The 144179-nt window shown below is 39.2% G+C and overlaps 1 protein-coding gene and 2 long non-coding RNA genes across 3 annotated transcripts; 2 read left to right on the top strand and 1 right to left on the bottom strand.

The window, feature by feature from the left end:
• Nucleotides 1-46912: 46912 nt before the first annotated feature.
• Nucleotides 46913-60830, bottom strand: LOC115895153. The gene is made up of 3 exons (XR_004055307.1): nt 60704-60830; nt 50902-51013; nt 46913-47684 (listed from the first exon to the last, which is right to left on the bottom strand). It is a non-coding gene; the product is annotated as an uncharacterized LOC115895153 (long non-coding RNA).
• Nucleotides 60831-61338: 508 nt separating this feature from the next.
• On the top strand, nt 61339-63366 carry LOC104655356. The gene is made up of 2 exons (XR_746966.2): nt 61339-61380; nt 61878-63366. It is a non-coding gene; the product is annotated as an uncharacterized LOC104655356 (long non-coding RNA).
• A 9184-nt stretch (nt 63367-72550) lies between these two features.
• C20H16orf97 (chromosome 20 C16orf97 homolog) lies at nt 72551-129597 on the top strand. Its single transcript, XM_010354769.2, is given in 8 exon segments — nt 72551-72647; nt 87389-87449; nt 120646-120669; nt 120671-120688; nt 128557-128598; nt 128905-128933; nt 128936-128959; nt 129521-129597. Coding segments are annotated over 8 exon segments (372 nt in total).
• Nucleotides 129598-144179: the final 14582 nt, after the last annotated feature.

The raw sequence follows: 144179 nt of genomic DNA, 5'->3' as shown, positions 1-144179 counted from the left end.
AGGCCTTTCTGTAGTTGATCCTCAGAACCCATTGTCAGGGTCAGGCCCAGGTAGCTGTCTCATGCACTCCTTTTCTCCTAGACTGTTGGTCCCAAGGCTGGAAGAAGTCACCTGCCTTCTTGTATAGAAAATTATCCCTACTCACTCTTTCTTTCATGGGTGCCTCTATCCAACTAACTGCAGAGTGGACTCCAGTCTCCCAGCTTCTACTTTTTTTCTTTATCATTTTGAGTGTTTCCTACCAGGATACCAATGGAAAATCAAGATGATGTAAAAATATCTCTAAAATAGTAGCTTCTGGCTCTGGTCAGTCTTTCTTGACTTTCATCTGGGAGTATGGTGACCAATTCATCCAGTTTGCCTGGGACTTTTCCTGTTTTAGCAGTGAAAATGCCTGTGTCCTGGAGTCTCCTCACAATTGGGCAACCAGGACAGTTGGTCACCTGAACTGGGAAGGTAAATGGACAAATTTTAGATAGGCTTGGGGAATGAGGAGATTATAAATTAGCCTCCTAAAATTGAACACAAACTGTATGTTGACTAGAGAGAGGTAGCAGTCAGGCTGCTAGTAAATGGCAGAACCAGGTTTCAAACACATGTCAGGCTAAGTCCAAGCTAGACATGCCGTGTCCTTTCCATGATGGCTCTGGAAAAATCTCTCCTAGGGCAAGGCAACAACAGATTACCAATAGGGCAAGGCAACAACAGATTACCAAAAGAGAAAAAAAAAATGTCCTGGAAAGGGCAAGTATCATGGACCTAAATACCGTGGAGTTAGTAAAATTTCCTTGTGAAAAGAGATTCTCAGAATGTAGCATTTCGGGCATAGTTAGACCAGTATAAACTAAGACTTCTAAATCTGTTCTTCCATATATTATATCTTTATCTATATAGCTTTAAGACATAATCACAGCTTTTGGGGGGTCTGCCACATTATTTTTGATTCTAGGATCTGAGATCAGTTAGTGCTCTTTTTTCTTTCATTTGAACTGACATTAATCTGGGTATCTGCCATTTGTATTTTTCCAACCCTCTATTATTTCTGGATGTCTGAAAAAACTTTAATAATTATTTCAATTTTCAGAGTGGTTGTATTCTAGATTGTCTTGTGGTTATCATTGTATCTATACATGTAGGCCATATCTAATAAATAAAGTGACACCTCAAAATGATAGTATTATGAGTAGTTGCATGTTCACTGAAATTACAGATAATTAACGTGGTTTGCAAGCTTCTTGTTTAATGGAATATGACAAGTGCAAAAAAAATTAATATGAATTCCTTAGAAGTTCTGTTTTGCTATCAAAAACCACTGACTTCCTTCTTGGTACAATAATAGCAGTTAAAACGTCCAGAAATACAACTATTTTAACTGGGAAAAGAATAACGAGACAATATGAGCTTGGGTATGTGATGAGGCAGTCTCACGTGTGAGTGTTATTGAAAAAGGTTTTTCACTGGCAGTTTTTGATGCAAATAAGAACAAACTAATCACTTTACATGCATTATCTCATTTGGTCTTCACAACAAACCTGTAATAATCATTAACATTTATTATGTGTTTGCCATAAGTCAGGCACTATTTTAAGTACCTTATCTGTATTATCTCATTGCATTATCACTATATCTTAAGTACCTTATCTGTGTTATCTCATTGAATTATCACTATATCTCTAAGAGGAGTATTAGGAATACTTTCTAAACCTGGCTAAGGTGGCTTAAACTGGCAAAAGTACTTACTGATTTATAGGAAATCCTGAGGCAGATTGTATTAGTCCATTGCTATGACGAAATACTCAAGACTGGGTAATTTATAAAGGAAAGAGGTTAATTGACTCACAGTTCCGCATGGCTGAGGAGGCCTCAGGAAACTTACAATTATGGTGGAAGGTGAAAGAGAAGGAAGTACCTTCTTCACAAGGTGGCAGGAAAGAGAGAGAGCACAGGGGAAACTGCCACTTATAAAACCATCAGATCTCATGAGAATTCACTCACTGTCATGAGAACAGCATGGGGGAGAACACCTCATGATCTAATCACCTCCTACCAGGTCCCTCCCTTGACACATGAGGATTACAGGTGGAGATGACATTTGGGTGGGGACATAGAGTCAAACCATGTCACAGGTTTTACTGGAGCTCAATGATATCCTGAAGAATTCAGCCTCCTTTGATGGTTTCTTTCTGCCACCTTCAGGGGGTCATTGATGCATTAAAGGATGGCTTCGACAGGCTCCCCCCAGCATCATGCTTTCATACAATAGCATCCAAGCAAGAAACAAAAGGAGATGTAGCAAAGGGCCTTTTTTGTATATTCTTCTCTCATTTTCAGGAAGGAAAATCCTTTTTACACTTGATCTCAGCCAAAAGGACTAGAAGCAGTAGGTAGGAAAACCCTTTCTAGACATTTCCAGCAAACTTCCTTTCTCAACTAGTAAGTTAGAACTAGGTCATACCATCGTCCTTACCTTTCAGAGAAGTTAGGAAGCTGAATAACTGAAAGAGGAAAGTTGGGTTGCCTTGATTGGCTTAACAGAGTAGTTCTTAGACTATTTTGTCTAAGGAGCCGTTTTCACCCCTAAAAATTATTGAGGACGCCAGAGAGCTTTTTTTATTTGTGATCTCTATTGATATTGAAATTAAAACATAAATTTTTAAACATTCATTAATTTATTAAAATAGCACAAGTGCCTATTAGCATTAAAATATTTTTGCTGAAAAATAACTGTTTTTCAAAACAAAAAATTAGCAAAAAGAGTGGTATTGCTTTATGTTTTGTACGTCTCTATTAATGTCTGGATTAATAGAAGACACCCGGATTCTCATATCTGCTTCTGTATTTAATTTGTTGTGATATTTTGATTTGGTTGAAGTATATAAAGAAAATTCAGCCTCAGGATATCTTAATAGCTTTTTCAGGTGATTGTAGATATTCTTCTTTGATACTATACCCAAACTCACCAAGTGGTAGTTTGTTAAAGGTTAACTGCAATGTGGAATTTGAAACCATAGCTATAAATGTTTTAGTACTTTGTTTCATTAGATTCCATTGGTCTCTTTTCCATTTGCAGGGGTCTTTTATCCACATATGATTTTGTAACATCATGCGTTGGTAATTTGGAAGCTATTGGTTTTTCGAGTTATGCATATCTTCTAAATGCTTTTATATTTTATTATGTGATACAAAAATCACGTTCATCGATATCCCCACAGATGTTATCACAAAAGTCTTCACATGTCTAGAAGTTGTTAAGCTGTCAATGATGGATACAAATTCTCTAAAATTCTAATTTTCATTTGAAAGCCTATATCTTATTGTTGACAACAAATACTATCAGTTGTTTTCCTTGAAGTGTGAGGTTCATACTGTCTGTCAAATACCTAAGTCTGAATTACCATGATTTGTCAGTTGCTCTTTTAAGTAAAAATAATGTTCCATGATAAAAGTGACTAGTTCAGCTCATAATTCAAACAATTGCACAAGTTGTATTTTCTTAAAATAACCATAGATTTTTTCATGCCTAGAAGTGCTTCATGTGTACTTCTCATTTCACCACACATAAAACATTTAAAAGATGTGTGTTTAAGGGTCCAGATTTAATAGAAATAATTTATTAATACTTTTTCTTGCTTTTCACCAATGCCTTTTTTTTTTCCTTTTTTTGCGATGACGATGAAGATCACACATGGCTCTTGAGGTAGTTTGGTGGCTCTGCCTTGATTTATTCTTAAGACCCAAGCAATTTTGCCCATCGTTGCTTTGGCATCACAGTGAAAAGAGTAAATAATGCACTAGCATTCTTTTTTTTTTTTTTTTTTTTAGTATACTTTAAGTTCTAGGGTACATGTGCATAACGTGCAGGTTTGTTACATATGTATACTTATGCCATGTTGGTGTGCTGCACCCATCAACTCGTCAGCACCCATCAATTCATCATTTATATCATGTATAACTCCCCAGTGCAATCCCTCCCTCCTCCCCCCTCCCCATGATAGGCCCCAGTGTGTGATGTTCCCCTTCCCGAGTCCAAGTGATCTCATTGTTCAGTTCCCACCTATGAGTGAGAACATGCGGTGTTTGGTTTTCTCTTCTTGTGATAGTTTGCTAAGAATGATGGTTTCCAGCTGCATCCATATCCCTACAAAGGACGCAAACTCATCCTTTTTTATGGCTGCATAGTATTCCATGGTGTATATGTGCCACATTTTCTTAATCCAGTCTGTCACAGATGGACATTTGGGTTGATTCCAAGTCTTTGCTATTGTGAATAGTGCCGCAATAAACATACGTGTGCATGTGTCTTTGTAGTAGACTAATTTATAATCCTTCGGGTATATACCCAGTAGTGGGATGGCTGGGTCATATGGTACATCTAGTTCTAGATCCTTGAGGAATTGCCATACTGTTTTCCATAATGGTTGAACCAGTTTACAATCCCACCAACAGTGTAAAAGTGTTCCTATTTCTCCACATCCTCTCCAACAACTGTTGTTTCCTGACTTCTTAATGATTGCCATTCTAACTGGTGTGAGATGGTATCTCATTGTGGTTTTGATTTGCATTTCTCTGATGGCGAGTGATGATGAGCATTTTTTCATGTGTCTGTTGGCTGTATGAATGTCTTCTTTTGAGAAATGTCTGTTCATATGCTTTGCCCACTTTTTGATGGGTTTGTTTGTTTTTTTCTTGTATATTTGTTTGAGTTCTTTGTAGATTCTGGATATTAGCCCTTTGTCAGATGAGTAGGTTGCAAAAATTTTCTCCCATTCTGTAGGTTGCCTGTTCACTCTGATGGTAGTTTCTTTTGCTGTGCAAAAGCTCTTTAGTTTAATTAGATCCCATTTGTCAATTTTGGCTTTTGCTGCCGTTGCTTTTGGTGTTTTAGACATGAAGTCCTTGCCCATGCCTATGTCCTGAATGGTACCACCTAGATTTTCTTCTAGGGTTTTTATGGTATTAGGTCTAACATTTAAGTCTCTAATTCATCTTGAATTAATCTTCGTATAAGGGGTAAGGAAAGGATCCAGTTTCAGCTTTCTACTTATGGCTAGCCAATTTTCCCAGCACCATTTATTAAATAGGGAATCCTTTCCCCATTTCTTGTTTCTCTCAGGTTTGTCAAAGATCAGATGGCTGTAGATGTGTGGTATTATTTCTGAGGACTCTGTTCTGTTCCATTGGTCTATATCTCTGTTTTGGTACCAGTACCATGCTGTTTTGGTTACTGTAGCCTTGTAGTATAGTTTGAAGTCAGGGAGCGTGATGCCTCCAGCTTTGTCCCTTTGACTTAGGATTGTCTTGGCAATGCGGGCTCTTTTTTGGTTCCATATGAACTTTAAAGTAGTTTTTTCCAATTCTGTGAAGAAACTCATTGGTAGCTTGATGGGGATGGCATTGAATCTATAAATAACCTTGGGCAGTATGGCCATTTTCACGATATTGATTCTTCCTATCCATGAGCATGGTATGTTCTTCCATTTGTTTGTGTCCTCTTTTATTTCACTGAGCAGTTGTTTGTAGTTCTCCTTGAAGAGGTCCTTGACATCCCTTGTAAGCTGGATTCCTAGGTATTTTATTCTCTTTGAAGCAATTGTGAATGGAAGTTCATTCCTGATTTGGCTCTCTGTTTGTCTGTTACTGGTGTATAAGAATGCTTGTGATTTTTGCACATTAATTTTGTATCCTGAGACTTTGCTGAAGTTGCTCATCAGCTTAAGGAGATTTTGGGCTGAGACAATGGGGTTTTCTAAATATACAATCATGTCATCTGCAAACAGGGACAATTTGACTTCTTTTCCTAACTGGACACCCTTTATTTCTTTCTCTTGCCTGATTGCCCTAGCCAGAACTTCCAAGACTATGTTGAATAGGGGTGGTGAGAGAGGGCATCCCTGTCTTGTGCCAGTTTTCAAAGGGAATTTTTCCACTTTTTGCCCATTCAGAATGATATTAGCTGTGGGTTTGTCATAAATAGCTCTTATTATTTTGAGGTACGTTCCATCAATACCGAATTTATTGAGCGTTTTTAGCATGAAGGGCTGTTGAATTTTGTCAAAAGCCTTTTCTGCATCTATTGAGATAATCATGTGGTTCTTGTCTTTGGTTCTGTTTATATGCCGGATTACGTTTATTGATTTGCGAATGTTGAACCAGCCTTGCATCCCAGGGATGAAGCCCACTTGATCATGGTGGATAAGCTTTTTGATGTGCTGCTGAATCCGGTTTGCCAGTATTTTATTGAGAATTTTTGCATCGATGTTCATCAGGGATATTGGTCTAAAATTCTCTTTTTCTGTTGTGTCTCTGCCAGGCTTTGGTATCAGGATGATGTTGGCCTCATAAAATGAGTTAGGGAGGATTCCCTCTTTTTCTATTGATTGGAATAGTTTCAGAAGGAATGGTACCAGCTCCTCCTTGTACCTCTGGTAGAATTCAGCTGTGAATCCATCTGGTCCTGGACTTTTTTTGGTGGGTAGGCTATTGATTGTTGCCTCAATTTCAGAGCCTGCTATTGGTCTATTCAGGGATTCAACTTCTTCCTGGTTTAGTCTTGGGAGAGTGTAAGTGTCCAGGAAATTATCCATTTCTTCTAGATTTTCTAGTTGATTTGCGTAAAGGCGTTTGTAGTATTCTCTGATGGTTGTTTGTATTTCTGTGGGGTCGGTGGTGATACACCCTTTATCATTTTTTATTGCATCTATTTGATTCCTCTCTCTTTTCTTCTTTATTAGTCTTGCTAGCGGTCTGTCAATTTTGTTGATCTTTTCAAGAAACCAACTCCTGGATTCATTGATTTTTTGGAGGGTTTTTTGTGTCTCTATCTCCTTCAGTTCTGCTCTGATCTTAGTTATTTCTTGCCTTCTGCTAGCTTTTGAATGTGTTTGCTCTTGCCTCTCTAGTTCTTTTAATTGTGATGTTAGAGTGTCAATTTTAGATCTTTCCTGCTTTCTCTTGTGGGCATTTAGTGCTATAAATTTCCCTCTACACACTGCTTTAAATGTGTCCCAGAGATTCTGGTATGTTGTATCTTTGTTCTCATTGGTTTCAAAGAACATCTTTATTTCTGCTTTCATTTCGTTATGTACCCAGTAGTCATTCAGGAGCAGGTTGTTCAGTTTCCATGTAGTTGAGCGATTTTGATTGAGTTTCTTAGTCCTGAGTTCTAGTTTGATTGCACTATGGTCTGAGAGACAGTTTGTTATAATTTCTGTTCTTTTACATTTGCTGAGGAGTGCTTTACTTCCAATTATATGGTCAATTTTGGAATAAGTGCGATGTGGTGCTGAGAAGAATGTATATTCTGTTGATTTGGGGTGGAGAGTTCTATAGATGTCTATTAGGTCCGCTTGGTGCAGAGATGAGTTCAATTCCTGGATATCCTTGTTAACTTTCTGTCTCGTTGATCTGTCTAATGTTGACAGTGGAGTGTTGAAGTCTCCCATTATTATTGTATGGGAGTCTAAGTCTCTTTGTAAGTCTCTAAGGACTTGCTTTATGATCTGGGTGCTCCTGTATTGGGTGCATATATATTTAGGAGGGTTGGCTCTTCCTGTTGAATTGATCCCTTTACCATTATGTAATGGCCTTCTTTGTCTCTTTTGATCTTTGATGGTTTAAAGTCTGTTTTATCAGAGACTAGGATTGCAACCCCTGCTTTTTTTTGTTCTCCATTTGCTTGTTAGATCTTCCTCCGTCCCTTTATTTTGAGCCTATGTATGTCTCTGCATGTGAGATGGGTCTCCTGAATACAGCAGACTGATGGGTCTTGATTCTTTATCCAGTTTGCCAGTCTGTGTCTTTTCATTGGAGCATTTAGTCCATTAACATTTAAGGTTAATATTGTTATGTGTGAACTTGATCCTGTCATTATGATATTAACTGGTTATTTTGCTCGTTAGTTGATGCAGTTTCTTCCTAGCCTCGATGGTCTTTACATTTTGGCATGTTTTTGCAATGGCTGGTACCGGTTGTTCCTTTCCATGTTTAGGGCTTCCTTCAGGGTCTCTTGTAAGGCAGGCCTGGTGGTGACAAAATCTCTAAGCATTTGCTTATCTGTAAAGGATTTTATTTCTCCTTCACTGATGAAACTTAGTTTGGCTGGATATGAAATTCTGGGTTTAAAATTCTTTTCTTTAAGAACGTTGAATATTGGCCCCCACTCTCTTCTGGCTTGTAGAGTTTCTGCCGAGAGATCTGCTGTTAGTCTGATGGGCTTCCCTTTGTGGGTAACCCGACCTTTCTCTCTGGCTGCCCTTAAGATTTTTTCCTTCATTTCAACTTTGGTGAATCTGGCAATTATGTGTCTTGGAGTTGCTCTTCTGGAGGAGTATCTTTGTGGCGTTCTCTGTATTTCCTGAATTTGAATGTTGGCCTGCCCTACTAGGTTGGGGAAATTCTCCTGGATGATATCCTGAAGAGTGTTTTCCAACTTGGTTCCATTTTCCCCCTCACTTTCAGGCACCCCAATCAGATGTAGATTTGGTCTTTTTACATAATCCCATACTTCTTGCAGGCTTTGTTCATTTCTTTTTCTTCTTTTTTCTTTTGGTTTCTCTTCTCGCTTCATTTCATTCATTTGATCCTCAATTGCTGATACTCTTTCTTCCAGTTGATCGAGTCGGTTACTGAAGCTTGTGCATTTGTCACGTATTTCTCGTGTCATGGTTTTCATCTCTGTCATTTTGTTTATGACCTTCTCTGCATTAATTAGTCTAGCTGTCAATTCTTCCACTCTTTTTTCAAGATTTTTAGTTTCTTTGCGCTGGGTACGTAATTCCTCCTTTAGCTCTGAGAAGTTTGATGGACTGAAGCCTTCTTCTCTCATCTCGTCAAAGTCATTCTCTGACCAGCTTTGATCCATTGCTGGCGATGGGCTGCGCTCCTTTGCAGGGGGAGATGCGCTCTTATTTTTTGAATTTCCAGCTTTTCTGCCCTGCTTCTTCCCCATCTTTGTGGTTTTATCTGTCTCTGGTCTTTGATGATGGTGACGTACTGATGGGGTTTTGGTATAGGTGTCCTTCCTGTTTGATAGTTTTCCTTCTGACAGTCAGAAGGACTGTCTGTTGGTCTGTTGGAGATTGCTTGAGGTCCACTCCAGACCCTGTTTGCCTGGGTATCAGCAGCAGAGGTTGCCGAAGATAGAATATTGCTGAACAGCGAGTGTACCTGTCTGATTCTTCCTTTGGAAGTTTCCTCTTAAGGGTGTCCTCCACCCTGTGAGGTGTGGGGTGTCAGACTGCCCCTAGTGGGGGATGTCTCCCAGCTAGGCTACTCAGGGGTCAGGGACCCACCTGAGCAGGCAGTCTGTCCGTTCTCAGATCTCAATCTCCGCGTTGGGAGATCCACGGCTCTCCCCAAAGCTGTCAGACAGAGTTGTTCGTGTCTGCACCGGCCCCCGCTGCTTCCCCTGTTGGTCTTCAGCTGTGCGCTGTCCCCAGAGGTGGAGACTACAGAGACAGGCAGGCTTCCTTGAGCTGCTGTGAGCTCCACCCAGTTCGAGCTTCCCAGCAGCTTTGTTTACCTACTTAAGCCTCAGCAATGGCGGGCGCCCCTCCCCCAGCCTCCCTGCTGCCTTGCGGATAGATCGCCGCAGACTGCTGTGTTAGCAGTGAGGGAGGTTCCGTGGGCGTGGGACCCTCCCGGCCAGGTGTGGGATATATTCTCCTGGTGTGCCTGTCTGCTTAAAGCGCAGTATTGGGGTGGGAGTTACCCGATTTTCCAGGTGTTGTGTGTCTCAGTTCCCCTGGCTAGGAAAACGGATTCCCTTCCCCCTTGGCTTCCAGGTGAGGCGATGCCTCGCCCTCCTTCAGCTCTCGCTGGTCAGGCTGCAGCAGCTGACCAGCACCGATTGTGCGGCACTCCCTAGTGAGATGACCCCAGTACCTCAGTTGAAAATGCAGAAATCACTGGTCTTCTGTGTCGCTCGCGCTGGGAGTTGGAGACTGGAGCTGTTCCTATTCGGCCATCTTGCTCCGCCTGCACTAGCATTCTTATGAAAATAGTTTATTTCTTGCAGACTTCCCGAAAGGATCTCAGGGACCCCCAATGATCCATGGATCACACTTCGAAAACTGTTGTCTTAGACCATCAATAATTCATCTTCTAAAGTTGGACAAGCAGCTGCCCAAACAAAATTAAGTTCTATTAGCAAGGACAGGAGAAGAATATATGTTTTATAGAGACCTGTTGCACGCAAGACAAGTCTGAGTTCTGAGACAGCAGACGTGGGACTCAGCTCAAGGATTGCCTGTCTCTTTAGCAGTGACTTTTAATTACTCCCTGGTTTTGCCTCCAAAAATGATTGCTGCTTCTTAATTCATAAATCTAGCTTCTGATCCTTCACTCCACACCCTTGTTCTGGAATTCATGTCTTCCACAATCTTTACAGGATACTGTTGCACCTTCTATCCATCCACTCAACTCATTCATTCTCCAGTTATTTGCCACCCCTTGCTGTTCAGTGTTTCCCACTCACAGAGGAAGACTGCTTCTCCATCCTTGTTTGTTGAAACCCTACCCAAATCAAATGTCACCACCTTCATGATGCTTTCCCAGTTCCTCTGTTAGTCTATCCATCCTTCGTGATCTCATATTATTAGAACATCCATTGAATCTTGCTTGTGTTACATATAGTTGTGCCCAGACCTGTTTTTCCTGCCAAATTTCAACTTCATTCAGGGTACAGCCCACAGCTTTCTTCACCTTTATGTGTTGTGCTGTTCCTAGCACAGGTCCTGGCCCCTCCTAGATGCTCACGACTGTTTGTTGGGTGAAGTTTCACCTACAAAATTCTGATATGCAGAAGATGGAAGACACAGCTGAATGCCTGAAATGGCCTATCATTTCATTGGTTAGACAAAAGAGAGGAAAATTAGGATTGGTTTTGATACATATTCATCACTAATTTGACATATGTTTGTCTTCTGGGAGTAGCTGTATAATCAAATGTAAACAGAGAACCATAAATGCAGTCTTTTTGATTTTATTTTTATTTTTATTTTTTGTTTTCTTTAGTGTGGTATGTTTCCTTTGTACCAATGTGCATGATGAAACAAGAGATCATTTTTGGTTGTAATTCTTGCCTGACTCAGTCTTTGAGGTGGTTGACATGAAAATTTTGCACAGGTGTGCAATTATTCTGCTAATTAAGGTACTTTATCAAACTCAATGCCTGGTGCAAATGAAAAACCCTGAATTTAATTTTTTTCAAGTTACTAAAATGAAAGTGCATTGAAAATGAAGCTCTGTCTAGATTATTTCTGCTAAAGTCTTGATGATGAACTTTTGCAAGTAACCTGAAAACCTCTAGTGACATAACTGCAAATTGGAGGTGGCAGAGTTTGCACCATCATGGCTCTAAAGAGCATTTATCAATACAACTGCAAGGAGGGCTCCTTGCTCTGGGCTGTTATACAGGGGCTCTGTGGAAGGAAGGAACAACTGAGATCTAGGGAGTGGTAAACTTGTTTTTAGTTGAGTTTACTGAGGTATAATTTACATATGGTAGAAGCCATCCTTTTCTTTCTTTCTTTCTTTCTTTTTTTTTTTTTTTTTTTTTTTGAAACGGAGTCTCGCTCTGTTGCCCAGGCTGGCGTGCAATGGCGCGATCTCTGCTCACTGCAAGCTCCACCTCCTGGGTCCACGCCATTCTCCTGCCTCAGCCTCCCGAGTAGCCAGGACTAGAGGCACCTGCCACTACGCCCGGCTAATTTTTTTGTATTTTTGGTAGAGACGAGGTTTCACTGTGTTAGCCAGGATGGTCTCGATCTCCTGAGCTCGTGATCCACCCGCCTCGGCCTCCCAAAGTGCTGGGATTACAGGCATACGCCACTGTGCCCGGCTGTAAGAAGCCATCCCTTTCAAGGTCCACTTCTATTAGCTTTGAAAAACACTTACAGCATCATACCACCAAAATTAAGAAATAGAATGGTCTCATCACCCCCAAATGCCTCCTCTTGTTTCTTTATAATTAACCCCTCTCCAAACCCCAGCCCTGGGTACCCATTGATACGTTTTCTGTCCCTGTAATTTTGCCTTTTCCTGAGTGTCATACAGATGAGAATATAAAGTGTATAGCTTTGTGGGTCTGGCTTCTTTCACTTGGTATAGTGCATTTGAATTTTATCTACGTTGAAACAGGAATCGTGAGTTTATTCCTTTTTATTGCTGCGTGGCAATTCCATTGTAGGGATATACCACAGCTTGTTTCCATTTATTAGTTGAAGGACATTTATTTTCAGTTTGGGGTTATTGTGAATAATGCCACTATAAACATTTGTGTACAGGTCTTTGTGTGAATGTTGAGTTTTCATTTCACTTAGGTGAACACCCAGGAATGAGATTGTTAGGTCACATGGTGGTATGGTTTGGCTGTGTCCCCACCCAAATCTCATCTTGAATTGTAGCTCCCAGAATTCCCACATGTTGTGGGAGAAAACCTGTGGGCGACAATTGCATCATGGGGACGATTTCCCCATACTGTTCTTGTGGTAGTGAATAAGTTTCGTGAGATCTGATGATTTTTTAAGAGGAAACTCCTTTTGTTTGGCTCTCATTCTCTCTTGACTGCTGTGATGTAAGATGTGCCTTTCACCTTCCACCATGATTGTGAGACCTCCTCAGCCATGTGAAACTGTGAGTCCATTAATCCTCTTTCTCTTTATACATTACCCAGTCTTGGGTATGTCTTTATTAGCAGTGTGAAAATGAACTAATACATATGGTATGTTTAGGTTATGGTATTTTAAAATATATATGGAAAATTACTTATTCTTATAAAAGTGTTATTTCTTACAAAAAATTATGTCTCTATGGTTTTTGAGGTGAACAGAATCATGGATGACCTAAAACAATAGGTGATAGTGTTATTGTTATTTGATTTGTGTAGATTTTATGTGGTAGTTTTGTAACAGACCAACAGACCTATCTTCCTGATTATATTTTGCTCCAAGTGGATATTTAAATTAGTTGGCATTCTCTGGACACCACCCATGTAGCAGCCAAGCAGAAAGCCACAGGCCAGGGAGAGGGCAACTAACTGAGGATATCAGTGTGGCTACAATTTGCAAAGTGGTCAGCAAACAGGCAGAAAGCCCATTGATGCCTACTGTGTTCTTATAGCTAGAATGGCAATTGCCCTATTTTACTTGCACAAAACATTGATTTTTTTTTCTCGGAGAGCAATATGAGTCAGAGCTGTCCCCATTCCTTAAAGTGAAAATGTGAAATTCAATGATTTCCAAAATTCCTATTCAAACTTCTACCTCATCCTTCTCTATACTTTGCTGGTTGCTAGGGGAGAGTTAGGCATCTGAAAAATGATATTTGTCCAGAGACTAACATCAGATATTCTGTCATTGTAAGCTAAAGGCAGTGGGCAACAGCATGATTGTTTTAGGAACATGAGAAGGAAAAGCTCATATAGGATAGGACAGTCAGGAAAAGTGCTATAGAAAGGATGGGAAATTGAAAGTGAGTGACATCACAGTGGTCCCTACCAGTGTTGAGACCTCCTTGCCTCTGTTGTGTTCCACAGCACCTAACATGACCCCTGATCTCAACAGATGTTTACCAAAACATATGAACCAGAAGGGTCAATGCTGTAATTTTCAGTCCAAAAGCTGGTAGTCTTGAGACAGAAGAGCTGATGTTTCAGTCCGGGTCAAGTTGACACGTAAACTTAATCATCACATCAGCCATTTATATTCTCCTAAGTATGACTCCTGGAAAAACTTTTGCACATGTGCACATGTGCAAGAATGGTCAGAGCAGTATAATCCATAGTACTAAAAATCCAGAAATGAAACATATGCTCATCACCGGTAGAAAGGATGAATAAATTGTGGTGCAGTTGTTCAATGAAAATGAAATTAAGTAAACCGTATACATACATTTCAGCCTGGCGAATATCTAAAATATCATGTTTGGTGTAAAGAAAAAGCAAGACAGAAGAATACATGCTACTTTTATAAAGTTCATTTATAGGAGGTTGAAAGTGAGACACAATTAAACTATATATTTTTAGAATGAAAAACATATATGGAAAAACTTTAAGAAGAGCAATGGATAAATCCAAAATTCAGGATATCAGTTGCCTTTGGGAGAGAGAAAGGAGATATGATTAAAAGGAGCATATAAGAAGCCTCTAAGGCACTGGCAACATTTTATTTCTTCAGCAGGGTAGTTGGTACATGATGGTTCTTTTATTATCTTTCTTTAAACCATACATATATACACTCACATTTTATAATAAAAATTTAACAATTTTCTGAAATAGGTAATAAAACTTTTGAATTGCCTATGGCCTTATTGTCTAACATACTGAGCCAGAGTCTCTTATTTCCCAGTCCTTCCAAGTCTTGGCTGGAAACTTCTAGCAATAGGAATGGTATCTAGCACCAGCTTCATGGAGCCAGTGGCATTTGTTATAAGCCCGCCCTTTCTCGAGTCCTTTATATGTTGAATTGAAAACTGTCTCTTGGCGACTTTGCCCACTGGTGGTAGTGCTACCCAATAGGTCATGTGTCATTTCTAACTTCTCTTGCAGTTGAACCTATCCTTCAGTGTTTGAAAATATCTATGTGTGTCTTTACCTTGCACTCAAGCATTCCTTACCAAGTCTCCTTGTTAGGCATCCCCAGTTCCTCGACCTCGAGACCACATAAGAAATGGATCATGTCTTCTTTACCCTGGTCCTCTCTTCCAAAGCCTCTAGTTATTTTTCCAAAAGTTTATAGTCAAGCTGGGGGAAGTGATCTGAAGACAAGAAACAAATTTAAGTGCCAAAGTCTGACATGAACAAGACATGCTGGAGGGATCTGGAAGGAGATGAGTAAGTTTTGCTTAGAAGAGTGAATACGTATTCTATTATTTGGTTATTTGTGTCACCACAAATAAGTTTAAAATTTTAATTTGGGTTTTTATCTGCTGAGTAATAAGGCTGCAAACCAAAGAGGGGTAAATGTTTATAATAAAATATATCTTTGATATTACAAAATAAGGCCTGTTCCTAAGAATTCATGAAAATGGTTAACATTATCTAAACATTAATATTAGTAACACGATAGGCAAGAGATGGCTTATGCAAATTTTAAAGATAGTGGGTCTCTCTCTTTCTCCCTTCCTTCCTTTCTCTCCTTCCCTTCCTGAAGTACTGGTATCTGCTCAGTATTCACTGTTTATGAAATGACATTTTTGGAACTCTGATATGTTTCAATTAGACCCCATTGGAAGGGATGCCCAGGCCCTTTCCTCATCACTTACTAGCTATCATTCTGCTCCTCGGTTTCCTCATCTGTAACACTGTAATGATTCTGTACCTACTCCATAGGGTGGTAGTTAGGATGTGATATAATGATGATTTTCAAGCACTTAGACCTGAGCCTGGAACAAGGTAAACTCTCTATGACTGCAAATGAGCTTTGCTATTATCTCCCTCCTATCCTCAAGGGTTTCACAGCCCAGGATTCCACAATGCTAAAGTTCCAGGTATCTTCTTGTTCATTCTTTGGGGTTTTCTGCTTTTTTTCTAGTACTTCCTTCTTTGTAAACCAAGCTCAGATGCTTAAGGGGGTTACAGTCTTTTTCCAACCTGAAAGTTGAAATGGATAGCTCGGGAACCTCATTTAGATTGGCTGGCAAAGAAATAATCATAACTATTTTGAAAGTTGGGATTTCATGTAAAATTCAGAATTCTAGTATCTCTTTAGAAACTGCAGTTTCTACCAGTACTGAGACTGCATTTCCTTAGGGCGCCAGTTGGCTGGAGCTGAGCAATGGCTGCCCATTTTCCCTGGGGTGTGCAGTCTTCCCTTCTCCACCATCTTCAGGCTAAGCATTTCACTGACATCTGCACACTCGGCCCACTCGGCCCAGGTGTCAAATGAATCTGAAATCCTTCCCATTCCTAATTGAAAAGAGCTTTATTGAAAACATGAGCTTGGGTTTTGCTATCACAGATTTTCACTTTGGATTTTTGCAGAAGCTTTTGAATCTCTTCTCACTTGTTAGAGAAACTTTTATTTTTTTCCTGCAGCAGGTTTCTCTTTGTACTCTCCAAGAACAGCTTGCTGGCTTGCAAAAAAGAAGAAGCTGATATCTTTGGGGAGCCGTCAGAAAGAGCAGATGCAGCCCCAGCATGGTGCTCCTGTTCCCTGCAAGTGGCACCGTAACACTTTATTTGTGAAGAGGAGGACAGAGAACATCTCTTCTCCCCACATCTCTATTTGCATTTTATTAGGCACCCAGTAGGATGGTTTGTAAATCGCCATCTTCACTCACAGATCTCTCTATAAGCCTCCAACTTACCAGAGGGCAAAATACAAGAATGCTAAAAACACGATGGTGTTAAAAGGAATCAGAAAATGAGGCTCACAGCTGTGACTTTTTCTTCTGCTTCAAAAAGTGCCTTTTGTTTATAAGACTTCTGGGGGAAATAAATGGTTTCTGTCGAGATACATGGAGGTAGTACAAGGCTCAGTTGAGGAAGGCTGTTTCAGGGGAGTGAGGCGGAGAGATTAGGGTTCTCCATTTACCACCTCCATTTTCTGGCCACTTGTTCTGGCATGACTTCATGCTTAACCTCAGTTTCCTTATATCCTGTTTCATAGAGTTGGCTTGGATGCAGTAGAGCAAAGCATGGAACTTCCCTGGCCATCTCCATATCGCCATCCCCTCTCCTTCATCTTTGCAACTTCCCTTGTCCAGGATTCCTATGTTTAATTTTGACTCAGTGAGCTGTGGGAAGACTGTACCTTCCGAAGAGCTTTGACTTACTTGTTAAGCTCAGTTGATACTATTATTTTAATCATTCTAGAGGAAACTTGCTCTTGAAATAAGGAAAAGAGAAACCTAATTTTCCCCCAGAATTTTATTAACTGAAAGAGAGGAAACTAATGTATGGAATCATGATTATCTTCAATCTGGGATACGTCCAGGGGAATCTTTGGAAACATGAAAGAAAAAACAAGTTGTGCTTGGTTGAGTTTGTCTTAAATGTAAAGTGGGTGTGCTATGTATGGTATATGTGATACCTCGCTTGGTGTCAAAACAGTCCGGTACCTGGCCTTTCTGCAGTTAGTTCAGGCTGCCTTCAATACAATTTGGATTTCAAAAGGGAAGCTGTCAGCTCAGCACTAAGGAGACAGAGAGGTAGAATTGAAGTTTGAAGTCAAAGTTAAATAATTTATTGTCTTTTTCTTAAATATAAAACTTCATTACAAAGGCAAACCATCTTTGTCTTATTTTCCCAGGTACACTGGGGCTAAATTTGCTCTAGCTCTTTCTCTTTCTTTTCTGGATATTGAGAAGAGATTGGAATGGTGAATTTCTCATCCTATCTCCCATGCTGGGTGCTGAAATTAGATCTTCCAGATCCCTGGAAGGTTGAACTCAGTGATCTCTGAGAGTCTCTGCTAGGCCTATGGCTCAGTGAAGCTCCGCAGGCTTCACTATGTGGCTGGTGAGCTTCGTATCTCTTGTCTCTGTGGGTTTCTTATGATGCCTGTTACCATGGATAAAGACCACCTCCCCTGCAGTTACTTACTTCCTCTATTGGAATTCCTTAACACCAAATAAAGAGCTTCATTTCAGCACTTAATACATTTCAGTGTAATTACTTATACATCTGTTGATGTATCTCTTGCCTATGACTTTCCTGAAGAGAAAGATCAGGTCTCACCCGTCTTTTTATTCCTGATACTTAGCATAATGGCAAGTACCTATTAGGGGGCAAGTCCAATACAGTGTTAAATGGAAGAGAATGAATAAATGTGGTGCCCAATGCAGGCAAAGGTATGGAATAGGGTGAGGTGTGGTGACTCACGCCTGTAATTCCAGCACTTCAGGAGAGTGAGGCAGGCAGATTGCATGAGCTCAGGAGTTCAAGACAGGCCTGGAGAACTTGGCGAAACCCTGTCTTTACAAAAAAAAAAAAAAAAAAAAAAAAAAAAAAAAAAATTAGCCAGGTGTGGTGGTGCACACCTGTAGTGCTAGATACTTGGGAGCCTGAGGTGGGAGGAGGATTTGAGCTCCGGAGGTCAAGGCTGCAGTGAGCCATGATCATGCCACTGCACTTCAGCTCGGGGGACAGAGGAGGACCCTGTCTCCAAAAAGGAAAAAAAAAAAGAAGGTATGGAATATCTTCTTATTCACACTTTCATATCTCCAACGTAGGAAAAAAATGGGCTAAATAGAGAAAGGCTATTGGGAGGAAAAATACCCAGTCTTATATCAACTGTTTGGCTCAGTTTTGCCACTCGGAAGGGGATAGTGGGAAAGGAAGGTTAATGAAACAGACAGAGTCCAATGCATAAGGGAACTTGCAAACAACAGCAACAAGTTTGATGACAGCACATTGGATTTTGTTGGTTTGTTTCGGTTGAACCATGGTCCTGGGAAAAACTGCCATCTTCCCTCATTTACCCCATTCTTTTCCAAAGGAAAAATTACAGGGCCAGGGGGCTTTACCTTTGCCATCAATATCACCCCTCAGATGCCCAGATTTCACCCTGTTTACCTTTGACACTACAAGGAGGGCTGCCCACATGGAGTTGTGTACATAGGGAAAGAGACTTAACAAAATCTCAGATCTGGGAAGTCCCTCAGGCAGAAACAACTGGCTAGTGGCAAGGGCAAGTCCTCCCCAGAAGCTGGGGTAAGCAAAACGGAGAGCTTCAGAGGCAGAAGTTCCGGACTGAGCAGCGATCACTGGACTGACACTAGGGATCTTCTGAGCTACACACTTAGCTCTCACAGTGAATGTTCCTGGCAGGGTCCGCTGCTGAAATGATCCAAGTTTCTATGGCCCTGTATGTTGACCTTCTTACTCTAGACCTCACTGATTTCTCTTCTCTTATCTTTTCCCTTTCTGTCTAAGCTGTGTCTTTCACCCAGGGAAATGTTTGGCTATCGAAGGTGGGGAAAAAATCCTTGCTATCCTTCATAATGTTTCTTCCAAATATTTTTAAATGCCTTTTAGTACATTCTAAAACTTTCTAAGGATTATGCCTTTGGAATAAAAAAACAAGGAATACTGCCTTTCTTGCCTCTTTTTTCTTCCTAGTGTCACTTCCCTTTCCTAGCACAATGTATGGAAATGTCTTAGCTGCCTTAATGAGAGTGGGGATAGATGATGGGGAGGGGAATATGAAAAACCAGCGAAACAAATAGAGTTACACTTTCAAAACTACTGTCTTGCCAAATGTCCCATGCTGTGGATCATAGAGTTTATCCTATAGACAATGAGAAGCTATAGAATTTTGAGCAATGTGGCAACATGATCAAAGTTGACCCTGAAGACTGATATGTCTGTTTGGAAGGCTTTGTTTGTCGACTCATATTTTTTTGTGAGTATACTTGTTCTCAATATTTTACTAGGATTTATGGTGGTTACATAAAGTAAAAGATAAGACCTATGTCTTCAAAGTGCCTCAAAAACTTAGGGGAATAAAATATTGTATCCATAAATAACAGAAATTCAGTTAAGTATGTGTATAAACTAGTCCTCTGGATGGTACAGGATGGACCATAAGTATGATAGGGGTGTATGGAGGAAAAGAGCCAGAGGCATGGGAAAAGGCTTTGTGAAGAGGTGGTATATGAACTGAACCTCAAAGGATGGATGAGTAGAAATTGACTGTCAAGAGGAGTGGCGGGGAAGTGCAAAGTGGAGGAGAATGCTGTTATGACAGGCTTATGCTATTTTCCCCCCACAACATTTCCCCTTATGCCTTCCCAACAGACCCCAGCATTTGTTTGGGGACCCACATGGCTCTGGGAAACCTGATTTCACCCGTAGTTCTGGAAGTGGATCTTTTGGTCTAGGCTAAGTCATTCCATCTCCCAGGTCATGGTGATTAATTTGGGCTAGGGCTTTTGCTTAAATGGTAGGATAAAAGTCTTTCTCTGATCAGTTTCATGTGCAGATGTGGGGCCGATAAACTGCTGCATGAGAGAAGCCATCTATATAATGGTGCCAATGCGGAGCAGGATATAGTCAAGAGATTCAGAGAAAATAGTTTCAGAGATTGCTGGATCAAGCCATATTTGAAGTTGTCACTTATATGATACAACTAAGGCCTTTCTGAGTTGGGTTTTCTGTTCCCAGCATTAAAACATATTAACAAAGAGAGCTGTTCAAAGTATGCTGGCCTGTGATTGGAGGTAATGAGTAGATTCTTTGGAAGGGAGGTTTGAAATTGTGGAAAGAAGGAATGATAAGAAGCTGAGATTGCTTATTCAGGGTGAGACCAAATTCTGAAGGGTTTTGAATACTAGACTGATGCAGGTATATGTGGATAGGCATTGATGCCATTGCTTGATGATAGGAAAAAGTTTCTAAACCTTTTATAAAGATGTAAGAATGAGACTGGCCACTAATACTCAGAATCAGAAACCATGTAATGAGCCTGGGGAAGACTCTTGTCTTAGTTCCCAGTTTCTCTTTTCCCCAGAAGAAGGACCCATAGGAGCCAATTAATACCTCCCCAAGCTTTTACTTTGCCAGATATCATCTTTACACCAGGCTTCTGGAACTGCTACCATAAAGTTTAAAAGTTAGTGTGTATAAGTTTATGTGTTTCCTTGTAAAATGCATTTGTTATATTGCTTCTGCTTGAAATAAAATGTGTTTCCCAAGTTATAAATATGAAGTTTAGAAAGGAGCATATTTCTTGGTAGGAATGTTTTCCTTGTGACACATTTTGAAGTTTGTTTTCCATTTTTCTTTATCTCTGTTCCTTCAGAACGGTTTTGTTTTTGCCATTATGCAAGATTTGCAGCCAAACACTCTATCATGTTTGTATATTCTCCCTTAATCAGATAAGAAAATCACTTTAAGCTTTATCTAGAAATTTCCATAGTAAAAATAGTTTTAAATAAATCCAAATAACACTACAAAGGTGACTAAACCTCAATAGGTATGAACACAATTGTACATAGAAAACACACACTACAAGCAGGTAATGGATGGCACAATTTCACATGAAATTCCAAGCTCAAAGGTGATGTAAGGTTTACATTTTTTCAGGCTACATTACTTAATAAGAAAGATTATCTTGCACTTTGTGATTTATTTCACAACAGTCATTTTTTTTTTCTGCCTCATTTTGCTGATGTTTATGGGGAACTGTGTGGTTTCCAAGCACCTGCCACCACAGACTGCATAATACTACACCTCCATTGGGCAGCACTTTAGAGCATTTTGGCTCTGGGTGCCACATAAAGGTGCTGGTGATCTCTGGGGAATTTGGACTGACGATCTGAGCATTCAGTTCAGCTGGCCAGTTGCAGTTTAGTTTCCAGGGGCAAAGCCAAGGATCAAAGTTGAGTTTTCTGATTCTTTTTGCTTTCTTCTCAATACAATTCCTTAATGCACTATTTGTGTAAGAAAACACCAGTGATTTTTCTTTTAAAAATGGGGAAGAGTGGGGGACTAGTTAAACCCAATAAACAGGATCATCACCTAAAAAGTCTGATCAAGATATGCATGTGGAAAGCTATTGCACAATCCACCAATCATTTAGTCACTGATAATAACACATATTGAGGGCCTAGTTTGTTCCAGGAACTGAGCCGTCAGTGCTGTTTCTAGCAGAGCCTGAGAATCCTAAATTGGCTAGCAATCAAATTCTCAATTAGACCAGAGTATGTGGATCCTCTCAAAGGGAGAAACACTGGAGCAGAAATCAACAGAGATGTTATCAGATAAAATGATTCCATGGGGGATAGCTGTGGTCTACTGTAGTATTTTCCAGCTGGTATATCGTGCCATACAATTGTGATAAAAAAAAAAAAAACCTTAATGGTAGATGAGGGCCTCTTTCCTGTCCTTCCATATTCTGTTAACTTAATCTGATAAGCTTGTTTTAAATTAGTAGGTTTTTATTTAACTAATAGAGCATTCTTCAAAGTGTGTGTCATAGAACGCTACTCCTACAAGATAGCCCAATTAAAATATTGTTATAGGATCAGTTAATTGTGGGACACCCTACAAATTGTATGTCCTTCTTGGAGTCGTTATTTTCATACTAAAGACTCTGAGAGGTCCTGCAATACAGAAATTTTATAGTCCCGAATTCTTTTTAACTTGATCATAGAATAATTTTATGTCATCTGTGGCTATGTCTTTTCCCTTCTCCCTATCTAGAAAAGTCAACACTACTGAGCCCTGAAAAAGACAGGCAGCTAGCAACCTCAGTGGCCCTGATGTAAAGGCAGTTTACACAGGGCACCAGGAGAGCTAGAGTCTATTTTTTTTGCCCAGCCCGTGTCTTCTGTTCAGCATGGATACCAGTCAAAGAATCAAGGCAACGAGGACATAAAGCTACATGATTTATGATCAACAATGACCCAAACAGAGATGACAGGAAAGACAATGGGTACAAGAGAAGGTCTCTACCATATGAGATTTACAAATTCATAAAACACAAGACAACATTTCTGGCTTTGTTCCATTCCTCTATTCTACCAACCTTCTTGATCAATATCTCCTTGGGGCCCATTGTAGATACAATGCTAGCTAGCCTGGTGCCACATTAGATTTCTAGCAGGGAGTCACCTTTCATTGATTACACATATGTCCATGCACACACACACACAAACACACAACATACGCACACAAACTTTTGATTCCTTATCATCTTTTAACCTGTTACTAACAGTAGCAGTCTTGCTATGAAATGTTTTAGTAACAGGATTATCATCTACAAGCATTTATCACATACTTTTGTATAAAAGGCTTGAAAGGCACAGGTAAGGGCAAATGTAGTTCCTGCCCTCATAGAATTAGTTAGGAAGAATTTTCTCCTCTTCAGTTTTTAGAAATAGTTGAGAAGAATTGATAAATTCTATGCAGCACATTGAATATATCATCCCATTTTGCAGTGAAGCTATCCAGTTCTGGTTTTTTCTTTGTCGGGAGACTTTTTGTTACTAATTCAGTCTGGTTGTTCATTATTGGTATGTTAAGGTTTTCTATTTCTTTCTAGCTCAGTCTTGCTAGGTTGTATGTGTCAAGAAAATTATCAATTTCCTTTAGGTTTTCTAATCCATTTGTGTATAATTGTTCATAACAATATCTAATGATCCTTTGTGGTTCTGTGGTATCAGTCTCAATGTACCCTTTTTTGTTTTTGATTTTATTTGAGTCATCTTTTTATTTTCTTAGTCCAGCTAATGATTTGTCAATTATGTTTATCTTTTCAAAAAAACAATTTTTTGTTTTCTTGCTCTTTTATATTTTTGCCCCTGATTTGTTTAGTTCTGCTCTTATCTGTATTATTTATTGTCTTCTGCTAATTTGGGATTTGGTTTGCTCTGGATTTTCTAGTGTCTCAAGGTACATTGTTAGGTTTTTTTATTTGAAATCTTACTACTTTTCTGACATAGACATTTATTGCTATTAACTTCCCTTTTATTACTGCTTTTTTGTATACCATGTGTTTTGGCACATTGTGTTTCCATTTTCATTTATTTCAAGTAATTTTTTAAACTTTGCCTTAATTTCCTCATTGACCCAGTTGGTCAGAATTATGCTATTTTATTTATGTATAGTTGTACAGCTTCCAGAGTTTCTCTCATTATTGATTTCTATTTTTTTTCTATAGTGGTCTGAGAAGATACTTGATATAATTTTAATTTTTAGATATTTTTTGAAGTTTCTTTTTTGGCTTAACATATGGTCTACCCTGGAGAATATTGTCTATTGTTGAGGGGAATAATATGTATTCTATAACTTTGGATGAAATGTTCTATAAACGTTAGGTTCATTTGGTCTATAGTGCAGTATAAATCTGATATCTCTTTGTTGATTTCTGTTTGGATGATCTTTCCAGTGCTGAAAGTGATATGTTAAAGTCCCCAACTATTATTGTCTTGGAATTAATTTTTCTCTTTAGCTCTAATAATATTTATTTTATTTTATTTTATTTTATTTATTTTATTTTATTTGCAATGGAGTCTCACTCGGTCGCCCAGGATGGAGTGCAGTGGTGCGATCTTGGCTCACTGCAACCTCCACCCCTCCAGGTTTAAGCAATTCTCTGCCTCAGCCTCTGGAGTAGCTGCCCAGCTAATTTTTTGTGTTTTTAGTAGAGACGGGCTTTCACCATCTTGGCCAGGCTGGTCTTGAACTCCTGATATTGTGATCCACCCATCTCGGCCTCCCAAAGTGCTGGGATTACAGGCGTGAGCCACCACACCCAGCCACATGTTTTATATATCTAGGTGATCCAGTGTTGAATGCACATATATGTATAATTGTTATGTTCTCTTGCTGAATTGAACTCTTTATCATTATATAAGGGTCTTCTTGGTTTCTTTTTACATTTTTGTCTTAAAGTCTATTTTGTTGGATAAAAGTATAACTATTCCTAAACACTTTTTATTTTCCTTTGCATGAAATACCTTTTTCTATCTCTTCACTTTTCAGTCTATAAATGTCTTTACAGGTGAAGTGAGTTTTCTAGGCAGCATATATTTGGGTATTTTATTTAAAATTGACTAAAGCAATCTGTATTTTTTAATTGGAGAATTTAAACTGTTTACATTCAGAGTTGTTTTTGATATTTTTGATAGGTGAAGATGTACTCCTATCATCTTGTTGATATCTGATTGTTACATATGTCCTTTGTTCTTGTCTTCCTCTCTTACTGTTTATCTTTGTGATCTGGATTTCTGTAGTGATAACATTTCATTCCTCTCTCTTTGTTATTTGTGTTTCTGCTCTGCCAGTGAGGTTTACACGTTCATGTGTTTTTATGATGTTAGATATTATCTTTTTACTTCCAGATCTAGGACTCTGTTAAGCAGTTCTTGTAGGACTGGTCTAGTGGTGACAAATCCTTCAGTTTTTGCTTGTCTGGAAAATATTTTCTTTCTCTTTCACTTTTGTAGGATAGTTTTGCTAGGTATAGTACTCTTGGCTGATCTTTTTTTTTTTTTTTTTTTCTTCAGCACTTTGAATATATCATTTCATTCTCTCCTGGCCTCTAAAGTTTCTGCTGAGAAATCTGCTATTAGTCTGATGGGAATTTTCTTGTATAAGACTTGATGCTTTTCTCTTGCTGTTTTTAGAATTCTTTTTTTTTTTTTTTTTTTTTTTGACTTTTGACAGTTTGACTACTATGTGCCTCAGAGAGGACATTTTGAGTGTAATGTACTTGGAATAGTTGAGCTTCCTGTATCTAAATGTCTATTTCTCTTCCAAGACATGAAAAGTTTTCAGCTATCATTTTATTAAATAATTTTTCTAGGCCTTTTCCAATATTTTCTCTTTCTAAAATTCTTAACATTTCAACATATGATTTCTTGATGATAGCCCATATGTTATGCAGGATTTCTTCATTCTTTTTCATTCTTTCTTTTTATTTCCTCTTTTTTGTCTGACTAGGTTATTTCAAAAGATCATCTTTAAGTTTAGAAATTCTTTCTTCTGCTTGATCTAGTCTATTGTATAAGCTCTTGATTTTATTATTTATTTTATTAACTGAATTCTTTATTGTCAGTATTTCTGTTTGATTCTTTTTTATATCTATCTCTTTGTTGAATTTCTCATTCAGATTATGAATTGTTTTCTTATTTCTTTGTATTGTCTATTGTGTTCTCTTGTATCTCACTGAGTTTCTTTAAAATCATCATTTTGAATTTCTTTTCAGGCATTTAATAGATTTTTCTCTTCTTCAAAGTCTTTTACTGCAGAGTTATTGTGTTTCATTGCTGTTTCATATTTCTTTTGATCTTGGTCTTGCATTGATATCTACATCTTTGGTATAAAGGTTATTTCTTCCAATTTTATGGAGTAGCTTTTGTTGGGAAAGACATTTTACTATAGATATATCATAGCATCTGTTGGACAGGGTACTTTGGCTTTGGTTCTGGGTGAGCATTGTACTGTAGTCTCCATATAATTTCTTTGGCTGTAATCAGTATTGGCGATGTCTATGAGTTCCTCAGTAGCTTAGGCTGTGGTGATTTGTGGAGGCTGTGGTGAGGCTCTGCTGGGGATTGGGGCCCCAGGTGGGCTGGTCCTCTAACCTCTAGGTGGTACAAGAGGACACCAGCGGTGGTGGTAGTCTGCCCTGGAAGCAGCCAAGGGCTGCTTCCCAGGCCCTTGGGTGGCATGCACAGGACTCAGTGGTGGTGGCAGCAACCCTTCAAGAGTCAGTTCTCAGGCCTCCAGAAGGCACACTCAGACTGTGGTAGCCATAGTGGCTGAAACAAGCTAGGTTTTGGGTCTTGGGCAGAACAACTGGGTGCATGGTGGCCCCACCATTGGAGAGGAGAGGTTCACTGTCAGTGGCAACAGCCCTGGCAGACTTCTTTCAGGCTTCAGGGAGCACCGACTTTGGCTGCATTTATCCTGGGAGCAGCCCCTTTAATGTGCAGAACTGCCTGTTCCCCGGGTGGAGGGTACTGTGTGGGCTCAAGGGTCAAGGATGTAGCTGCTTCACTGGATTCAGCTGGTGTCACCTGGTGAGATGTTGATGAGGCCCCAGAGATTTGATGATACAGGGATTATTGGGCCCCAGGGCAGGATGAAGTCTGGTGTTGGCTCTTCTCTCAAAATGATGTCATGCTGCAGCAGCCTCTGCCCCAGGGAGTGAGTGGAACTCAGTGCGAACTTCCTCTAAGGGACAAAGTAGTTGTGTGGACACCAGGCAGCTTCCTGTACTAGGGGCCTCAGAGTCTCAGGGCCTTTGGAGGTTGAAGGGCTCTCCTGTAGCTAGGAATGCAGGTGTCCATAGTAGGAATATGAACTTTTAGGGATATCTCACCTTTTGTTTGCAATAGGGAGTCCTTCCTGCCTCTGAGCCAAAGTGGCTTGCTTCTTCACTTCTCTTTCTATGCTGTTATTTTAAGTTTCTGTACATCTAGGGTCTCAGTCACTTCTCTGCTGAAATTCAGTCTTCTCAAGGATGGGATTAATAATGACATAATGTCAAAGCTGAGAAGTTCTGGGGAATCATTTCCTTGAATATGCCTTTTCTCCTCTTACCTCTCTAGGAGGACCTGAGAGGGTACCTAGACCCACAATGCAAAGTACTTTGGCAACAAATCTCTTAATTTAACAGATGTACAAAAATGTATTCCCTCTTCTCTAGGTGGTCACAGTCTGGTGGGAGAGAAGACAAAGCAAATGATAAAGGCTATGACAAAGGGAGGTACTGGTTATTATGAGAACACAAAGGAGGGTATTCAGCTTGGGCTGGAAGTTGGGAAGATCAAAGGAATGGGTCAGACTTGAATGATAAAAAGAGCTCTATTGACCTTCTTTACAAAGCACTGGGAAATTCTGTGCAAAGGTATAGAGGAAGGAGAGTTGCTGCAGTACCAGACGACCCAAACTTGAGCATGGGATACATTGTGGGAGGTTAGCACTGGAAGGCAGGCAGGAACTGGATGCCAAAGCCCTTTGCATGACATGTTAAGGGGATGGATATTCATTTGTCAGGGGATCAGAAGATCTGGGTTCCACTTTTAGGCTGCCAGGCACTGGTTATGTAATTCTTGTCACCACTTTCTTTGGGCCGTAGTTTTCTCATTTCTAACCAGAGAGGATTAACCCCTTTGAGATGTCATCAAATTTTAAGCTGTCTATGATCTTTGTGTAAGAATTTTTAATGAATTGTGATTCTTTTTTGTCTTGTTCCTGCTCCTGGTCTGCTTTTGTCAGAGACTGACCAGGTCAGTTCTCACTGTATTCACAAACAGGAGTTTTTTTACCTCAACATGTTAGGAAAAGTCTACTTCTCTTTTAAGCCCTTGGCCTTTGTCTTAGAGTGAAACAAAGAGCTGTTGCAAAGTCAGACTGGAATAATTATTATTCAGACCTTTTCCCTCTTCCATGCTGTGTGGTCTTTTTCATATTCATATGACTTTTCTGTTTTCATTGGACCAAATACAATGAATTTAATGAACTTTTTATTAAATTCTGTTTCTTACAACTAGAAAGACTTTTTCCTTCTCTCCATGTTGTGAGTTTGTACGTGTTACTAAATATTCAAGCTTTTAAAATACATTAGTGGCCTTTTTTCTATTTTGTTATGCCTTAATATGGTATAAATATTTTCAAGACATCAAAAGATTAATAAACTAGAAAAATATAATATTACCGGTGCTTTCACCATCCAGAATGAGATGCCATTTTTATTTTAAATTTGCTTCTGATTGAATTTAAACATTTTAATAAAATCATTTCAGATGAATGTAGAATTTTATTTGATTATTATCAATATCAAAAGCTTGTTCTCCAAACCCCCTACCATGTGCTTTATCTTCAAATGTGAAATGCATCCATTTAAGAAATCTAACAAAATTACAGACATCCAATATACATGTACAATAAATAGACCCACAAATCAGATTCCTTTTTTTATGTTTTAAACTTTTTATGATGCTTACCAATAAATACAATTGAAAATTAAACTTCTCTGGGAAAAATTAGATAAATGAGGATTAAGGAAATGAACAAAGGCCAATGAAGGAAAGGGAAACACTGGGCAAATAGTCAAGTGGCCACTGTATTGTTCTGTTGGATGTGGTTCCTGGCCGTGGATTACTTTAATTGACTTCTCCTATTCTAAAGTCAATTTTGCCTTGTACCTGTCAACATGGGCTATAGAGACATTTGTCTTTTCTTTATCTTCAATTCGATGCCCAAATAGTCTTCCTATTAGAGGGCTGCTCAATGGGTGAGATACAGCTTTGCTTTCCCTATGAAAACAAAGATAAAAGAGTTTCCTTGTTTCCACCCTCTGAGAACTAGGGAAGGATGGATTCAAATGACCTTGTTCATAGTTTGAATCTTGAGACAGCAAGGCAGACTCAGGGACAGTTGATAAATCATTCATGAGTTGGTTTGCAAGAATAATAAAGGTTCCTGATTTCTCCAATTTGTTTTCAACACTGTGTGTTTGTTGTTAAGTACTTTTGTAAATATTACCTCTCTTAATCCTCATAACTTTATGCATTGAGTACTCTTATGGTATCCACTTTACATATGAGGAAACTGGTGAGATTTTAAGCAATTTGTTCAAATTTATTAGTAAAACTTGTTCCTTGATGAAACCCCTGGCATCTTGGCTTTATTACCATGCTGTGCACCTTGGGCTTCCCCATCAAAAGTCCAGAACCAAACTGTTCCTATTGTGTAAACTAAGTCATGCCTCCTTATGGTCAGCCTTTCTTGGTTGCTGCCCAAAGTTATAGCTGAATTCTCTAGCCTCCCATTGATTAATTAAATTGATTAACTAATTAAAAAGAAATTAACAAATTTCTTGTTTTTCTTAAATTAGCTCAAGCTTGATTCTATTACTTGCAATAAAAAACCCTGATTGGTACATAGCCTCTGCTTCCAGTTTCTTATGATACGATATTAATCCTTATTCATTTCCAATAAACTGCTTAAAATATAATATTAAGTACTAAACTTGATATTACAGGTTAGATTTTTATTCTTTTTTTTCAAGTTATGACTTCTAGATATCCTCTTTCTGAATTAAGGCTTAATTTTAAAAAGGAAGTCAATCTTATTTCCCTCTTATTTTGACAAACAACTTAATTAGTTGATGTGGATGGGCAAATAATGGTCTGTTAAGTTATTTAGTACCTAATATCTGGAACCCATGAAAGTTAATTAATATGGCAAAAGGGACTTCACAAGCATGATTAAGTTATGGATATTGAGGTGGGGATATCTATTCTGGATTACTTAGGTGGGGCCTAAATGTAACTAAACAATCTATATAAAAAAGAGGCAGAGGGAGATTTGACTTCAGAAGAAAAGCGAGCAATGTGATGAGAGAAATAGGGATTAGAATGGTATGCTGTGAAAACAGAGGAAAGAACCACAGACTAAGGAATATAGGAGGTCACTAGAAGCTGAAAAAGGCAAGGACTTGGATTATGCTCTCAGAACCTCCAGGAGGAACCAGCCCTGTTAATAATTTGGTTTTATTCCTGTCAGACACATGATCTCCAGAACTATAAGAGAATAAATTTGTGTTTTTTAAAGCCACTACGCTTGTAGTAATTTCTTACAGTGGCAACAGAAAGCTACTTGTTGATGGAACGAGATCATCATTTTGTAGACTTATGCCTGGTATAGAAAACTGAGCATATTTTGACTCTATTATGATTTTAGCCTAGAAAGGATTGATGACAACTCACACACATGCTTTGTAAGATGTTCAGACAGTTACTGGGAAATTGTGTCATGATTTCTGTTGTAAAGAAGGCAGAGCACTTTTATTTTATGGTCAATGGATTTTTTTTTTTAAGGTGAATGATAGGAAAGCATCAATTGGCATAAGCTTGATTAATTGTCAAAATTCACACTTCAAATTGTCTTATGGGTTTTTCTTCATGAAGTGTCATTAACAACGTTCCTGCCACCAGTTTTTCTAGTGTTGAGAGTAATTCAATATTGATGGGAGCAGCAGCAGGAAATAAGTTTGGCTGGAGTGCCAATGTAATGTGACCTACATCTAAAAAAAAAATCCCAAGGAAACTGTCTGCCCAAAATAAAGCTCCGTTTTTATTCTAAGTGCTATTTGTCCTTTAGAGAAGGGAAGAGTCAATTAATCACTGAGGCCAAGTCCTTTGAAAGATTACAAGGCTTGTAGGGTATGTTGCTGTGAAAGTGATGCCCCTTGAAGATACTACACACTAGATAAGGTTTTATAAATTTAATTTTTAAAGTTATACATATTTTAAATGACATGGGGCTTTTTGCTGGTAGGGAAAAATAATGAGCCCTGTGATTCTTGTCATAAGTGTGTGTGCCTGTGTGCACGTGCACATGTGTTGGGGATGGGGGGAGTGGGTAGAGTGAATGAATACCTGTTAGAATTCTTTTGAATTATGTCTCAATATATTGCTATTGTTAATAAAATTATGGTTGGTGTACCAAGCAGAATACATTTGAAATAAATAGCTTCTAAACTGATATCACAGAGATTTCCAATATCAACTTGTTACTATTTCACCGTGTGTAGATAATAGGAGGGAGACATGTCTAAAGGTCATTGCTTATGCTGTAGTTATATGTCTTACAATGCCTGACTGATGTTTTTAAAAGAGTAGCTGAATACTTACACCATCCAGGATGGATATTCTCTCAGATGCTGACAAACACACATCTATCTAGATAATGAAACTGATTCTTTCTTTTTTTATGTGTGTTTGTTCACATAAATACAACACATAGAGCATTCAGCTGTGACTCATGAATAAATCTTGAAGATGCATGAGAAGACACAGCATTCAAATTTGATTTTCGATTAAGGGCAGAAAGAGAGAGAGAGAAACAGAGAGAGAGATAATATCATCTATGGGGAAGAATGCTATTTCATTAAATTCCTTTGGTGTTACTGGGGAGGTAAGGTTATACATCATGATAGAGAATTGACATGTCTTAGATTCAACCATTGTTGATAGATGCCAACCATATTGTGTTTTTTGTTGTTATGGCTTCTGTTGTTACCATTACAGCATTATGATCTCTGCCAATTAGCTAAAGGAAAGGCCATTTTGCTAGGTCAATTTTATGAATGACCTACCATCGAGCACCTAAGGTGTGCTTAAGTTTGGCTCTGGTGGATTACATAAAAATGTCAGTTTCTTTCCACAAGTTACTGGGGAGTTAGAAGAATAGAGTGAAAAAGGTATAATTCTCAATGTCAGCAAAGTGTGGCACACCTACTTGCCACTTCCTTGTTTAGTGTTCATGGTAGACATTGCTAATTGCTCAGGCCTGTCCTTTCCTCTGACCTTGGATGTGACTTCTATTCTCAGCATCAGACGCTACGAAAACACTAGCAGTGAATTGAAGATGGCATTCTCAGTAAAGCTTTCATGCTGTCTTGTCCTCAGGTAAACAGATAACTCAACCTTACTAGGTGAGTGTATTTATTTACTTGCAAAATACCTGCCCTCAAAGGAGTTAGTGAAATAATGCGGATGAAAGTCCTGTGGTGCTGATGGGGCCAGACAACAGTTGCGAGTGTTCCTCTCCAGGTGGCTGGATGAGACTTGTACATGTGAGATAACTTGTAAAGAATATTGTGATCAGTAACAGCTTCTCATAGCTCAGAAGCTAGCTTTAAAACCAAAATCCCACCAAAAATGTGCAATATCCTCTTTAGTTCTTAATTTACCCATGAATTAATTCGTTAATCTGATAATTCAACAAAGAACACACCTACTATAGATCAATGTCTGTGCTTCTGGAGGAAGATTCAAGCCAGTAGGAGGAGAAATGCTCATGATACATGCGATTTTATATCTTGGAATTGTTTGCATCTTTGGATAAATTAGCATTTAATTTCAATAAATAAAGAAAAAACTTTCCCTGCCGAGCCAGTTTGTTACAGTCCTAAACTCAACTGCCTCACAGATCTTCCTAGAAAAAAAAAAAGGCAGGAAACACCATCATGCACCCTTTTGGTGCTCAGATGAGGTATATGTGACTTTCGGCACAGAAAAATCAATAGCTTTTCGTTAAGCCATTGTAGCCTTCCTGGGGACAAGAAATGTCACTGAAATATCTCTGTAGCATCCCCTTGGCACCTGGTAATTAGGCAGGTCTCCTGATAAATGAACATTTGGGAAATGACACATGCAGAACAATAGTGTATACGGAGCATCATAAATACTTTCTGGTTTAGATGCTAAGTGCTTATACAATCTTGACTACAGACTCAAAATGGCATTGGAACTTTTTCTGCAAAGGTAAGTATGCTCTTGAGTTAGCCCTCATGACATAAGCATGGCAGTCACATTTAAAATGATCCTGTGAAGCTAGACACAGTAGTGCATGCTTGTAGCCCCAGGTACTTGGGAGAATGAGGCAGGAGGATTGCTGGAGCCCAGGAGTTACAAGCTGTAGTGAGCTATAATCATGCCTAGGAATAATCACTGTATGCAATCCTGGGCAACATAGTGAGGCTCCATTTCTTCAAAAAAATAAAAAGAATTCTGTGAAATAAAAATTTAATGTGAATTTTTTTCTGGTGGAGTTGGAGATAAGGAACGGGAGATTAAGAAAGGGAGAGAGAAGAAAAGTACATTCATTTAAAATGACAAAAACTAATATTTTTCAAATAGAGATAATAAGACCAGGTAAAGATTGGGGAAGAGATTTAAAGTTCATTGAAGAGTAAGAAGTAATGTTTTTGGTTTATTGTTTTGTTTTGTTGTTGTTGTTTGTTTATTTTTGTTGTTTTTTGTTTTGTTTTGGTTTGTTTAGATGGAGTCTTATTGCCCATGCTGAAGGCTGGAGTGCAGTGGAACAATTATAGCTCACTTGCATCCTCAATCTTCCTGCCTCAGCCCCACAAGTAGCTGGGACTACAGGTGCATGCCACCATGTCCAGGTAATTTATTTAATGTTTTGTAGAGACAGGGTCTCCCTTTGCTGCCCAGGCTGGTCTCAAACTCCTGGCTTCAAGTGATACTCCCATCTTGGCCTCCCAAATGGTTGGGATTACAGGCAGGAGCCACTATGCCCAGCCAGAAGTAGGTTCTGATATTCTCTTCAGTTCTAACTTAAAATAACATAGGTAATGTGTTTCTAGTAACAGAAAGTGGAATGGACTTCAAGTTAATAGGAACAATGTTTCTCAAACTTTTTCTCTGTATTCCACTCAACAAAAGTACCACATGGAGCTAAATGGTGTAAATAGATCCACAAATGTATGAAGCAACAAGTCCAAGGGCTCTGCTCACCTCAAGTCAGCCAGGTCTCCTTGAGGGATGAGCTTCTTGGTACGTCTGTCACCCAGAGGTGGTTTGACTGAGGTGCTGATGAAGTTCATACTGCAGGAGGACTTACTCTCATGGGTTCTCTTTATGATCCTACATTTAATTTTGCATCTATAGTTTTTTATTCATTTTCTTTTAAAAAAAAATTCCCCAGGCCAGGCATGGTGACTCACACCTGTAATCCCAGCACTTTGGGAGGCCAAGGCAGGCAGATCACGAGGTCAGGAGTTTGAGACCAGCCTGACCAACGTGGTGAAACGCCGTCTCTACTAAAAATACAAAAATTAGTCAGGCGTGGTGGTGTGCACCTGTAATCCCAGCTACTCAGGAGGCTGAGGCAGGAGAATTGCTTGAACCCGGGAGGTGGAGGTTGCAGTGAGCCAAGGTCATGCCACTGCACTCCAGCCTGGGCGACAGAGTGAGACTCCATCTCAAAAAAAAAAAAAAAAAAAAAAAAGATTCCTCAAATTGCGTACACTTCCAATGCCACATTACTGATTTCCAGCTCTGCTTCTCTGCTTACAACTCATGTATGGTATACTTGCTGGGAAGTTCTCACGTGTGATGTGTTCATGCTGGGCCCTATACTAGCAACTCCTTCAACAGCCATGAGGGGCATCTAGAATATAAGGTGGGTGAGCTTCTCTACATATGAAAGTTTAATCCTTGGCTGTTTAAAATAAACAAATAAATACCTTAATTCATTAATATGTGTGTCCTGCACTGAGCACTAACAGTATCTGCAGCCTTGTAAAACACCAAAGTCATACACTTTGGAGCAAGGGTTTGAGAAATAGCATAATTAGTCATTAGTTTTCAATGTCTTCTTACTACATTCTACCAATAATTCATGCAATAATCCCTGTATTTTAACTCCTCCTTACAGAGATGATGGCAATTGTATACAGGCTCCCAATCCATGATGCCTCTGTTAGATCTTCCAAGCCTAGAAGTGTCTTTGATATCATAGGAATCTGGACCTATCACAGGCTTCATTTCCAGATGCCACTTGATATGACATGATAAAGGACCCAGTTCTCCTCTCTTTCTATTCAGTTATTCCAAAAGCAATTTTACTTCACATAAAAAATACAAAGTAGGTAGAATTTGTCTTTAGGGTGTTCTGCTTTTCTTCTCAGCACCCCCTTACCTCTCTAACATCTACTTTGTCCAATTTGCTTTCAATGAGTCATGGAATCTCAGAGTTAGAGGGAAACTTAGAATTCTTAGAGTTCAACACTTAGCTGATTCTTCAATGATATATATAGCATCCTCAACAAGTGAGAGCCATTAGCTACCTAAATAGACCCAGGGATGGAGAGTCCGCTGCCTCCATCCATTTGACTTTGCTCTAATTGGAGAACTGTTCTTCCTTATGTTTGACTGAAACCATTTTCCTTCCCCATGGGTTTAAACATCCTACTTCTCTGTTCACTGGTTTCATGATTATTCTCTTCGTACTTTGGCAGGATTTCTACCAAGATGCCAACTGATGATTTAAGCTCTTATTTCTACAAGGCCTATTCTCCATGAACAGGAAACTTTAGAAAAAAAATATAAAAATATAAATCCGTATAAGAATCCCAAAGAATAATTAATACCAATGAAGTTCCAAGCACAAGCTAGAAAGAGCAGTCTGTTATTTGCCTATTAATTGCTACCCCATGCTTTTCTGGTGTCACATTATCACTGTAGACAGCCTCAGATGGACAGCCTCAGCATCAATTCAGGATCAATTCCTGAACTAGAATTGACAAACTTTACTATGAATGGGACCTGAACAAACACAACTTCTCTGGAAGTCTCCTATTTTCTCATCTTCAAAATGAAGAGGTTCATCTCAGTTTCAAAATGTTCTCCAGTAGCCAAGTACCATAGTTTGGAGTGCCTCAATTATTACCTGACAGAGCACTTACTGAGATTTCCAGGTTCCAGAATTCAAGCCATCACCAATTCAATACATGCAGAACACTGATTTTGTATACTTGAGTAAATTTAACCTCAAAAAACCATTAGGTAGAATACAGAAAGTTGGAAAGTTGTGTTTCTTTAAAATGACATCACTGGGTAGATAGTAATTTTTATTTCTGGAAAGTACTTATTAAGTCATTTCAGTCTCTGTTGATATTGGATTATTACATATCATAAGAGAGCTCTCAGAGAGTTATGTGTGAACAAAATCATATGAATTACAATAGTTTACCTCTAAACAGTCTATTAATATATTCATATAGCACTTAGAGATCTTTCTTTGTGCCTCAACTGTGTTAATGCAGTAAAGATTAAAAACTATGCACATGTGGTCAGCACTAATATTTGTAATTAATTTTGACTTACAGTACACTAAATTATAAATCAGGTTAAAACTGTAGCAGTTTAAGTGAATAGTCATTAATGTGTTCCTTTTCTGTTGCCTTATTCAGTTTTAGAAGTATATTAAAAGAGTTTTGATATTCTAAAAAGCAGATTAAAGGCATGTGGAGCCCAGATAAAGCCTAGTGAATGTGATTATTTAGCAGCAATGCAAATTGTTCTTATAGCCGTCTCCCTTGGTCCATTGTGATACTCTCTATTTCAAGAGATGAAAAGAACTCTGGAAACAATTAATTTCTGTGAATGGAATTCATCCATTAGGACAGAGACAGACCTTGGGAACCATGAATGATGGAGGAAAGGGTGATTGGTGAAGGTACATCTTGGGTCACATTCCTTCCAAAGTGATAGAAAGCAAGGATGATTGTGTAACTTCATATGTGAGTGGACAGAGCTGAATATGAGATGATATTTTCAATGATATATCAATATGTACTACTAGTGACACTATGTGACATTATAGAGATTTTACTCCATTTCTAGAATGTAAACATTCTCCCTATCACCAATAACTGATCATGGCACATCCATAATTAGTGATTTGTTATTTGATGTATGGAAAGGTGCAGGTTGTATATACATCACGATGGTTAGCCAGGTGCTGGATACATTTTAGGTGCAATTAATTGTTGTATGAATTGGGTAAATAAGCATTAAGTAATTATGTGGTGCTCTGAATCTGATATTTTAGATCAAACCAGAATCACAGGTCTTCACTCTATTGCCCTGTTTTCCATTACTCTGTCTTAATTCATGCTTGTTTTTTTACAAACATATTTTCTTTCTGCTTAACCAAGACATAGCCATTCATTGTAGGTTTTTCATTCATTTTGGTTCATTTCAGAGGCTTCCTTCCATTCTAGGTGTTTTGGTTGGTTCAGGGGTAATACCTCTCTTTTTCCTCAACTCTCTTGAAGCCCTTTGCAGCAATTTGGCATGTGGCACATAGCTGACCATAATCAGTATTTTCAGTACTGAATTTAGCAATCTGAACCAAAACTGGCTTGTTAAGGATAGCGAACAGGATATAATGGAAATGAAATTTCTGGTTCTTGCAAAGATTCTATGACAAAAATACAATACAACTAGCATAAATTTTGAAGAAAATCAGTTGGTATAGGACTATCACCAAGGAAGGCTGCTCAAATGCCAAACCAGATTGTCCAAGAGGCCAAAACATGTTCCATAATATGAGAACATGACTCCATGCTGCCACGTTTTCACTCCAGCAGACTGGGCTCACTGGGTTTCACTGTGGAACCCATAGGAATAGTATGGTGAAATATCACCCTATAGGACCTACAAATAGGCCAAGGAAAATCTAGGTAGAATTTAAAAATGGAAAACAGAAGGGAGAGAGTTTGGTTTCATAAGTACTATGAAAGTTTCAGTGAGTGTATGAAAATGTCTTGGATACCATCTTCTTCATGAGTCCATGAGTTGCTTCCTGTTGCTTGGCCCTCTCCCTCTCTCCCCCTCTGCATCTCTGTGAGAGATACTTCTGAGAATGCAAAATGGGAGTGCTTATGAGCTGAACAGAGATTGTAGACAGAGACAAACTGCTCTCCTGTTCCTTGGAGTCACCAATAAGAAGGCAGACCCAGGGAGGGGGGAATAGGGAGGATGTTGTCAATACTCTCTTATGTGATTGATTAAGTGTGTGCGTATGATGAAAACAAGTGTTATAATAACTGATCCTTGTTGCATGTTTACTGTGTTGCAGAGAGACTTCCAGAAGGTAAAATCTTACAAACCTTACTTGAAGAAAAATCTTTATTTTAGGCATGAGGAGACTGAGGTTCTCATAGTTAATGCATGGCAGAATCAGGATCTATCCTTAGATCAGTACTGGATTTGTCTTACATCTGTTTTTAAATCTGCCTTAAATCTGTCCTTAGATTTGTCCCACTCCAAGGCCTCTTTGCCTCCATCCTACGTTGCCTTACCAAACATGGAGTTCTTGGGGACAAGGGCCTATTTTGCATCTTGATGTCTGAACACCAAGACATTCTACAGTTGATTAAAACAGTAGTGGAAGGAATGTTCTTCTCTTCAACCCTCTGCCCTTGTATTATAAAGTATTTCAAAAAGAAGACAAGTATATGGAAAAAAAACATGGGAAATGCCAATCTGCAAAATCAGTGGTTCTTACCCAAGGTGATTCTGTCCACCTCCGCCTCCAGAGGACATTTTGCAATGTCTAGAGATAGTTTCAGTGGTCATGACATGGGGAGGTTCTGCTTGGCATCCAGTAGGTAGAGGCCGGATGTTGCTAAGTATCCTGCCATGCACAGGGCTTTCCTCCATGATAAAAACTATTTGGTCCAAAATGTCAATGGTGCAAAGGTTGAGAAGCTAAATAAAGAGTTTAGCAAACCAGTCATTTTTAAAGCCTTTTTCTATTTATCCTTGATTTTTCTCTTCTCCCTAAAGCAGGCAACCTTGGGCATGCTTTATGTATATACTACGAATGTATTTACTATTGATATAAATATCTATCAATAATACAATGGATCATTTTAATATCATCTGTACATATCATTCCCTGACTCATTTTTTAATTAAAATTAGGTTTTTAAGAGTTATGTTTTAAAAATGTAAATGTTTTTTATAAACATCTTAAAAAATTATCCATTTTTATAAATTTAAGCCTAGTTTACTCATTTAAATATCAGGAGAATATTTATTACATGAACACACCACAATTTATTTACTCACTCATTTTTTGATAGACATTTAAATTATATCTGATTTTTTCTTTAGTGTAGTGATTCAGTAAACATTCTTGTACATGTGTGTATAGAATGGACTTTCTCTAGGGCTTACAGAGAAAAGTCAAATCTCTGGGTTATACCAATGTACATTACCAAGAGTGAATATTAGTTTTCATAACCTTACATCTTCTCCAGGGCATGATATTGTCTAATGTAATTTTTGTGAGAAATTCTTTCTTTTACATTGCAGAGTCTTCTGGGAGTCCTTAACACTTAATCTTAAAGAATTATCAGATTCCTTTAAAATGTTATGTGGATAGTCATTAATATGTCTCGTTTCTATTGCCTTCTATTCATGCTTAGAAGCAAATTAAATGAATTAAAGTCAGTGCCCTTTTCAACAAACTGTATTGCCTCTTAATCCAATTGCCATCTAAGTGTTCATTCCTAAGGTTGAACTTTCAAGCTCATGTCAAAAATTCAGAGGTCACTGTAACTCTTCTTCTGCCTTTGGCCACACTTAGACACCACAGCATTAACCTTTTGGTTCCGTCCAGTTCTTTTTACCCCCACTGCTAAACCCTTGGTTTAAGTTCATAATTTCTCATGGAATTTCAGCAACAACATGCTAACTGATTTTCTTGTCCTCAGTACTACTTGTCTCCCATCTGTTTTCCACCCATAGTCAAGATAAGTCTTTCTAAAAATAAAAAAGGGCCAGGTGTGGTGGCTCATGCCTGTATTCCCAGCACTTTGAGAGGCTGAGAGAGGTGAATTATTTGAGGTCAGGAGTTTGAGACCAGCCTGGCCAACATGGTGAAACCTGGACTCTACTAAAAAATACAAAAATTAGCTGGGTGTGATGAGATACCATCTCACACCAGTTAGAATGGCAATCATTAAAAAGTCAGGAAAAGGCCGGGCGTGGTACAGAAAAAAGTCAACCCTGTAATCCCAGCACTTTGGGAGGCCGAGACGGGCGGATCGCGAGGTCAGGAGATCGAGACCATCCTGGCTAACATGGTGAAACCCCGTCTCTACTAAAAAATACAAAAAACTAGCCGGGCGAGGTGGCGGGCGCCTGTAGTCCCAGCTACTCGGGAGGCTGAGGCAGGAGAATGGTGTAAACCCGGGAGGCGGAGCTTGCAGTGAGCTGAGATCTGGCCACTGCACTCCAGCCTAGGCGACAGAGTGAGACTCCGTCTCAAAAAAAAAAAAAAGTCAGGAAAAAACAGGTGCTGGAGAGGATGTGGAGAAATAGGAACACTTTTACACTGTTGATGGGACTGTAAACTAGTTCAACCATTGTGGAAGACAGTGTGGTGATTCCTCAAAGATCTAGAACTAGAAATACCATTCGACCCAGCCATCCCGTTACTGGATAGATACCCAAAGGATTATAAATTATGCTGCTATAAAGACACATGCACATGTATGTTTATTGCAGCAGTATTCACAATAATAAAGAACTTGGAACCAACCCAAATGTCCATCAATGACAGACTGGATTAATAAAATGTGGCACATATACACCATGGAATACTATGCAGTCATAAACAAAGATGAATTCATGTCCTTTGTAGGGACATGGATGCAGCTGGAAACTATCATTCTCAGCAAACTATCACAAGAGCAGAAAACCAAACACCGCATGTTCTCACTCATGGGTGAGAATTGAACAATGAGATCACTTGCACACAGGAAGGGGAACATCACACACCGGGGCCTGTTGTGGGGTTGAGGGAGAGGGGAGGGATAGCATTAGGAGATATGACTAATATAAATGACGAGTTAATGGGTGCAGCACACCAACACACCACATGTATACACATGTAACAAACCTGAATGTTGTGCACATGTACCCTAGAAAATAAAGTATAATAAAAAAAAATTAACTGGGTGTGGTGACGTGTGCCTGTAATCCCAGTTACTGGGGAGACTGAGGCACAAGAATCACTTGAACCCGGGAGGTGGAGGTTGCAGTGAGCCAAGATAACACTATTGCATTCCAGCCTGGGCAACAGAGCAAGACTCCGTCTCAAAAATAATAATAAATAAATAAATAAATAAATAAATAAATAAATAAATAAATAAATAAAATTTTAAAACCATTTGCTGGCTCTTCCCAATGGAGTTCAAACACTTCAACCTGACCTAGCTTGCCTCTTTAGCCTTCTTGCTGACTATTCTTCCCTCCACAGTCCATCTTCCATCGTAATCAAATGGAACTACATTAGTTCCCCCTTACCCGGAGAGGATATGTTTCAAGACCCCCAGTGGATGCCTGAAACCACCAATAGTCCAGAATCCTATCTAGAGCACTACATTTTCCCCTATCCAATAACGGGCAGTTAGAGTATATAAAGTGGATACACCGAACAAAGGAATGATTCATTTAAGTTTTTAATTTTCATGTTCTGAATGGGAACAAAATGGGATGGTGTGAGATTTCATCATGCTACCCAGAATGGTGCACAATTTAAAATTTATGAATTGCTTATTTCTGGGTTATTCTATTTAGCATTTTTGGACCACAGTTGACCCCCGATAACTGAGATCACTGAGGGCAAACTCATTGGTGAGGAGGTCGGCTGTACCAGCATTCCCTGCAGCGCCAAGCTTCCCATGCCTCTGCTCTGTGCATGCTAGTCTCCATGCTGCAATGTCCTTGACAAACTCTGCTCATCTACTCCTACTCATCCTCCAGGTCTCCTTGAGGACATCTTCCCTCATGACTCCCGCAAATGTGAATTGCCCCTCTTTGTACTGCCCTGACACTATGTCATACGTCACTAATCACATTTCATTGTTGTTTGTCTCTTTCCACATCTGGTTTCCTTACTAGGAATTCAAAGTCTTGAAAACAAGGTTTGTCTTTCATTTGTCTTCACATCTCTGATTTTCAGCATAGAATAAGTGTTCATTAAATCGGTAAGGAATAATTGTAAAAGCTTCCTTAACTGTGGAATGTCTCTCAGCCCCTCAAATCATAGGCCTACACTGGGGTGAAACCTGGGTCCAGAGACCTGATGCCCCCCTCTTTGAAATCTCATGTGAGAGGACCAAAGACCTCCTCTGTTTGATCTGCAGGAATTATGCAAGACCCAACCTGCGTGTTGACCTGCTCCAAATATCCTACATATCTTACACTTAACCATGTTGTGGAATGTGTTCTTTCTAAAGCATTTTCATTAGGTTTTAAAGCCCACATGCATCCTAAAGAAAATGTAAACCACATGTTTGATATTCATTTACACTTAACTGCTTTTTTCCTATAAAACAGAAAAATGTAAATTGATGTTCAAATGCCTTTGGGCTTTTTAATAAATGCAGCTTTCAAGTCGTTTTTCTTTCCATGGAATTATTACAAAGGAAAATGCCTTTGAACAATAGAAGGTCATGGATCTATCCCAAATTCTAAGTAAGTGGTATTTTAGTAGGTTTTAAATTTGGTTAAAGTTCTTACCCCAGAGCTCTAAACCACAAAGCCCAGTTTTATTTGTTCTCTTCATCTGTCAGAGATAAAAACAAAGGGTATTGACATTTTATTTATCTTTGAAGCTTTGAAGTATAATTTGTTCAAAGAAAAGGTTCTGTACTTAGAACATCTGGGTTCTAGCTTTGACTCATTCTAGAAACAAGGATTATGTCTGTATTAGTCTGTTCATACACTGTTATAAAGAACTACTTGAGACTGGATCATTTATAAAGAAAAGAGGTTTAACTGGCTTATGGTTCCACATGCTGTACAGGAAGCATTCCTGGGGAGGCCTTAGGAAAATTACAATCATAGCAGAATGTGAAGAGGAAGGAAGCATGTTTTCTCATGGCCAGAGCAAGAGGAAGAGAGAGAAGGGGGAGGTGCTATTCACTTTTAAACAACCAGATCTCACGAGAACTCACTCACTGTCACAAAAATTGCAAGGGGGAAATCCACCCTCGTGATCCAATCATCTCCCACCAGGCCCCGCCTCCAATATTGGGTATTACAATTTGGCATGAGATTTGGGCAAGGACACAAATCCAAACCCTATCAACATCCCTACTCTACTTTATAAACTTGGTGGGAGAATCAAGTGGCATGGGGATGAAAGTAAATGGACTTTCATTTACTTTAGTAAAGAAGACTATTCATGGTCTGAAAGTGGGAGAGTGAATTAACACGATGCCTTTAGAGGGAATATCTACAGAAGTTTTAAAATAATGTATGTTCCTTCACCAAACTATAAATATAAGAGTGTTTATTGTACTCGAGATTTTAAATGCCAAAAAGATGTAATTTAAATGAACATGTGTGACAACTAGTTAAATAAATTAATGAAATATTAAATGATTGTTAAAAATCATATATATAGATTATATATATGAAACAGAATACTTTTTCTTAGTAGGATATATAAGAAATATACAAGTGGTTACCTCTGGGGACAGAGCTTGGGGAAAGTTTTTAATTTTCATGTTATACTAATCCACTCTTGGATTTTCATGCCATGTACATGGATTGGTCTATGGGCTTATGGGACATTTTTCTTTTTTCTTTATATTCTTCTCTACACACACATTCAACACACACAAATATTTAAATAATGTTTAAAGAAAGACAGAAGTATATGGTCCAATAGAAGATACTGGAGGAGCTTGTGCCCTTAGCCTAGAAATAAAGGGTTCGAGCTTCAGATCAGACAAATCTGGGTTTGCATCCTGGCCAAGCCACCATTCTAGTTCTATCACCTGGGGAAAATTACTTGAATTCTCCGAACTTCAGGTTCCCTATATAAAATTGAGGGCAATAACCTACCTTTTAAGCCTATTATGAGAGATGAATTATGTAATAAATAATGAATAACAATAATGCGTAATAAATAATGCATAAAGCTGCATACAGCTTGCAAAATGGCAAACCCTCATTAAGTTATGTTTATAGTTATTGTTTTTATTATGATCATCATTATTATTACAATAAGATAGCTAACACCTTTAAAGCTCTTTCTTCATTAAGAAGACTATTTCAAGGGGATTGAGTCCCTCAGCCTTGTTCATGGCTAGGTTTAGGGGAAAAAAATGTGAGAGTATGCTCCAAGTATGGCTTAGCTGTTAGAGCCAAAAGACTCAGGCAGTGGAGGAGTAACAAAGTACATATACTGAAGCAGCAGATTTCATGTGAAACATTCCCCATCGACCTTCTGTGGCAGCCCGTGTTGCGTGGAACTCTCAGCGGAGACAGGGCTTAAGTAGCTTACAGCATTTAGCTTTTCAAAATTTCTTTTTTTTTTTTTTTTTTTTTAAGGCAGAGTCTCATTCTGTCACCCAGGCTTGAGTGCAATGGTGCTATCTCCGCTCACTGCAAGCTCTGCCTCCCTGGTTCACGCCATTCTCCTGCCTCAGCCTCCCGAGTAGCTGGGACTGCAGGCGCCCGCCACCACGCCCAGCTAATTTTTTGTATTTTTAGTAGAGATGGGGTTTCACCGTGTTAACCAGGATGGTCTCGATCTCCTGACCCCGTGATCCACCTGTCTCGGCCTACCAAAGTGCTAGATTACAGGCGTGAGCCACCGCGTCCAGCCCAGCTTTTCCGTTTTTATAATAAGCTCCAGTGCCAGGTTCGGACTCCAGAATTCCTAGTCTCCAGATGAAAATCCTTCAGTGGACCCATGGTTTAATGTATCCCCGGAACAGAGTTTTCTAGAGTTTGAAAAAGTTAAAGTGCACTCCTGACCCAAAACCATTTCTTGACTCTGAAAAGAAATTGTTCCTGGAAGTGCTTCAGGGGAAAGCTTTGGAGGAGCAGCTTTCCATTTTGCCTTGAATTGCAAACTGACATTAAAAAACATTAAGGATAATAAACTGGAAATTCAATTACCAGGCTTGAAGCCAGAACACCGCACACTTGATTTGGATTTGCATCTTAACTTATAGCTTGTTCTTGCCAATATTACTTACCATTCAGACCTTTGCTCATGGTATAAAAAGCACTTAGTGCACAGATGATTTCTCCCCAAGTGCTTTTTGATGGACCTGCCCAAATGTCGATTTGGGTATGAGTTTAAATTAGGAAGAAATTTAAAATATTTCTTCCTTTTATTTATATGTTTTTATTTTTTGCACTTTGGGAATCCAGAGAACTACATGACAAGAGTTTCAAATTTCTAACAGTGTTGAATGTCTCCTCTTGGATACCAATGAGGGTTTCTATTGGACCTACATCCTAATTAATTTACAAACTCTCATGTGGAGATGTTAGCCACCTCCCCTAATGAAGATGATGCCTAATATGATGGTTTGATAAAGAATAAGTGGATGCGTGGTAACCCTGCCAAAGAAATCAACTTTGAGTATAAATTTTTGTTAAAACAAATGTTAATTGAACCCATGGAGATAGAGGGTAGAATGATGGTTACCAGAGGCTGGGAAGGGGAGCAGGGAGAGGAGGAAAAAGTAGGAATGGCTAATGGGTACAGAAACATAGACAGAATCAATAAGACCTAGTCTTTGATAGCATAACAGGGTGACTACAGTCAACAGTAATTTATTGTATATTTTAACATAACAGAAAGATTATAACTTGAAAATTTTTAACCCAAACAAATGATAAATGGTTGAGGTGATGGATATCCCATTTACCCTGATATGATCATTACATATTGTATGCCTGTAACAAAATATGTCATGTAGTCCATAAATATATACATCTACTATGTATCCATAAAAAGGAAAAATTTAAAAATCTAAGTAAAAAAAAGACAAGAAAAGAGTATGCATTTTTGGCTGGCAGGCAGTACTTACTAGGTGTGAACTCAAGCTCTGTCACTTAGCAACAGTGTCAATACAGACAAGTTGCTTAAACTTTTGTGACTCAGTTCTTTCATCTATGAAATTGGTATGCAGATGAGAGAACCTCTCTTACAGGGTTGTGTAATGATTAAAGGACTTAATCATGGGTGTAAAGCTCTTAGAATAGTGCTTGGCACTAGTAAGCACTCAGTAAATATTAATTTTTATTGTTATCAGGTGGGACTCATAAAAGTTTTCAAGAATAATTATATGATTCTGCTTGGGATAGAGAAAACAGTGGTTTCTCTTTGGATGCCTTCCAGGATTTTGGCTTCTCTCTAGAGCAGTGAATCTCAATCTTGGATGCACATTGGTATCACCTGGTGTCAAAGTACAGTTTTTCAAAAGTTGAAAGCTCGAATCTCATACAAATATTCAATGAGTACTTGCCAAAAAGCTGTTTAATTCATTTAAGGAGGGAGCCAGCAGGATAAGTTTCAACTGGTTCAAAGAGAACTTGAAAGACCAAGTAGACATAGGTCCTGAAAGAATGCTGAAATAAGGTTGCTAGATGAGATACAAAACTGGTTAATGTTATATAGGGCAAAAACCCTGTAATCTTGGAATTAGACAGAAATTATTTGCAGCTCTACTAGTGAAAAAAAGTATTTGCATTTTTATTGTACCTAAATCTGTTGCATTGCTATCAGACTTTTCCAATAGTTGTCAAACTTCAGCACGTGTCAGAATCACCCGAGAACTTGTTAGAATTACAGAAACACAAGCTCTATTCTATTTGAATAAGCTTAGGCCTCTGTTTTTTCTGCAAGGCAACATCTGCTTTTACAGAGTTGTATAATATCCTAAGTAAATATCCTAGTAAATAGTAAAATAAATGAAGGTACAGTCCCCTAAAGAATTAGATAGTCTTTGATAGGCTTGTTAGACAATCTTCCATCATGACAGTGAATGACTATGTAGTCATCTCTTAACTTATCTCCATGTTTTTTTTTCCCTCAATACTGAGTGACAATTAAAAAAAGAAAACTACTTGTGAATAGGTACCACCCCTACCTTCTGACTAATTGACCTTAAGTGTGATTTAGGAATCAAGGTCATAAAATTTCCCCAGGTGATTCTAATATGCTGTCAAGGTTGACAGCCTCTGGCCTTTAAGGTTGCCTCATTTCCTGACTGCATTCTCTATTATACTGAGTGTCAATAACATAAAATGTGCTCAATATTATGTATTAAAGATTTAATAAATTAAATGAGGACAGACAATTTGGAATGGCTTGAGTAGCAGTAGGCACAGATTTATTTAACTAATCTTCAATAAAAGTGGACACTTCCACAAGGATGGTTACGCCCTCCTCAGTTTTGGGAAGACAGCAGAGACTTCTCCAGTTAACATTCTTTTATGAGTGGTACACCATTCACATCACTGTACCAATTTACAGGTCTCTTGGATGTGACTAAACTATCTCTTCCTTCCCACCTGTTCTAGACATTTTTTTTTTTTTTTTTTTTGTGAAACACAAATCTTATGTTTTTTCCTGGAACATAATTGAAATCTTAATCATTTGCAAAAGTCTTAAGAGGGAACAGTCTTCACAAGATAAAAATAATCCTTTTTTTGCTTCTGTTTTACTCTAAAGACCTCAAAGACTGTCATCATCACCCAATTTTTTTCCACTCCAGGATTCTCGTGTCTTCCCCTCAAGGTGCAGCTTTCTGTATGGTGTTGGTGTAGAAAGTCAGTAAGGTGGGTGATTTAGGAGATGGACTCCTCAGCCATCATTCCCTTATTAAGATCCATTCTTAAGGAGCTATCAGTCTTTTCTTTTGGTTGTCTTTACTTCATTCTTCTTCTCCTCTTTGCTTTTGTTTGGTCATTCTGTAAGCAGGAGTGAAAATTATCTTCACTACTGTCACCAGAATTCTTTTGCCATGAGGAAGCTGCTTGATGTGGAAAAATAGCATCCCTAAGTGTTTGGATTAAAAATGAGCCTCTGAGGGCATGAGAGTGCCTGGGACAAAGTCAAGATAATGGCTGAACTCCTCCACCTGCAACAAAGAAAGGAATTTATTTCTCTTCCTGAGAGAAAGGAGAAAAGACAAGGAGAAGCAGAGAAGAGACACGGTGATGGTGGAAATCTGGTTGCAGCACGAGGCTGAAGAGCTGGATAAAGCCTCTGGTGGCAGAGAGGTTGGGAGATGTATGAGAACAGACTGGCTTTGCTCACAGCTCTTGGCACTGCTCTGGCATGAGTCCCACCTCTTTGCAACCCTGTGCCCCATCCTTTCAGTAGTTTATTTTGCACATACGTGTCTAAGGTGAATATGTGTGCCTGTGTAAATTATAAAAAGTAGCATAGAATTTTATGACTGGATGAAGGTAACAGAGTCAACATACATGGAAATTATAGCCAAAGCCAGGGGGAAACTGTGCTTATGGAAACTCTGGAGAGGACTTTGTATGTATTGAGGTACTAGAATGGAGCTCAAGACAGTTCTATGTAGGGTTACACTGAATTCACCCTTTCCACAATGATTTAATTGGAGGATAAAGAGTAAATAGATCTCACCTAGATACTGTGCAGGATTCCAAGACCACCCAGAGATACCTCATGAAGGACTGGCAAGCTAGTGGAGGTAAGAGACACATACAAAGAGCTAAATCTTAACACCAGGAAGACTGTATCTTAGACATGCAAAGAATAAGTTCAAAGTAAAAGAGATCTCTTCCAATTACGGAGACTGTGAAAGCTACATGAAAAAAATAATGGTTCCTGAGCTAAACTTTGAAAAATAAATAGCATTTAGATATGGAGATGGGAGAATAATAATAATAATCACCACCATCATCATCATCGCACCTATATATTAGATGGGAAAAATACACCTATGTAATCATCACCCCATTAAGATATACAAGATATTTATTGCTTTAATTTCCTTATGTCCCTATCCAGGTGAAACCCCATGACCCTTCACTCCAGAAAAAAACACTGATTTCTGTCACCATGAATCAGAATTGTACATTGTGCTGAGTGTTTACTTGCATTATCTCATTTGATCCTCATAAAAGCCCTTCGATGTAAGTAAAATGAATGACTCCATTGTACAGATGAGAGGCCAGGCTTGGTTTAATAAGTAATTCGCTCCAAATCGCATAGCTAGAATTTGGCAAAGCTGGAACTTGAACCCAAAGCTAATTTTAAAGCCCAAACTCTTATCTAATTCACAGAGAAAATAACATAAGCAAGATGAAGAAAACTATATAATATATAAGGACAATAGTAAGTAATTTGGTTGCAGTGTAATGCATATGAGGAAAGTAAAGTTTAGCTAAAATGTTCTGGTCTTCTATGGGTCTCTCTTCCATCCAGAAGAAGTACTGTGTGTATCTGTAATCCTCCCGCTTGTAATAACTCTGACCCTTAAACCTGCAGGCTTCAATCACCTTGTAGAAGATTTTTACATGTCAAAGAGTGTTCTATTTATGAGGCACAGGATAACTCCCAGGTGGCCCTGTTAAATAATAAGTGTTGACTTCATAGTATTTGCTGTTATTTATACATATGCATGTACACATTTGTACAGAAATAAATACACATTGCGCACATGGGCATCTGTGCTGAAGTATGCAGCCAAGTGTCAGCACATTATCAGATTTAAATTAGTTGCCTGACTCTATTAATAGCCCTGGTTTTCCAGTTTTTGAAATAAAAGATCCCAGAACAGCTGGGCTGAAATCTGAAACAGAATGGAAGAATACAACCCTGTAAGCAGTAGTAGTCTGTCGATAACTGCTAAATAAAGTTTGTTGCTTCATAGGTTTGTGCAGATGCCCATAAAACAACCCTTGAAATGCTAAGTGCTTTTTAAAAACAGCATAATCTTCAACCAGTGAAAGGGGTTGATAATGCCTTATCAATCATTTTGAAAACCTCACTGACATCCCATTAAAATTTGAAAGCAGGGCTAAATCCAGGAGCAGAGAGTGTCCATGCAGGCCACATGGCTTCATGAAAGGGCAGCAAGATTTCTGCCCTTTTATCAAAGTTGCTTTCCTGCCAGTTTATTGTTTCTGGAATTCCACCATTAAACATTTGGACTTTTTAAAATTCAATGCTGTCTTAGTTCATTTTGTGTTGCTATCAAGGAATGCCTGAGGCTGGGTAATTTATAAAGAAAAATGGTTCTGCATGGCTGTATTAGAAGCAAGGCACCAGCATCTGCTTCTGGTGAGGACCTTGGGAAGCTTCCAATCATAGTAGAGGAGGAAGAGGAGCCGGCATGTAGCATGGTGAGAGAAGGAGCAAGAGGGAGAGGAAAGGGATGCTCTACGCCTATAAACACTCAGCTCTCTCATGAACTAAGGAAGTAAGGATTCCCTCATTACCACAGGAACCACACCAAGTCATTTATGAGGGATCCACCCCCATGACCCAAACACCTCCCATTAGGTCACATCTCTAACACTGGGGATCAAATTTCAATGTGATATTTAGAGGGGACAAATATCCAAACCATAACACAATTCAGCTCAATGTCCCTACTACAATTGATCCCTTGACTCCCTAAGTACTACGTGCTCCTACCTCATTTCTCCCTGAATATGTAGTACACAGTGCTTTGCTCTGCCGCTTAGTTCATGCTGTTGACTAAATTGTATATCCTTACTTCCTCTGCCTGGCAAAATGCCAGTCACTCTTTAAAGCTCATCTCAAAGCACCCCTCCCATGACATTTACAAGATACTCCTCCACTGTCTCCCTACCTGCTCGGAGAGAATAAATCATGTCTGCCCTGGTCTTCCCATAGAACTATATTATTATTACTACTATTATTATTATTTTGAGATGGAATCTCACTCTGTCACCAGGCTGGAGTGTAATGACGCTATCTTGGCTCACTGCAACCTCTGCCTCCTGGGTTCAAGTGATTCCCCTGCCTAAGCCTCCTGAATATCTGGGACTACAGGCACGTGCCACCATGCCTGGCTATTTTTTATTTTTATTTTTTGTATTTTAGTAGAGATGGGATTTCACCATGATGGCCAGGATGGTCTCAATCTCCTGACCTCATGATTCACCCATCTCGGTCTCCCAAAGTGCTGGGATTGCAGGCGTGAGCCACCGTGTCTGGCCAGAATTGTGTTCTTGAACTATGGTGACAAGTGTCACATCTTCTCATGGCATACGTCTTTTGTTAGAGTGAGAGCACGTATCTACTGTGGCCTTAAAGTGTGACCCCGGGGCTGGGAATATTGGTTTTACCTGGAAGACAGAATATCAGAATTTCAGGCGCTTTCTCAGATCTTCTGCATCAGAAACTCATTTTACTAATATCCCAAGGTGGATTCATATAGACACTAACATTTGAGAGAGCCTCTCTAGAGGATAGAGAACATGAGTTAGTGATCCTGTTCTCCACCATAGTACCAAGCAGGCTATGTATTCATTTAACAAATGGATGCAAGGGACCACAGGCCAGACACTGTATTAAGAGTCAATGATTAAAAGATGACCAGGACATGAAGCATGTAAAATTGGAGTAGTTACACGTGCAGTTAGAGGTTAGAATACCATAGATGAAGTAGGAAAAGGCCAAGTCAGTTGAAAGCCTTGAAAAGGTTTTATGAGTCTGAGAAACACAAAACTGGAAATTATTCAATAGGTTCCTTCACTGTGGGACATCTCAGAGCACTTGAACAATTTGTTTCTCGTGACTCTACAATGTGTATGATACCTCAAACTTATTTAATCATAAAAAGTATTTATACTTTTATTTACTTACTTATGCATGGCCAACCTTGTGGGATTGTTTTTCAAAACATACACTGGAAATCACTAGTCTACTGCCACATGTTTGGATTTCATTTTGTTTGGCCTGGTGACAGTATTTGTAATGTCTCCCATAGTGAATGAACTATTGAACACCTAACATTTTTCTCAACTAAATCGTAAGCTCTTGAAGAAGGGAGAATATCTTATACTTACTTGTTTTTCTACTCCAGCTTTCACATTGCTACTCAATCAGAATTTGCTAAAGGTTGTTCTGTGTCTGCCTTGCAACCAAGCAAAGCATAAAGGCATGGTGGATTCTTGATTGAGAACTCTACGGGGTTTAACATAGTAAGGAAGACACTCAAATGGGAGTTGTAATCCTGGCTCAGGTCCTAGCTGTGTTGATTTTGAGATGGTCACTTACCGTCTCTAGGCTCTAACATTTACTTCATGTGCCAAGCATGGCTACTGTGTGACCGTGTTCTGTGGTGTCAGGATCTGCAAGTTTAAGAGTCTTCAACAGACGTGAGGCCAGGCGTGGTGGCTCATGCCTGTGTGGATCACCCAAGGTCAGGAGTTCAAGAGCAGCCTGGCCAACATGGCGAAACCCTGTCTCTAGTAAAAATACAAAAATTAGCTGGGTGTGGTGGCGGGTGCCTTACAGGCACTCAGCTACTCAGAAGGCTGAGGCAGGGAGAATCACTTGAACCTGGGAGATGGAGGTTGCAGTGAGCCGAGATTATACCATTGCACTCCAGCCTGGGTAACAGAGTGAGACAGTTAAAAAAAAAAAAGATAAGGATACAGGTAGAGAGGTTAGAATTGAATTTTAGGGAAAATTCTGTACTCTGCTGTTCTGAAAATCATGTTTGAAAATTAGAACCAATATTTTAGGATGATTTATATAAGAGCCATTCCAGAAGCTGTAAGATGTATACAAAATCTTCTAGAGAGAGATTTTTCAGGACTGATATTATTTTATCTGTAAAATGGGAATAATAACATTGGTTTTCCTTTATCATTATTTATTTGGAACTTCAATAAATCTGAGAAGATTTAGCCTTACTAATTTTAAAAGTAGCTACTAAAATATAAAATTAGACTATAACCACAACAACAAAAATGTTGAACATGCATTGAATTCTAAAGTATTATTAACACAAGACTAAAAAATAATACCATATGCTTATTTAGCACTGGTCTTCCAAGCTGCTCAAAACACTTCACCCTGGTTACCTGAAATATTAATATCCTCATTTTATGGATGGAGGAACAGAAGTGTGGATGGAGGCTAGCTCACTCAAATACCACTGATGTCCTATTCGGAGCTGGGCGTTGTCCCTGGGTCTCATGCTCCCTAGTCTGGCCTTTTACCCACCAAAAGATATGCAAAAGAATTTTCATTTTGACCTTCAGCCTGGTTGATAAAAGCTGTCTTCCTCCCTGAAATATGTGTATATACACTGTGAGTTGCGTATTTATATGATTTCCTGAAACCTGCAGATAAACAATGATAATTGGAAATGGCCTGTGTGCTTTGGCAGGTTTGAAATACTGTAGTACTTAATATAAGTCCGACTGCTTCTCATGGTAAGCAGCCTTCACTTACCCGAAATCGAGGGCCATGAGTAACTGGCAATTGGCTGGTATTAATTATGCGGCATGCCCTATAAACCTCTCTGCTGATGGGACCCTGGGAAAGTCTGAAATCAGACTAGGTCTTCAGGGGGATTGAGTTGGGAACAAGCAGGAGAGTCTGGTACTCTCTTTCTCAGTCCATATTTGCCTCCCAGTTCCTGGCAGCCCCGACTGCATGTATTTCAAGCTCCATTTCCATCTCAGTGAGGTTATGTCCAATGTGATTGTACCTTCCCCTGGCAGGGCGCATCCGCCAACCTTGCTCGTTTATCTCCCCCTTGGCCTCCAACATCAGAGTACTTGTAGAGCCTTACAATGTGCTAAACATTAATATTCACTAACTTGCTCCAGGGAGCTACGCTTCGCCGAGCGCATTTTCACCTGAAAGGAGTTGTTTAATATAAACATTTGGTTAATATTCTGTACATTTGAAAGTATTTTATCAGCATTGGTGTAGGACCAAAAGTCATTTAAATTCAATGGGAACTGATTATGCGCCAAGAATCAGTCCTTTCCAAAAGAGTGTGTTTCCCCCCTAATATAATGTATACATTATCAAACTCACTTACACGGTTGATGGGAACACTTTGTGGACAAACCTGCAGCTCTGCATTTCTTCTGACTGAGTATTCATCCATTCTGATGCTGGTGTTAAATGGGGAAAAATATTATACAATATTGCTTTAAAAACTGTCTAAATATAATTATCAACATCTCTGGAGTGATAATAATTATCATAACAAGAGTTCATCAGAGAAAACACACGGTTTGATGAGGATCCTCTACTCTCGAGTTACTGCCCCCTCACAGAAGAAGGATGCAATAACATTTCTCTTCTTCTTTACCTCTCTAAAGAACCCTAGCTCTCTGAACTGTCTTTTGGTCAATTTTTCTTTATATATATATATCTCTGTGACACTCATTACCCCAAAGAATTGTTAGGTAGACAAACAAGGCAGATCCAATAAGGGTTGAAATAGATAAATGAAAACTACATTCCTATGTGTCTACTGAGATTTATTTGAATTACATTCCAAATTTTTAAAGTTTTCACAAGAAAAGTTGCCCCATCCTCCCTCAAAGAATGTGTTTCTCCTTGACTACAAATCTTTAAACAATGGCTTCATAGGCCATATTTTAACTTATAGAGGACTGTATCTGAGTTAGATGCTGATTGGGATACTGGAGTAGTGGCTTCCGTGTAAAAATCCTTTGCAAATACGTTGCATAAAGGACACGGCTCTGGCATGTATTCACTGTCAGGCCCAGAACAGAGGTTCATATGACAATTTGGTGCTAGTAGGAACCTTGGAATAGGTGGGACTGCACAGCTCCTTCTGCTCTCTTCTCTTTTTGCGACAGAATCAGTTGACTTGAAGCTGAACATATGGTCCTTGTTTGATACTGATTTTTCTTTCAACTTTTGTTTTTAAACTGGGAAATATAACTTACTGGAGAGTAAATTGAAATATATATGTGTATATATATACATATATACATACATACACACACACATACATATTTCTTCTTCAAGAGCTTACAATCTGGTGGAGAAGAACAGTTAGATGTTCAATACTTCATTAATTATGTCAGACAATACAAATACACTCACCAGGCCAAACAAAATGAAATCCAGACATATATTTATATGTACACATAACACGTAAAGATCTATGTAGCCACCAACTGCCTACTCTTCTTGACAGCAACTCTCTCCTTACCCTATCAAACTTACTATGTCCTTAAGTGTAACTGGAGTTTGTTCATTTTCAATGATGATAAACGAATTTTTGGACCAATTGTCAATAATACTGATAGGCATTTGGGAAATTTCTGTTTGGGGCTATTACAAGCTATGGTGCTGGGAGCATCCTCATTGGTGTAAATAGACAGTTGTACACACACCTTAGAGTATAATTGTTAGGTAAGAATTTTTGCATTTCTTTAATTTTATTGAACAATGCCCAACTGTTTTCCAAAGTGTTGGCAGCAACTTTTATTCCTACCAGCAGCATACGAGAGTAGGACATCTTTAGTAATATGCCCCACATCTTTAGTAATACTTGATGTTGTTGAACTTTGAAATTTGAGCCAACCTGGTGGGTGCGCAGTGGTATCCTACCATAGTTTTAATTTGCATTTCTCTGGATATGGATGAGATTAAACACATTTTTGGTCTGTTGAGATATGGATATGGATATTGAGATATGTATGTGGATGAGATTAAACACATTTTGACTGTTGGGAATTCTTTGGTAATGTGTCTCTTCAAGTCATTTGCCCATATGTAGAGTAGGCTGTCTGGTTGATTTGGTGACCTGATAAAAGAATGACAGCCCTGTTATTGTGTATATGTACAAATTGCTCAGCGTTGCCATCTGCAACTTTTACACAATTTAACCGTGATAAAGACAAAACCATGATTAGTGTAGATTGCCTACCTTAAGTCTGCTAGTTTAGATATTCTTACAGTTTTCCGTAGTAAAGAAAATAGGGATTACTGAAGAGCACCATTGGGACCATATCTCAACATCGAAAGTCCTTTGCTTGTAGTTGGAGGGGCTCTGACTCCTTCAAGGATCATTTATACTGCTGTAGCAAGGATTTAATAATGCATACCATAAAGTTCCAGAAAAAAATAAATTTCTCTATCAGTGAATAGCCAACTTACTCACAGGACCTTAGAAGAATACCAAAAAGTAATCTCTTGGATACTAAAAACACTCATTAGTGCTCCGACAGTGGGAACATTGGCATCCTAATTGGCAACATAACCACATACATGATAGTCACAATGAGTCAGAGCATGAAACACTCAGCCCAGAATTATTTATGGAGAGAGAGAGTTGGGCAAGAATATGCCCAACTCACCCTCTGAGATTCTGCTTCAAATGGTCCAGACATCTTCAAACTCTAGAATTCTTCCAGGATTTATCCCCTACAGGTAAACACTTATTGATTCTATTGGTGATCCTAGAATTCATACATTCCCTCTGCGTGTCTCAAGTTCCAACTCTCTAAGGTCATTGGTGACTCCAGTTGCCTCATCCTCCCCCAAAGAATGTGTCCCTTCTTGACTACAAATCTTTTAAAAAATCGCTTCATAGGCCATGTTTTAACTTATAGAGGACTGTATCTGGGTTAGATGCTGATTGGGATACTGGAATGGTGGCTTCCATGTAAAAATCCTTTGCAAATATGTTGCATAAAGGACATGGCTATGACACGAATTCACTGTCAGGCCCGGTACAAAGGTTCATAAGACAACTTGGTCCTAATAGGACCCTTGGAATAGGTGGGGCTGCACAGCTCCTTCTCTCTTCTGTTTTTGTGATGGAGTCAGTTGGTTTGAAGCTGAACATATGGTAACTGCTGTCATATCACAGAAACCATTCCCTCTGCCATGGCAACCAAAGAATCAATGCACAGTAAGAGCGTGGGCTTACTCAATAAACACACAATGGCACAATGCATAGACATTTTGTTTGTTTGTTTTTAGAAGCATTTAGAATAGCTGTAGATAATTAATATGTTTCTTTAAACACATTTCTCAAGTCTTTCTGTTAGGGGAGATAGTTGGAATTTATGTATCTTGTTCTACTTTATTTCTGAAGCAATTTCTTAATGGAAAGACATTTCATTTCCAAATTCAGGGATATTATTCATCCCTGAGTTCACTGGATTCAATTCTGTTTTCTCCCAAAGATCTTTGAAATTAATTCACCAATGTGTTGTTGCTAAATTCAATACCCAAGGAATAGCACAGGGATTAGAAGAACTGTCCTGATGCATCTAATAGCTATAGACTACATAATTTGGCTCAGGAGTGATGAGAATATCAGAGGCATGCATTCTGCTTAGTATTTTAAGGATACCTATTTAGTTTTTTTCCCGTGTTCATCTTGGTGCATTCTTTCCTTACTCAGTTCCGAAGGATAATTGCAATCTACTGTCTATACCAAAGTAGTTCCATTACATAAAGGGTTGGAGGGGGAAGAAATAAAAGCGGAGAAATTTCTGTGAGAAAGCATTGCCAGGGGCTGTTTCTTCAGGCTTCACATAACCTCATTCCAAGAAAAAACAAGCCAAAGTGTTGAAAGGAGCAGTAACTGGGACTAGGAGGCATACAAGTTTGGTTTCCACTTCTGTCTTACTTTCATTGTCTCCAGCCCCTCAGACAGAGCTGGATAGTACAGACTGTGGTTCAAAGGGCCTTTCTGGATGAAATCCATGTTTCTTTAACCCTCAGCAGTGTGCTGTTTTCTCTGTGTCATGCTCATCCATTAGCATTTTAATCTATCTTCATATGGCACTATTCTGCAGATGGATTTGCTTTCTTGCCTTTGTTTGTTGTACGAGTGACAAACTTGAGGGCATTTTCATGATTGGGAAAATGCCATGAAGTTGTAAAAATCAGGTGACTTCTTCTTGCCACACCCCAAGGAATGGGAAAGCAGAAATGGCTCCAATGAGGACTGCAAATGTTCTCAATATTAAAATGCTCAGGAGACTTGAATCTGATCAAAATGAGAAGGTCTAGTGGAGGCCTAGAGACTCAGACATGACCCTGAATTTCTCTATCTGCTAAATGGGATGTGGCTCATCCAACTCTTCAGGAAGTCATTCAATCAATCCTTTATTTAATATGGACACATACTTCTTCCTGTAGCTTCTAAGCAGCACTGGGAAATAAGATACATGTTTACATATTGCTTTGGTGGCATAATGGTGAGTTGATAGACTGTTCATTCTTATAAAAGTATTTTCAAACATTGAAGGGTTTCTGTTTTATGACTTCATCGCTCCTTGAGGTCTGCAAATTCCTACATTTCTTGGTATTTCCCAAGAAATCATGTATGGATTGGGTCTATAAGTAAACAACCTCCCAATGGAAGACTTTAAGTAGAAAAAATGAGAATTTGCGGGATGGGAAGCAAAGAAACTGTTGATGAAAAGAGTGAAACTCTGTCAAATATTTTTTGATTTATTCTGAGCCAAATATGAGCCAAATGTGCTCATGGTCTGTGACACAGCCCTCAGGAGGTCCTGAGAACATGTGTCCAAGGTGGTCATGGTACAGCTTGGTTTTATATATTTTAGGGAAGCATGAGACATCAAACACATTTAAGAAATACATTGGTTTTGTTCAGAAAAGTGGGAAAAAAAGTGGGGGCTTCTAAGCTATAGGTACATTTAAATATTTTCTAGTTGGCAATTGGTTGAGTTTATCTGAAGATGTGGAATCAAAGGAGATTTTCAGGTTAAAATAAAGGATTGCGGAGACCAAGTTTTATTGTGCAAAGGAAGCTCTCAGAGAGCAGACTTCAGAGAGGACAGGCTGTAAAATGTTTCTTATTGGACCTAAAAGGGTGCCTGGCTCTTAGTTGATTGCCTCCTGGATCTGGAAAGGAAGGAAAAAAGACAAAGGGGAAAGGGGATTCTCTAGAGAATGTGGATTTTTCCCACAAGAGACTTTGCAGGACAATTTCAAGGTATGGCAAGGAAGTATATTTTGGGGTAAAACATTTTGATTTTTTTCCTTGTTATGCCAGAGTCAGATTGGAAAGTAAATTACAATATACAGGGTTAAATAAAACCCATCTGATGAGAATTCATGGTTTGTAGGGCATGACTTCCCAGACCCTTTAGATAGGAATTTGGGTAAGATTTAAAAAAAAAAAAAAATCAGAGCTTAGTCCTCAAAACGATCTTAAAAAGGCCGTCTCTTTTCTATACATTGTATATGCCTAAACACTTTGTATTTTGTTTTAATATTTGTTGAGATGTCTTCGGGTGAAGTGTACAGTCTAAGTCATGAATAGTCAATACTTGTTCAACATATTTCCATTCACCATCCAGAGTTCATGAAAGACATAGCTAATCAAGAACGGCACTCTTTACTGCTGAGCCACAACACAGTCTCAGAATATTTCTCAGGGTGACACTGCATGCAGACTCTATCAGTTGATCAGAGTTGTAATGCAAGATAAAATAACCTGCCCTCCTAGGTCTGGACTCAGCCAGTGATGTGGTTCCTCTTCTTAGGATGAGTGGCCAGATACAGAAGACAACCTTACTCTGAAAGGCATAAATATTCAACTTTTTCTGCAGCTCCCTCCTCCTTCTGCCTCTAGTGAAGCATTCCAGATACAACAGGGACACCTTTGGCAGGCAAACACAGTTTCTTCTGTCTCATTCCAGGCCATTGCCTCCCTTATGTCCTTATGCCTTCTCTCGGCATTCCTCAAGGATTTGAGTTGCTTTCTCATGGTGCATCCCATAATCCCTAATAAAGTTCTGGGTCCACAGCCGTGGTAGGCTGAATTCTGAGATGGCTCTCACAATTCTTGCCCACTTAGTGTTCATGCTCTTTACGCTCATGATTAGGTTGCATCCTATGATAAAGGTGAAGGGATTCTGTAGACATAATTAAGGTACCAAAGAAGTTGATTTTGAGTTAATCACAAGAAAGATGATCATGGATGGGTCTGATCTAATTAAGTGAGTGCTTCAAAGCCCAGGACCTTTATAAAGAAAGAAACAGAAATTCTGCTTGTCTTGAAGGATTAAACAGTCACATGCTAAACTACCTGTGCAAAAGGCCAAGTGACAAGAGCCTGAGAGCAACCTCTAGCTGCTGAGAGAAGTCTCTGGCCAACAACTAGCAAGAAATGGGAACCTCAGTCATACAGTCACAAGAAAATAAATTCTTCCAACAATCTGGAGGAGCTTGGTGGTGGACATTTATCTGGTTGGTCTCCAGATGATGATGTAAATGACCAACATCTTATTTTAAGCCTTGTGGGTACCCAGCTAAAACATGTCAGGCTCCTGACCCACAAAACCTGTGAGATAATGAATTTACAGTGTTAAACCACTAAGTTTGTAGTCATTCATTATGTAATAATAGAAAATGAAGGCACTAGATACAGGAGTATCTACTTGACCCTTTCTCTTGCCTCTCAAAACCAGTAAATGGTTTCTTTTGAGTGTCTTACTGTTTTTTCCTATAGGAAAATTAGCATAGTATAAGAACAACAATGAAACAGTGATAAGATTGGGGGAATTAAAGAAATTTCAAAAGCTCTTATGTCACAATAGTTATTTCTAGTCCACATGAAGGCTAGCTATGGATCATCCCTCCCACTCTTCTTCATTCCCCTGGGACAGATCCTGCTAGTCCAAAGATGGAATGGGTAGAATCCCTGCCTTAGGAAATACCCAGTGGTGATGTAAGGTGAGATTTGTCTTGGAGGAAATCTTAACAGCCTCCAAGCCCTCCTTGGTGAATTCTCTTATTTGCAAGTGTTAAAGTGATTTACCCAGCCTTTTATTCTACTCCCTGCTACTTCCTATGTATACCTTACCTCCTTCATGAAGGGGCACTGCTTTCTTCAAGGCATTTAGTAAGAAATGAACATTATTAGTCATTTACAGTTTGAAAAGCTCCAGACAAGAGTCTATTTTATCACTGGGTCATTCATTGCTTGGGGTAGCCAAGTTTACCATAAATAACTATCATAGAATTTCTTACAATAGATCAAATGGATCCTCTCCCTTGTTTTGGAAAGGGAGTCTTTTTAAAATTATTTTTATTTGAGACTTTTCATTAACTTATACTCCAAATTGGGGAATTATAATATAATAATTTTACCTACTTCATAAGGCTTCTGTGAAGATTCAATGAGGAAATACATGAGTTCTTAGCACCATAAAGCACATAACACATGCTTAATAAATCTTAGCCATTATCATGATGATTACTTTAAATATCTAGTAGGCTGCCAGCAGCATGCAAGACCTTCAGGAAGGCAAGCAAAAATTCTTTTGTACCAGCTGCATTGGTCACAATAGAGACCTTTAGGTTCAACATCACAATGCCACTGGTCATTCAGCTGTGGGTGGGGCTTGGAGCCAAACTATAAATTGGGGTACCTGAGCTTGTAGAATCCAGACAACCAAACTCCATCAATTGGCTGGGCACGGTGGCTCACGCCTGTAATCCCAGCACTTTGGGAGACCCAGGTGGACAGATCATGAGGTCAGGAGATTGAGACCATCCTGGCTAACACGGTGAAACCCGTCTCTGCTAAAAATACAAAAAAATTAGCCAGGCGTGTTTGTGGGCGCCTGTAGTCCCAGTTACATCAGGAGGCAGAGGCAGGAGAATGGCGTGAACCCGGGAGGCAGAGCTTGCAGTGAGCCAAGATCGCACCACTGCACTCCAGCCTAGACGACAGAGTGAGACTCCCTTTCAATAAAACAAAACAAAACAAAACAAAACAAAAAACAAAAAAACTCCATCAATCAAGAGGAACTTAATCTAGGGAGGTAGGGTAGGGGGTTGATCAGGAGGGGTAGTATAGAAAAATCTTTATTTTGGGCCTTTTCTAGACTATTGGGGAAAGAAGGGAATAGAGTAGATGGTTATAAAATTTCAGAATCAAGAAAGTTTAATCTGAGAGTCCCAGTTGATGATGAAGACCATGAGATATTGGTATTGGGTACTTAAAAGAATGCCAAATTGGAAAGAATTATGGGCTTTGTCAGAGTTTCTTCTCTTTCTAGGCATGTAGAAGAGCCTATCTACATCATTAAGTTGCCAGTTTTGTGTATATGTATATATGCAGATATGCATGCATAGTATACCATAAGGCAGCATAGCTGATTGTAGACCTTAAGGTACGTTTCTTTGTCCTTTCTATCAGTTCACAAATTCTAAGTAGGCAAGAAGTTCTGCCTTAGACCTTGGATTTTCAGTTTTCTGCTGTTTGGTCTGTATGTTTTACATTTTTAGCCCTTTGAAAAAAAGGTCATCCTTTTCCCAGGGTTATTCTGCTCACTGGGTCAGAAGCATCTGATTTCCTGTCATCAGTTGCAGTTCAGCCATGTTAATACTAAAAGTATAAGAATATCATAATCCCAGAGTGATATAAAGACCTTTCCAAGGAAGATGAGATACCCGGAGGTTGTGAAGAAGTCTGAAGGATTTGACCACGTTCAAATGAAAAGCTTCAGTTCAGCAAAACACCAGAAACAAATTCAAAAGATAAAATACATTCTGGAGAAGCCCATTCTCTCAACACATCTGACAGTTCACAAAGAGCAACGGCAGTCCAACTTAAAACATGGTAGGAAAATGGGCAACGTGCACAGAGGCAATATATAAGAAGAAATAGGAATGCCCAATTAACCAGCAAAAGCCTGCTCATTCCTAATGAGGGAAGATAAAAGCTTAGTAAAGATTCAAATTTATTGAAGATAAAAATGGACACTTCTGGCCATATGTAAAAGCATTGTTGGTAAGAGAGTGGGGTAATTGACTTGCTCCTGGGAAATAATAGGCATTCAAACCACCTCTAATAAGTGAATCCACTGGGGGTATCCACTAGGAATAGTAAACAACTGCCAATGCCCAAGTTTGTGGTCCAGAAATTGAGCAGCAATCTAACAAAGTAGAGGCTCCCCCTGTGTCATGGGCCCCACCTCTTAAGCAAAGAAGAATGCCTCATTTTGGTAACTCACCCAAATAACAGAACCTTTTTTTGATAATCTTATAGCATTTATTTGGTTAAGTCTGAGGCAGAATTCTTTTCTCCTTTGTATCTTTGTTTTTTGCTTTTTGTTTTTTTTAATCCTTGAAGTTTATTACCAAACTACGTCTTGATGTTTCTTTAGGATGTGAACAGGTCTTTCTATTCTCAATTGTTTCTTTCCTTTAATTCAGCAATCTTCTAATCACGTATTTTAATTTCTTCTTCTGTCATCCCTACCCACGCCATAAGCTACCAGTCACTGTACATGTTGGAGCTCTCCTTATTGTGCCAAAGATCTCTAATGTCATGTCTTTAGTCATTATTTTGTGTCAGAAATTTTCGTTCTTCCAAGGTCATCTGGCAATGTCTAGAGACATGCTACTGGCACCTATAGAAATGCTAGTGACTTCTAATGGGTAGAGGCTAAAGGTGCTGCTAAACATCCTACAATGCCCAGGACAGCCACTGCCACAACAAAGAATTATCCAGTCCACAATGCCCATAGTGCTGAGGAGGAGAAACCCTGTCCGAGGGTCAAGGTTGGATGTGGACAAGACTAATTTCAAGTGATTTCAAATGATTGTGGGGAAAATACCCAGAAGTTGACAGGAGCAATATGTAGATATTTCCTCCTGTAAATTATATTTCCCTAATGCTAATGCTAGAGCATTTGGAAGCATGTGTATAAATATTTGAAGCACAAAACCAGAGAGAGGCCCTTATGTATTTAGCTTCTAGTTTTAAATAATAGATACTACAATAAACCTTGATTAAACCTTGATTATCTGACATGCTCTGGGTTTGTGCTTTTTGTGTGGGTTACATTTTCTAGTTAATGAATGTTTAACCACAAAATGTTTTTGTTTCAAGCTTTGCTTTGCAAAAATATAGCATTTCTAACTGAGGTGCTTGTAATGTCCCTGGATTGTGAAGTAAGCTGAAAACCCTGAAATTCTATATAAATAAGGAGGGGAGAGTATTATGGTTATGAACACAATTTCTTCTAGGTATGAGATTGGACTAAAATGGTAACTGAACACAATGTTAGAATTTCTGAAAGTGATTTTAAAAGTAAAAGTCAGCATCTAGCAATTAATAAACATCTATCTAAGATTTTATTTAGCACTTTAGTCACATATACAACACTCTTACCAAGATGAAGAAACTCCATGAGACTAATGAACTGATCTGTATTCGTTTTATGTCTTTTTTCATAAATACACATATTTGAGTAGTTCCTGTTCTAATTGTTTGCAAATTCATTTGCATGATTTCCTTCAATATTTCATAGAACCTACAAAATTAATTACTTGATCTCTGTAAGAATAAGCACCCTGTCTCCTCCCTTTCTGTATTAAGGCTAATTTAAAGGGAGGAAAGCAATTTAATAGAATCTCATTGTTTACTCACATTACACGTGCATAATGAGATCTCAGTAGGAAAGGATGCTGAATGCTACCTTTGAGACTCAATTAGTGCCTTGGGGCAAAAATATGATAGTCTAACCATGTAGTCATTAAGACTTCCCAGATGATAGCCTTTGAATGGTCAGACCTGTAGTTTCTAGAGCTCCTCTTAATTCTTTTAAAATGCTAAAAAGCAGGTTCAGAAGACGGTGGGCAAAGACTACAGGAGCCAGAAATCTCCATCGTCATCACTGTACTGGTCTGTCGAGGTGGCATAATTTCCAAAACTCACTGATACCCTACGCTTGATACAATGATGTAATAAGCTAAAACAGAACAAGAAAAATTATTCTCTCGTATATTTTCCTTTTTTGGGTCATTTCTTGACATTCCCCCTATATTCTCTCCATAAAGAGTTGAAATAAAACAGTATGACGAACCCTGAAAACTGATACAGAGGTTGTTTGTCTGAAGAAAAGTTTGGATGCCATTTTCTTTTTTCAGTTTCCTTCTTTTCCTCAGGTGTTCTTTACATTAACCAGAACCTATCTTAAGTATATTATGCGCATTCATTCAGATTTTTTTTTTTAACAATGACCACCTTCATTTATAAAGGCAGTTGATTTAGAGGTTACTCAATCCATTGTGTCTTCGGATGTTGCAGCAATATTTATTCAAAGTTAGTTGGACAACATCATTTTGCTTACATGTACTCATGTTCCAAAGAGAATTTAATTTTGCTTACAAAGATACCATATCAAAATGATGTTGTGTTCATTTTTATCACTGCCTGAAATCTTGAGGGCAATCAAAATAGCAGGTAACACAAAGACGCTATTGGTCATTATTGGACACTTTTTGCAGTTGAGGACACTGTAGTCACCAAGTAACTTGTTCAGTGTCTGCTGTGCCCTTGTACAGAGTCTGCCGTGCCCTTGGCACTGAGTTGGATACTGTAAAAACATTACCTGATGAATTTGATCTCCAGAAACATTTCCCCTTTTCAGAGCTCAGCTATTCAGGAAATTTCTCCAACTAAAAATAGTCAAGAGACATGAATCTTTGATCAAACCTTTGATCATTCCAAATAATGGAATTGTTCCTCTGGCTCTGACTGGAGACCTATTTACTCATACTTTGCCCATGTGTTTAACAATCTCGATTTTCTGATTTCCCAGTTCATGATGCTTTAGGAACAGTGAGTTGGAAGGTGATAGAAGGTTCCCATTAGAGGCTGGGCATGGAGGCTCACACTTGTAATTCCAGAACTTTGGAAGGCTTAGGAAGGTGGATCTCTTGGGCTTAGGAGTTTGAGACCAGCCTGGCAAACATGGTGAAGCCCCATTTCTACTAAAAATACAAAATTAGCCTGGTATGGTGGCATGCACCTGTAGTATTAGCTGTTCAGGAGGCTGAGGCAGGACAATCACTTGAATACAAGAGGCAGAGGTTGCAGTGAGCTGAGATTACGTCAGAGTGAAGATTCCCATTGGAGGCACAGTAATGGCTGAAAGCCTCAGCAATACGAGGAGAAGTTTGAAAAACAAATAGATAAAAGACAATACGCTTCAGACTATGAGGGCATTAAGTATAAGAGTACCAATAATAAGGCACAGTGCAATAATGGATGGCGAAAACGTGCTTAACATACTGTGTTTAAGAAGACAGAGGTGTATAAGATACACCATAAATGTGCTTCTTGCCAAAATATTTACGATTTTAAAAATGCTTGGGCTTAAGAAAGAAAACCATCAGTTATCTGAAAGACTCAGCCACTCTGGTGGATTTATTTTTTTGTATAGCAGACGTTTTAGCATTGTTGATGAAGCACAGCTAGCAGTAAACATCAAGTGGCAGGATGTCATTAAATGCTGGGTTGTCTGCCATCTCTTTCCATAGGTTCTAAGAAAAAGTAAATGATTGAAAGTTCTAATAGTGAAAGAAGGTTTACAAGTCTGTGCTAGGTCTTGAAGCTAAACTAGAATTTGAATAAGTAGTGGAGTTTCACACTGATTAAATATGAAGTCAATTTTTTTGTCTCTTTATTCTCATCTTATCTGTGGATAGTAGTCCAAGAAAATGGACCACTTGAGAGTAGAGATTCTGAAAAAGCACAAAACAAAGTCTTCCATCTTCACTGTTTCCTCTGCCTTCTTCCACCTCTCTTCCTCCAACCATCCTGAGTCAAGTTATTCTGCTCCAGTGTGACATGAAGAGCAGAGTAAGGCAGTAGAATCCATGTCTTAGGTTTAAATTCTGGAGCTTACCAAGTGGTACCCTTGAACAAGATGTTGAGCCTGTGTTCCTGCAGATGACACCAGCACTCACAAATTATGATCCCACTGATCATGAATCATTAGGACAATGCTGGTGATGAGTATTTTCCACAACACAAAATCCTATAAGAAACATTTTAAATGTTAATTTTCTATTGAGTGATGAGATTCTTCAGGATTCTTCTTTTCTCTCTCTACACACCTAGGACCTCAGGGGCCCGATTACGGGAAAAAACTGCCCTTTGGGACTTTAAATTACTCAGCAGCAATACCAATGCTGTAATTATTATTACATGTAGTTTAAATCTCTGCATGAAGAACAGACAGGTGTAAACACCTCTTTATCTTTCCAGTATTTGCTATAGGAAAGTATGTAAAAAATGACTATTTGGCTGATCAAGTGAAATGTACTATGAAATTATAAATATGTAGATGGCAAGAATTAAAGAGGGAATAGTTATGACTCCAAGTCAGTCTATCTGGAGGTTTGGGGAGATATAGTGATTGATGAATGCCTGTTCAAGTCATCATGGTCTGTTAGGTTCAAGTCCACAGGCTGGAAATTCTTATTAATCAAACGAGGTGGGGCAGAGTGGCCACTCATACAAGATGAGCTATTCTTATCCAAACCAGCCTGGCTATCCTTGCATTTACCAGGGGTAAGGCCTGCCGTGTCTCACTCAGACTTGTACTCTGCTTAGGTTTTCCTCCTAATAAGAAATAACTCATTGTTGTAATTGATTTGAGAGTGAATCCTACTTTGTGTCCCCAGGGAAATCTGCAAATGCCCAGGGCTCATCTTGTCCTCTCTCATCACCATCCAGCCTCATCCCCTTGAACCCCTCCTCCCATTGGAGCCAGAATGATCTATTTAAAATGCAAATCTAACCACTACTCCTGTTATTCTCTAAGTCTTCCAGAATAAATTCCAAATTTCCTAGCATGGTCTACAAAACCCCCTGTGACTGGTTCCCTGCTCTGCGACATAGCCTTCTGCCAATCACCAACTACAAATTGATGGTCTACCAATGCCAGAGTGCTTACCATTCATGAGGCCCTCCCCCTCTTACCAAGACACTGTTTACACCTCCATGCCTTTGTGCTGTTCTTTTTATTAGAGCTTCCTTCTATACTCTTTTCTGTGCTATTCTTCCTCATTCTTCAAGATTTAACACACACATTTTTTTTCTGACAAACCTTTCTTTGTAACTCCAGAGTGGGAACTGAGGGAGTTTGTGCTTTTTGCTCACATCAATCTTTGTGCATAGCTCTCTGCTTATCATAGTACATTGAAATGATCTGATTATGTGTTCTTTTCCCATTAGAAATGTATGCTTTACAAAGACAAGGACTTTTGTTTATTTACAAAAGCAAGTATTTTGTTTATTTCCAAGCACTTAGCATCAGACTTGGCAGCCTACTCAGTGTGTGTCAAACTGAACCATTGTGTTTCTAGAACCTTCTGACCATGTGATCCATTCATTGGTTCATGAGTGGAGGTCTACTTTGATTACCAGACAAAGGGGAGAACTGGAGTACTTACCAAGCCAATAGAGATTAGCTGGTGGTTGTCTACATATTCAACTGAATCAAAATTTCTATGTTTCAAAAGTCATTTTAACATCTCCTGTGTTGCTAGCATCATAATAGGCATTACGAGCATCCACTAACGACCAGGCAGACCACCTGCCCTCAAAAGATTTGTTCTCTAGAGAAACGAGGCTAAATCTAGATGCTGCAAGAAAAGTCACAGCCTTGGGGTTTCAGTGAGAAGACAGACCAAATGCTCTTGAAGTAGTCAGAAAAGACTATAGGGTAAGAGATACTCCAAATGCCATTGGAAAATGGCTAAAACTTTGAAAAATAGAGATAGGGAAGAGGTAAACAGGAAGTGGGAGATGATGCTTTCTAGCCAAAGGAGTATCACAGGCAAAGACATAGAAAAGCCCTGAGTATAGTTAGGTAACATGAGCACTCCTGAGAATTCACAATCTCTCTCTAATGTGACTCATCTTCCATCCATTACCCCCACCTCCAGGCTCCAGCCACCTTAACTCCTTTCTCTAGCCTGATGGTTCACAATAAAGTGGTCAACAGAACTATTGCTGGGCCACCATTGCTGGGCCCCGTTCCCAGATTTCAGATTCAGTAGTTTAAGTGATGCTGTGATCTGGGCCACTTTTGAGAACTGCTGCAAAAGTTCCCTTTTAACACCATCACGGCAAATACCTGAAGGCATTCTCCCCACTCCCACCCCAGACACCGTAGCAGAAGAATTTCAGAACTCACTCAGAGCCTCAGGCACTTCGCATCTGGAGGAACAACTGTCCCTGGAAACCACAGCCAACCGTCCATTGGCAAAGCAGCCACCACCATTTCAGTTGCAGAGCAAGGCAGGGCTTTCCCATCATCCTGGCAAAAGAAAGACTAACTTAGACCATCTGGTTCTGTAACACCCTCCTACACCACTGCTTAAAAGCAGCCGAACATATTTTCTCTTACATTTTGTCAATAAAATATTGCTCCCCCAGGCTGTCGGCTTACCACATTTGCAGCCCTTAAGCAAAGTGGGAGGAGTTAGTGGTGGCACGAAGAGGACAGCCATGGGCAGAGCCCCTCAGCCTTTTGCTGTTGACTCTCCACAAACCCTCTTCTTGGTGGCAGATCCTTAAACTGATGCCTCAAAATATTTTTTAAAAGCGCAACCAAATATATATGAAGACCTTTCCTGGCTGCTGTGCCCTTTCTGTCCTGTTAATTTTGCTTGGCTTTAAGGGAGTGAAGAATCAATGTCTAGCATTTCCAATGGCCAGGTAGAGTGTGTACACATTTATTAAGATTAATTAAAAAGTAACAAATTGTAAAGTAATAACATTAACAACCAGAAGAAAAAGTGTAGACATTTTGACAGTCTTTTTGAATTTCATTAAAAGATGGTAGTGACAAAAACCCCAGAGACTATTTCTACTTTACTAAAGAAATAGGTCACAGATTCAATTACAGTCACTGAAGCATGGACTCAATCTATCATGGCAAATTAAGTACATTTTAGCAACCTACTTTCCTTTAAAAATTTTATAGACACTTTCGGTGGAAGAAGAAAGACTATAGAAAAAAAAAAAAAAAGAAATTGCAAAACCAAGTCTCACCCTACTCCCCCACTAGGCTTTGAGTAAGCATTTGGCTTATTTGCTTTGGGTATAAGACAGAAAATCATTAAGAAATACTCAGCGTGCTCACAATTATTACTCTTCACTCTTTCATGGTTTAATGATGCAGATTTGGAATTGGGAGTGGGAAATGGCTCCAAATTAGAATCGCTAAGTCTTCAAAGTAGGGCTTTGTTTTCCAGGCAGGGCCCCACCCCCCTGCTTTTAAAACAGGACTATTTGTACTCTATAGCTTTTATAAGTTTTTTTTTTTTTTTTTTTTTTTTTTTGGCCTTTGAGTCTCAGCAGACCCATTGAGTTCATTTCTGGAAAGATAAACAAATAAATAAGTAAGACTTGTGTGGCCTGTGGACATATGGTTTAGCAAAGTGCTGGTACTGGGAAAAGGAAACACCATTTTGCCCACAACGAAACTGGTTTCATGTTGACAACTGATGTTTAGGAAGGGCCTCTTGCCCAGCAGCGAGCAGGGACCATCTTCAAGACACGCAGCCACAGTAACCACCAAGCGTGAAGGACTGAGATTCTTATGTGTGCCCTTTGACAAATAAGAACCTGGGGCTGCCTATGGCCTTCAAAACCCAGGGCAGGAGTCTTAGGAATCTGTTGATTGGCCTGGCCAGGAAGCTTCAGGAGCCCAGGTGTAGGTCTTGCTCCTCAATAACATGGCCAGCAAAGCCCCTAGTCCGGTCAGTGCTGGGATTGCTTAATCCGCTTTTCTCTTACAACTCTTACTGGTCTTTTCCCAGTGCCTCTGTGTAATGGGCACAAAGAAGTAAGCAATTGCATGTGCTCACCAGAGAAGCATTATAGTGCTTCATGCATCTCTGAATTATCTTGCTATTGCCCAATTAAATCAGAACCTCTCGTCGGCCAGGCTGAAGGCTAAATTTACTGATTGAATCTCAGTAGAACTAACTGGTAGAACTAAATTTTTAATTTTAATTGCAAAATTGCAACTCCCTTAGAGGTTAGGTTTCACAGCAGCTAGTACTTTTCAAAATATTGCAAATACAGAGGTATTCACAGCCTACTTGCTTGGTAGTATCTCTCTTCATAGATAGATAAATGATAGAGATAGATAGATACATAGGTGATAGTTAGATTTAGAGATAGATAGAGATAGAGACAGATAAAAATAGAGATAGAGATAGAACTGAGTCAAGAGCTACCAGTCTTCTTACAGTACCAGCTCTTTGAAACTACAGAGTTGGTATGTCTACCTGTGTGCTCTTTAACTCCCATCTGTGAGACTATTCCTGGAAAGGGACAACAATGAGTTTGGGGATGACTCATGAGACCAGAAAGTCTAAAGACTGGCAGCAAACTGAGGCTGCAGATTCTCCATATAAAGATGGTGAAATCACATTGGTACTCATGTGCAGTAGCTATACTTGTCCTGAATAGATGAGGGGACAAAAAAAGATGCGTATTTAGGTGGCTGCCTAGCTTCCCACTTAGTTTAAGATGGTGTGATACCTACATTTCCTCTATCTATCCTTCAGCTAACTTGATACAGTAGCAAAGCCTATTGCATCCTCTGAGTTTAAACCTGTACTAATGACATCTTGGTGAAAAAAAAAACAACTGAATATACCTAAATATATTTATAAATGTGTAATATATTCAGTAATGTTTAGCACATAATAATTTTATATGCTAAATACAATTTTATACTGTATTATGAATTACACTCAGTGCAGCGAGATGGTCATACTATGAAAGGCCCCTGGGAACTGAGACCAAAGGGAGAGTTGTTCCTATCTCAAGTTCACTGGCCAAGTGTAGAAAATGCCTGCAGGATTTAAAGCAAGGTCCTGTCCTCAAGCATTCTGGTTTAGCTGTTCCAGAGTGGCCCAAATTTTGGTAGTTGTTTTTTAAGCTTTGTCAGGTGATTCTAATGTATAGCACAGTCTAGTATCATTGATTTAAATTTTCTTTCTCTTTCTGTATTCGCTGAATTTGTGTAATTTAAAATCACTTTCAGTGTGACTCCCTTGTGCTGCTCTCTCCTGCCATTTGGGGAACAGTCAACTTCCAAGACCAACCTTGTTTCTGGAGAAGCATTCTTCCCACATGGGAAAGGCAAGGATGGTGCTGAGCCTGGCGAGTCTCTGCTCGGGGCCTTTGACTGTGCCTGAACACACATTTGCTAAAACTGACAAAGCAAGACAGGAGGTGGGGCTGCCCAGAAGGACAAGTGCTTCGCTTTGTAGCCTTTGAAATGATTTTAAACCCCTGAGATCAATGCTGATAAGATGGATATTTCAGATCAATGCTGGGCAGTATGAAGCCAGAAACTGGTCGGAAAACCTCTGGAAATACGTGAGATATAGCTCAAAACTCTAGATAAAATCCATCTTTCTCTTGTTTTGAGTTTTTAAAAGGTAGAATCAGATGGTGCACTAGGCTTGCTGTCCTTGGGAGATGGCCTAGCATAATAGTTAGGATCACAGACACAGAAGCTAATTTGTCTGTGTTGAATACTCACTCTGCCATTCGCTAAGTGATTTGGGGCAGGATACTTAATTCCCATGTGCCTCACCTTCCTCATCTGCAAGATGGGGACACTAATCACACCTAACTAATAGGGTAATTCTGAGGATTAAATTATTTAGTGCATGTAAACTGCTGAGTCTGGTGCTTGACACAGATTATGTGCTGAAGAAATACAGCCATTGTTCTATGTATTATCAGAGGCATGACGCAGGGTAACTAATTGCTGGATGATTCATTCTATGTCTTCAGTTACATTTTCTTTCCCTAGCTTACATAATAGAATAAAGGATATATTTTCAGAAAAAAGATATTGATGTCCACCCCAGTGGATCATCGGTGAGGCAGTATAGGAAAGAGGGCTTGGAACTGGAAGCCTTGTACATTTCAGCTACCTGTGGGTGATTTTGGGTCAAGTCCTTGGCATTGTTTGAATTCAGGTTTTATTAAGTTCAAATATAGGATTTATTTTCATTGCATCCTTTGCTGAGATCTTCACTAGGCCCTTATGAAAAATTATTCATGTTTATGTCACACTTTACAGAAAACTTATAAATCATTGCATTCAAGCCTCATGCTAACATGTTGAAAAATATACTATTATCCCCAATTTACAAATGAATAAATGGAAGTCAAGACTTTTCCCAAGGCCGCCAAACTGGTTAAGTGGCAAGTAGTTAAGGCTCGCAAGTTCAGTGATGTTTCTAATAGACTGTAAGTGCACCATTTTAGATAAATAGCATATGGGAACATGCCTAGGAAATTGTAGTGTGCAATATAAGTGGTATGTATTATCATTATTTGGGGGCTTTCCCTTTGATATTATGTAAAGAGAAAGGTAGCACAGAAATAACAAGCCTTAGGTATTATAGTCAGTCACTCATCATTCATTAGCAGTGAAGTTGGTGCCCAGTGACTGAATCCCTATTCCCAGTGTTGATTTAGGACAGACATCATACTATTGATGCCTTTTATCATTTACCCTTCTTTCCTTTGCTGATTTTCACTTCAAGGTGATACACTGCTGACCTATTAAACAGTGATCTTTGTCCACATGAAAATTAATTAGCTGATAATTGTCTGGAAGATAGAACAGTGACTAAGAGTTTGGAAGTAGAAGGAAGTTCTCTAGGAAGTAAACTAACCAGAGTTTTTTTGGTTGAGTTATTTCCTTCCATCTGAGTCTCATTCTGTCTTCCCCTACTCCTGCTCCCTGAGAAGCTCAAATATCTCTTGATGAACTTGGCATAATAACCACACACAGCTGGACGGCAATATGGCTTGAGAAGGAGTGTACTCACAGCCTGTAATGTTAGATGAGCTTCAATTTGTTCAAACTACTTGCTGTGTCAGTCTGACTCCAGGCATCAATGTGAAAAATGGGAAATTTAGTTAACTATATGGATAGTAATAGCCACAGTCATACCTTGAAATGTTTTAATATTTTTGAAGTTACAATGCACACACGTTTCAGGCGATTGTTGCCACAGTTTGGTGAAATAAGCAGGTGTTTTCTTCTTATTATAGAGTAAACAAATCTCAGACCTGGGGAAATTTTTGACTGGTCCTGTTTTACAGGGGCAGACTCATGTCTTTACTAACTCTGCCTTTTTGTGTAGACACTAATCTTTTGCCTACCCAGGACAACCACTACCAGGACAAAGTATTCTTTTATTTTGTAAAAATAGGCCCTCTTTTTGGGGTGGAGCTCCTATATTCCCAACTACACATATTTGTTTACAGTTGCAATGCATTGATTAGATCTTATACCCTGGACATGATTGATTGATAAAGGGCTGGACATCCAACCCAATGTAGGCCAATCTCTTCCCAGAATTTTTCAAATTGGAAATAGGAGACAGAAGTTTACATCCATGGAAGGTTAGACAGCCGTGTTTTTCACTATGTTGAGAAAACTGGTTTGCATGGAAAGAATGAAGCCAGCAAGCAGAGAAGCAGAGTTGGGAAAAAGAGAGAATCTTGGTGGCATTGGAGTCCCTGGTACCAACTGTTCCTAAGACTGTGTCCATTGGGAAAATTATCCTTCAATAAGGGTTTGTAAGAGTTTTTTCTCTCAGATTCAGCTCTATCATAAAGTGGTGACAGGCATTGCATTTCAGAACCTTTAGCTCTTTAACAAAGTGTGGCAACATTTTTGACTTTTATTAGAGTTCTTAATAGTTTCTTGTGCAAATGAGGCCAATTAGCCAATCTTGAAAACAGGCATATGGATCCATGTATACTATTTGGGTTGTGCAAGAAGTTCAGAGTGTACTATGTGGAGTGCATTAGGGGAACATCTGAGAGATTTGAGATTGATGAAGTGGGAAAATAGGAGGTTGGTGCAAGGGAGCTATATGTAATTGACATCCACTCATTTGTTAAGGTCAATGTAGAACCTGTTTTTTGGCAGATATGTCTTTTTTTTTCTACAGCATCTTAAAAAACTATGCATAAAGTTCTCAGCAATATAATTCTTACATTTGTGAACATTTACATTAACAAAGCCTTTTATGCACATTCTTGCCTTTACTTGTCACAAAACCTTGTGAGATAGGGAGGTTCTATCACTCCAAATGCTTGTAGTAATGAGGACAGAGGGGCCCTAAAAAATGAGTGGTTGAGGAGACAGAATGCCTTCGGAGGTTTTATTGGATAGTACTTCTTGAAGGTATTTATATAAAGGACCTAGCAAGTTTTCAACCTAAGTGGATGTTTTTGTTCTTGGTATTTTTTCCCACCTCTTAACACTTGCCTGCTCTAAATGTCTGAATTCTCCAGGGTTACTGAGCAATCCTCTGCTTTTTAGGCACCAGGTGTAGCTCGTGTAATATCTATGAATTTAGTTTTTAAGTTTTCTAAAGCTAATGCCTAAGGCCTTCTTCAGAACATTTTACGATGGTTTATTGCTTTTTAAAAATCACTGTTTATCAACCAGGATTGGCCTAGAACTCTCATAAATTTTTATATATTAAAAGAGACGATGTTTTCTAATTTGTTAAACTCCAAAAAATACAGGTATATTTTATGATCTCCCCATTTTTTCCTTGTCCTGGCTTTCTTTTTGTATAAGGTACAGCTCTCCCACTCTTAGCAAGGAGGGTTTGAGCGCAATTGGCTTCAGCATAGGGATTCTGATTGGGTTAAGGCGATAAGCCACACCTATCTTCCCAGCTGAGATTGGTTCAGGGATGGACCCTTAACCCTGTCTGAGCCAATGAGAGGATGAGTCACAGGCGAGAGAACTTCAGGAAGAGGCATTCTTTTCTCCAGAACAATGTGATTCAGTGGGACCCTGTGAGACACGGACCTATTTGCAAATAGGTCATAGGTAGAATAAAAAAACTCTAGTGTCATAATTATTTTATGTAGGGCCTGATTTAATGCATTGTGGAATATTCCACTGAATGAAATCATCTTGCAGATTGTAAGCAGCAGACTAAGATACTAAGAACTGGAATTTGTACACCGTGATCGATTATATTACAATAATTTAGTTCAAAGTAGACATCATTATATCTCATCTAGAATTTCCTTCTAATGTGAGGAAATGTTTCTGCATGGTAAATTTGCTCAATTTTGCAGCACCTGTTTCTGAGCCAGAGACCCTTACAACTCCCTGCGGCTGGAATGCTGGGGGTTCTGGAAGCTGGGCAACACCCCTTTGACTCCAATATGAAGTGGACATGTGCCCTAGGGTTTCCCCTCCAGTCTAACTGTTGTCTATCCCAGGCCTACTGTTTTCAGGAAACGCTATACAGTTGCATAAACAAGTTCAAAACCAGCTTCATTTTTCTGGTTGACCGAATAGGGCTGTTTAACATGGAAAAGACATATACTGGTGAGGCCTCCTTTGTAGTTAAATTCATTCTGATTGCCCCATCTTGTGGAAGAAAGAAAAATAGCCAGATTCTTCTCCCCTTTGGGTATATACCGTAAAAGAAAAAAGTCAACCCCTTTATCTCTCTCTTTGTCTATAAGCTCTTCTCTTTCACATGATACATTCCAAATACGTTATTCTGAAGAAAGGCCTGTATTCCTCACATATTTGCAACCTGATCCCCTTTCGTTACTGATACAAGACCAGTATGCGATGATTGCATTCAGAAGTGCTATACAGAAATTCATTGCTGCAGGGGAGAACTCAAGCTCTGCCACCAGAATGTAGGCCCAAGTCAGAATCCATTTGTGCAAGTCAATCTCTCAACCTGCTGAGTTATTCTCAGAATCCTGGAACACTAGTGATCACTCTATTTCCAAGTATTTGAGATACTCTTCTCTTCTTAAGCCAGTCTACCTTGTATTCACTCACTGGTACATCGTTGTCTATTCAGAGGAAGAGTAGATGGAATCAATTCACATATTTGTTCATTCGCCAATCTACTTATTTATCCATTCATTCACCTTTTAAAGTTTTTTTTTTTTACTTAACATTTATGTATTGAGAATCTTCCATATGCCGTGTACCATGCTAGGTACTAGGGAAACAGTAATGGGCAAAAAAGTCACATAATCTACCTTTATGGAATTGGCACTTTTATTGGAGCTGGGTGCAGATATTAATTAAACAATCAGACACATATATAATTAAAAGCTGTGATAAGTCTATGGAGGGTACTGTGGGACCATAAAAGAAAGACCTGATGTATGGAGCCTGACTTTTCAGGATAAAGGGACAATTTGAACTGAGATCTGAAGAGTAGACACTAAAGGAGAGACAGGGGCATGTGGCAAGAGCATTACAAGCAGAGCCTGTGAGCTGGGAAGAATGCAGTGACTGCAGCGGAGAGAAAGGAAGCAGAGTGGCTCCCAAGAAAGCTATAGAATCAGTCAGGAACCAGAATATATTGGGCTTTGAGGACATATTAGGAGTTTGGCCATCTGACCACATGACTTGCAAATAGAAAGCACTGTTCTTTCATCAAACAAGGCTGATTTAGTCTGACCTTCCTTTGCTCTGGCTCACAACAGTTGTGAAAAAGGAGCCAAACCAGTGCTTTCTGGGTGTCCCTATCTCCTTCTGGGCCAGCAAAATGCGATAGGTTCCACTATTTATCCTGTGCCCATCCTCTGCAACCTTTGAATCACAGCTACATCTTGATAAGTTGTTGTGTAATTTCTCAAATTACAGTTTCTTTGTGGGGGACGTCTACGATTTACCTAGCACCTAAGGGTGTTTGTTTGTGGGTACAAGTGACTGTTGATTCTGTCTCTAAGCAACAAAGAACAGCTTGCCTCTGCAAGCAGTCAGACTGAAAGTTGCACAACACTGACATCTGCTGCTTGTATGCAGTCTGAGATTGTACCAGGTCAGAAAGAGGAAATGTAGTAAAACTAAATGTTTGAAAACGTTGGGCAAATGCGCGCACACACACACACACTCACACACACACACACACAGGTGTGCGCACACAGCTCCTCTGCAACCTTTGGTCTTGTACTTATGATTTTTCAATAATATACAAGAATAGAAGGCTAATTTCAACATGATGTTTTCTTACTGTCAATATTTGCCAATTGGACAGGGTGTTCACATGATGGAAGATGAAGTTTCTGCTTGGCTTTGGAGGAAAAACAATTGACAAAAACCTAGATCAATGTTTTCACTTAGCAAATATTAATACAAGGCATAGAAATAAATGAAAAAAGGTATCAACTTTCATCATAAAAGCAGCTTAACAATAGTGATTTTGTGGATGACATATAATATTTGCATAGTAATTTACCATTTCTAAAGCATTTTAAGATGTCTTTTCACATTTCCTTAGTCATTCAACCATTTATTCACTATATAATGGGTGCCCACTTTATGTGAGTGATTAGTCTAGGCTGCAAGGATTCTCTTGGTCCTGGCAGGGTAATTAAGGAAGAGTACAGCATAATGCTTAACCCAGTATGCATTGGATTCAGACTTTGCTGCTCTAAGTGTCCATGTCCTTGTGTGTTAAATGTCCAGTGACAGTAACAATGCCTATCGCATCAAAATGTTGTGAAGATTAAGTGAAAATAATACATGTAGAACATTTGCTACAATGCCTACTACATCACAAGGTACTTATGGAACCATGACTTTAGGTATCCCAATTTTTAATGTAGGAAACAAAAGATTTTCAGCTTAACAATGTTTCATGATGAGAAAGTAAAAAATGGGTATGCAGTTCATGAGTTTATGACTGGGATATCATGAGAGTTAATGGAAAGGGGTAGGTAGAAAAGGCTGGGAAGGAGGGCTGGTCCTATTATCAAAGAAATCTAGTGTCTAAGAAGTTTTGGCTTCATCGTGTAGGGAGATTTTAAGGGAACACTATTCTCAGAGTAGTGCTTTAGGAATATAGATTATTGGGGTTAAGTGACAGGAAGGAACAGCGATAGAAAGCAGAACCATCAGTTAGGAAGTTCTTACACGGGCCCTGGTCTGAATTAATTGGGCCTTGAGACAGACCAGAGATGATGGTGGGATGCAGAGTAGTAGGTTGATGAGGATATTACAGAGAATGAATCTAGATGAGATGTTGGCTGTTGAGTGTTTATTGGCTGTTTCATAGGATGGCTACCTTGTAGCCTTTGAGATCTCATTCCTTGGAAACACAGAAGAAAATAATTTTTCCCTTTTTTCTGCTTTGCTGTTTATATTGTGTGGAGATCAAATTCTAAACCAGAAAATTCAGTGTGTCCCAGCAACTCGTTTATACAGTAAACAATCAGTCTGTGTTCCCTTGACAGGAAACTGCCAATGGCCACCAGAACAATTACACATTCTTCCATCTGAGAAAGGCAGCCAGGACAAACTTTGAAAATCTAATATGATTGGTCATATGTCTAGATCCTGTAGGTTTAGACTTCTGAAGTAAAAAATCTCTAAAAGTTGTTTCTGGAAAGTGAAGAGAATTAGATCTTTAAATGTAGTGAAAGTGAAGAGAAAGCAAAGTAAGAAATGGAAACTATTAATCAGTACATGTAATAAACATATGTAAAACTGTATAATCTATAGCAAATAGCAAATACATGTTCTTTTTTATTATGGAAACATTAGTCAATATTTATCATATTACCATAAAGAAAATCTTAAGAAATTCTAAAACATACAAACTTTAGAGCAACTCAAACCCAAGGTTACAAATCATTTACAAAAGTATGTAACCTCATTGTGGATATTTTGGTTATTAAACAAGAAAGTTATAAAAAATTTAAATAAATTAAATATTTAACTTATGAAACTAAAGATAACACCAAAACAATCCAAGTAAAATTATTAGATAACTAATGATAATAACAACTGAATTTAATAAATTAGAAAACAAAATGCAATTAATAACCAAAAACTTCTTCAGAGCATTAAAGTTACCCCCCTTCCTTGAAAGTATTTAAAAGAAGAGACAAGAAGAAAGAGAACTACAACTTTTAAAATAAAACAGAAGTTATAAATATAAATGTTAAGAGATTAGATGAGCTAGAAGAAATATTTTGTGTAACATTATGTCAATACATTTAAAAATATAGATCAAAATAATAACTTCCTAAGAAGATGAGTTGTTAAAATTGGCTCAACAAAGATAAATCAAGGAAGCATCCACACTATTCCAGTAACCAGAAAATAAATGTAAATATTTGTCAAAGATCTACTATTTAAAAAGATACCAGGATTATGAATAACTCTGTATGTAAATTTGATAGCCTAGAGAAAATGAACCAACTTCATGAATGACATAACCAAATCTCACACAAGGACAAATAGATTATCTAAATAGGCACATATCTATAACCAAATTGAATCAATAATTAATAACCTTCCAAAACAGATAGCACCAGACCTGCATGCATTCACTAGTGAATTCAAACAGTTAAGGAAGAAATGCTACTATATTTTTACAGTTTCTTCCAGAAAATGGAAGGAATATTTCCTAACTCGTTCTATGACACAGTATTAGCATAATACCAAAACTAGACAAAAACATTATGAAAAGAGGAAACTAAAGACCAATATCTTTCATAAACATCAATGCAAAAATCTTCAATAATATACTGGCCAATCATATTTAACAATATAAAGAATTATGCACATAGCCAAGTGGGATTTACTCTAGTTATAAAAGTCTAGTTCAACATTCAAAAATCAATGAATATAATCTATCACATGAATAGGCCAAAGAAGAAAAATTATATAATCAGTTAAATCAAATAAGTAGTTGCAGAAAAAAAGTTTGACAAAATCCAACACTCATTCATCATGAAAACTCGCAGTAAACTAGGAATAAAGGGGAACTTCCTCAACTTCATAAAGGATTCTATAAAAAAAAAAGCTAACATCATAATGGTGGGAGAATAGGTGGTATCCTTCTAAGATCAGGAACAAGGTAATAATGTCTGCTTTTACCACTCTTGTTCAGCATCATATTGGAACCCCTAGCTAATGCAATAAGACAAGAAATGGAAATAAAATATATAAAGATTTGAAGAAAGAAATAAAGCCTTCTTTGTTCGCAGATGATATGATTGTCTATGTAGAAAATTTCAAAGAATAAATAAATAAATAACTCCTGGAGCTATTAAGCAATTATAGAAACGTTACAGGATACAAGGCTGCTATACAAAAGTTAACTGATTTCCTATATACCAGCAAGCAACAGGATTTGAATTAAAAACACAATACCATTTACATTAGCACTAAAAAAGAAAATGAAACACTTAGGTATAAATCTAATAAAATATATACAAGATCTATATGAAGAAAATGACAAAACTTTGATGAAAAAATTAATGAATATTTAAATAAATGAACATATATTACATGTACATGAATAGGAAGACTTAACATCATCAAGATGTCTGTTCTTCTCAAATTAATCAATATATTCATCACAGTACCAACCAAAGTACCAGCAAATCATTTTATGGTTGTCCACAAGCAGATTATAAAAAAAGACCCAAAATAGCCAAAAAAATATTGAAGAAGAACAAAATTTGAGGTCTGACACTAACCAACTTCAAGGCATACTATAAAGCTAGAGTAATCAAGACACTGTGGTATTGGTGCAAACAGAGACAAATATGTTAATAGAATAAAATAGAGTACCCAGAAATAGATCTCCACAGAGGTAGTCAACTGATCTTTGACAAAAGAGCAAAGACAATTCAGTGAAGAAATAATAATCTTTTCAACAAATGATGTTGGAACAACTGAACATCACATGCTAAAAAATGAATCTAGACAGAGATCTTACAGTTTTTACAGAAATTAGTTTCAAATAAATTATAGACCTAAATGTGAACTACAGTACTATAAAACTCCTAGAAGGCAACAAAAAAATCTAGGTGACCTTGGGTTTGGCACTGATTTCTTAGTGATCCATAAAACAAAATTGTGATCCATCAATTGTGATCCATCAAAAAAATTGGTAAGTTGGACTTACTTCATTAAAACTAAAAATTGCTCTACAAACACACTGTCAAGGGAATGAAATGACAAACTACAGAATGGGAGGAAATATTTGCAAAAAGCATATCTAATAAGGGACTGGTATCCAAAATATAAAGAACTCTTAAGATTCAACAATAAGAAAACAGCCAACTTTAAAAATGAGCAAAAGACCTGAACAGATATCTCACCAAAAACGATATGCAGGTAGCAAACGAGCATACAAAGAGATGCTTACCATTATAGTTTAATATGGACCTGCAAATTAAAATGATAGTGAGATATCACTACTTACCTATAAATTAGAATGGCTAAAATCCGAAACACTGACAAATGGTGAAGACGATGTGGAGCAACAAAAGCTCTCATTCATTCTTGGTGGGAATGCAAAATGCTGCAGCCACTTTAGAAAACAGTTTGGCAGTTTTTTCAAAACTCAACATATTCTTACAATACAATCAGCAACTGCTGTTTTGGATATTTAGCCAAATGAATAGATAATTTATGTCCACACAAAAACCTGTACATTTAGTGTCTATATAGCTTTATTTGTAACTGTCAAAACACAGAAATGATCAAGATGTCCTTCAATAAACAAAAGAATAAATAAATGAAGGCAAGCCCATAAAACGCAATATTACTTTGCAATAAAACGAAATAAGCTACGAAGCTACTAAAAATGTGCAGGAACATTCATACATATTGTTAAGTGAAATAAGCCAATCTGAAAAGGCTATGTACTATATGATTACAACTACATGACAACCTGGAAAAGGCAAAACTATGAGGACAGTCAAAAGATCAGCATTTGCCACAGGCTTATGCAGAGGGAGGGGAGGGGAGAATGAACAGGTGGAGCCCTGGATTTTTAGGGCAGTGAAACTATTCTGTATGATACTATAATGGTGGGTACATGTCATTAATACATTTGACAAAACCAGTAGAATATACACCACCAAGAATGAACCCTAATATGAACTACAAACTTTAGTTAATGATGATGTATCAATATTGGCTCATCAGTTGAAACAAATATACCATAGTAATGCAAGATGTTAATAATAGGGAAAATTGTATAGGGGAGTGAAGTGGGGAATGAAGGGGCCTGTGGGAACTCAATGTACTTTCTCCTCAATTTTTCCCTAAACCTAAAATTACTCTAAAAATGAAGTCTATTAATTTTAATATATATAAATTAGATCTTGTAAAATATATATATATATATAATTAATGAATAAAAATTTTAAAATGATACCTCGGCTGAACGGTTTTATAGGGCACTCCTTTTGAATGTTAGGTGTTATAGGGCAGATAACACCTAAATTATCCTGATAATGCAAGAATATTTTCAAGAAGCCAAATCTTCCAAATTCCTTTGAAAAAAATACGAAAACCAAATGGAAATTACACCCCAAAAGAAAGCCACAACCTAGCCTTACTTAAAAATGAAAATGCAAACATCTAATACAATTTTAGCAAAGAAAATACAGCCATGTATTAAAAAAAATTATATGTTTAACATTTTACTCTAAAATTTTTAGAAAGGGCCAATATTTGGAAATTTATTAAGGGAATTCCACATCAAATATTTTCAGAAAATAAACTCTTGGCGATTCACCATGCACATTAACATATCAAAAATTTTGCAGTCCTATTGTACAGCAACCTGGTTTTGGTTTAAACCAGCTTCCCCAAACATATTTGACAAGGGAACATGCTGTTACTTTTAGGTTTTATCCACTAACATCCCATAAAATACACTGCTCAATGTAGACATGCTTCTCTCCTTCAAGTTGCATAAGGGGCCGTAGCAGGTTGACTCATGGTCCCAAGATGCCCATGTCCTAATCCCTGCAACCTGTGAATATGTTATCTTACATGGCAAAGGGGAATGAAGGTTGTTAATCAGCTGACTTCAGATAAGACAATTATCCTGAATTAACTAGAAGGGCTCAATGTCATCACAAGGGCTTAAAAATGGAAAAGGGAGGCAGAAGAGAGAATCAGAGAAAGAGATATGAAAATAGAAACAGGTCAGAATGATGTGAGAATGACTTGACCTGCCCTTGCTGGCAATGCAGATGGAAGAAGGGGCCATGATCCAAGCAACGTGAGCAGACTTTAGAAAATGAAAAAGACAAGAAAGGGATTTCTTGAGAACCCTTTAGAGCCTCTTCTAAAGACTCCAGGAAGGAATGCATCCCTGCTGACACCTTGATTTCAACCTGTTGAGATCTGTGTTGGGTTTCAGAAGTGTAAGATAATAGATTGGTGTTGCTTTAGCCACTGAGGTTGGGGTATTTGTTACAGCGGCAACAGGAAACTAATATACAGACTGTCTGTTTCAATACTTCCTTTAAAAAACCCCTTGCTTATTTTTGGTTTTCTACAATTAAACCTGTGAAATAAACATACTGAAGGGAAAGTGAGTTGGAATTAGTACCAAGTCAAAATTTTATAGCATTTTTACAGTATAATTGTCATGTTCATTATTGCGGCTGTGGTGCAGTAGGAATAATACAGAACTTGCAGTTTTAATGTTTGTGTAATCTTGAGAACACCTTTTTTTCAGGTTGTGTGTTCTTTTATGCTATCTCATGGAGTTATTGTGAGAACTCAGAGTCACTATTTGACAGTACTTGAAAGCAAGGCTTTAGGGTGACCTGCAGGGTTTGAAACCTGGCTGTGGTCCTTGCTGCCTGTGTCATTTTGAGGAATTTCTCTCCTGCTTACCCTGCCTATCTTACCCCACTCCATTTCTTATTTCCTTTCCTTTTTCATGCAAATTTTGCCAGGGAATACACTCATATGTGTTAAAAACCAATACATTTATTATAAAATTTCTAACAGTGACACATCTTTGTCTTAACTTTATCATATATCTGCCTGGTTCCCCCTGTCAACCCCTCTCTGTGACATGCACCCATAGGTACCCACTGTTCTTAGTTTCTTACGTATATTCCAGACTTATGAAATTGAAGACAAAAAATAGAAATTTATATTTTACATAAAAGGTGTATACATTTTATACATTATGTACATCATACTGCACTTTTCTTTTTTTACTTAAAAATTTATCCTGAAGACCATTCTCTATGTGCACATGAAAGGCCCCTTTATTGTTTTTATTTTTCCCAGTTGTATGATATATCTATATGCATATATTATAATTTATTTAACCTATTTATGAATACAATACTGTTTCCAGTCTCTTCTATTACAAACAGCATGGAGGTAAAAGGTCTTATACATAAGTAATTTTATGTATTTGCAAGTATCAGCAGGAAAATATCCCAGAAGTGGGATTGTTAGGTTAAAGGGTTTATACATTTGTAATTGGTAGATGTGAGTAAGTTTCTCACCTTCTCTTAGCTGTAGTTTCCTCATTTATAATTTAGGGATGATCATAAACATACTTCATGAAGTAGTTTTGAGAATCTAATGACGTATCATGTAAAGCACTTAGCGTTAAACACATTTTAACTTCTATTAATATCACTATAATATTATATCATGTTATAAATTGCAAAACGCTAAGCATAGCACTTTAAATATAGAATATTAATGTTATCAAATTCTGTAAGTGCTAATTTGGGGATAGCACATGCAATCGTATTTTAACAACTCACCTAATAGGTAGTAGTTCCTTGTAGTTAGCATATTTATATGTTAGTTTTGCTACTAATTTGTTTAAAATGTTCTTTTAAAATATGATAAAGACTTTCCCAATTATCCAAATTATGACAAATTGAGTAACAGTTAACTGCTCCAATGGCAAGTTACCCTTCTCTATTAAAATAACTTAAGCTGCATTTTAGCTAAAACAGCCCAAGTTGACAGTTGTCCAAAGGTGTTATAAGAAATAATGTATCCCAATATGTTATTGGATGATTTTCATAAACATTAGAGGGGTTGGAAGATGTGTACCCTATTCTAAAAAAGATAAATAGTCCAATTGGAAAAAAATCTCAACTCAAATAATTTAACTCTCTCATTATTAAGATTTCTATGAAATAATTGAAAAGTTGTTAGAATTCATATGAGCTGTACACCTTATACATTTCAACATATTTATTATGTAGGAGGTGCCTGTTATATATTCATTATTGTTATATGCACTTAAAGATTAATCTTTGCCATTTGCTATCCATATGTAGGATAATTTTACAGGCCACAAGTTAGATAAAATCACACAAACAAAATAATAAATGTCTAGCTGTAATTAGCACCTTACAAAACTTTCAATTTGAATGTCATAAAAAGAAACTATGGAATTTTGAAATATAATAGGTCAGGATTTAAGAGGCCTCTTTGATTTTCAGCTCTGATTGCAAAGAAAGGAAATAAACAGTATTGGTAGGATATGAGGGCGTCTTTTGGAGCTCAAGGGCAAGAATTACAGTTGGTTTTCACGAGGGGCTGTAAACAGTTTAGTTCATAGCTCCATTCTACAGATTTGATGGGTCCTGCTCTCTGCTTCCTTGACCAGCTTTTTTTTTTCAACCTAATGGATTTTAACTGGATTGTACTTTGAAATAATTGCTACTCCAAAAGGGTAGCTCCCTAGCTACCTTGAGCTTCTTCTAAAAGTTCCAGGAAAAAATTTTTTAAAATTCAGGACAAAACAGAATTGTATAGTGAAAAGAATATTGGACCAGAGAGTAGTCAGCAATCCGGGATTCCAGCCTATCTCGACCATGATCTTGCTATGTGAGTAGGAAAAAATCCATGTAAGTACTCTCTTAGTTTTCTTTGTTCTACCCATTTGCAGGAACATTTATTCCCCAAATCTATGTCAAATATGCCTGTGTTCTCTCTTGCTAGTACTGGAACCTTAGACTGGTCTATTGCAATTGCAACTCATTTTCTCTCTCCAGCCTGAGCTCACTACTGGAACAGTACAGTCAATACAGGGGAGAATGAAACATTCAAGCATGTATGCATTTTTTAATCCAAATAATAAGCTTTATGATGATACCTTGGATAGAAATGTGTAATATAGCAGAAGGAAAACGGTAGGTGGTGAGTTGGAACATTCACTTTTACACATATTGAAGTCAAATTTCTTATGTAAAATTTAGTTGACTTGTCTAACACTCAGCAAGGAGGTCTTGGCTACAGCTATAGATTTGGAAATCAACGGAAAGTAGGTGGCAGTAAATCCACAGGAGAGAATGAAATACCCAGGGAGAGTATATATTGAGAGGAGAAAATTCAAGCAAATAATTTCATAAGTGTGTTATACATCCCATCCCCTTCCCCCCGACAGTGCCTCCCACATAAAAGCCTCAATCAAACAAACAAAACAGAGCCTGGCACAGCTGTTTCCTTGCAGTTGGTTTATTTTGAGAAGTGTTCTCAATGAACAAGAGTGGGGCATTGTTGGAGTGGAAGGAAAGGAGGAAAAGTTAAGGAAAGGTGATTATCAAGCTGTTCACTATTGTGAACAACTGGAGTGGATCCCTTAGAGATTCACAGAGGAGCCATGAGGAATGCACCTCAGAGGGGAAGTTTATCTTCCCACCAGCTTCTGTGCCTCATTGGATAAGGGTGGTCTTGTGGGGTGTCAACTCCCTCATACTTTCAGGTTTTCTAGAGACAGAATGACTGAAAGTTTCTTGCAGGCATCCTATACAATGATGGCAGAGAGCCCTGGACTTCCCTTTTGTTTGTCCATTCATTCATTTCATTGTTTTTCATTGAATATACACTTATTTTAAATGTGTGCCAGACACTAGGAAGTGGTTAAAGGTTAGAGCTCTTTCTTTGATATCCAATAAGGGTGGGTCAACACAGGTATGGAGAAATCAAGAGGAGGTGGAAGAAGCAGAGAGCTTCACATCTGGTGGCCATTAACCCAACTTTTATAGCCACACATTCCCTAAATATCCTTTCCATTTTACCATCCACTCTTAATTACTTTCAGTTATTCCTATTGAGGTTGGGGGAGGGGGTGGGAGGGGCGAATTTTAAAAGAGGTTTGGCTATTACCAGCTGTTTTCTTGGAGTGATTAACAAGTCTCTTCCATCTTTGTTATAGTCTGCCTCTGTGTTCCCTGGACACCTCCATTCCAGTGCAAGATTCCCATGGTTGAATTCATGTAAGTAAAATAAATATTTGGTGCAACTTGACTGGAGTAACTATTATTCATTGGCCTTTTGCTATGTCTCGGGCTATTGTTACTCTTGTTGTAAGTGCCTTACTTGGAACATTTCATTTACTTTTTTCAAAAAAACCATGAAGAAGGTCAATTTGCTGAACCTGCCCACAGCCTCTGAAAGGACATGCAGGATAAACCTCATGCTCAACCCTTCACTATGAAAGATGTGACCAAAGTCCAGGTTATCTGTCCCATAGGATAATTAGAGGCAATTGTCATAGAAGGAGAGCCTAGGCAGAAGAGCCTACAGATTCAGGTCAGTGGCTGGTGGCCAGGTCAAGCCATTTTTAAGAAGTGGCTGGTGGGTGAGAGATAGAGGAGACCAAGAAGCAGAAATGGGAGAGGCCACCCTGAGAGATGGAGGGAGATTCTTCTGTTACTGAGAATTTTCATGTCTATAAAACCTGCATGCCCCTATGGCTTTTTTGCTCCAAATGGTTCTTTTTTTAAATTTTTAATTTATTTTTATTTTTATTTTTTTGAGATGGAGTCTCGCTCTGACACCCAGGCTGGAGTGCAGTGGCGTGATCTCGGCTCACTGCAAGCTTTGCCTCCTGGGTTCACGCCATTCTCCTGCCTCAGCCTCCCCAGTAGCTGGGACTACAGGCGCCCGCCACCAGGCCCGCCTAATTTTTTTGTGTTTTTAGTAGAGACGGGGTTTCACTGTGTTAGCCAGGATGGTCTCGATCTCCTGACCTCGTGATCTGCCCACCTCGGCCTCCCAAAGTGCTGGGATTACAGGCGTGAGTCACCGCACCTGGCCCAAATGCTTCTTTTACATACATTCCATCTTTCATCTGAGCTAACTTGAGAGACTTTCTGTTCTTTCCAGCCTTGATTAGAACCCAAGCCTTTATTACCGGAACTCCAGCAGCATTCATCATGTTTAATCTATACTGTCAGGAGAGAGATGGTTTTGTCTAATGGGAATGGCTAGTAGTTAGAGATCAGGTGACATGTTTTATTTAAAGTACTACCCTTTACTTATCTTGTGTCCTTGGGCGAAAACACCCTTTTTGTTTGGATGAACGGAGGCAAGATGGCGCAGTTCCGGGTTCTTCACTGTCAACTTTCCCGTGCCCGGGAAAGACACAGGTCGACTGTGCAGGCACAACCCGACCTCCGACGGAGAAAAACCGGAACCCGCCTAGCCACGCCTACCGCCCGGCCCCCGACCCACCTATGTCCTGCCCACTGCCCTCCCACTCCCAGGTCCAGGACATAAAAGCCGCTCCCGGTGGGCGCGTGGCGCGAACTTCCTCAGCCCCCACTCCTGTCTGGACTGCATTAGGAACCTCGCCCGAGAGCTCCACTGGGCGACTCCCTTGGCCTCCCCTGCCGGAGACCGACGGACCTCACCCCTCCTCCACAAAGCTGGCTGACCAAAAAATAAATTTGCAGTTTTGCTCCTAGCCTTGCCTACTCGCTGGTCCTTTAATACTCCCCTTGGTGAGCCTGGAAAGCAAATCAGTTTCCTGGAAAGCAAATCAGATTCCTAGAAAGCAAATCAGTTTCCTGGAAAGCAAATCAGTTGGTGCTGAAACCCGGGAGGAGACCCCTCCTCAGGCCTCTAAGGGTTGAGGAACCTCATCCTGCTCCCACACCGCAGACGGACCAGGACCTGAGACCCGCTTCCCTCACTCTCACGGCCTCTCTGGGATAAGTGCCCTTGTCTCCTCTTTACCTCCCTCGGCCAAAAATCCTGCACAGGTCCGAGGCCCACTTTTGAGCCACCAAGTGGCTCAGGAGACCCATTCAGGATGGAGACGTCCGCCTGAAGGTAATCTCCACCTTGGCTCCAAGAACCTCCAGTCTGTCTCTGGTGGTTTCAAAGGACGCTTTGAAGCCAGGCAGAGATCCACTTCCATTTCCATTGTGTCCATTGTGTAAGTAAAGAGGAAACAAATGGGAAACCCCCAGTCCAAATTTCCAAAAAGCACCCCCTTAGGGTGCCTCCTAGCCAATTTAAAAACCTTACAGCTCGAACAAGACCTTAGGAGGAAGCGGTTAATTTTCCTTTCCACTGTGGCGTGGCCCCAGTACAAACTAGACAATCAGTCTCAGTGCCCACCAGAGGGCACCCTAGACCGCAATGTTCTGATCAACCTCAGCAATTTCTGCCAGCGGCTAGGCAAGTGGTCCGAAATTAATTACATACAAGTCTTTTGGGCCTTACGCTCTCGTCCTGACCTGCCCTATACTCCTCCTTCTCTCCCCGCTCTCTCCACCCCCTCCCTTCCTGCCCAGACTCCTCCTCCTTGCTCCTCATCGACTGGTAGCCCGCTCGCTCCCGTGCCCCCTTCCACGTCCTCAGCCAGCAGCCTTGGGTCCCCTATCTCTGCGCACACCCACTCTAAGTGCCCTGCTGACACCCCCACTCCTGCCCCACACCCTCCTACAGTGTTAGCGCCTTTGCGAGAGGTAGCTGGGGTGGAGGGGGTAGTCAGAGTACATGTCCCTTTTTCACTGGCTGACCTTTCCAAAATTGAGAAGCGTTTAGGGGATTTCTCAGCTAATCCCACTGTATACATAAAGGAATTTAGATACCTTTGTCAGGTCTATGACTTAACTTGGCATGACCTCCAGGTTATCCTAACCTCTACCTTAAACCCTGAGGAGCAAGAGTGCATCCTAGCGGCTGCCAGGCAGCACGCCAACCAACAACATTTAACTGACGCCACCATTCCACTAGGGGAGCAAGCAGTCACCTCGGCAGACCCAGACTGGGACTACCAAGTAGGCCAGCCTGGGCGCCATAGGAGAGACATCATGGTCCAGTGCCTGTTGGCTGGTATGCAAATGGCTTCAAACAAAGCCATAAATTTTAACAAATTAAAAGAAATTTCTCAAAATCCGGAAGAAAATCCAGCCGCATTCCTAAATAGGCTAACTGAGACTCTAACCCAATATACCCGGCTAGATCCGGCCTCCCCCACAGGGGCCACCATTTTGGCATCTCATTTCATTTCCCAATCAGCTCCTGACATTCACAAAAAACTCCAAAAAGTGGAAAATGGTCCCGAGACACCAATACAAGACCTAGTTAAAGTAGCCTTTAAGGTCTATAACTCCAGAGAGGAAACGGCTGAGGCACAGCGGCAGGCTCGCCTCAAACAGAAGGTACAGCTCCTAGCGGTGGCTTTACAGCCCAGTCGTAACCCCAAACCAGAGAGCACACACCCCACAGACTCCAAGGCTACAAAAGGAGCCTGCTGTAAATGCGGCGAGGCAGGACACTATGCCAACAGGTGTCCGCAAGGTCCCCGAGCCCCAACGCAGCCTTGCTATAAGTGCAAGGCATCAGGACATTGGGCCAGCGAATGTCCTAACCCTCGTCCACCAGCAACCCCCTGCCCTGCTTGCCAACAGGAAGGACACTGGAAGTCTGATTGCCCCACCCTGAGAACAGGTGCCACGTCTCAACGTGACCCCCTTTCCCAGGATCCTGGGAGCCCCTTCCAGCTCCTACATCTGGACGATGATAACTGAAGGTGCCGAGACTCGGGGACCCCCATCACCCTCGCTGAGCCACGGGTAACTCTCCTGGTAGCGGGTAAGACAATTAATTTTTTGATCGACAGCGGGGCTACCTATTCTGTTTTGCCATCTTTCTCTGGACCTAGCCTTCCATCCAATATCTCCATAGTAGGAGTAAACGGAAGGCTATCCACTCCGCGAAAAACTCCTCTCCTTAATTGCTGCCTGGCTAACAACTACTTTGTGCACTCGTTCCTCATTATACCCTCATGCCCTACCCCCTTATTAGGCCGAGACATCTTGAGCACCTTAAAGGCCTCCATATCCATTCCCACCAACTCATCTACTCCCCTTCAATCCCTTCACGACCTCTTGTTCATGCTTTGTGCATGTGCACACGTTCCTCCTATGCCACCCCCACCCCCCATCGTCCCTTTTTTTGTACACCCTCAAGTGTGGGACACTTCCATCCTGGTCATAGCGGCCCACCACCCACCAGTTCTTGTCAAGCTCAAAGACCCCACTTGTTTCCCAAACCGCCCCCAATTCTCTCTCCCTCGAGACTTGACAATCGTGGGTAACTCTCCTTCCTTTAGCCCTAACCCAGCTGCGAGCAGCCCCATGGAGTCCAACAGGCCTTAGTCCGTTTGAATTAGTTTACGGCAGGCCCCTCACCCTCCAGCAGTTACCCACCCTTTCTTCCCCGCTGGCAACTTATCTTCCATACCTCACCCTCTTGAGACAACTCCTGAGACAACATGCAGAACTAGCACACCCCCCTCCAACAGACACCTATAGCCCACATCTCTCTCTCAGCCCAGGAGACCAAGTATACTTAAAAGATATCCAAGCCAAAGATCTTCAACCCAGGTGGAAAGGCCCCTATACTGTCCTCCTATCCACATACACAGCAGCCAAACTTCTAGGACACACTGCACTGGGTCCATATATCACAATTAAAAAAGGCCCCCACAGAAGACAATCAGTAGACATCTACTAGGCTTACCCCTACCTGTCTCAAATTCACCAAACTCTCCCAACCACCACATGTTCCCTGACCTCTTACGCTCATCCCGATTTCTCGCCATACTCTATGTAAACATAACAGAATTCCAGTATATTACCCCAGATCCCTTACTTGCCTCCAGATAATAGCCCATCACAGTGGTTTTCCCGCTTACCTTTATAGAACATCTTCAGTGGCAAGGTGTACTCGGTGATTACACTGAAGATGAAGTCCTATTTCACACTTATATTACTATCTTTTTCTTGCATTTCAATCTCTATTACTAACCCAACTCTCATATGGAGATTCTCTATAGTTGAGACCTGGTCACGCAAAAATAAACAGCACTTACAGCTACAAGGCACTGCTGACTGCCCCCCTTCAGGCTGCCAACCCCATCTTACTGTAAATTTCACTCTATCGTGTTGCAGTGCGGCCGGAGCTAAGGCTCTCTGCTTCCTGCACGATCAGACACATTACAATTGTAAGACTTACTGGAAACAAAAGAACCTAGGATGCCCTTATATTTATTGTAAGATCCATTATGCAACCTTGAGACAGGAGAAACCCACTGCTCTCTTCACCATTGTGAATCAACGAACCCCCCTTCAATACCAATTAAATATCAAAGACCCATGGGACCCCCAATGGGCAGACGGAGTCAAAGGTGAACTCTACACAGGCTACATGATTCTTAGTTCATTTCCCATGGCTACTCTCCTGATAAAAAGAACACTTGTCCAGCAAAGATCCCTTCCTCAAAACATACAAGTCCTACAGAATTTAACCTTAGCCATACAATCACAAGAACAGGCCTTACAAGATCAATTACACTCCTCCAATAAAGACCCCTTCTCATGGTTAAAACTAGTCCGTCAAGGGTTAAACCTAACACGGGCAGCCAACATAACAAATCTCTCCCACTGTTTTCTCTGTGCGGCCCTTGAAAGAGCTCCCTTAGTGGCAGTCCCCTTACCTACTGCTTTCAAGGCTACAACTAACTCTACAGGCACCTCCCAAAAACCGTTCTTACTCCAAGTCCCACTATACCAAAACCCAGAAAGTCCAATCCTTCCTTTCTGCTACTCTACTCCAAACACCTCCTGGTGTAATTATACCCAGCCACCCGCTAAGACCCAGATGGCTCCCATCGGAGGTTATTTCTGGTGCAACAAAATCCTCTTCAAGGTCCTTAATCACACATCCATTGGTCAATCCCTCTGTGTCCCAGTGTCCCTAGTACCTAGTTTAACCTTATATAGCAAAGCAGAAATAGCTGAACTTGTCATACAATTTAACCCTCCTCCTAATGACCTCCAAAAATGGGCTGTCTTCCTTCCCCTAGTCATTGGAGTCTCCCTGGCCTCCTCCCTAGTGGCATCAGGGCTTGGAACTGGGGCACTTGCCTACTCGGTACAGTCTACCCGATCTCTAACAGCTCAAATTTGAGAGGCCATAGAGGCTTCAGCTGAAAGCCTGGACTCTCTACAGCATCAAATTACCTCAGTGGCCCAAGTAGCAGCACAAAATAGGCGAGCATTAGATTTACTTACTGCCGAAAAAGGAGGAACATGTCTCTTCTTAGGAGAAGAATGCTGCTATTACATAAATGAGTCAGGCCTAGTAAACACTAACATTCAAACCCTAAAGAGGATTAAAGCAGAATTAAAAACCTACAATACCCCCTTCACCCCCGGACCACCGATATGGCTGCTGCCCGTAATACAGCAGATGCCCCCATTCCTAATTCCCATACTAATCCTCTGTTTTGTCTTATGTCTCGCTCCTGTTTTAATCAAATTTCTCCGAGCCAAAGTTCAAGAGATCACGCGCGTCACCTTCAACCAGATGCTTCTTCATCTGTACATCCAAATACCAACCATAGACCCCAACCTTAATGACGTCCCCTAACAGCAGGAAGTAGCCAGACAGACCACGGCACCCCTTATCACTATTATCAATAAAAGGTTGGACTGTTTGGACAAACAGAGGCAAGATGGTGCAGTTCCGGGTTCTTCACTGTCAACTTTCCCGCGCCCGGGAAAGACACAGGTCGACTGCGCAGGCGCAACCCGACCTCCGACGGAGAAAAACCGGAACCTGCCTAGCCCCCGACCCGCCTATGTCCTGCCCACTGCCCTCCCACTCCCAGGCCCAGGACATAAAAGCCGCTCCCGGCGGGTGCGTGGCGCGAACTTCCTCAGCCCCCACTCCTGTCTGGACTGCATTAGGAACCTCGCCCGAGAGCTCCACTGGGCAACTCCCTTGGCCTCCCCTGCCAGAGACCGATGGACCTCACCCCTCCTCCACAAAGCTGGCTGACCAAAAAATAAATCTGCAGTTTTGCTCCTAGCCTTGCCTACTCGCTGGTCCTTTAATACTCACCCTGGTGAGCCTGGAAAGCAAATCAGTTTCCTGGAAAACAAATCAGTTTCCTAGAAAGCAAATCAGTTTCCAGGAAAGCAAATCAGTGTCCTAGAAAGCAAATCACTTTTGGGTCTCTGTTTCCTGATCTATAAAGTGGGGATAAAATTGCTTACCGTATCTCTTTTATACAAGGAGGATATATAAAAAGATACAAATTAAAGTGACTTAAAAGTTTACAAAGCAATATATAAATGCAAATCATCATTATTATATTTGACCAAATAAAAATATATTCATCATACAGCCTTTCACACTAGTAACATTTCTAAGAGCTGATCTAGCACTTGAGTTTCAGCAAAAGTTGTCAGATGTGCTCCTTCCTTATTCTAAGGAAACGATAGAAAAAATGTCTGAGTAGGCATACCTGCCATATGCATGCATATGTATTTCATACATGCTTTTTCACTGGAGCAATGCAAATAAAATCAGTGTTACTAATCCTTCCAGCTGGGTGAGAGTTTATTTTAAAGTCTGAACATTCATATGTTCACCGGTATGAATATTTTTAGGATACCCCACATGAGTCTTCTTAGTAGAAAAAAAATTTCAAGTGCCTTCTTGGACAGAAGGTGTTCACTTTATTAAGATTTCAATATTTGGGAAGTTATAAATTTAGTGTTTTATGAATCAAACAAACAGAAATCTTAATATAAAAGTGCTCCAAATCTTCATCTGTCTCTTACTAAAAATGAGTAAATTGTGCAGGCATGAGCTTTCTGTTACTAGAGATGTTTGAGCTGTGGCTGAACAATCATCTAGCAGAGATAGTTAATGCTTGGGGGAGGAGCAGAAGATGGTCTTGATTCCTATTGAAGGTCATGACCACCTTACATTCTGGAATCAGACTGCATTTACTAGAGACTTACTATAATACCTGTTGGAAATAATGCTGAGCCTGGAAGGAGTCCATTCTCTAGAACTATGGCTATGGGTCCCATCTGGCCTCTCACCTGATTTTGCAAGTGAAGTTTTATTAGAATGCAGCCATGCCCATTCATTTAGTTATTGTCTAGGGTTGCTTTTGCCTTATAGCAGCAGAGCTGATTAGTTATGACAGAGACCATTTGATATGCAAAGCCTAAAATATTTACTATCTGATCCTTTATAGAAAAAGTTTGCCAATTTCTATAAGAAGCAGATGGCAAAGTTTACTGCATACTTCTCAGAAAGTGCATCTTTACCTACTGGGGTTATAAGGTGTATTTGAACTTCTGTATCTATTTTTTTTGTGACATTTATTTTTAATTTTAGCCAATTCTATGCATTAATTTCTTCATCTCTAGGATAGTGATATTATGACACTTGATCTTACCCAAAAAGCACAGAAGCAGTGAGAGTGGTGATATGATTAATACTCACTTCACTGAGTGGTTGTGAAGATTAAAAGGGAATATTTTACATAGTGTGAACCTGAACTTCTAACCACTACACTGTACTACGTTGGAACCATATAGAGGCAGATGGGGGTGGATGAGGGTTAGGGATGTCAAGGAAGTTTTGTTGTGGCGGGTGTGACTAGAATTGTATTTTTGAAGAGAAGGTGAGGACTCAGATGATAGTGGAGACACTGTTATTGCAGTTACAGGGAGGCTGGCTAAGCTGACCTCTGATCTTCCCAGCAAGGAAGTCCTCACTCCCTTACCCAACCCCCCAGCCATGTTTTAAAAGCCCAGAGAGATTTTTGCCTGCTAATTATTCACTTGACCCAGAGAAGTAAGTGCTTCTCTACTTTCAATCTGTGCTTTCTATTACTAAGATAAACTAGTAATGATTTGCCAATAAGGTGCAATTACAGTGCCTGCTGAGGTCAATATTCAATCAGTGGTTCCATTCTGAATGCTGCTTTGATCAGTTGGTCAAAAATTTCCTTTCTTTAGATGCTTTGTAAACTATGATTGATTGAGAGGTTTGGGGGTTTAAGATTGGAATGTGGTTTCATTTTTAATCCAACTTGTGAGCCGCAGTTCAAACTCTGGCCAAATGTGATAGTCTCCCTTAGGAAGCTCCTGCCCACCCTGAGACCAGAGTGGGTACTTCTTCCTATTCCTCCCATCATCTCCTGCCTTTCTACCAATACAGGTCAGACTCTAAAGAATAGCAAATAAAGTAGACTATTCTGAAGGTTTTGTAGAAAAATCAGCAAGTCATGTTGATCACTCTCCAGCAAAAACAGCATTTTTTTTTTTTTGGTTTTTCAATTATTTTCTAGTTTCTCCTTACCTGCTTGGTCACCTTTTTCTCCTTTCTCTTTTCCACATACAGGCTTTTAGACTTTCCTCTATAAGTTAGAATGACTCAGCTTCTCCCTCACTTTGTAAATCTTACTCTGAATAACAAAGTCCTTGTAGATAACTGAACAAGACCATTGACTGATCCTCAGACACACTTTTTGGGAACACCAGCCCAGATCACCACACCAGATCTGCTGATTTATAGGAATATAGCAAAATTTGAATGAGAATAAATCTAAGTAAAATTTTGGCACTTCATTCCAGAAACCCAAAATGATGGTACCTCATTGCATCTTGGTGTTCTACTGGGTCATAATTAAAGTAGAATGCCTGAGTTTTTGTGGGCTCCTCTTTCTCTCTCTCTCTCCCCTGATCTCCCTAATTCATCTGAAAGTCTAATTTTAGTTCAAGGATAGAATTTCATCTTTGTTTTGATATGGATTCACATTTACTTAGGATTTATAATCAGAGGCTTTAAGTAGCTGGTGGTAGCCCTTCTGTGTAGCTAAGATTTTATTACTTTATGTATAAAATTTAAATCTTTAATCCTCCTGGGTTTTATTTTGGTAATGTAGCAACATATCTTAAATTTAAGATATATCCATAGCTTTTGTTGCAGAAATCTCTCTTACAGGAATCTACCCTAATGAAACAACAGCTGGACTCTAATAAACAAGGATGTTTATCACATTATTTGTCAAGGCAAATACAAAAAAATACACATGGATGTACATTAATGAGGGAGCTACTGAATAAAGTCTGGTATAATCCTCTTATGGAACATTAAATGTTTCCTAAAATGGATAAGCCTCTCTCTATTGACCCAGAGGACTGTTGATACTGCATTGTCATGTGAGAAAGGCATCAAATGACAATAACAATTCCAAATCCCTTATATCAATTTTTTTTAATGTAAAATGATGTGGCTGAGAGTGGTGGCTCATGCCACCAGCACTTTGGGATTTACTTGAGGTCAGGAGTTCGAGACCAGCCTGGCCATCATGGTGAAACCCCATCTCCACTAAAACCACAAAAATTATCTGGGCACAGTGGCGGGCACCTGTAATCCCAGCTACTCAGGAGACTGAAGCAGGAGAATCGATTGAACCCGGAGGAGCAGAAGTTGCAACGAGCTGAGATCCTGCCATTGCACTCCAGCCTGGGCGACAGAGTGAAACTCTGCCTCAATAAAACAAAACAAAACAAAACAAAAAAAAGTTTAAGTAGAAAGACACCAGACTGCTATATTAGTTACTCTTGTTGGGGGTAGAAGTATGAGTAACATTTTCTTTACATGGTTTTATATTATTTCACTGGTTTTAAAGATTGTGGTAGACACATGTTAATTTTGTAACTTGACAAAAAATTTCATCTGACAAAAAGATTTTTAAAAATAAAGCAGGCCGGGCGCGGTGGCTCAAGCCTGTAATCCTAGCACTTTGGGAGGCCGAGATGGGCGGATCACAAGGTCAGGAGATCGAGACCAACCTGGCTAATACGGTGAAACCCCATCTCTACTAAAGAATACAAAAAACTAGCCGGGCGACGAGGCGGGTGCCTGTAGTCCCAGCTACTTGGGAGGTGGAGGCAGGAGAATGGTGTAAACCTGGGAGGCGGAGCTTGCAGTGAGCTGAGATCAGGCCACCACACTCCAGCCTGGGCGACAAAGCCAGACTCTGTCTCAAAAAAAATAAAATAAAATAAAATAAATAAATAAATAAATAAATAAAACAAATAGACAAGTAAAACTATTATTTCTCTATTTGAAAACTGTGGTGTCAGATATTTTGGGAGTTGCATACATGTACAGAGAACAGTCTGTTGTAGTGTTCTGCTCATAGTCAATTTGGGTGAGAGCTAGGATAATTCAGGGAAGGGAAAGACTCTTAGGTCCAAATTGAAAGAGGAGAATCCTAGAGCTATTCGTCTTGGATTATGGTGACTTTACCTTTATTTCTCCTGAGATAGATTCTCCCTTGCACCCATTTCCCTGGTGACTCACCTGTCACTTAATCCACTGAGGGTTAAGATGGCTCTAACCCAAAAGTTTTGTAGCAAATTTTTAACCTCTCTTCTTTCTGCTGCCTTCTGAATTTGAGTTATTGCTATACTTTTTAGAGATTAATAAAAGGACTAGATTGGTGGGTCCATAACACAGGTTTGAGTTGAGTGTTCTAGTACCATCTATGTGGCCTTGCATAAATAACTACTAATCTTAGATTTGTCAGCTACGGAGTGGACACAGTGATGCCTTTTTAGCAGATCTCACACAGGATAATAGTAGGTTTATGTAATGCATAGGGGTTGTAAAATTACTTTATAATTTTTACAAATTTGGAATTTAACTGCTAGTCTCAACTCTCTGTGATAATTTATCATAGAAATTATTGATTTGTATGATTACTTTCTTTTTGAAAAAAAAAAAGAAAAAGAAAAAGTTACTGCTTTCCTAGGTGAGGGCCCATTGGGAAATAATGTTTGCTTTTTAGTCTTTCTGCCTCTGGTGCTTGTGTAACAGAAGGTAGAGTTCAAGATGGTTGGTGTCAGACAAAATTCTACAGACCCATAGAAGAAAATTTCAGGCCTCTTGCCTATTGGGTGAAGATTAAGTGTTCCCATGATCTCCTCTATTACAGCAGTCAACAAGCCTATGATAAAAACAAAACCACTAACTCGTCATCTCTGACTTCATTTTTGCTGTATCTCTTGTCCGCTGGGTAACAACAAGAAAATAATCCCTTTCTGTAATATTTTCAGTTTTTGCTTAGAAGTGCGATCTGATTTTTGTTTCTTTGTCCCATCTTTGGTTAAGCATCCTAGCTTATACAATTGCTCCCTCCTTAAAGATAGAGGCATTGCCTTAATAACAGGAATATTCTACATATTAAAATAGGCATCTTTGAAAGCACAAATTCATTTTTAGAATTAATAATCAATGTTAATCTGTTATCTTCAGGTGAGTAATCACTTATACACATATTCTCTTATTTAATCCTCAAAACAGGGGCTCACAGGGAGCACCTAGCTTGCCCAAGGTCACATTGTTAGTGAGTGACAGAATTAGGGCCTCAGTCATTCTTTTTAGATAAGCAAACTAAACTATTTTAACACAGAGTTAAAGAAATGATCATTGACTGAGTTAATGATTCTATCAGTTAGACCCAAGGGACAACTCGCTTAACCAATATCTACTCCATGTAAGCCAAGGAGACTTCTTTTATCTGGGATTTCTCGGATAAGCTAATAGGAATTCCAAATGTTATTTGAACCTAGTCAATCATGGAAACCTGTTGAAGACCACTTCAGGGGAATAAATTCTAAAACACATGCTTTGGGAAAAGCTGCTCCAGCTAGAGTCAGACTCTTTTACCAGGTACCCTCAACACTAGAGACCCTTGCTTAGCTCTTGTAACATGGCAGCACTTAAATATAGCTTCTCGTTCTCGTTTGGGTGCACAAGTTATTAATTAATTTTAGTTGTAAAGAAATTAGCATTGCCAACTGTCCCTTGTGCTTGCGATCTGGTGTTCTTTTGTCAAAAAGCACTGAGGCCTATTGTTCTAACCTTTCCCATGTTCACATTGAATTTCTGATGACAAAGCATATTTATTGTCTTCCATCCAAATTTTAAGTTCTGTCTGTGGGGTTTTGGGCAGTTGCCATTCTGAGGAGGAGCAGAGGATCATGGCTTTGCCAAAGGTATACTTGAACAAGGTGGCTAAAAATGACCTGACCTGTCTCTTCTTAGCCTTCTGTGTTTCATGTGGATGTTTCAGCAAACGTGCAAATCATTGTTGGTATAGGAATTGTTCACTGCCTGGATATTAATTTTCTCCCCATAGAAAAAGGAGCTGGGAGATGAATCACTGAATTGTTACCCAGCACAGAGAATGCTGTCTGCATTCATCTATCTTCCATTCAATCTGCCTTCAGAAAGACATTATGGGTGAGCCCCACTCTTCTGACTGCAAGTATCACCAGTGACAGCTTTGCAAGTGGCCTTAACAGCTTGTCAGGAAACTAATCAATGTAGCTTTTCACAAAGGAATCTACTTGATCAATATCACCAAGGAAGCTCAGACCTAACAAACAGATCACATAAGAGTTTTCATGATCAATAGAAGTTACACAGAAAGTAAATTATTGGATATATTTCAATGAAGGTATTATAAATGCTTCCTGCTGATAGCTCTTTCTCTGGGGGCTATAGTAATATACCAAAAGTGATAGAAGAGACAGTGTATGCCCTGTCAGACAGAACCCTAGGGACATGTTCTCAACATGAAACATACATACACAGTTAGTTGAGAAGATGTAACTCTGGTTTTGAAGGAAAACTGGTTTCAATGTTTGTCACCCTACCACTTTATAAATTTTTGATGAATGGGATTATTTTGGCATCCCAATACCATGGGCATGGGCATATAATAGGCATATCAGTTATATTCTTGCTGAGTTGACCATTATTCCCTACATTTCTCAGAAACTATTGCTACTTCTATGTCATCCCTCCATTTCCACCCTCTGCCTTTTCCCCCACTATCCTTGGGGAAACCCCAATTCTAAATGTTGTAAACTTTCCTAACATATAGTCCAGAAGTGTGACATTAGGAAATGCTGAAATCTCTGGAAATAAAACTTAAGGCATAGCTGTACTGCAATAATACATTGAGACATTACCCAACTTTTTTCTTCCTGGTGTTTATGTCTCTATCAAGTATCTTGCCTCATAAAAAATAGACAGATCAATGAGACAGAAAGTCAACAAGGATATCCAGGAATTGAACTCAGCTCTGCACCAAGTGGACCTAATAGACATCTACAGAACTCTCCGCTCCAAATCAACAAAATACACATTCTTCTCAGCACCACATCGCACTTATTCCAAAATTGACCACATAGTTGGAAGTAAAGCACTACTCAGCAAATGTAAAACAACAGAAATTATAACAAACTGTCTCTCAGACCACAGTGCAATCAAACTAGAACTCAGGACTAAGAAACTCAATCAAAACCACTCAACTACATGGAAACTGAACAACCTGCTCCTGAATGACTACTGGGTACATAACGAAATGAAGGCAGAAATAAAGATGTTCTTTGAAACCAATGAGAACAAAGATACAAAATACCAGAATCTCTGGGACACATTTAAAGCAGTGTGTAGAGGGAAATTTGTAGCACTAAATGCCCACAAGAGAAAGCAGGAAAGATCTAAAATTGACACCCTAGCATCAAAATTAAAAGAACTAAAGAGGCAAGAGCAAACACATTCAAAAGCTAGCAGAAGGCAAGAAATAACTAAGATCAGAGCAGAACTGAAGGAGATAGAGACACAAAAAACCCTCCAAAAAATCAATGAATCCAGGAGCTCGTTTTTGAAAAGATCAACAAAATTGACAGACTGCTAGCAAGACTAGTAAAGAAGAAAAGAGAGAAGAATCAAATAGATGCAATAAAAAATGGTAAAGGGGATATCACCACCGACCCCACAGAAATACAAACTACCATCAGAGAATACTATAAACACCTCTATGCAAATAAACTAGAAAACCTAGAAGAAATGGATAATTTCCTGGACACTTACACTCTTCCAAGACTAAACCAGGAAGAAGTTGAAGCCCTGAATAGACCAATAGCAGGCTCTGAAATTGAGGCAATAATTAATAGCCCAGCAACCAAAAAAGTCCAGGGCCAGATGGATTCACAGCCAAATTCTACCAGAGGTACAAGGAGGACTTGGTACCATTCCTTCTGAAATTATTCCAATCACTAGAAAAAGAGGGAATCCCCCCTAACTCATTTTACGAGGCTAACATCATCCTAATACCAAAGCCTGACAGAGATACAACAAAAAAAGAGAATTTTAGACCAATATCCCTGATGAACATCGATACAAAAATCCTCAATAAAATACTGGCAAACAGAATCCAGCAGCACATCAAAAAGCTTATCCACCATGATCAAGTGAGCTTCATCCCTGGGATGCAAGGCTGGTTCAACATATGAAAATCAATAAATGTAATCCAGTATATAAACAGAACCAAAGACAAGAACCACATGATTATCTCAATAGATGCAGAAAAGGCCTTTGACAAATTTCAACAGCCCTTCATACTAAAAACTCTCAATAAATTCGGTACTGATGGAACCTATCTCAAAATAATAAGAGCTATTTATGACAAACCTACAGCCAATATCATACTGAATGGGCAAAAACTGGAAGCATTCCCTTTGAAAACTGGCACAAGACAGGGATGCCCTCTCTCACCACTCCTATTCAATGTAGTGTTGGAAGTTCTGGCTAGGGCAATCAGTCAAGAGAAAGAAATCAAGGGTATTCAGTTAGGAAAAGAAGAAGTCAGATTGTCCCTGTTTGCAGATGACATGATTGTATATTTAGAAAACTCCATTGTCTCAGCCCAAAATCTCCTTAAGCTGATAAGCAACTTCAGCAAAGTCTCAGGATACAAAATTAATGTGCAAAAATCATAAGCATTCTTATACACCAGTAACAGACAAACAGAGAGCCAAATCATGAATGAACTCCCATTCACAATAGCTTCAAAGAGAATAAAATACCTAGGAATCCAACTTACAAGGGATGTAAAGGACCTCTTCAGGGAGAACTACAAACCACTGCTCAGTGAAATAAAAGAGGACACAAACAAATGGAAGAAAATACTATGCTCGTAGATAGGAATAATCAATGTTGTGAAAATGGCCATACTGCCCAAGGTAATTTATAGGTTCAATGCCATCCCTATTAAGCTACCAATGACTTTCTTCACAGAATTGGAAAAAACTGCTTTAAAGTTCATATGGAACCAAAAAAGAGCCCACATTGCCAAGACAATCCTAAGCCAAAAGAACAAAGCTAGAGGCATCATGCTACCTGACTTCAAACTATACTACAAGGCTACAGTAACCAAAACAGCATGGTACTGGTACCAAAACAGAGATATAGATCAATGGAACGGAACAGAACCCTCAGAAATAATACCACACATCTACAGCCATCTGATCTTTGACAAACCTGACAAAAACGAGAAATGGGGAAAGGATTCCCTATTTAATAAATTGTGCTGGGAAAATTGGCTAGCCATAAGTAGAAAGCTGAAAGTGGATCCTTTCTTTACTTCTTACATGAAAATTAATTCAAGATGGATTAGAGACTTAAATGTTAGACGTAAAACCATAAAAACCCTAGAAGAAAACCTAGGCAATACCATTCAGGACATAGACATGGGCAAGGACTCCATGTCTAAAACACCAAAAGCAATGGCAACAAAAGCCAAAATTGACAAATGGGTCTAATTAAACTAAAGAGCTTCTGCACAGCAAAAGAAACTGCCCTCAGAGTGAACAGGCAACCTACAGAATGGGAGAAAATTTTTGCAATCTACTCATCTGACAAAGGGCTAATATCCAGAACCTATAAAGGACTCAATCAAATTTACAAGAAAAAAACAAACAACTCCATCAAAAAGTGAGCAAAGGATATGAACAGACACTTCTCAAAAGAAGACATTCATACAGCCAACAGACACATGAAAAAATGCTCATCATCACTCACCATCAGAGAAATGCAAATCAAAACCACAATGAGATACGATCTCACACCAGTTAGAATGGAATCATTAAAAAATCAGGAAACAACAGGTGCTGGAGAGGATAGGAACACTTTTACACTGTTAGTGGGACTGTAAACTAGTTCAACCATTGTGGAAAACAGTGTGACGATTCCTCAAGGATGTAGAACTAGAAATACCATTTGACCCAGCAATCCCATTACTGGGGATATACGTCATGCTGCTATAAAGACACATACACATGTATGTTTATTGCGGCACTATTTACAATAGCAAAGACTTGGAATCAACCCAGATGTCCATCTGTGACAGACTGAATTAAGAAAATGTGGCATTTATACACCATGGAATACTATGCAGCCATAAAAAAGGATGAGTTCGTGTCCTTTGTAGGGACATGGATGCAGCTGGAAACCATCATTCCCAGCAAACTATCGCAAGAACAGAAAACCAAATACCACATGTTCTCACTCATAGGTGGGAACTGAACAACATGATCACTTGGACACAGGAAGGGGAACATCACACACTGGATCCTATTGTGGGGAGGGAGTAGAGGGGAGGGATAGCATTAGGAGATATGCCTAATGTAAATGACGAGCTAATGGGTACAGCACACCAACATGGCACATGTATACATATGTAACAAACCTGCACGTTGTGCACATGTACCCTAGAACTTAAAGTATAATTATAAAAGGAAAGAAAATTTAAAAAAAATTGTGCAACAATTTAGTGGCCTAAATAACTGTAATTTTGTTTACTCTTAATGCAGTGGGTAAGCATTATAGACTGGGCTCAGCAATGGGGTTTGCTGCTGTCCTTGCCTAGGGTGGGCTCATGAGTCTTCAGTGATTTTGTGGCTTAATTGGGCTGAAGTCCAAGATGACTTCACCCCATGTCAGGCAGTTGGTGCTGGCCATCAGCTGAGTTTCTCTCTTCACTCATTCCCTTTTCTGCAGGGAGACTAGCTTGGCTTCTTTCACATCATGCCCACTGCATGCCAAGAGAATGAAAATGAAAGCTGAAAGGACTTTTGAAGTCTAGCCTTGAGAATCACTCAATATCAATTCCTCTACATTTTGTTGGTCAAAGTAAAACAAAGGGTTAGCCCATATTCAAGAGGGGTTGGAAAATAGATTCTACCTCTTGTTGGGGGAGCAGCAGTCACATTGCAGAGGGACAGGGTAAAGGGATGGAAAGGTTTATTGTGGCCATCTTCTCAAAAAAAAATCTACCACAGTTTCCCTCTATTGTCCCCCTGCCCACCCAAAACACATCACCCCACTTTATTCAAGAAGCTAGGTTTTCTCTGCTCCAAAAGGAGCCACAGAAGAGAGGAAATGAAAGAGTGGAAAGCAGAGAAGAAAAGTGAATGTCTTCTAAGTTTTTATTTTAAGGGACTAAGTCTTTAGGATGTGGGAGAAACAAGGTGAAGACAAAATGTTATGAAAAAGTGTATTGAGTCAGCTTCTCCTTAGATTAGGTAAAGTTTCCTTGGGCTGGGAATGGAAGTGAGTGTCAAGGAGGACACAGAGGGGAGGATTTGGATAACTCAAAGAGGAGCCTGAAATAGGCTTGCAGAGATGACCATGCTCCAATGTCATGGAAGAAGCAAAATAAATCTCACAATATTAAGCATGTCTCAAGTAGCCTGAGAGGAGGCATGAGTCAAAGGGAAAATCGAGATCTATGTGGAACAATGGCTAAAAAGCAGAAGGTAGCTGGTGTCTCAGAGAATTCCTGCATGGACAGAAAATAACAGAACCAGATGCCTCTGTTCCCTCTCTCTTCCATGCTGTCAATAGCTTCAAATTACTTACTCCCAGTCAACTCCTCAAACCTTCCCTAGGTTAGGGAGAAGAGGAAGAGCCAAGATGGTGGAAATTACCTTTCCACTGCCTGAGTGAGTCAGGGGCTTAATGTCTGCAAATTTTGGAGGATTTTATGATCAAATATTTTGAAGTTGTGCTGTCAGAGAGTCTTATCAAGCATGATGTCAGTGGAATTCTCGGTAAACACACTAAGGAGAGTTTCTTTTTGAAGGGAACTCTTGGTTTTCTAAGAACTAGGAATGAGTGGTATGCTTTCTTGCCATGTAATTGAAGAAGAATGAGACTGTCCCAGAACCCAGACATAAATTTCTCATGCACATGACGATGAAGCAGATAGTTTTATCTTGTGACATCTGATCCAGCAGTTCAGTTTAATATGATATGTCCATACTCAACATTCTTAAATTGAAAAAATATTTTTGAGCACTTATTATGAGCCAGGTGCTGTGGAAGATGCAGTGGTGAGCAAAAAGATACTTTGTCCTTGACCTTTTGGAGCTTAGAAGGTCCAAGAAGTACCCCTCAGTGGAATCTCCTTGTAGGTTACATAGTTTAGGAGAAAACTATATGGCCCCAAGTGGTTCTGCACACCTCCTGGGAGGGAGGCAACATGGCATCACCAATAATTTAGAACTCTCCTGACAATTATTTTTCCTGGGACAAGTCAGATCAAACTGGCTTAGCTCTGGCAACTATTTTCTATATATAGCCAAAAAGAAAACAATTAATTACCATGACCTACCATGGTTAAGCACTGTGCTATAGGATTTACCTGTGTTATATTCCTTAGTCTCTTCAGTATATCTAACTTCCCAGTGTCTCCCAATTCTGAGCACCATCTGCAAGAATCCACTTGGAAAATACTCAATGTAATGAATATTTCTTTTCTTCCTTTCATCTTAGAATAAGCAAACACAATTTTCCTAGTCTTGTTAACATTTCTTACTTTATTATCTCCTAGGTGTGATAAGAGCTAATCGGATAAACTAAGGCAATGTGACAATGGATAATTATGACCCCATGGTAAAAACAATTATGCTTTTATACGCCATAGGAAATTAAGGCATGCATACCATTAATAATAATTCAAGAACAGAAACAAGAATATCACAGATATTTGGGAATTTGGTGTCATTTTATCAGTATATTTTTATGATCCCTGTTTAGCCTTGCTCCAAGTAACTTGAGAATGTATAACTTCCCTTTCTTCTTTAACTTTGAGAGAAACCTGGCAGGCAGCTGGAGAAAAAGTATGCACCGGCATTTGTGAATGAGCACACAGTTCTCTCTCATTGATCATTTATCCTCTAGCATCCTCTGAGAGACATACATATATGCTTCTGGGGGCAAAAATCTTTCCTCTGACAATGAACAATCTGTAGTTATATCCTGGATAAGCCTAGTCAAACTTAAAGATTGGTTAGATGTCAGATAAGAGCTTGGAGGGCAACTTGGAATTTCTCAGGGATGTAAAATATCCTTTAGATCTCAAAGAACAAAAAAAAAGTAAAAAAAAAAAATCCATTAATCTCTGTGCTTGCCATCAGAAAAGCAACCTTTGAAAGTTTACAATATTTTGATTTTTCAAATAGCAAATCAAGAAGAGGAGTCCTTGAAAGTGCCAGTTTAAAAATGTGTTTGCCATTAACCTGAGGGTAGGCACCTGGGGAAGAGGGAAGTTTCTGCTGCTGAAATTTTTTGGGCTTTTATGTCTATTGGCACTGGACAGCTAAATGCAGTTAAGGGCTAACACTGAGGTTGGCAATGAGAAAGTAATGCTCTTATGAGGTTTTAGCTCCCCACTGAAGCATGCTTAAGTACCGTTCAAGGTGTCAACAGCATTTGAATATTTCTAGGACATTAAGTACCTTGAAATATTGATAGGCTGAACTCCTCTACCTGCATATCATATGGAAAAGAATTCTGTTCTGAAAGAAATCAAGCCTAAGTCTATTGATTGGCTGAATGGCCAGAATCAAGGCTATTGCTGAATCTCAGGCTGCACAAGGCTTGTAGTGACACACGCATAGGTTCTAATTCCAGCTTCACCTCTTTCTGGGTATTTGATATTTAACAAATAACTTACCATTTCTAAACCAGTTTTCTTGTCTGGAAAATGAGAAAAATAATGGTGCTTACTTCATAAGACTGTTGTGAAGATAAAATTGGCTTCTTTAAATGGAGGAATGTCAGCAAAATGGTGAAATATAAGTTTTCTCAGTTATCTTCGTATAGAAAGATTTTTGACCACCATTCATGAAAAAGAGTACATTTGTGGGAGTACAGGAGTCCAGTGGAGAAGTTTAGCACACTATTAAAGCATAAAGCTCCAAGAATAGATATATTAAAGAGCATAAGAAAAACAGTTTTACTTTATCTGTATCACCTCTCCCAAGACTGCACAGATCAGTGCTAAGAGACACCCCCTCGGCATGCAGTTTTTCCCAGGGAGGCAAGTTAGAGCGCAGTGAGTAAGCATCTAGCTTCCTCAGCTCTGCAGAACACTGTGCCCAAAGATCCATTTATTTCTTGCCCCACCCAGAATACTAAGGGGATTGGAATGGCTGAGTGATTGAGAGAGGTTAGCAATAGAGAAGAGAGGCAGGTTTTCAATGCAACCAGGGCTCAGAAGTCAACCAAGGGCAGTGTACCACAGACTCCATCAGGAAGCTTGCTCACCAGTCTCTTAGAATGTTTAGCTGGCCAACCCCACCAACTGACCCACAAAGACTCCCAATGCTCCATGTGTCTCAAACACGCCTTCCCCCTGTGGCCAGCCCCCTGCATGCACCCCTGCAGAAGGCAAGTGTGAGCTTTTTCAGATATCTTGTGGACACATACAGGCAGTCAGATTGACTCTGTGAGATTTGGAAAATGCATACAAAATTGAGCATTTCAGGGCACTTCTTTAGGAAAAACAAACAGGAGACTCTTAGACCCTGGCATGATTTTTTAGCATCAAGAGAAGGCATACAATCTTAAGAACTACTATCCAAAAGAGAAGTGTGGAGCATGTTCATCCATAGAAAGTATCTCAGAGGACCTAAGAATTCCTAGCCAGGTTGGCTGATGAAGTTGTTTCTTTTCTAAAACCTAGTCAGTAGAGACTGGAGGAGATGACTCCTTCTTTAAATGAGAATACAGCAATACAAGACTTTAAGAAATGTGAAAAAAATTGGCCAGGTGCAGTGGCTTACACTTGTAATCCCAGGAATTTGAGACCAGCCTGCCCAATGTGGTGAAACCCTGTCTCTACTAAAATTACAAAAATTAGCTGGGCATGGTGGTGGGCGCCTATAATCCCGGCTACTTGGGAGGCTGAGGCAGGAGAAACTCTTGAACCCAGGAGGCGGAGGTTGCAGTGAGCCAAGATCACGACACTGCACTCTAGCCTGGGTGACAAGACTGAGACTCCATCTCAAAATAAAAAAAAAAAAAAAAAGAAAGAAAGAAAAGAAAAGAAAAAAAGAAACATGATAAAAATCAAGGAAACATATGGCATCACAAAAGGAACACGATAACCAGTGGCTGACCCCAAAGAAATGGAGATCTGCAAATAGCCTAACAAAGACTTAAAAATAATAGTTTTTATAAAAAACTGAAGGAAATAAGGAAACTACATGAACAAAATTGTAAGTTCAACAAAGGGATGTCATTATATAAAAAAAGAACAACAGAAATTCTGGAGCTGAAGAATACAATGAATAAAATTAAAAATGCAATAAATAGCATAAAGAGCAGGCTTGATCAAGTTAAAAAATAAAAGAATTTGTGAAATTGAAGACAGGTCACTTAAAATTATCCAGTTAGAGGAGAAAAAAATAAAAAAGAACAAAGAAAAAAAAATAGTCTATAGGATAATGGAATACCATAAAAAGAACTAATATATATTATGTGAGTTCTAGATGGAAAAGAGAAAGAAGCAGACATTTGTTTGAAAAAATGATGATAAAACTCTTCTAATTTGGGGATGAAATATATACATTTAGTTATATGAAGCTTAAAGATTTCTAAACAGGTTAAATGTAAAAAGAACACATTATAATCAAACTACCAAAAAACAAAAACAATTAATTTTGAAAATAGTAACAGGAAAGAGGCTTGTCACATGCAAGGGAACCTCCAACAGGCTAGCATCAGATTTGTCAGTAGAAACCTTGCAGGCCAAGAGTTGGATGATATATTCAAAGTGCTGAAAGAGAAAAACAAACAACAACAACAAAAAACCTGTCAAGGATGAATGCTTTACCCAGCAAAGATGTCCTTCAGAAATGAAGGAGAGATAAAAACTTTCACAGATAATATCTCAGAGGGTTTGTCACCACTAGACCTGAAACACTAAAAGGGAGTTCTTCAAGCTGAACTCAAAGTATACCAATTAGTAACATGAATACATAAGAAAATATAAAACTCACTGGTAAAGGTAGGTATGTAGTCAAAATCAGAATACTCTAATACTGTAATAGTGGTATGTAAGTTGCCTTTAACCTAGTATAAAAGTTAAAGGGTGGGTGGCTGAGCACAAGAGTTTGAGGCTGCAGTGAGCTATGATTGTGCCACTGCACTCTGGCCCAGGAGAAAGACTGAGACCTTGTCTCAAAAAATAAAAAGTGAAAGGACAATATTATTTTAAAAACCTACAGCTACAATAATTTGTTAATGAATATACAATTTAGAAATGTGAAATTTGTGACATCAAAAGTATAAAATGTGGAAGGGAAAGTAAAAGTGTAGAGTTTTTGTATGTGATCAAAGTTAAGTTGTTTTAAGCATAAAATAGACTGTTATAACTGTAAGATGTTTTACGTAAGCCTTATGATAGCCATAAATCATAAACCTATAATAGATACATAAAACGTAATGGAATAAAAGCATATTGTGACATAAAAGTCACCAAATTACAAAAATACACAGTAAAAGAAGAAGAAAGAAACAAACGACAAAATAGCCAGAAAACAATGAACAAAATTAGAATAGTAAGTCTTTAACTATCAACAACTACTTTAAATATAAATGGTTTAAATTCTCTAATCCAAAGATATAAAAAAGCTAAATAGATAAGAAAAACAAGACCCAACTATAAGTTGCCTCAGCAACTTACTGCAGCTTTAAGGACACAACAGGATGAAAGTGAAGGGATGGAAAATGGTATCTATGCAGATGGAAACAGAGAGCAGGATAACTATGTCAGACAAAATAGTCTTTAAGTAAAAACTGTAAAAGGAACCAAAGAAGGTAATTATATAATAATAAAGAGGTCAATTTATCAAGATGGTATAATAATTACACATATATGTGTACCAAACATAGAAACATATAATTACATAAAGCAAATATTAACAGATATAAAGGGATAAATAAACAGCAGTACAATAACACTAGGAGACTTCAATATCCCAGTTTCAATGATGGGTAGATCATCCAGACAGCAAATCAATAAGGAAGTATTAGATTTGAATGGCACTTTAGGCCAAATGAACCTAGCAGACATACACACATGACAACCAACAGAAACAGAATATACATTCTTCTCAAGTATACTGGGAACATTCTCCAGGTTCTATCACATGTAGTCTCAAAAATTTTAAGAATTTTGAAATCATATCAAGTATCTTTTCTGACCACAGTAGTATGAAGCTAGAAATCAATAACAGGAGGAAAACTGAAAAATTAACAAATATGTAGATATCAATTAACACGCTCTCAAACAACCAATGGGTCAAAGAAGAAACCAAAAGCCAAATAAAAAATATCTTGAGAGAGACAAAAATGGAAATACTACTTACCAAAACTTGTAGGAGGCAGCAGAAGCAGTTCAAAAAAGGAATTTTGTAGTCACAAATGCATACATTAAGAATAAAGGAATATTTTTTAAAAATCTAACTTTAAACCCCAAAGAACTAGATAAGAATGAAGTAAATAGCAAGATCAGAGCAGAAATAAATGGAATAGAGAATAGAAAAACAATAGAAAAGATCGGTGAAACTAAGAGCTGCATTTTTGAAAAGATAAACAAAATTGACAAGATTTTATTTAACTTACCAGGAAAAAAGAAAGTCTCAAATAAATAAAATTAGAAAGAAAAGAGGAGATATTACAACTGATACCACAGAAATGCAATGGATAATAAGAGACTACTATGAACAGTTACATGCCATCAAATCGAATAAGCTAGAAGAAATGAATAAATTTCTAGAAACATACAACCTACAGAGATGGAATCATGAAGAAAAAGAATATTTGAACAGACCAATAATAAGAAAATTGAATCAATAATAAAATATCTCCCAACATAGAAAATCTCAGGACCAGATATCTTCACTGATAAATTCAACCAAACATTTGAAAAAGAACTACTACCAATTCTTCTCAAACACTTCCAAAAAAAAATTGAAGAGGAGGGAATAGTTTCAAATTTATGTTATCAAGCTAACATTACTCTAGGTTTATAGGTGCACTACAAAAAAAATTACAGACCAATATCCCTTATGAGCATAGATGCAAAGTATCCTCATCAAAATAGTAGCAAACCATATTCAACAGCATATTAAAAGGATAACATTCCATGACCAAGTGGGATCTGTTCCTGGGATACAAGGGTGGTTCAACCCACATATGTAAAAACTCCCAATAATTTTGGTATAAAAAGAATGAACCCCAACATAATAAAGGCCATATGTGACAAGACCACAGCCAACATTGTAGTCAACAGTGAAAACCTGAAAACTTTTCTCTAAGATCGGGAACAAGACAAAGAACTGAAAAAGAAATTAAGAAAACAATCCCATTTGTGATAGCATCAAAGAAAATAAAATACTTATGAATAAATTTAACAAGTGAAAAAGCTATGCACTGGAAACAATAAAATGTTGATGCAGAAAGTTGAAGAAGACACAAATAAATGGAAAGATAGTCTGTATTCATGGATTTGAAAAATTGATATTGTCAAAATGACCATGCTACCTAAAGTAGCAATTCAATCCCTGTTCACAGAAATAGAAAAAACAAAAAGATTCTAAAATTTGTATGGAACCACAAAGACCCTGAATAGCTAAAGCAATCTTGTGCATAAAGAACAAAGCTGGAGTTATCACACATAATGATTTCAAATTATATTAAAAACCTATAGTAATCAAAACAGTATGATACTGGCATTAAAATGGACACATAGACCAATAGAACAAAATAGAGAACCTAAAAATAAACTCAGGCATATATAGTCAATTACTCTTTGAGAAAGCACCAAGAACACACAGTGGGAAAGGGATAGTCTGTTCAATAAATGTTGTTGGGAAAACTAGACGTCCATATGCAGAAGAATGAAGTTGGACCATTATCTGACATTATAAACAAAATTCAACTCAAAATAAAGACTTAAATGTAAGATTCTTAGAAGAAAACACGGGGGAAATCTCCTTGATATCGGTCTTGGTAATGATATTTTTTGGATATGACACAAAAATCACAGGAAACAAAAACAAGAGGGACTACATGAAATTAAAATGTTTCTGTACAGCAAAGGAAACAATAAACAAAATGAAAAGGTAACCTATGTGATGGATGAAAATATTTGCAAACTGTATATCTCATAAGAGTTAATATCCAAAATATATAAGAGATTCAAGCAATTCAACAGCAAAATTCCAGATAACTCAATTTTAAAATGAGAAAGAACATGGAGAGACATTTTTCCTAAGAGGACATACGAATGACTAGTAGGTATATGAAAAGGTGCTCAGCATCACTAATCATCAGGGAAATGAAAATTAAAATCTCACTAAGATATCATCTCATACCTGTTAGGATGACTATTATCAGAAAGTCAAAAGGTAACGTGTTGGTTACAATGCAAAGAAAAAGGAGCCCTTGTGTACTGTTGGTGGGAATGCAAATTAGCACAGCCATCATGGAAAACAGGATAGAGGATTCTCAGAAAACTAAAAATAGAATACCATATGATCCAGCAATAATTTATTTGTGTCTGGGTATATATCCAAAGGAATTGAAATCAGTATGTCAAAGAGGTATTTGCACTTCCATGTTCATTGCAGTTTTATTCGCAATAACTATGATATGGAAGCAACCGAGGTATCTCTCATTGGAAAAAGAGATAAAGAAAATGTGGTGTATTATGCAGGCTTGAAAAGGAAGGAAATTTTGCCATTTGCAACATGATGAAGCTGGAGGACATTATGGTAAATGAAATGAGGCAGACACAGAAAAACACTGCATGATCTCACTTATATGAATTTTTTTTTTTTAATGAGCTCATAGGAAGAGAGTAGAATGGTGGTTACCAAGGGCAAAGCAGTGGAAGAAATGAGGAAATGCTGTTAAAAGGGTACAAATTTTCAGTTACAAGATGAAAAAGTTCGAGGTACCTAATGCACACCACGATGACTATAATTAATAATATATACCTATTGTATACTGGAGATTTGCTAAGAGAGTAGATCTTAAGTGTTCTTACTATATAAAAGATAACCACGTGAGACTGTGGGATGGTGGGTATGCTAATTAGCTTGATTTGTGTAATAATTACATAATGTATACATATATCAAAATATTATATTGTATACCTTAAATACATGCAATTTTATTTGTCAATCAAATCTCAATAAAGCTAGAAAAAAACAAAGTCTTAAATAAAGAAATAAACCTTCACATTTATAGTCAATTGATTTTTGATCAGGGTGCCAAGATAACTTAATGGGGAAAAACAGTATTTTCAATGAATTGTGCTGGGAAAACTGGATATTCACAGATAAAAGAATAAATAAATACCCTTATACTGTATACCAAAAGTAACTCAATATATAAACATAAGAGTGAAAATTATAAAACTGCTAGAAGAAAATAAAGAAGTAAATCTTCATGATTTGGGATTAAGCAAAGCTTTCTTAGCTGTTACTAAAAACACAAGGAACAAAAGAAAACAGATAAATTAGACTTCATCAAAATTAAATCTTGCTCTTCAAAGCACACTATCAAAAAAGTTAGAAGACATCCACAGAATGTGAGAATAGTTGAAAATCAAATATCTGATAAAAAATTATGTTAGAATATATAAAGAACATACAAAATCCATAATAAAAAGACAGTCCAATTTAAGAACGGGCAAAGAACTTGAATATATACTTCTCCAAAGAAGAAAAACAAATGGCCAATAAGTGCATAAAAAGATATGCAGCATCATTAGCTATCAGATAAATGCTCTTCAAAACCATAAGATAGCACTTCACACCCACTAAGACGCGTATAATAAAAAGATAGGTAAAACAAGTGTTAGATTAGTTGTGGAGAATCGAAGCTCTCATATAGTGCTGGTGGAAAATGTAAAATGGTACAGTCAGTTTATTTGAATATTTGAATAACTAATGGTACAGTCACTTTAAATATTTGAATGACTATTCAAAAGTTAAACATGGAGTTACCACATGACCCAGAAATCCCACTCTTAGATACAGACCCAAGAGAAACTTATGTCCACACAAAAACTTGTACACCAATATTTATAACAGCATTATTCATAATAGCCAAAACCAGAAACATCTCAGATGTCTAGCAACAGATGAATGAATAAATCAAATTGTTGTATTTATAAAACAGAATATTATTCAGCAAAAAAAGAGAAATGAAGTACTGATATATGCTACAACATGAATGAAGCCTGAAAACACACTGTGTGTAAAAAGACAATTATAGAAGATCACATATTGCATAATTTTTTTTTTTTTTTTTTTTTGAGATGGTTTCTCACTCTTTCACCCAAGCTGGAGTGCAATGGTGCGATCTTAGCTCCACCTCTCGGGTTCAAGTGATTCTCCTGCCTCAGCCTCCCGAGTAGCTGGGATTACAGGTGCCTGCCACCATGCCTGGTTAATTTTTACATTTTTAGTAGAGACAGGGTTTCGCCATGCTGGCCAGGCTGGTCTCGAACTCCTGACCTCCAGTGATTCGCCCACCTCAGCCTCTCAAAGTGCTGGGATTACATGTGTGAGCCACCATGTCAGGCCTGTATGATTTTATTTATATAAAATGTCTAGAATAGCAAAATTGTAGATTAGTTGTTGCCTAGGTCTGGGTGAAAGTGGGGAGGAAGTGACTGCTACAGGAATGGGGTTTCATTTGGGGATGATAAAGATGTTCTAAAATTGTGGTGACAGTTGCACACCTCTCTGAAAGACACTAAAACCTCTGAGTTACACACTTTAAGTGGATGAATTGTATGATATGTTAATTACACCTGAATAAAACTATTACATTAAAAAAAAAAAAAAAAAAAAAAAAAAAAAAAAAACGGGCCGGGCTCGGTGGCTCACGCCTGTAATCCCAGTACTTTGGAGGCTGAGGCGGGTGAATCACGAGGTCAGGATTTCGAGACCAGCCTGGTCAACATGTTGAAACTCCGTCTCTACTAAAAATACAAAAAATTAGCTGAGCATAGTGGCTGGTGCCTGTAATCCCAGCTACTTGGGAGGCTGAGGCAGGAGAATCCCTTGAACCCGGGAGGCAGAGGTTGCAGTGAGTCAGGATGGTGTCACTGTACTCCGGCCTGGGTGACAGAGTGAGACTCCATCTCAAAAAAAAAAAAAAAAAAAAATCAAAAAACAAACCAAAAAAAAAAGACTTCTGCAGGCGCTGAACACTGGTGGGGTGGGGAAGCGGGTAGGTACCTGGGTAGAATCCCAGTAGGGTAGGGGAATAAACTTGGATGAGAAAAAAAAGTACCTCTGCTAACTTCTACCTATTAGAATTGTAATCTTCTATTATGAATGTACATAACAAGCTGTAATGGTACTAATGGTACCTGTGATTGTATTCACCAGTAGAAATCCCTGATATTTTCATTTTATATTACCGTTGCCTCAGGGATTTGAGAAAAATTATTTGTACTCAATGGCATTTCAAAATCATAGTAGCTATTAGATTAACCAGTAGATATTATTAACATTACTGGCCCATGTGCTACTGGTAACAGACTCACTTAGGTAAAGATCAAAGGGAAATACAACTTTCCTCTTGCATGCTCTGTCTGCACAAGGCAGGAACATCTGGAAAGAGCCAGCCTCCCAGTCAGGACTGGCCACACTCTCTCTCTTTCCATTCCTCTCTGCTGTCTGTGACTATTAGCCACCTCAGATTCAAAGCAAAAGCAGAAAGCCAGAGTCCTACTTTAGTTTTTTGGCTTAAGCAACGTTGTTCAACCCAGTTGTAACCTCTATATGAAGGAATTGAAGCAGGAGTCATAATCCCAATTAGCTACTGTTTCTTCTGTTTAGAATTCTTTGAACAAGATCTTCATAGGGAAAGAGAAGTGAATAGTCTTATCCAGGTCTCACACCTCTATTACAAACCCCCTGTTAATATCTCTATCAGATAATCCCTCCAGTAAGAGGTTAACATTAATTCTCTGTGTCAGTAGTATAGATGAGCGAACTAGGATGTGTAGAAATGTGATAACTGACCCAAGTTCACCCAGCTAGTAAGTGGAAAATCTCGGGTTCAAACACAGGCTCCTCTGACTCAAAGTTTTGTGTCACTCTACTACTTTCAATGAAGTCAAATAGAACAAACAAGTTTTACTTCCCTTTTTGGACTCTTAATAGGCATAATATATTTATCATAATCTATCATGAGGAAAAATCCCCCACCTCTGCAAAAATGACAGGAATAATATTTTTTCTGGATGTTTTCCTTTGGGTGGTGGGGAAAGAAATTCTTTTTCTGAAGCACATTCTTTGCTTGCATGATAGAGTACTTGGGATTATTTTTAGAAATATCTGCACTTTTTTCTTGCTGATGAATTAATGTTGGCATAAGCCTTCTGCCGGAAACCGTTCTTGGACACAAGAAAGTTTTGCTAATTGAAATCCTGCTTTTGACTTCCTTGCTTATTATGAGCCATCTCAGTAAGTGGCCCCATCATTTGTCCAGTCGGACAAGCCAGCAATATGGAAGCCTCCTCCTGTTTCACTGCTCATAGTTAGTCCATCACCAAAGTCCCATCAATTCCAACCTCCCAAATAGATTTCAAAGATGTCCACTACTTCCCATCTCTGCTACCACCACTATAGCAAAACTATCATGATCTCTTGCCTGGGCCATGCAGTTGACTCCCCAGGTCTATTTATTCTTGCTTCCCCAATCTTTGCCCTCTTTCCCATCTTTTCTCCACATTTCAGACCCTTCAGTAACTTACCTTTGCTCTTAGGATGGCATCACCTCTTCTTAACTTGACAAACAAAATCTTTTTACTGTTGACTCTAACCTATGCCCTATCTTACCTTACCCCTTAATTCCCTTTACTCTCTTATTGCCAGTTTTATTGACCTTCTCTATAAATCAGGATATGGTAGGTTGAGCTGCAACAAAAAGCAACCCCCAAATCACAGCATCTTAAATGCAAAAAGGCTCATTTATTGCTTACAGTACGTATCCAGTGTGTATTAGCAGTGGCAGCCTGCAGGGGTGTGCATGCACTAGAAGAAAGCATGGCCAATTGCACGCTAGCTCTTGAGGCTTCCATGCAGGCATGGTGTACATACACACAAATGCTTGTTCACATTCCATTGGGCAGAAAAAGTCACATGTCCGCATCCACATTCACAGAGGCAGGGACATGCAATCCTAGCATGTACCTAGGTACGCAGGAGGACACAGAATCAGCATCAGGGCATTGCACCTGCTTCCTTCCTCCATAGGCCTTTACACAAGCTGATTCCTCTGCCTGAAATGCCTTTCCTTTTATTCTTTTATTTTTTTCAATATTGCCCATATTTAAAATACACCCTCCATTCCTTGAAGTAACTCCTGTATTATTCTCTGCATCTAAGCTCATGTTTAGGGAAACCTTCCTTAACTGGGTCAAAATATCCATATTTTAAGCTCTTACAGCAACATATACATGTATAAAACTTGCCATAATTGCATTTTATCTTTGTTTGAATGAATGTTTGATAAATATCTGTCTCCCATATGAGACTGTAAGCTCTATGAAGAGAGTGACTATGCTGGATTTTGCTCACCAGTGTTATAACAACAACAAAAACCAACACCTATTGCAGGCCAGGTATAGTTCTAAGTACTTTGGCACATGACTCTTTCATATTTACAATAAATAGGCTAAATCATTCATATTTACAATAACCCTATGAGGCAGATATGATGATTATTGCATTTTATAGATAAGAAAATTGAGGCACAGAACTTGTCCAGGTTCACACAGCTAGTAAGTGATGTGAAGCCAGGGCTCACACACAAGCCTCTGACACCAGAATCATGCTCTTTACCATTGCAGTTTACAAGTGTCTAGACACCCCATGGTGCCAAAAGAGGTGTTCGGTAAATACCTTTTGAATGGCCTGATGAAGGAGTAAACCAGTATTCTGTGATGTACACTCAGGAAAAGGCTACCATGGGGCAATTTTTCTGGAATGTCAAAGCTAGAAATTTCCTTCAAGATCATCTTGTTCAACTTTCTTCTCTTATGGACTGGTAAACCACAGATCAGAGTTAAGGTTGCTGCAGAGTTGGCTCTGGAATGGCACATTGGAGGGCATCTCTCAGAACCACACCTTTCTTATTTCATTAGGCAACAAGGTAGAAAATGGCACCAATGGGGATTTCTTCCAGTAGACCAATGGAAACTTTTGTGTATGTGAAAGATTCGAGTGCAGTGGGTGGAAGTGACTTTTACCTTCTCTCTTTTCTGAAATTAGATTTTCTAGGACAGAATAAAAAAGAATGCCAAAGGTAATGAAATCTCCACGGTTACACACACAGTTTAAATTAACAGTGTGAGTCAGTGTTTCAGAATAGAAATAGCAACAAAAGCTGACATCCTGGGAAAAAGTGACTCAATTAACTGTACGTGCACCGCCACTGGTTCAAATTTCTTTGATGATTTGTAACCAGAGTCCCGTGAAAATTAAACCCCAAAGAGACTGTGGCAGAATTTGTGTCTAGTTACCAGGGTAGCTGGTTCACTGCGGCATGTGGTGGTGATGGTTGAGAACCTTTGATTTCCTAACCCACTGTGGAGATCTAGATGCCTGTTAACCATCTCCTAGAGGTACAGAGTGTCTCATGGATGACGAAACATGCTAATCATCACCTCCATAATTCTCTCTCCTGGCATCTAGGTCCTTAGCAAACTCCATTTATCCAACTCCCTGAGAAAGACATTTTTGGGCCAAATACTTTCAGAGAAAGGAGTAGATCAGGTGTTTAGAAGGCAAATGTCTTTACGAGATTTACTTATTTTCTCTCCAAGGAGAAAAAAGCACCAATAACCAGCTTATTAGAGATTGCTTTGAACCCTGAGGATTACACAGATAAAAGGAGGGAACATTATGCCTTGTGATATTCAAGCATCCTTTGCTGCAGATGGAAATTGACTTAGCCAAAGCTTAGTGAGAAGAGTGGAAAGAGGAAGTGGGTCCTGGGGCTCCTTGGAGGTACAGCTGGAACAGAGATGTCATGTGGAGGCTACAATTCCTCTCATCCTCTTTATGTTCTCCCTTCAAAGCCCCCATTTATTATTTCAATTTTCCATCTTTGAGACAGAGTGGGCTTCTATGACTCTGCCTTGCCTAGAGGTCCAATACAGGTGAGTCACTTGTGCAGCAGTAAGGATAGGAGGGCAAAAGAGAAGGAGCCTGGGGCTTGGGGCTGGAAAGTGATAGTCAGCAGTGCATCCTGTGCCCCTCATCCTACTCCCAGCATCTGATTCTGCCTCAGATTCTTGGAACACAGATGGACCAGGGGTGCATGGCAGCATTTATATCTGGGTTGCTGGAGCTTCTGTAGAATTGGTACGCGTGTGAAGCCAAATACTGCAGGGTTCCTTGCAGTTAGCTTAGTACATGATCTGCAATCCAGGAGCACTGCCTCTAGACTACATTCCAAGACATTTCAGTATGTTCTCTTTTTATTTTTGTTGCTTTCTGCCTACAAGTCATCAATCCATTCATCCTTTCTCCCATACTCATCCCCCCCAGTACATGTATTTATTTCTTCAACCAACAAACACTTGTTTTATGCATATGTGCCACATATTGTGCTCTGTTTTAGGGGACACAGAGATAAGTGACTCAGTCTCAAGGTAGACTTAGAAAAAAATCAGAGAAGGGTGGAAATTTCTTAGTTGCTGAGAGCATCCAGCAAATAGCCAACCTCCTGTGTCCCATGACATGCTCAACAGCCAGGGGCATTCAGGCTCTGTCTGAACAATGATTGTGAAAAGTCTATGCTGGGGCTCACTTAGCCCTCCTGGAGAAGACATTAAATTATTCTGTCACCCACACTGTTAAGCTTGGTGACTGAATCCAAGCTGCTTTATATTCAGCCTAACCTGGAAGGAAGGGCACAGTAACACTGGGAATATCGTCCACCTTTCTCTCCTACCCCATCCCAGAATAAAGCTGCCCCTTTCCCAGGATGCCTCTATTTCTGCTTTGCTGTTCCCAAGGTCTAGCTGAAGATTCTACCCTCTGGAGAGGACTGGGCCTTTTGTTTCAGAAAATTGCAGCAAAATGGAAGAATAGAGAGATATAAACTTGTCATGAGGGCAGAAGATGATCAGTTTCCATAAGTTGGGCAATGACCTCAACTAGGACACGTTAAATGAAATCACATATGCGTGTTCTTTTTTTATTGTAATTGGCAAGTGCTAATTTGAAGCATGATCTTTCAAGTGGTCATCCAGAATCTGCTGCAGAAACAGTAAGAACATCAATCATTATTTGAGGCTGCAGATAATTTCATCCTATGAAGAGCTAGCCTATGATGAGTTTCTCTGGAGGCCTCTGAGGTTGGCAGGGCGAGAGATGACCATCCTATTATACAGACGGGTAAACCAGACTGAAGCAATAATGGCTATGAGCACTTCCTATGAGTCTGCTGCTGTCCAGAGCATTCTCCATATACCAGGTATTTTGAACTTTTACAGATGAGGAAACGGAGGTCAAGAAAGGATAGGCCTTTCTCCCTAAGACACACAGATAAGGATGTAGTAAAGCCAAATTTCCAGACCAGGACTTTTAGGTGCCAGATTCACACTCTTAGAGACCCTGGCTATCTTGTATTATCCTAAGGTCACATAGCCATGAGTGGTGGGTCTGGGAGGGGAACCCAAGTGTTTGACTCCCACCCTTTAGTGTTTCTCCATTGCTTCATTTTCCCAGTATGGTCTTCATCCTCCTGAATTCCCACTTAGCAAAATGACATGTGGAGAAGTTGTGCTGGCTGCCACTTCAAGGAGGCTGAGTGGTGGGCATGGGCTCTCAGCCACTCCCTATCAACCTAAAAGGAAACTATTCCCAGTAAAAGCCTTAAATCTGTGGTGATGAGAATTTTCTAGCTTACTTGAATGCCATGATCTCATCGAGGCTGGGATACCTGGGATCACAGATTCACTGGGCAAAGACAAACCATTTAAAAATGCAGGTCCTCCCATAAGCAGAGCCTGCAGAGTCTGTAGAAATTGTGCTCGTTTACTGCATGCTGGGCAGGGAATAGCCACTCATACTGAGCACTTGTGAGTCACCAGTCACCACACTAAGCATGTGGTCTGCATTAGCTTAGGTTGGTATTCTTATCTCCACCTCAAAGATAAAGAAACTGAGATTCAGAGAGACTAACTAGTATGCTCCAAGTCACACACTGGAAAGGCCAACTAAGATTTGAACTCTAATTTCTGTGGCTCTCAGAAACCAGTCACTGAGAAGCACTCTCTGCTGTCTGCTAAACCAGGCTGCCTGCCAGAATCAGAAGAGGGACCTCCATCTGGAGTTTACATTGTGAACAAACAGTAAGAGAAGAAAGGCAGGGTAGATGGGGACAGAGCGCAAGTCAACTCCAGAAAGCTGATGTTAATGGCCATGAGGGTCTCTGAAATTTCATTGCAATCCAGAAATACAGATTGATAGTGGCACAGCCCTCTCTCTGGCAGGACAGTGCAGTATCTGGAATTTCTTCTTTGCCAATGAGATAGTCACCCTCAGGAAAGGCATTTAGTATTCCACATTTTTCTTGAAATGTATAGGTTGAACATTTACATTTTCTTGAAATGTGCCCTACTTATTGATTTAAACGTTTGTAAGCATTTACATATTTATATAATTTTTATTGCTGCTATATAGAATCTTCAGTTCTGTTTGATTTTGCTAATTGCCCAAGTGCTTCCTCTGTACTGGAGTATCAATAATAATAATGATCAAAGACCTAAAACCACATAAGCATTTTCTGTTTCTAGCTTCTATTTCACGAATAAAACATTGATGCTCTTTTTAAGTTGGCCATCACTCATCTGGGAGGTTTTGCAGACAATAACAGTCCATTAGTAATATCTGGTGGGGGAAGATGTATGATGCTGTAAATATTTAAAATCAAATTTGAAAAAGAAGACAGAGATGAATGCATGGGATGGGGGCGGTAGGGGATGAACATGGTGCCCAGGGCTATGGTTTTCACAGCAACTTCCACTGGGGCCCTGCCATTGTTTTCCCTTGTAAGTTCCATGAAACAGGACTTAGCAATATTGCTACACCCAGCAGGGGCCAAAATGGCCTTTGTGGAGTTTAATGGGGATCTAAGCCTATGGTCCTTCTAAAAGTAGCCCCCTTGATGGGGACTTGCGAACAGATAATTTGTTTGGAAACTGATTCCAAGGAACACTTTTAGGGAGTCTCACATGATAGGGAAGGAAAAGGGCCAATGAAGAGTGTCACACATGAGGTACTGCTGTAGATAGGGGGCCCAATCCCACTTAGAGCCCTTTAAGAAACCACTATGAGGCGACCTAAGGGGCCAGGAAACCTTGTTCCATCCTCCACCAGCTCTTTTCCTAAATTGGTAGAGTACTGCTCATGGAAGGGTACTGGCTCCCATTTCCAGCTAGCCCTGAGCTCAGGCCCAGGTAGACCCATCAGGATCTGCAGGTGGGAGCTATGGACATGTCAACTCCTGGGTAAGTCCCTGAGAATGGGCAGGACCCATTCAGCTTAGCTACAGGGCGTGGGTGCAAAATCTAGAGTTTCTTTGTTGAGGTGGATGGTAGAGAGAATCCAGCTCACCATTTATCTTTTGGAACTCCAAACTCCAGGTTTGCCTTCCACATCACATCTAAGAGTTGTAGAGAGCAAAAACTGGTCATGAGTGACAGTCTAGTCCAGCTAGGGAAACTGAAACAGTGTCAGCAACAGAGACATCACACAATGGCCCTCAGCCAGAGGAGGACTGGTTATCAGAGACAGCTTCCTGTTGTGGTTAGGAGGAAACCCAGAAATGGCTTTGGGAATGCTGCTGCTTCTGTTCACTTCCTTTGGGTTATGTTTGGTGGACTCTGATCCTTGCTGGGACTGACTGGGAAATGTTCTCCCTCCAAGCCCTCCTCCCATTCCCAAATCCTTTGTTCCTCAAAGAGCTTATATCCAGCTCTCCAGGCCCCTGACCCATCTTTTCCATCTTGCTTTGTAAAACTTTCCTGAGGCAGGGTGTGGTGGCTCATGCCTGTAATCCCAGCACATTTGGAGGCTGAGGTGGGCTCTTCAGCTCTGGAGCTCAACCACCAGCCTGGGCAACACGACAAAACCCCATCTCCACAAAGAAAAAAAATTACAAAAATTAGCCAAGCATGGTGGCCTAAGCCTGTAGTCATAGCTACTTTGGAGGCTGAAATGAGCTGTGATTGCACCACTGCACTCCAGCCTGGGTAAGAGAGTCAGACCTCGTCACAAAAAAACAAACCAAAAAATAAAAATAAATATAAAACAACTTTCCAAACATGTTTTATTTCCTTGAATCCCTGTTTACTACACACACACACACACACACACACACACACACACACAAAACCCTAATCTGTATTCTGATGCTTTGAACTAAGAATGGATGAAAATGGTATGTTTTTCAATGGAGGATTCCTAAAGCTAAACTGCTTTAGCTAAAATAAGTGGGTTTTTAAGCTCTTCTCCTGCTCTGCTTCATGCATGTCTATAAAATCACGAAATGTCAGAACAGGAGGAAATCTTAGGCTCATCTAATTTAATGTCTTTGGTTCACAGAGTTGTAAATCAGGGCTCAGAGACAAGATGGGACTTCCTTGAGGTCATGACTAGGTGACCCCATGACAAGCTGATAAGAGTCTATCATATATTTGTTAATAGACCTCAGAGCTGGGACAGAACTTTGGAGCAAGTTCCTTTGATCCAGGGCACAAAGGAAGTAGGGGAACCAAGCACACATTTCCTACCCTGCCAGAACAGGGCCTGGGTGAATAATTTTTTGGCACATCTGCCTTTGCTAGAGGACCTGCAAATACTTTTACATTAAATACATTCCTAGTGGACTTGGTTCCATCTTTACCTTATGATTAAATCTACTTTCAAATGTAGAGGCCAAGGAGTTGCTTCAATATCCTTCATGATGAGATGTTTATGAATGTGAGAGACCATACCTTCTATTTTTTTATGCCTCTGACCATATCTTCCTGTGTGCAGTCAGAAGCTGTCTGTCTATAACATCCACCCACTGACTTTGACTTAGAACTGAGATCAGAAGGCAGCTCCCTTGACAGCCTTACAAAGGCCCACATTGTACCAGATCTAATGCTCCTTGTGCAACCTCCTTTTGATTGCCCTCACTTTCCTCTTTATACTTTGACAATTGTCACTTGGCTTCTTAGAATATAGGACTCATAACTGATTACAAAACTCTGCATCAGTTGTCTGACCAGCATAGAGTGGGCAGTCCTCTTCTTTCCTGGTACCTGAGTGATCTGCAAAAGTACTTTAACGTCTACATATAAACATGTTAATTTAGCCTCAAATCATTTGTATTTGTTTTTAGCAATGTAATAGTGGCACAAATTTACCTAAACTCAGTGGAGAACTATAGGCTTTTGCTGTTTTGCTGTCAACTCCTAATCACTCCTTTTCCCTATTCTATACTTGGGCAGCTGGTTCTGAGAGCAGGAGTTGCATTTTTGGCAGGCCTAAACACATGTTTTATATGCCAACAGGATGGATTATTTTATAATAACTTCATATTGACATATTTATGACACATAAATACCATCATGACAATTGAGAAATAGGATTTGCTATGCCATCAAGAAATCAATCTACAGAGCCACGCACAGTGGCACAGGCCTGTAGTCCCAGCTACTTGGGAAGCTGAGGTGGGAGGATCGCTTGAGCCTAGGTGTTTGAAGCTGCAGTGAACTATGATCATGCTACTGCACTCCAGCCTGGGTGACAGAGGAAGACCAGTCTGTTTAGAAAAAAAAGAAAAGAAAAGAAAAACATTAATTTGCAAAATACATAGGCTTAGTAAAAGAAATACTTACGTTAAATGAAGGTCTCCTAAATACACTGTCATTATTACAAAAGAGGATTCTACAAAGGTAGGGGATGGGGGTAGGGTGGATGAGAACTAGCATTACTCCTATCTTGACGGAAATCAGGGTAACCTTGTGCTTAGTCAAAAGACCTCCCTGGAGGGCTCTGTACCAGGTGAGTGACAGATTATTAAACAGGCAATTAAAAAACTAACTCGTGAGCAGAGGTACAAACAAATGACTCGCGAAATAATAGACCCGTAGACACTCGCTCAAGTGAAGAGGATTTCACGAAGTTTGGGAAATGCTTTCCTTCTTAGAAGTTATTAGCATATTAAAAGTACTGAGAAATTTTGTAATGAAGAAACACAACTTTGTTTAAGCATGATTTCTCAAGCCTTCTATGACCATCAAAACCTTTTCTTTTACAAATAACTCCAACTAAATTTGGTAAATACTGCTTTGGACAGACCTTCTCTCTCTCTAAGTTATCTAAAGTTTACCAGAATCTAAGTTGCCTCTTTTCAAAGGGCTCTGTTTAGAGACCATAGAAAAACTCGTAAATGTTTACTAACCCATGTCATTTCAAGTCATGGGTCATAAGAACTGACACAAATCCAGTGACACACCAAATAAAGAATATCCTTTTCGGATGAGTTTGCGTCCTTTGTAGGGACATGGATGCAGCTGGAAACCATCATTCTTAGCAAACTATCACAAGAAGAGAAAACCAAACACTGCATGTTCTTACTCATAGGTGGGAACTGAACAATGAGGAAACTTGGACTCGGAAAGGGGAACATCACACACTGGGGCCTATCATGGGGAGCGGGGAGGGGGGAGGGATTGCATTGGGGAGTTATACATGATATAAATGATGACTTGATGGGTGCTGACGAGTTGATGGGTGCAGCACACCAACATGGCACAAGTATACATATGTAACAAACCTGCACGTTATGCACATGTACCCTAGAACTTAAAGTATAATAAAATATATATATATATATGTATATCCTTTTCTCAAATTGGCATGGCAAGATTAAGATTCCTATGTAAAAATATTTTCCCAAGGATTTCATTATTGGGTTGAGAAAGACAAAGAAAAAAAATGGGCATTTTTTTTTCCTTACAAGTAGAGATTTTTGTTGTTCTTATTGACTTGAGATTAGAACCCACAAATATTTACTGAGCCCAGTGTATACACTCAAGATGATTCTAGGTCGTGTAACAGATATCAAAAGAAAATCATAAATCATCACTGTTTTTGCTGCATTTACAGTCCAGAAAAACTAATATTAATAGAGAAAGGGTAAATGCTCCAACAATGTTGCCTAGAATATGGCACTTGTGAGAATTGATCAAAAGAAGAAATCTGTGGATTGGAGAAGATATGGGAAGATTTCATGGAGTTAGTGGGACTTAAATATGGCTGGGAAAATTGGGAAGAATTTTTAGAAGATAAGAGGACAAATGGAGCCCCAGGCAATTAAAAAACTAACTCTTGACAAGGGGCCTCCGGGAAACTTTTTTTTTCTTGGGCCTGAGCTATTCCAGGAAAATGTTCCTGTATATGAAGAGTATCTTTATTCGCCAGACTTTCATCAGAAGTAGATGAAGCTTGGTAACTTTAAATATAAAGCAGACTGCTGAAACTAGACTATATGTCAGGAGTTTGAATTTAGATATCAATGGGTATTAGATATTAAGATAGTAATTATTATAATTACTGGATATTAATTAATATATCATTACTATATTTAAATATATATTAATTAATTATACTATATAATACTAGTATTACTATATAATAAATTAGTATTACAAATAATTACTATAATTATGTATAATTATATTTTATCTATTATATTATAATAAATAATAACTAGTATTATTACTATATAATAATTATATATTATATACTATATACATAGTACTAATATTACTATATGATAATTAATTATTAATTAATATATAGTGATCTTAATAATACTAAGTATAATCTAAGTAATAATACTGTTTTAATATAATTCATAATAGATGTTTATATGTATTAATAATATAATATCTGAATTCAATATCTAATATTTGAAAAATAAGAGGGTAATTGGTTTTTGTCTATGTCTATTTTTTATAAGGACCAGCGAGTTATTTGTGTGTGGACAGCCCAGTCCCAGAAGGTGAAACCATTCTTAACTATAGTCAGGACCATCACACTCAGCTGACCTAATAGCCTAACAAGCCCTCTTGGGGGGCAATAGGACAATGGGGTAGGAACTCTATCCTCGTTGCCAAGACTTCATGGTATGGTAGATGAGCTTTTTCTCTCTCTGGCTAGACAGGGCCTCCTTGGGACCCTGTGGGCTATTGGATGGCAATTGCTCCAACTTCTTTGCATTCAACACGAGCAGCTTCCTGGCTAGAGTACCGGGAAACTATAGCCTGAACTTTCCTCTGAACAGGGACCCTTTATTTTTTCCACACAGGGGCTTGGGAATACAGCAGTAGGCTTTAAAACTTGCCTTTCACCTATGCTTCTGTGTAAGATCTCACTCATTTAATAAGAAAAGACCCTGCTTCGCAGTTTCCCCCCTGAAACTAGAAGGTAAACTAGAGAAACAAAAAAGTGATCTTCTATCTTTCTCTGAAACACATCTTCAGGAGGTCCTGACCCCACAGTTTCCCCACTGAGTACCTCTTCACTCACATTTTTCAAATTCCCATTCACTAGCCATCTTTCCACCACCTATTCCTCTCCACTCCTTGGAACAGGACCAAAACTTCACACACACACACACACACACACACACACACACACACACACACACATACAGACACAAAGCAAAGCAAACTAAGACTGATGGGTTCCACTGAGGATGGGTTCATGGCCCAGTGAAAGGCTGTTGGATGGTGGAATTCTGCAAGTGCCAAGAAACATCCACCAGCTTGCAGGCAGGAGACAGGACCCTTCACCTTTGAGATCATTTCCACAGAGGCAGAACAGTGTGGTGAGGGCCAGAAATGAGACATCAGCATAATACTTGGAACACAGCTGGAGTTCATTAAATGATTCATCTTCTCCTTTTTGTCATCATTTTTTAGAGTCCTCAAGTTGTGTTGACCCACCTGGAAACACCACTGGCTCCAGAATGCCAAGCTCCAGTAATTTTATAAAATAAAATTAAAATACCCGAAGGATGTATTTGCAAACAAACTATAGAGATTTAAGATTATACAGCAGTTAAGAAAGCATGAGGTGGGCGAACATGTGCCAGTAAGGAAGGAGTTTTAAAAGCAAGATGGAGAACAGCACGAATAATGTGATCACATTTTTGCTTTTAAAAACCAAAGTTCCATATAATACACAGTTACCATTTGATAAGTTATTAGTGTTTACCTGGCACTGTGCAAAGTGCTTTTAAAACCCTTATCTCGGCTGGGTACGATGACTCATGCCTGTAATCCCAGTACTTTGGAAGTCTGAGGCGGATGGATCACCTGAAGTCAGGAGTTTGAGATCAGCCTGGCCAACATGGTGAAACCTTGTCTCTACTAAAAATAAAAATACAAAATTAGTCCGTGTAGTGGCATGAGCCTGTAGTTCCAGGGGCTCGGGAGGCTGAGGCAGGAGAATCGCTTGAACCCGGGAGAGGGAGATTGCAGTGAGCCGAGACCTCACCACAGCATTCCAACCTGGGTGACAAAGCAAGATTCTGTCTCACAAAAAAAACACAACAAAAACAAAATGTTAAAAAAAAAAAACAAAAAACCCTTATCTCCTTTCATGCTCACAATGCTGAGAGAGTGGTACTGTTGTCCATGCCATTTTATAAATGCAGAAATTGAGGTTTAAAGAGGTTAAATAACTTTCCCAGCATCATACATTCAGGTAGTCTGATTCCAGAGCCTATTCTAGAAGTCATGATACAACTTAGGTGTCCAAGCCTAGAAAAACACAGGGAAGAACACACACGACTGTTGTCAGAGGTAACATCTGAAGAGAAGGGATGGGCTGGAGGGAGGGGTGAAAAATAAGTTTAAGAAATTTATTTGTTACTCTAAATTAATATATTGCTTCATGTATTTGCAACAAATATGTATCAGTTTAATAGTCAAGAAGACAGTCCTTTTCGCAAAAGAGCAAATATATAATCTCACCTCTATGAAATATATGAAATAGGCAGATTCATAGAGACAGAAAATAGATTCAAGGTTCTCAGGGACTTGGGAGAGTGGGAAATGAGGAGTTAATGCTTAATAGGTGCAAAATTTCTGCTTGGCACGATGAGAAGTTTTGAAAATAGTAACAATGGTTGCACAGCACTGAAAATGTAATTAATGTCAATGAATTCTTAAAAAATGGTTAAAATAGTGAATTTTATATTATGTATATTGTACCATAGGAAAGAAGGAGAAGGAGCAGGAGGAGAGGAAAAAGAGGAGAAGAACAGCAAGAAGAAGGAAGAAAGAAGAAGAGGAGGAGGAAGAAGAAGGAGAGGAGGAGGAGGAAGAGGAGGGGAAGAAGGAGTCCTTTGAATTGAATTCATTTGGTTCTTGGAAAACTCACTCTATTTCCCTTCTTTTTTTCATTTTGCCTGTACACTGTTGTGTCACAGATGTGTGGTGTCCCCAGTGGCTCACAGGGCCAATGAGATGTAAATGCAGCTTTACCTATTTGGACATGTGGTTGTGTTACAATCCCTGAGCAGTAGAAGGTGCCTCTGAGCACCAGCTCCTTTACTTCCCTTTGTGGTTTGAAGCCATGTATTTGTGATCGGCTCAGTGTTGGGCAAAGAGACTCCCCTTTCTTTTTTAGAGTACCCCCGTGTCTCTACAAGACCTGAGAGGCAGTGGGCACAGTTTCTGTGGAAAATATCTTACATTCTACATTTTTAAAAGGTGGGATTGGGTTAGGCTCCAGAGTTTTTATTTACATGAACGAGACCTTCACCTTCATATGGTGGATTAGAGAAGTAGGCAATTATTCATTCATCCATCCATCCACCCACCCATCCATCCATCCATCCATTTGTATGTCCAATTTATTAAAAAATCGTTAAGGAGTACCAACTATAAGCCAGAGTTTTAGCCAAAAACTGAGTAATAAGCATCACATTTTTTATAAGACTCTGAAAATCAGCATGGTGTTACAGCAAATAAATTAGAATAGGCGTCCAAGATCATGTCTTCTTCTCCAGTCATTTTTACTTACTTGCTGTGTGACTTTGGGCAAGTTCTTTTCCTTCTCTCAGCCTTTCAGGTGATCTCAAAGTTGCCCTCCAGCTCCCAGATGTGCTGATTCTATTCCTATAGCTAGTCTCAAGTGGTCCACAAATAATTTCAAATATGTCTACAAGTCTATGGGTGTGAGAAAGACACACATATGTTGAAAGGTTGTGTCTTTATGTTCGTGCCAGTAAAAATTGATAAGGATTGTTCCTGTCCCAGTCAGCATTTGAGTGCTTAATTTTGGTAGTGATGAAAATAACAAAGAAACATGGGCACTTGCACATATAGAAGAAATATGTGATTATGATTTATAGAATTGAACTAAAGAATAGTTGTCCATCTGTGAAAAGATTTTATAAACACCAAATAGAAAATCATGTTCAGCTCCCCACAGATGGCATGAAAGAGTGCTTAATAATCGATAAATATGCTTTTTTGCTGCATGTGTGTGCTTTTAACAAATATTGACCTGTCCTTTGCTGATATATTTCAAAATGTGAGTAAATCAAAATAAGATGTGTTTTATGGAACTCTCTTGTTTTATTATCTGTCATTTAATTTTTAATACCTAAGTGACACCTGATATATTACCTAATCAAAAGAAGAGAGTTATACATTGCACATAATCAGTTATTTTTGCCATATCACCAAAATTAGACTAACAGATGAGGAAAATAAATAAGATGAACTTTAAAAATGAAAATGCTTAGCCTTTGGAATTTTAGTTGACAGCTTTTGAAAATTAAATTATAAGTCAAGTCCTGATAGGTTTGATATCTTCTTTGCAGTTTTGCCGATGATGTATTGCAGCTTTAATGGAATATCATTTATCATCTGATAATAACAAATGTAGTATTTCTGAGCTTGTCATCTCTTCTGTGATGACAAATAGTCCAACTTGTAGCAGCGATAATGGAATTTTATAATGATCTGTCCTAAACTGACTCAACTGCAGCTGAGCTATTTTTCTTAAATCTCATAATGCCTATTACATGTAGATTACAACAGTCGGCGCCTCTCATCTAAGCGTGAGCTCGGATCAATGAATCCAGATTTGGGGCAAACAGCCCAAAAGGATGGAACCATATTTACTTGTTTATCAAGATTATTCCTGTTAGGCTAATAAGAGAGCTTGTCAGAGGTTGTCGAAAATGACAAACTATATCATTTAGAGGATAAAATAGGTGATGAAAACTCTGTTTATCTCTTCAACAGTAGGCAGCATATCCAGTTTGCAATTCTACTCATCCAGTCCATCATTTCATAGGGATTTATTTAATGAAGGCTTTGTGCCGAGAAACCCGAGTTAGAGAGCCCAGCCATTCTTCCACTTTATCTTGAAGCAGGATTTATTTTATGTCTTAACTCTTGGTTTGTCTGATAGCATCGCCTTGTTGCACCTGTACATTGTATAGTCCAAATCACTTGCCTTCTTGACACTTTTCTGAAACTTCCAAACATCTGAAGTGTCACAGAAAACCTAGATTTGGAGGCTGTGAGCATCTTGAAATATTGCATGGTATGTGTGGACATGACTGGCAGCCATGACGCTCTGAAACTCACCTCCTGGGAAGGAAAGTTACTGACATAATTGGAGAAGCCACCTGAGTGGACAGTGGAGGGGACAGTATTTCCATTGCAGATTTGATTTTTACCCTCATCTAAGCAGATCTGATTTTCTGACTGTGGTCACAGCAGGCCAGCATGTGGACAAAGGGAAAGGCCTGGTGTGAAGGCGTTGGTTTTGACAGTGAGTGAGTGTTATGTACAGGAATGAAAGACAGAGCATACTGCTAATGGCAGGCACTGATACGCAAATTGATGCCTGACATGCCCGAAGCTTTCACAGGTGGAGACAAAGGTAATGGGAGGTGTGCATTTCAGATGGGCTCTGATTTCATACCCTCTCAGCCTTTGACCATGTGTTTCAATGTCTTCTTGGATGTGATTATTCTTTTTCTTTTTTGGTGGAATTTTACTCCTGGCCCAGTTTAAGTATCTGATTCCTTCCTTCAGACTCTGAGCTTTGCAGTAAAGCCTGTACACTCTACTTTTTTTTTGGGTTTCTTCACTTCTTTCTGTGCTTCTCCATTACCGTTTTCTCCTTTTCTCTCTCTTCCTTTCCCTTTTTCTTTGACTTCTCTTTCCACCTTTCTTCTCTCTTCTACTTCTTTTACACAAAGGGTCACAGATTCAAGTAGAGAAGATGAAGAGGAAAGGAGACTTCATGTGAACTCGATGGTCATAGATTTTACTTCAAATACAAACCATGTCCAGCTAATTGTGGCCAGGTGAGGGGACAGGCCACAGGTGACCAAGATCTAAAACTCTTTCAAAAGAAGCTGGAAATGTGTTTTCTATATAAAAGGCCATGTTTGAAAACATTGCCAACTACTTCAATGTTTCTTTTTAACATTATTTGTGGGGCCTAATAAAAATTGAACTGAGAACAAAGGCTACTTCTTTGTGAGCTGTGGTTTAGACACTTGACCTGGGTGACCTCATCTACTCCAATGACCTCAAGTACTCGCCACTCAGAGTAGAGCTAGCTCCTACTCTCTCTGGTCTTATATCTATTTTTCCAACTATCTGTCAGATGCTTCATAAATATTTCAAGCTCGGAGGCAGGGTAAGAGTATTGAGAGGAAGAGTCTTGATTTAGATAGAAGGCTTACTTCAGGAGGAGTGGGAAGTAAAATCAAGTAGGTCAGGAGGAAATTTTTAGGGAGTTTGGGTGACAAGAAGACAATCTCAACTGGTTAGCAAGCAATAGGGAGCCATTGTGAGCTCATGAGTAGGAGAGTGACATAGCAGAGGAAGATTTTAGGAAGATGAGTCTGGAAAGGAGAGGAAATGAAGGCAGAAATGGAGGGAGGGTGGGAAGTAAGGTCTCATATGAGAATTCAGCAGTAAGAATGGACATGTGGATGTGAAATGAGAGAAATTCTGAAGACACAGGTGACTGGATTTGATATATTTAACATGGATAATTAAAAACACAACATCTAGAAGAGGTTGATGATAGCTCTTGTAAGAAATGCAGCAGCCAGACGGTGGAGTCCTCTGGTAGGAGAGGCGAGATGAAGACCAATCTGGATGACGGCTTTTCCCTTCATTTCAGTTTTTTTTTTTGTAGTGTTTCACTTTGATCTCCATTAATTATACTGTAGGCCTTAGAAAGAAAAACCCTTATCCCCAATATTTTAACCTTATGTTTCTTTCAACAGACGTGTGGACACATTTGTGGAGAGCCTCCTCAGACCCTGGAGCTGTCCCAGGGCAGGGATACAAGATAAGTAATAAAATTCCTGCCCGTGAAGAGCCCAGAGCCCCAAAGAAAGAAGAATAGTGTAGATTTCAGTAGAGAAATAACTGGATTATAGTAAAAAGACATATTCTGTGACTTTGGGGAAGTGATATAAAACCTTACGTTACCTCATTTTTTAAATATACAAAATGGGCATAAACTCTTCCCTCTCTATTTCATGAGGCTGCTGTGCTACAGTAAAAACCATCCCAATTTGCCCAGGACTGAAGGGTTTCCTGGGTCACAAGACTTTCAGTGCTAAATTAGGACAGTCCTGGACAAACTGGTACCTTGGTCACCCTGTGTGACACCTAAATATTATAATACATGTAGAAGTCCTTTAGAAAATACAAAGACTCAGAAAAATGTGATGCAGTGCAGCTTACTAGGAATATTTTCTGGGTCTTCAGGACCAGGATGGAAAAACTGAAGTCTCTAAACTGGTGATTAAAATTCAGTCACCAAGAGTAACTTTTCCAAAAATGTTGCTCAGAAATGTATGTATTTTATCCTTTTCTCCAAATGTCAGATAATGGAGTATTTGGTATTTCATTAGTACATCTGAATTTTGCCTGAAAGATATTTATGAAGAACTAGGCCAACTATAAAACCTTGCAACTTTTCTAAAAAATGTACAGGTGAGTAAAGACAATGCCCTAAGTCAAAGATGAAAAAAAAATATTTTCTATTGCCTGGAAAACAATCAGTTTTCTAAATAAACCAAAGTAAGATTTAAAATAAGAAGAAGAAGAAGAAGAAGAAGAAGAAGAAGAAGAAGAAGAAGAAGAAGAAGAAGAAGAAGAAGAAGAAGAAGAAGAAGAAGAAGAGGAAATTTAAAAAGCCAGGCACAGCATGGGTCACACCTGTAATCCCAGCACTTTGGGAAGCTGAGGTGGGAAGATTGACCCCAGGAGTTCGAGACTAGCCTGGGCAACATAGTGGAATCCCATCTCTACAAATATTTTTTTTAAAAAAATAGCCAGGCGTGGTGGCATATGACTGTAATTCCCAGCTACTCAGGAGGCTGAGGAGGCAGGATGGCTTGAGCCCAGAAGTCCAAGGCTGCAGTGAGCCATGATTATGCCACTGCACTCCAGCCTGGGCGACAGAGTGAAACACTGTCTCAAGACAAACAAACAAACAAAACCAATCTGGCAATATGTGTGTATTTTAAATGTATTTTTTATCATGAGTTTAAAGTCCTTATTGCTATGGCCTCTGTGTTTAAGAAATTACAAACTCCTCAGCAAAATTTCCAGAAGTGGCAAAAGAAAACAGAAAACAAGAAACTTAGAAATCCTAAGAGGTGATGTGATAGTTTCATTTAAAAGACAGTTCTGGTCTTAAGAATTGAGGACTGAAAAATTTCTGTATTCTTTTTGATGATGAAACCAAGATGTCCCCATCAATAGGGAGGTTGGAACTAGTAGCATTGCTTTTTATACCCTGCCGTGTTGACACAGACTAGAAGAATAACATGGCATCCCTGGACAACATGAAATATTTGGGGAGCTTCCTAATTAGGTCCACAGCCACAATCATTGTCAGTATCTTATCAAAGAAGTGATAGCACTTCAGTAATTAGCTGGAAAGAAAAGGAGGATGTTTATAACTCATCAACATTGAGATCTCTTCAAAGAATCCCAGGGTGAATTCTAATCTCCCACAGCTTTATAATCACCCAGTATAGTTGGCTTACGTATGGCAGATTCTACCTATCCAGTAAGTCAGATGTGGGGGATTAATGTGTCAGAAAATCCAATAAAAGCAAGAATGTTATTGTGTTAATTCAGAGGAAGGGACACTGGAGGCTGCAAGACTTGAAAGTTGCATAGGATCTGAAAAGAGTGGTCCTGGGTGTTGTCCTTGCTAGAGAGAAGACTCATGATTGCCTTTTCTTCTCTAAGAGCAAAGGAGAGACAGCTCAGGCCTCACCATCTGTCTCAGGTGCAGCCCCAGTCAGGTGTCAAGATGTTAATTCAGATTGTTCTATCAAGGCATTCTTTCATAACAGGCTGGGGATAACATCTCTCACTTGGTAATTCATGAACCATCATCATGATTTTGATATCTTTATATTCTTGTACTATCATACACTCAAACTTTCTTTTTCAAAAAGGATAAGTTCAGACATATCTTTTTATTCTGTCTCTTGATGTCATTAATATAATGATTATATTAAGCTGAAGACATCTGAGATTTGAAGACAGATGCAGAAAGAAGCCTTCTTGGAGTTTCCCTTGTATGACTGAAAGCAACAACTTTTGGAAAATAAAGCTTTTATAAATTCCTACTTCAGACCAAATCCACTCTCAGAAGAAAAAATACAAATAAAACTTACCCCAGTTCTCTTCCTGGAGGAGTTTTATGGCCCTAAAGTGGATAAAAAGACTAATGGTGTCTGCATAGGCAGATATTATCACAAACTTTCTTATCTCTCATTTGTTCTTTTAAAAACCCATTTGTCTTTCCTAAAGAAACCCACATATCCTTCCCATTGGAGCCTTTTCCCCCTCCTTCCTTCCCCCTACTAAGTTAGGTGTATTCGCCCCAAATTTTAACCACCCCTTTGACTTACTAATCACTGAGCACCTCATGTGTATGTATATATAGCATGCATCAATAAATTTTTCTCCTATTAATCTGCCTGTCATCAATTTAATTCGCTGATCTCCAGATATGAACCTAGGAGGATAAAGGAAAAGGTATTTTTCCTCTCTGACGTAATAGTTATAGGCATTTTTTCAAATACAAATTGAAGTATGGAACTCTTAAAACAAAGCACAACGGAGAAAAGTGTGCTGAAAGGTCATCACATAGGAGGAAAGAATAATCAATATCCCTTCCTGGTGGGAGCATTTGGTAGCATAATGTCATCTGCCCTTCACAACAGCCTAGCGTGATATCTATGTGACAGGGATAAAACACAGTAACATGTATATATTCCCTATCTCCTCTATGCTTGGTCTTTTGAAAAAAGGTCTCCATTAGCTTGTCCAGTGCTTGATCCTTTTCTCATGATGTCTGTGATCATAGGTGAGGCAGAGAACTGGAGAAATCTGGCAGCCTAGGTTGTTTTACCAGACAATGTGTGTAAGGTAGAAGGAGAGAAGTATAGGAGGGAGGGAAGGAGGGAGGAAGGAAGGAAGGGTAACCAGAGAAGGGGACAGGAGAGGAGAGAAGAGAAGCGGAGAGGAGGAGAGGAGAGGAAAGGAGGTTGTTTTGAGAGAGTGTTGGAATTTTGAGGGAGGAAACACTAGAGATTGAAGGCAGCTGTTCTTTGGTGGGGATAATAATAGAGAAATTGGGAAAGAAGTTTATAAGTTTTATAAGGTATGAATGGGATTCTTTATCTTTTAATGAGGCTTCAGTAAAGAACAAAGTTGTATTTCAGTATATTTAGGCTGTTAGATTGACTTTTTTTTGTTGTTTTTTTTGGTTTTTTTTTGAGACAGAGTTGAGCTCTGTCACCCAGGCTCGTGTGCAGTGGCACAATCTCAGCTCACTGCAACCTCCGCCTCCTGGGTATAAGCAATTCTCCTGCCTCAGCCTCCCAAGTAGCTGAGACTACAGGTGTGTGCCACCACACCTGGCTTATTTTGTATTTTTAGTAGAGACGGGGTTTCACCATGTTGGCCAGGCTGTTCTCTAACTCCTGACCTCATGATCCGCCTGCCTCCATCTCAAAGTGCTGGGATTACAGGTGTGAGCCACCATGCCCGGCCAGATTGACACTTTTAAATAACTTGATGTTATTATACCCCATGAGGTAATTTAACTCTATGTGAGTTGCACAGATAATTTTTATTCTCATTTTATAAATGGGTGGAGGTAAAGTGACTTCCCCAAGGTAGGAGGGCTGGGCTGGGCATTCTAACTTTATATTCACTGTTCTTTTATATTTTGCCACATGGTTCATGTTTTATAGACCTCTAATAATCTAAACTGATGAAGCAATGCAAAGTCTTTTTTTCTTTGCAAAAGAAACTACCCATTAAAAAACAAACAGGTGGGCAAACATCTTATTTTTGTTCTTATAAATATTTCCCAATATTTTCTCTCCAAAACCCCAACCTTCTTTCACAGCTCAACTTCCCTGTCTTCTGGATGCATTTCTATTTTTCTTCCTCTGTTTTCTTCCTACCTTATACATACAATCTCTACTAACATTGCATTCCAAATATATGTTTCTGGTGGGTCAGGTACAGTAAGGGAGGCAATGGAGCATGGAAAAGAAACAAAACAAAACCAAATAAGAAATGTAAACAGACAGTGATTAAGAAACAAAACTGTGTTCTAATTTTGACTGCATCATTTATTAGCTGTGTGGCTTTGGGGAAGTTACTGAAATTTTGCTGAGCTCAATTTTCTCATCTGTAAAATGAGACTAGTGAAAGCACCTCCTGGGTTATTGGGAAAACTAAATGAAGGACTGAGGTCACATAAGGCTTGGCAATAGTGGTGACCACATAATACATGCTTAGTTCTCCCCTCCCTCTCTATTCCATTGGTCTATTATTGTTGTTGTTGTTAAAATTTTTCCCTCCCTCCCCTCCACCACTCCCATCTGATTTGGAGCTCCTCAAGAATGGAAACTGTCTTCTTGTTCATCAGATGGTTATCCAAATGGACAGGAAGTTTATTCTGCTTAAGGAGAAATTCTACTTCCCTGCAGCCTGTGGGCCCTTGCTCACCACTCAGGGGTGGTTTCTGGGTACAGCAGGCCTAGCTGAGGGTTCCCATCAGCCTACCCTGTGCTAGGGAATCACCCACACCTGGGCTGTGCAGAGGCTAAAGTCCCTTCCTAATCAATCCATCACTGCCCAGAGCCTGCTTCACTCCTAACCTCCGCAGGCTGTTAAAAGGGGGCCCATGTCCCTTTAGTTTCTAAGTGTCTACTTTGCTACTAGCAGAGAACAGACATTCAGAGGAGAGGGGTTCCCCACCACTCCCAGGCCGTGCATGGAGCTTCTATCTCCCTGGTGCCAAGGCTGGCCTAGGATGCCAAGAGAAGTCCAGAGCTAAGCCTCTGACCTCTCTAACCCATTCCTGCCATTACACAGCCCTAAAATCATTAGAGTCGGAGAAGGTAACCCCTGCCCTGGCCTTACCTTCAGAAGTCCCATTGCTTTGGAACAACATGCTAGAAAATATTTAAGTACCTTCATCTGTGCCTCAGATGAGTCTGGTGGGGTGTTTGAGCCGAGTGGGAATTCCCATGGACCCAGTCTATGTTCCTCCTGTTCAGGGCACTTTCCAAACTTCTAATTGCAAATATTCACATGTGGGGTCAATCGGCCACCTTGCTTCCAGGAAAGTGACCAAGAAGTTGACTGCTCCCACTGTGGGTATAACTGTATGAGGTTCTGCAGCCAGAATAGTGCTGACACCTTGATTTGGGGTAATTCTCACAGCAGATATAGGACAATGTAGCTCTGGCTGCAGAGTCCCCTGCAGACCCTAAGCTTAGTGACACATGTAAGCCATGTACGTATTCTCTACCATTCATGTAGAGAAACAATTTCTAAGAATGTTGGGCCCCCAACTCTGACATCTGGGTTGGCTACCCCATCTCCTCCATAGGTTCCATATCAGGTGTCAGGAGCAGTCACACCTGTCTCCTCCACGGGCTCCCTAGACCACTGCTCTGTATCACCACAGGGACTCACATGTCCTCTCCTGCCTCAGATGAAATGATAAAGTCTTGCCCTCCCAGGTCAGTCCTATGGCACACGAGGCAAGGGATGAACACGGCTTGCACTAAAGGGACCTCTCATACGTCTTCCTCTGGCCATAAAACCTCACCTATGCTCCCTGTGGTAGTTATGTGGAAGGCAGAGGCCAGTCAACACTAAAAGCAATCACATTCTATAAATGCAGCAATTGCAATCTACAGAGTTCAAAACAAGACATGGTGGGAAGATGTGTTGTTCTACTTTTTAACCCATACAATTTGGAACAGTAAATTTAACACACACAGAACATTAATCATCATAGGCTTGCTCTGCATACATTGGGTAAGACTTGGATTTGTGGTCGTTATTAACAAAGCTCAGTGGCAACCTCTTAGAGTCATTGGAAGCTGGTATTTGTGGAGGGCACAAGGATGATGCAGCTGTTAAGTAATGCTGTAATCAGCATTAATAGAGTTAGGAGACAGCAACTCGGTGAAGATCTATATTGTTTCAAAGCAAACAGGTTAGGAAGGAACCATGGTACTGTAAGGAATAATTGTTGCTATTTTTTCCTTGCAGCAGACATGTGAAATTAACAAGGAATGGTTCACCTGATAAAAAAGAACATGGAGAGATGGTTCTTGAATCTGAATAGGAGGAGATTGTGCCTGGACACTAGGAAGTATCTTCTTCTGCACTGATTTAATTAAAAAACAACTAAATAAGTACCTCTTTTCCACCTATTATTCTCAATCTTCATTAATAAGTAACTATATTTCACATGAGCCTATGAATTCTGTAAAACATTTTTTAAAAAAGAAGTTCATTGTCCTGGGTGACAGAGCAAGACTCCATCCCCCAAAAAATAAAAAATAAAAAATAAAAAAAGAAGTTCATTGTATAGGCAGAGGCCCTGCAGGAAATATTTTGTCTTGTGCTGTGCATACCTTAGGGGTTACCCTGTTTTGGCTTAAGTGACAGCAGATCACATTAACTGCCTTGAAAAGACCCATTTTAGGAATAAGTAGATCTCGCCTCATTAAACTTTTCTACCATGTATTCAAGTGGTGTTAACACCTCCTCCATCTTCCAAACGAACCTTTCCCAGCCTCAGAGAGGGTAAATAACTTTATCAAAGTTGCATGGATGGAATTGGCAATGCTGCACTTTGAGCCTGATGATCTCATGTCATATTCTTTTAGTTACAGTGGTCTCAGTTTCTAGAGGTAGAAATCTTAAAGGTCAGGACCCTTAGTGATCCAGTGTGCATGGCTGAGCTCAGTTGGGTTTTTGTGCATTTATTTTGAATTTTATCTCCAACAAGATTAAGGGCCAAACTCAACATACTTATTTCCTCTGGGCCCCAGTGGCTTTAAGACATGGGATGATTGGAGTCAGATGAGACAGCAAGGATCTAGTTTAGAGCCCTGATACTTAAAGTGTAGTCCACAGATCAGCAGCAGCAACAGGACCTGGAGCTTGTTAGAAATGCTGATTCTCAGGCCCCCTCCCCCAGACCTGCAGGAACAGTGTCTGCAGGTTGACAAGAGCTATGAGTGTTTCATAAGAAAGTTAAAGGTGAGCAGCACTGGTTTCCGAAGAAAGAACAGGATTTAGAGTACAAAGACTTAAGTCCTCATTTTGCCCATACCACTTGCTATCTGAGTGATCTGAAACAAGATCCCTGATTTGTCAGACACTCACTGTCACCAACGTCAAATGGCAGTCATGCTTACTTTGTAGACATGAGCCCCATGAGATGATCCACAGGAAAGCGCTTGATAAATTGTCAAGTGCCATGAAATACTCAATGAGCCCCAAAGGAAGAGCCTGGAGGCCTTTATTATTTCAACACACCCCTAGTTTGGCTTGAGCAGGTATGTAATAGCTGTGGATGGAGTGAGTGAACTTGACCCACACCTTGAGAATAGGTTTGTTCAATTAACCAATTAACTAATGAGTTAATTAATTAAAAGACACATTAACAAGCATTCAACATTCATTTATTCGTTGAACACATTTTTGCTGCATGCCTTCTTTGTGCTCTTAGGCTGGGAATACAATGGGGAATAAGATAGATCATGTTGTCTTCCTCACAGAGCACACAAGCATTGCTGCACATCCTGCACAAGTAGGCTCTGTGCATGCTTAAATTGAGCAAAACTGTGGCTGTGGCAAGGGAGACTCCAATGATCTTGTGTCCATGTAACCTCAAATCATCCATTATTGCTGTATCTGCAAAGAACTAAAGTCCTTACTCTTTTTCTTGGTCATGAGGTTTCTATAAAGAAAACATTAGGATTCTGAAGTGGCCTCTCTCAGATATCACTCATCTGACCAAAATATAATACACCGAGCTTCTATTGGTTGGCCTTGTGTTGACTGGTTTGACAAAAAGGAATTTAGGCAGAAATTGCAGGCCTGCTGAACTTTCCAGTGTCTCTTCCCATTTCTAGATGAGGCCTGGAATTTCCACCATTAGTGCTTCATTTCATTGGCTTGAGTGGAGCAGGCCCATGGGCCTCCTATGTGAAAGCAGTTGTTTCAGGAATGGTGAGTACATTGATACAGGGCAGTCTGAGCATCTTAGTTTGAATTCCCTAAGAGCAAGCTATGTCACAGGGAACAGGTGAGAGTGTAAACACTGGGACCTCAGAAATGGGGAGTTAAAGCAAAGGCTGAGGCACTGGGCCCAAACACGGACCATTTTAACAGTTTATATTCTAGAAGTTTCTCTTTTTCCTGTGTGATAGTGTGCTTAGGTATTATATTTTAACTTACAGTTGTAACTTATAACTACACACTTTTACATTATAAATTTTTAACTATTGCTGAAGTTTATGTTAATAATTTTTAATTAAATATTATAACTTAAGGTTTCCTTTAACATTGGTTCTTCCAATATCACCTTTATTATTCTTGCTATCTATAAACACCTGTGCGAGTGTTTTAATTTCAGTTCCTGAATGCTAACACCTTTTTCTTTCTTTCTTTTTTTTTTTTTTTTTTTTTGAGACAGTCTCACTCTGTCACCCAGGCTGGAGTGCAGTGGTGCCATCTCGGCTCACTGCAACCTCCACCTCCCTAGTTCAAGCAATTCCCCTGCCTCAGCCTCCCGAGTAGCTGGGATTACAGGAACATGCTACCACACCCTGCTAATTTTTTTTTTTTTTTTTTTTTTTTTTTTTTTTTGTATTTTTAGTAGAGAGAGGGTTTCACCACGTTGGCCAGACTGGTCTCGAACTCCTGATCTCAGGCAATCCACCCGCCTTGGCCTCCCCAAAGTGCTGGGATTACAGGCGTGAACCACTGTGCCCAGCCCACCTATCTTTAAAATACTGAAGTTGATGCTATAAAGTAATTTTAAAAAGATGCATGTGTATGTTATTGAAAATATGTGTTGCATAATAATGATATTGAAATTGATTTTAAACTAAATCCCTTTTGATGCCTTGGCTTTAACTTCAACAATAATACTTACAAATTCATGGGTTTGATGCACATCCCCTTCAATCATAACTTTGTTGTATGTTTTGTGATGCAATAAAAT

This window comes from Rhinopithecus roxellana, chromosome 20 (assembly GCF_007565055.1).
Source record: "Rhinopithecus roxellana isolate Shanxi Qingling chromosome 20, ASM756505v1, whole genome shotgun sequence".
Lineage (NCBI taxonomy): Eukaryota > Metazoa > Chordata > Mammalia > Primates > Cercopithecidae > Rhinopithecus > Rhinopithecus roxellana.
Note: the sequence above shows the minus strand (reverse complement) of the source record. Positions and strands in the feature narration are given on the sequence as shown.